The 142,956-nt window shown below is 44.0% G+C and overlaps 9 protein-coding genes across 22 annotated transcripts in view; 4 read left to right on the top strand and 5 right to left on the bottom strand.

Moving 5' to 3' along the window:
• Positions 1-6,823: 6,823 nt before the first annotated feature.
• On the bottom strand, positions 6,824-15,101 carry LOC129841837 (uncharacterized). Of its 2 annotated transcripts, XM_055910148.1 has the most exons (4): positions 14,564-15,101; positions 14,126-14,241; positions 10,720-13,425; positions 6,824-10,431 (listed from the first exon to the last, which is right to left on the bottom strand). In XM_055910148.1, the coding sequence occupies exons 3-4, from the start codon at positions 13,016-13,018 to the stop codon at positions 8,057-8,059; spliced, it is 4,674 nt and encodes a 1,557-aa protein (XP_055766123.1). In that variant the 5' UTR covers positions 13,019-13,425; positions 14,126-14,241; positions 14,564-15,101; the 3' UTR covers positions 6,824-8,056. The 2 variants fall into 2 exon arrangements, with proteins under 2 accessions (XP_055766123.1, XP_055766122.1); XM_055910147.1 differs by having other exon boundaries at positions 6,824-13,425.
• A 575-nt stretch (positions 15,102-15,676) lies between these two features.
• Positions 15,677-35,513, bottom strand: LOC129841838 (uncharacterized). 3 transcript variants are annotated; one of them, XM_055910150.1, is made up of 7 exons: positions 34,713-35,318; positions 28,823-28,960; positions 22,530-25,261; positions 22,035-22,192; positions 20,762-20,824; positions 20,378-20,563; positions 15,677-20,281 (listed from the first exon to the last, which is right to left on the bottom strand). In XM_055910150.1, exons 3-7 carry the CDS (start codon positions 23,297-23,299, stop codon positions 19,104-19,106), a joined length of 2,355 nt encoding a protein of 784 aa, XP_055766125.1. In that variant the 5' UTR covers positions 23,300-25,261; positions 28,823-28,960; positions 34,713-35,318; the 3' UTR covers positions 15,677-19,103. The 3 variants fall into 3 exon arrangements, with proteins under 3 accessions (XP_055766125.1, XP_055766126.1, XP_055766124.1); XM_055910151.1 differs by lacking the exons at positions 28,823-28,960; positions 34,713-35,318 and adding an exon at positions 35,325-35,513; XM_055910149.1 differs by lacking the exon at positions 28,823-28,960.
• Positions 35,514-36,346: 833 nt separating this feature from the next.
• Positions 36,347-46,856, bottom strand: LOC129841849 (ubiquitin-conjugating enzyme E2 S). The gene is made up of 4 exons (XM_055910168.1): positions 46,370-46,856; positions 44,839-44,986; positions 42,613-42,803; positions 36,347-42,435 (listed from the first exon to the last, which is right to left on the bottom strand). Exons 1-4 carry the CDS (start codon positions 46,370-46,372, stop codon positions 42,076-42,078), a joined length of 702 nt encoding a protein of 233 aa, XP_055766143.1. The 5' UTR covers positions 46,373-46,856; the 3' UTR covers positions 36,347-42,075.
• A 6,696-nt stretch (positions 46,857-53,552) lies between these two features.
• On the top strand, positions 53,553-56,082 carry josd2 (Josephin domain containing 2). The gene is made up of 5 exons (XM_055910145.1): positions 53,553-53,843; positions 54,056-54,184; positions 54,433-54,558; positions 54,828-55,022; positions 55,414-56,082. Exons 2-5 carry the CDS (start codon positions 54,063-54,065, stop codon positions 55,523-55,525), a joined length of 555 nt encoding a protein of 184 aa, XP_055766120.1. The 5' UTR covers positions 53,553-53,843; positions 54,056-54,062; the 3' UTR covers positions 55,526-56,082.
• A 62-nt stretch (positions 56,083-56,144) lies between these two features.
• LOC129841832 (protein tweety homolog 1-like) lies at positions 56,145-96,219 on the bottom strand. Of its 6 annotated transcripts, none has more exons than XM_055910131.1 (15): positions 95,359-96,219; positions 88,347-88,524; positions 79,660-79,889; positions 77,979-78,090; positions 76,149-76,486; positions 75,842-75,937; positions 75,433-75,505; positions 62,940-63,015; positions 62,743-62,798; positions 62,358-62,450; positions 62,147-62,239; positions 61,914-62,053; positions 60,261-60,428; positions 58,267-58,345; positions 56,145-57,304 (listed from the first exon to the last, which is right to left on the bottom strand). In XM_055910131.1, the coding sequence occupies exons 2-15, from the start codon at positions 88,479-88,481 to the stop codon at positions 57,221-57,223; spliced, it is 1,773 nt and encodes a 590-aa protein (XP_055766106.1). In that variant the 5' UTR covers positions 88,482-88,524; positions 95,359-96,219; the 3' UTR covers positions 56,145-57,220. The 6 variants fall into 6 exon arrangements, with proteins under 6 accessions (XP_055766106.1, XP_055766107.1, XP_055766109.1 ...); XM_055910134.1 differs by having other exon boundaries at positions 57,215-57,304; positions 60,368-60,428; positions 95,359-96,216; XM_055910135.1 differs by having other exon boundaries at positions 57,220-57,309; positions 60,368-60,428; positions 95,359-96,217.
• Positions 96,220-97,179: 960 nt separating this feature from the next.
• On the bottom strand, positions 97,180-108,191 carry LOC129841833 (leukocyte receptor cluster member 9-like). 2 transcript variants are annotated; one of them, XM_055910138.1, is made up of 6 exons: positions 108,092-108,191; positions 107,596-107,748; positions 101,312-101,393; positions 100,462-100,592; positions 100,027-100,371; positions 97,180-99,419 (listed from the first exon to the last, which is right to left on the bottom strand). In XM_055910138.1, the coding sequence occupies exons 2-6, from the start codon at positions 107,735-107,737 to the stop codon at positions 98,386-98,388; spliced, it is 1,734 nt and encodes a 577-aa protein (XP_055766113.1). In that variant the 5' UTR covers positions 107,738-107,748; positions 108,092-108,191; the 3' UTR covers positions 97,180-98,385. The 2 variants fall into 2 exon arrangements, with proteins under 2 accessions (XP_055766113.1, XP_055766114.1); XM_055910139.1 differs by having other exon boundaries at positions 100,027-100,356.
• A 224-nt stretch (positions 108,192-108,415) lies between these two features.
• On the top strand, positions 108,416-122,466 carry LOC129841834 (folliculin-like). 4 transcript variants are annotated; one of them, XM_055910142.1, is made up of 13 exons: positions 108,416-108,722; positions 111,266-111,389; positions 111,562-111,765; positions 111,974-112,120; positions 117,587-117,808; positions 118,020-118,186; positions 118,311-118,402; positions 119,898-120,061; positions 120,269-120,382; positions 120,481-120,604; positions 120,815-120,943; positions 121,226-121,328; positions 121,638-122,466. In XM_055910142.1, the coding sequence occupies exons 2-13, from the start codon at positions 111,378-111,380 to the stop codon at positions 121,843-121,845; spliced, it is 1,686 nt and encodes a 561-aa protein (XP_055766117.1). In that variant the 5' UTR covers positions 108,416-108,722; positions 111,266-111,377; the 3' UTR covers positions 121,846-122,466. The 4 variants fall into 4 exon arrangements, with proteins under 4 accessions (XP_055766117.1, XP_055766116.1, XP_055766115.1 ...); XM_055910141.1 differs by having other exon boundaries at positions 111,195-111,389; XM_055910140.1 differs by having other exon boundaries at positions 108,416-111,389.
• A 5,392-nt stretch (positions 122,467-127,858) lies between these two features.
• On the top strand, positions 127,859-132,635 carry LOC129841883 (uncharacterized). 2 transcript variants are annotated; one of them, XM_055910218.1, is made up of 5 exons: positions 127,859-128,395; positions 128,734-128,843; positions 129,023-129,094; positions 129,557-129,694; positions 131,777-132,635. In XM_055910218.1, exons 1-5 carry the CDS (start codon positions 128,383-128,385, stop codon positions 132,140-132,142), a joined length of 699 nt encoding a protein of 232 aa, XP_055766193.1. In that variant the 5' UTR covers positions 127,859-128,382; the 3' UTR covers positions 132,143-132,635. The 2 variants fall into 2 exon arrangements, with proteins under 2 accessions (XP_055766193.1, XP_055766194.1); XM_055910219.1 differs by lacking the exon at positions 128,734-128,843.
• An 8,900-nt stretch (positions 132,636-141,535) lies between these two features.
• Positions 141,536-142,956, top strand: part of LOC129841854 (glutamate-rich WD repeat-containing protein 1-like) — a 6,871-nt gene continuing 5,450 nt past the window's right edge. The window contains exons 1-4 of the mRNA XM_055910177.1: positions 141,536-141,792; positions 142,011-142,128; positions 142,327-142,495; positions 142,650-142,860. Coding sequence (XP_055766152.1) covers positions 141,579-141,792; positions 142,011-142,128; positions 142,327-142,495; positions 142,650-142,860 — 712 coding nt within the window. The 5' untranslated portion in view covers positions 141,536-141,578. The remainder of the gene's footprint in view (positions 141,793-142,010; positions 142,129-142,326; positions 142,496-142,649; positions 142,861-142,956) is intronic.

Below are 142,956 nucleotides of genomic sequence, written 5' to 3'. Positions count from 1 at the left end.
TAGGCATAAAGATTATTGCACAAATAGAGTGCCAATAAAATTTATTTCATTATAATGGCAAAGGGCCTAGCACCATTCTATGAGAAAGCAACTGAGTGTAGACTACAGTTTTGCCAGTCCGTTTGTAATCCAGAGAAAACGTGAGTGGCTGCCGGGTTTTCAGGCGAAAGGAACACAGCAGCACGTTGCTTCCTAAAAGCAGAATAGCTGTAATAGCGCACATGGCCCAGTCACGAGGAGGTGCAACCCTTATGCATGTTGCTCTAGCTTCGATTGGTTGGAGAAAATAATGTCTCCTCCCCTAGTGAGCGCTTATTGGAAAGAACTAGGCCACCCGCCCCGCCCTACGGATTCCCCCCATGCTACGGCCGCGTGAGACCGATTCAAAGCAGAACAGCGCGAGGTGTATGCAGTACTGTATTTTAACCCACAGCCAAAGAGCCACAGGAAATTGTTTCCTTTTTTTTTTACTGCTAGTCGGACATCGGAAAAACAATATTTAGACAGATCCCAGGAACAATATACATCCTTATGAGGATATTACTGTGTGTACCACTCACTTGTTTTCTTTACAAATAGGCATATGCATGAGTATAATTAATGGGGAAACAATTGATACATTGATTGATGATAAACTATCATACATGTGTCTTTACTGCAGAAGTTTACTGCAAAACGAACCTTGCATGCCTTTATGCCTGACCTATTCATGATAATTAATCGGTTAGTACAATTTGAGAAGGTTTAAGAGAGCATAGAACAGCCCTACAGAAAAGGTAGTTAGAATATAGAAAAGACTGACAATGACCTTAAATTACATTCACATTGTCTGAAAATTGTTTTCTATTTTAAATCATAATCAATTTTGCTTTAAGTAGGCTATATATTTAGTATATAGTTATACTAGTATATATAGTATATATATAGTATACTATATATTTACTATAGTAGGCTATATATTTTGTCTGTATACTCTTGTTATTGTGGCAGCACCATCTCACCAGGTCAAATTCCTGTTACATGTAAATGTACTTAGCGAACAAAGGTGACTGACTTGATAGGTAGGCTATAATATGCTTCTTCGGCTGTAGGCCTACATGACATGTGGAAAATGCACTAACACATGAACAGACCATGGTATCTAGAAATTCAAATGATAGTTAGCATTTCATGTTTATTTTAGTATTTAGACATGAATGATTGATGTTTAGTAGTATTTGGTATTGAAACAGGGGGAATAAATCCTAATGAAGCTAAATGTGCATATCCCTCTGTAGCAGTTAGTGTGACAGTGCTGCTGCCACCTAAAACATACTTAAATCAAACCAGAACAACAGACCACAGCTGTCATATTTCATTAAGGTGAACTCTAATACTGTAGTCTACATTACAATAGCCTATATTCACACAAACTAACAGAACTAGGTCAGTAGGGCAGCCACAACTGCCTTGCAATTCTGGATGAAGACTATGTATGTTTGTATGTATGCATTTATGTTGATGTTCTATCTGTGTCTTAAACAAATAGATTTATCTCACACTCGCATGCAAGCATGAGTCTGCAAACACACACACACATTTGTACACACTCGGTCACTCAGTCCCTCACATGCACGCACGGCTCAGACACGCGCACTCACTGACACGCACAGCTCAGACATGGACACTGCACGTTCTGACTCTTGAATCCACCCCCTATCAGTGTAAAATCCATGTGACTGCCACACTCTAAAACACAGGGGCCAGAGTACAGTGAGCAGAAATGAGGTGCCTAATGCCATCTAGTGGATTTAACATAATACTCTAGGCTGTAGATGTCCATTATTTATTTATTTTGAGTGGTTGTGATTTGTGACCATTTAAAATTGGGGTCATGGAAAGCAAAGCAAAAAAAATAAGCATTTCTGGTAGAATATACAACATTAATTGGATTGACCTACCAATAAGTTGGATAACCATAGTTGTGGTGCTGGATAACCATAGTGGTGCTGGATAACCATAGTTGTGCTGGATAACCATAGTTGTGGTGCTGGATAACCATAGTTGTGCTGGATAACCATAGTTGTGCTGGATAACCATAGTTGTGGTGCTGGATAACCATAGTTGTGGTGCTGGATAACCATAGTTGTGCTGGATAACCATAGTTGTGGTGCTGGATAACCATAGTTGTGGTGCTGGATAACCATAGTTGTGCTGGATAACCATAGTTGTGCTGGATAACCATAGTTGTGGTGCTGGATAACCATAGTTGTGCTGGATAACCATAGTTGTGCTGGATAACCATAGTTGTGGTGGATAACCATAGTTGTGGTGCTGGATAACCATAGTTGTGGTGGATAACCATAGTTGTGCTGGATAACCATAGTTGTGCTGGATAACCATAGTTGTGCTGGATAACCATAGTTGTGGTGGATAACCATAGTTGTGGTGCTGGATAACCATAGTTGTGGTGGATAACCATAGTTGTGCTGGATAACCATAGTTGTGCTGGATAACCATAGTTGTGGTGCTGGATAACCATAGTTGTGGTGGATAACCATAGTTGTGCTGGATAACCATAGTTGTGCTGGATAACCATAGTTGTGCTGGATAACCATAGTTGTGCTGGATAACCATAGTTGTGGTGCTGGATAACCATAGTTGTGGTGGATAACCATAGTTGTGCTGGATAACCATAGTTGTGGTGCTGGATAACCATAGTTGTGGTGGATAACCATAGTTGTGCTGGATAACCATAGTTGTGCTGGATAACCATAGTTGTGCTGGATAACCATAGTTGTGCTGGATAACCATAGTTGTGCTGGATAACCATAGTTGTGGTGCTGGATAACCATAGTTGTGGTGCTGGATAACCATAGTTGTGGTGCTGGATAACCATAGTGGTGCTGGATAACCATAGTTGTGGTGGATAACCATAGTTGTGGTGGATAACCATAGTTGTGGTGGATAACCATAGTTGTGCTGGATAACCATAGTGGTGCTGGATAACCATAGTTGTGGTGGATAACCATAGTTGTGGTGGATAACCATAGTGGTGCTGGATAACCATAGTTGTGCTGGATAACCATAGTTGTGGTGCTGGATAACCATAGTGGTGCTGGATAACCATAGTTGTGGTGGATAACCATAGTTGTGGTGGATAACCATAGTTGTGGTGGATAACCATAGTTGTGATGGATAACCATAGTTGTGGTGCTGGATAACCATAGTTGTGGTGCTGGATTACCATAGTTGTGGTGCTGGATGACCATAGTTGTGCTGGATAACCATAGTTGTGGTGCTGGATAACCATAGTTGTGCTGGATAACCATAGTTGTGGTGCTGGATAACCATAGTTGTGCTGGATAACCATAGTTGTGGTGCTGGATGACCATAGTTGTGCTGGATAACCATAGTTGTGGTGCTGGATAACCATAGTTGTGCTGGATGCCCATAGTTGTGGTGCTGGATGACCATAGTTGTGCTGGATGACCATCGTTGTGGTGCTGGATAACCATAGTTGTGCTGGATAACCATAGTCGTGGTGCTGGATAACCATAGTTGTGATGTTGGATAACCATAGTTGTGGTGCTGGATAACCATAGTTGTGCTGGATAACCATAGTTGTGGTGGATAACCATAGTTGTGGTGGATAACCATAGTTGTGGTGCTGGATAACCATAGTTGTGGTGCTGGATAACCATAGTTGTGGTGCTGGATAACCATAGTTGTGGTGGATAACCATAGTTGTGGTGGATAACCATAGTTGTGGTGGATAACCATAGTTGTGCTGGATAACCATAGTTGTGGTGCTGGATAACCATAGTTGTGCTGGATAACCATAGTTGTGCTGGATAACCATAGTTGTGGTGGATAACCATAGTTGTGCTGGATAACCATAGTTGTGATGTTGGATAACCATAGTTGTGGTGCTGGATAACAATAGTTGTGCTGGATAACCATAGTTGTGGTGCTGGATAACAATAGTTGTGCTGGATAACCATAGTTGTGGTGCTGGATAACCATAGTTGTGCTGGATAACCATAGTGGTGCTGGATAACCATAGTTGTGCTGGATAACCATAGTTGTGGTGGATAACCATAGTTGTGGTGGATAACCATAGTTGTGCTGGATAACCATAGTTGTGGTGCTGGATAACCATAGTTGTGGTGCTGGATGACCATAGTTGTGGTGCTGGATGACCATAGTTGTGGTGCTGGATAACCATAGTTGTGGTGCTGGATAATCATAGTTGTGCTGGATAACCATAGTTGTGGTGCTGGATAACCATAGTTGTGCTGGATAACCATAGTGGTGCTGCTGGATACCCATAGTGGTGCTGGATAACCATAGTTGTGCTGGATAACCATAGTTGTGGTGGATAACCATAGTTGTGCTGGATAACCATAGTTGTGGTGCTGGATAACCATAATGGTGCTGGATAACCATAGTTGTGCTGGATAACCATAGTGGTGCTGGATAACCATAGTTGTGCTGGATAACCGTAGTTGTGGTGCTGGATAACCATAGGTGTGCTGGATAACCATAGTTGTGGTGCTGGATAACCATAGTTGTGGTGCTGGATAACCATAGTTGTGGTGCTGGATAACCATAGTTGTGGTGCTGGATTACCATAGTTGTGCTGGATAACCATAGTTGTGCTGGATAACCATAGTTGTGGTGGATAACCATAGTTGTGCTGGATAACCATGGTTGTGGTGCTGGATAACCATAGTTGTGCTGGATAACCATAGTTGTGGTGCTGGATGACCATAGTTGTGGTGCTGGATTACCATAGTTGTGCTGGATAACCATAGTTGTGCTGGATAACCATAGTTGTGATGTTGGATAACCATAGTTGTGGTGGATAACCATAGTTGTGGTGCTGGATAACCATAGTTGTGGTGCTGGATTACCATAGTTGTGGTGGATAACCATAGTTGTGGTGGATAACCATAGTTGTGGTGCTGGATAACCATAGTTGTGGTGCTGGATAACCATAGTTGTGCTGGATAACCATAGTTGTGGTGCTGGATAACCATAGTTGTGGTGGATAACCATAGTTGTGGTGCTGGATGACCATAGTTGTGGTGGATAACCATAGTTGTGGTGGATAACCATAGTTGTGGTGCTGGATAACCATAGTTGTGCTGGATAACCATAGTTGTGGTGCTGGATAACCATAGTTGTGCTGGATAACCATAGTTGTGGTGCTGGATAACCATAGTTGTGGTGCTGGATAACCATAGCTGTGGTGCTGGATAACCATAGTTGTGGTGCTGGATAACCATAGTTGTGGTGCTGGATGACCATAGTTGTGGTGCTGGATAACCATAGTTGTGCTGGATAACCATAGTTGTGGTGCTGGATAACCACAGTTGTGGTGCTGGATTACCATAGTTGTGGTGCTGGATAACCATGGTTGTGGTGCTGGATAACCATAGTGGTGGTGCTGGATAACCATAGTGGTGCTGGATAACCATAGTTGTGCTGGATAACCATAGTTGTGGTGCTGGATAACCATAGTGGTGCTGGATAACCATAGTTGTGGTGCTGGATGACCATAGTTGTGGTGCTGTATTACCATAGTGGTGCTGGATAACCATAGTTGTGCTGGATAACCATAGTTGTGATGTTGGATAACCATAGTTGTGGTGGATAACCATAGTTGTGGTGCTGGATAACCATAGTTGTGGTGCTGGATTACCATAGTTGTGGTGGATAACCATAGTTGTGGTGGATAACCATAGTTGTGGTGCTGGATAACCATAGTTGTGGTGCTGGATAACCATAGTTGTGCTGGATAACCATAGTTGTGGTGCTGGATAACCATAGTTGTGCTGGATAACCATAGTTGTGGTGCTGGATTACCATAGTTGTGGTGGATAACCATAGTTGTGGTGGATAACCATAGTTGTGGTGCTGGATAACCATAGTTGTGCTGGATAACCATAGTTGTGGTGCTGGATAACCATAGTTGTGCTGAATAACCATAGTTGTGGTGCTGGATAACCACAGTTGTGGTGCTGGATAACCATAGTTGTGCTGGATAACCATAGTTGTGGTGCTGGATAACCATAGTTGTGCTGAATAACCATAGTTGTGGTGCTGGATAACCATAGTTGTGGTGCTGGATAACCATAGTTGTGGTGCTGGATAACCATAGTTGTGGTGCTGGATGACCATAGTTGTGGTGCTGGATAACCATAGTTGTGCTGGATAACCATAGTTGTGGTGCTGGATAACCACAGTTGTGGTGCTGGATTACCATAGTCGTGGTGCTGGATAACCATAGTTGTGGTGCTGGATTACCATAGTTGTGGTGCTGGATAACCATAGTTGTGGTGCTGGATAACCATAGTTGTGGTGCTGGATGACCATAGTTGTGGTGCTGGATGACCATAGTTGTGGTGCTGGATAACCATAGTTGTGCTGGATAACCATAGTTGTGGTGCTGGATTACCATAGTTGTGGTGCTGGATAACCATAGTTGTGGTGCTGGATAACCATAGTTGTGGTGCTGGATGACCATAGTTGTGGTGCTGGATGACCATAGTTGTGGTGCTGGATAACCATAGTTGTGGTGCTGGATGACCATAGTTGTGGTGCTGGATAACCATAGTTGTGCTAAGTTGAAATGTATTTGTATATCCATGATGACATCCTGAAATCCATCAGGCCCACACAGCTATTTAACTATATCTGGGACAAAACTATTATACTGATTTTGGGATTTGTAACATTTTTCTCATTAAAGAGTCAATACCCACATGATTAGTTATCAGTAACTTTCCAGTTCTTCATCATTAGCCTTACATGATACATGGAGAAAAAGCACAGCAGAGAACACTTATGTTTTATTCAATGCTGAAGTATAATCAACAACTAACTTTGTTTTAAGTAAATAAAGTGATAGAAATGTACTTAGAACTATTATTTTTCTTTAGAAGATAAAACAAGGCTTGACAGGGTTATGAACATGATTGCAACAACAAAAAAGAAGAGAAGAGGACAGGATAAAATCCAGGTTTGGCAGGTAGACAGATGGAGTTAAACACACATTAATACATGTAATCATAACTGTTTTTGCTACTATGAAGGAACAGTAAAAGCTAAATAAAGTACTTTGTGAAAAGAGAAACACAGCAGTGATAAGATATTAACACAATATACGTTACAGTGAGCTTTCTTCATCCTGTCTTGATATCAATATCTTGGTATAAAAGCTACAATTGTTTCCACAGGCATGAAAATGAAACAAAGTGATCATGATTAACAAGGCTTTTTGTAAGATACACTTTTTTGTCTGGAAGTGGTATTCACTTCAATCTATTAAGATTCTCAAATGTATTTTTAAAGACGTGATTAAATCACTGGGACATTTTACAGGACTTTGTTAACTTACGCTTAAAACCCGTCCTTTTTGGATGTACTGAATGAATCATCACATAGTGAGTTCACAACCTCGGCAACAAACTAACCAACACACACACACATGCACCGACAGACAGACTGTCTCTCTACCAACCACAAGTCTGTGTCCCACCCTCTCCCTACTCCTACTAAATGCACTTTTTACATTAAAAAAATCCCCAAAAGGGCTCTAGGTGAACATCAACAAGACATAGTACACAGCAGAGACAGAGTTATCATACAGCTAGGGGTATAGAAGGGATGCTAGTAAGGCTGAGGGGGTAGAGTTAAATTAGCAGGTCAAATCACCTAAACATGTCTAATAACTGCACAGTGTCAGCCAAGCATAGTGTCAATGCACTTAAGGGTTAATGATCATATGAAAACAGTAATGTCTTTCAACATCCTCCCATACAGATTGGATGGAAGAATTCCGGGTGATCCTTGGTTGATCTACAGTAGTTCATGTTGTTAAAACACTCGTTCTAACAGTCAGTTAGTTGAGTTGATGAGGTCCAGACAGACACCAGACCAATTCAACCCCCCCCCCCCAAAGGCTTTTGTTTTTAAAGTCCATCTTCTTCTATGTATAGTCCAAAACTGATAACCTCTCCCTTTCCTATCAATGAAAATCTAAACACCACTACCTTAGAATTCAGCAAGCTCAGTATCTGTACTCTGTAAGCAGGGAGTGCGACATCTCCCCCTGCTCCTCTCTGCTCTTCCTCTCCCCCGCCCTCTTGGACAACTTCAGGCTAATAGCGCCACCTCGTGGCAGTCCCTTGGCCCTATGTCGGCAGGTCAGCTTGTGCCTGCGGAGGAGGGGGGCGTTCCAGAAGCGAGCAGAGCAGCGTCTGCAGGAGAAGGACCCTCGGGCGCGATGAGTCGCCCGGTGGATGAAGGCTTCCAGGAGCCTGTGAGACTGCTTCCCACACACACTGCAGCACAGACGCTCCTGGGGGGACAGGACTCTCTGGGTGTGTTTAGCTGCCCTGTGGGCTAGCAGGCCGGCCTGACGGGCGAACATGGCGTGGGGACAGATGGAGCAGGCAAAACGTTTCACTGGGACTTTGAGAGATGACAGGATTTGTATCTTCATCCCTCTTGTTGTAACCAGCTCATATCCTCCCCCTCCCGCTTCCCCCGCTCGTCTAATCTTCAACAGAAGCTTTTTCTTCCTCAGCTGTTTTTGGAAAACAGACCTCCTCTTCCTCTGGTCTTTCCTCCCCTCCCCTCTGACGAAGCCTGAGGACTCCCCCCACATGTCCCCCCTTCCCTCCCTCCTGTCGGACTTTCTCTTCTTTTTCTTGTGCCTCCTCATGTCATCGTGTGATTGGATGTTCCTGTGGTGTTGTTGCTGGGACTGTGGCTCTGAACGGTGGTGGTGATGTGAAGAATGGTGATGGTGGTGGTGGTGGTGGTGATGGTGGTCGGATGGCAGCTCCGTGAGGGGCTGGAATGGAGCTGTGGTGTGAAGGGTGTGACTACTGGACCCAGCTGGGTAAATGTGCTCCCCTTTCACCCTTGCTGGGGAATGCTGGTGCTGAGGGGGCATGATTGTGGAGTTGGGTGGCAGGGGCTGAGAGTAGGGAGGGACACTGGAGGCTGAGGAGTGGGCCGTACCAGCATCATAGAAAAGGGGGGAGTAGCCAGCTGGAGGCTGAGGTGGCTGTTGTTGATGACTGTGGGTGACAACACTGTGACTCTGCTGCCCCCCGTGGCCCTCAGTGGAAGGTGCCATCTGAAGGAGGGCGTTGGTGGCTGCCTCGCTCTCTGACGCAGTCCCACTCACTCCACCACCAGCTGCACTGTTTACCCCTGACCCACTGCCGTCCCCTTGTGCGTTGTCAGGGCCGGTGCGGGCCAGGCCGTGCTGTGACAGCCTGTGTCGAGTGAGACTATTGGAGTAGGCAAAGGCCTTCCCACACACCTCGCAGCTGAACAGCTTCTCACCTCCGTTCTCATGGACCGTCTGGTGATGAGCCGTCAGGTGGAAGTGATGGCGGAAAGACTTCCAGCATATGGCACAGGTGTAGAGCCTGGGCGGGGGCTGGCTGTTGGAGCCTTGAGGCTTGACATCTTGGGGGTATGAATAATAGGAGGAGGAGCTGTTTCCTTGGTTCTGTTCCCTGTCTTGGCCCATCCCACATGACGGGTTTGTGTTGAAGTTGTTGAGGTTCTCCCCTCCTGGTGTAGCGGGGACCTCTTCCAGCTCCCCTTTCTGATGGAGCTTCCCGTGCCTCTTGAGGCTCTGGGAGTAGCCAAACTCTTTCCCACATAGGCTGCACTTGTAGTTCTTCTCCCCAGAGTGAACGGTGTGGTGTTTGGTGAGGTGGAAGGCCTCTCTGAAGTGCTTCCCACATGTACTGCAGCGGTGGGGCTTCTCCCCAGTATGGACACGGTCGTGCCTACGCAGGGTCTCGCGGCGTGCAAACCCCCTGCCGCAAACACTGCACAGATATGGCCGCGGGATGTTGCTCGACTCTCTGGGAGCTCTGGGGGTGTACTGCCTACGTTTAGGGGGAGCGTTGGGGTCTTTGGGCTTTCTGGGTTTCCGGGGACGTTTTGGTTTGGCAGCAGGGTTCTGTGGATCATTCCCCTGCTGTTGGTTGTGGTTAATATTACCACTCATACCATCCTGGTTCCCTGCTCCTCTATAGGTCTTATCCATCCCAGATGTTGATGAAGGGGACCCCAAGGGGCCTAAGTCCAGCCCCCCCAACAGCCCTCCGATGATATCCCTCCTTTCGTCGCCTCTGTTCCCACTGTTCATATCACAGTTGGCGGCAGCAGCGGCGGCGATGGCTGAGATGGCGTTGTTGACAGAGCTGGTGACGTCGTCTTCAGAGTCATCCAGGAGAGAGGACAGGGGGAGGTGCTGCTGGTGGTGATGTTGGGTTTGACTCTGAGGGTGGGGGTGCAGCGTCGGGGCCAATGGTGCCTTCCTCAGCGCCGGGCCCACCATCCCACTGCCACAGGGGGAGGCTCCAGAGTAACACGGAGACGGGTTACCTTGAGAACGGTGGTCGTCATGGTAGCCTGTGTAACGATTCCGAGAGTAATCAGTGGGGTATTTACCATCTGGCCTGTCCCTGCTGTTAGCATTCCCTCCCCTCTCTGACTGAAACAGACCACCATCACACCCTAGCCTTGACTTCTGACCTCCCTCACCTCCCATGATCACACCCTCTTCATCTTCCTCAGTTTTCCCATAAATCACCCCTCTACTACCCTGGTAATCCCCACCTCCTCCAGCTTCTCCTCCTCCCATTCTGCCCTCCCCTACAGCTCCTTCCTTGCTGCTGCCCTGTGGTTTTGATGCCCTACCTGGCTTGCCGCATGTGCCAGAGGCAGCATGGTTGAGTAGAGAGGTGCTCTCACGGAAGCATCGACCACAGGCTGGACAGCGAAAGGGCTTGTCCTGGTGAATCTTCTCGTGTCGCGTCAGTGACTCACGGCGGTTGAAAGCCCGGGAGCAGATGCTGCAGCCATACGGGCGAGCCTCTGAGTGGATGACGCCATGCTGGAGGAGGTGCCCCTTTTTCTTGAAGTGTTTGCCACAATCTGAGCAATTGAAGGTCTTGTCAGGGCTGGGGCAGGAAGATGAGGCCTGGACTGAGTTGGATGATTGTTGGGAGGACAGCGAGTTAGATTGAGAGTTCAGATCCTGGGTGGAGTGTTCCTGGGTGGAGTGTGGGAGACTGGGGTCAGTTAGTGGTTGGATATGAGTCGGGTTTGGGTTAATACTGGCATTATTGCTAGTACCTGCTGCCGTAGACTCATGCATACGCAGGTGTCTGCGAAGGCTGGAGAGGTGAGTGAAGGTTTTGCCACACTCACCACAATTATAGAGTGGCTCAGTGTCAGCCTGTGTAGATGCAGATGGCATTGAGCCCATGTTATCAGGTTTGGATAGGTGAGAACCATTAGTAACCAGGACTGATGCTGCAGTGGAGGAGGGGCCAGAGGAAGAGGAGGATGAGACAACTGATGATGATGATGATGATGAAGAGGCAAGGAGGGATGGATCTCCTCCCAAACCTGACATGCCAACCCCTCCGCCCCCACCCCCAACCAGCCCTGGGGAGGGGTCGTGGCCCAGCCCCCCTGCACTGCTGCTAGCATTGGGGTTCCCACTGCTGTGGCCGCTGCTGCTGTTACTGCCGCCATCTGACTTCCTCTGTGGCAGGTAGCCAGCCATCGCTTTCTTCCTCCTACTGCTGCTGCTTCCGCCCCCACTGCTGTCCCCCTTGCCGTCATCCTTGGAGAGGGACAGATGAAGTGGCAGGGGGAGTGGCAGGCCTGCTTCCTGCTGCATCAGAGAGGCCAGCTGGTTGGAGGAGAGCACTGGGATGCCCTGGAAGTCAAAACCACCCAGGGAAGAGGGCTGGGAGCCTGGGTGTAGGGGGTGGTGAGGGTGGGAGTGCGAGTGGGGGTGGGACAGGGTATGGGGAGGCAGCTGCTGCTGCTGTGGAGGCTGCTGCTGCTGTGGCTGAGCGGTAGAGAGGGAATGCGAATGAGAGGAATGCAGAGCTGGAGGCGGAGCAAGGACTGAGCTGGATCCCTCACTCTGACCTAAACCTATCCCCAGGTGGTTGTGGGTTCCCTGTTGAACCAGAAACTGCTCTAAGCTAGCATTAGCAGGCACCCCAGAGAGAAAGTACTGATTAGCAGCTAGCATGCAACTGAACTGCTGATGAAGGCTCCGTGCATCAGACTGGGCCCCAACCAGCTGGTGTCCCAGAGAGGTGACTGCACTGCTACTGGGGGGATTGTTAGTTACCACTGAACTGGAGGGGGAGGGGGAAGAGGATGAAGGGCCAGGTGATGCTTGGGGGACAGAGAGGCCCGGATGCAGAGGAGGTGGTGGAGGGGGGGCAACTCCCAATCCCCCAGCACCCCCACTACTGCTACCCCCAGAAAAGTGCTCGAAGCGGCCGACCCCAGAATGCAGTTGCTCCTGTGCCAGAGCTGCCTCTGTCGGGTGGAAGGAACGCAGGAACTGTGGGTAGCCCGACACATGGCTTGAGCTGCTGCTACTCATCTTGCTTGACTTGGATCTTGAGCTTTGTGAGGACGAAGAAGGTTGTTGTTGTAGAGGGGGAGGAGGGGCGCTCATTTTGGCAAAAATAGAGGCAGAATCGGAAAAGGCGTTGCTTCTGGCCCCTTGGAGGGACCCAAGGCCTAGCCCAGACAGGAGAGCTCCTGAGGTCTCAGCCTGCTGTTGTTGTTGCTGCTGGAGCTGGTGCTGGTGAAGCTGCACCTGCTGCTGATGCTGTAGCTGTCGTTCTAACCCAAGGCCTTTGAACTGATGGGCCTGGTGTCCGCTTAACATCTCTATTATGTCCAAATTGTATTTTCCAAATTGGAACATCTCCCACTCACTGGCACATGGGGGTGCAGGAGCCACACCTCCAGCACCAGGAGCAGCGACAATGATCCCACCACTGCCGCCAACGGACGAGCTTCGGCCGAGGGATCCTGCAGTGCCACTATTTGACCTGGAACTGCCTGAGTCGCCTCGGCTCGATCCCGAACTCCGCCCGATAACACTGCCGGTCCCCCCTGTACGCGCACTTCGGCTGCTGCTACTTCCGCCCGATCGCCCACTGCCCCCACTCTCCATCCAACAGGAGAGGGAGCAAGTGTGTGGTGAATGGGGTTATTTAGTGTAAAGTGTGGGGGGGGGGGGTTCTCAAACGCGAACAGTTCTCACAGTTCTTTTCAACATGGATACCGTATTCTCTTTTTATCTTGATGGGTTGGTGCCATTTTATTTAGTCTTAAACACTTTGTACAGTTTCATGGGGAGAAAAGGCCTTGTTTTGGTGTGCAATTGTTGTTGGTCTGTTGTTGGTTGTTGGTCTCTTGGTGTTTTATGGCACAGAACAATCTTTATTAGAGAGCAGTTCAGTCAACAGCTGTTGGTTGGCTGTTTCAGTTACAGTGTTTTCATCCATATCATCGTTTCCCTTCATCCACGTCAGTTTATTCACTCATTCTCTGGGAAGAGATGATGTTTTCTTCTCCTCACTGAAAAACAGAGACTACATTAGTCAAAATACATATTTCTGTTTGATAAAAACTGTTAAATTTAAAAGCTTACATTTGTAAATACACCAACATTTGTACCATTATGATACACCAAAGTATGTAGGATAAAATAGAATTTTCTTTAGCTTAAAATAATTCCCACACAACAAAAAAAGGTATATAATATATACACACATATATATTTTAAACAGTGTATTTTTTAAATTATTGAAAAGGGATAAAGTAGGTCATGGAAATGCAACCACGAACCTTGAACATCACATTCATAGATGCCACAAAACAAATTACACATGGTTAACAATGTGTATATTTATGTTGTATTATCCAGGGGGCAATTGAATAAGAGACCTAGGTCTCAAAATGTCGTACATGTTAAAATAAAGGTTAAATAAAATAAAACTTAGTAATGATATATTTTTTCAAATGTCAGTCTTACTAAAATTAATAGTTTTCCAAATGTAAGTATAGTATGCTGAATGACTATTTTATTACTACTGTTATTATAATGTATTTATTGTTTATTACTAGGCTATTACCGCATATAGTTTCGTATGAACTGAGCACTGTGTCACACTTTTTAAGTCCCCCTAACTGTAAATAAAACATTAATTATTATGAATTATTATTGCATGTTTATAAGACGTCAGCGAAATGTTGATCACGTTATGGAAAATCTTACCTTTGAATTTTGACAGATGTCAATGAGTCAAAATATGTGTTACAGCGGAGGGAGATGGATTTTATTTCACAATCGCATCTTTTTGATTGCCTTTCACATTATGTAGATGACCAATCCTGTGTGGAGGACAGAAATTCAGAATCAGCAACTGTTATTCAGCCACTGCAAAAATTGCATAATTGCACAATACTAGCTACGGGAACTACTAACTTTGGGTTGCACATTGCTTTGACAAACATTGGGGGTTTTGCAAAGAAGCGCTTACATGCAAAACTGACAGCTTTTGGTATAACATTCTGCTATTTAGCTAGCAGATATCGCATGCAACCCATAAAAATACACAACACACACGGCTTGCTATCTATAGCATAGAAAAATATGCATTCAAAAGCCAATGAATGCCTCTTGGCAGAATGAAATACGAAATTGCTTATTTACCTACACATCCAAGTATAAGTTCGGGATGCGGCCTGTCACGCCTTCCTACCATCTAGCTATCATTCGCTTAGCTCTCCATTTCTGCGTACTGTTTTCGGCTCGTTAGCCATAGCCATGTTCACTGATGCTGAGCTAGGTGAATGCTCGGCTCCCTTTCGCTCGAAATACTCAGTATTTGAGTCTGCAACCTTTTCCTCGCCATTTGACAGCATCAATCCCCATTGGTAATGATGAGTTGGTGATGTTTTTGTCGGCTTAAATGTTTTGGACGGTCGGTTATAATTTTGGGGGGGTAAAAGGGAATGACGTGTGCTCACTTAACATTGGTCCTTTCCGGCCCGTGAAATATTTCCGGGTAGCATAACCTGTGGTTCAGTAGTTGTTTTGGATAGCACGCATGCTATCTATAGCTAACTGGTATTTTGCGTTGAATTATTCTTATTTACATTTAGTAAAGATTTTTTATGGTATATTATGTCAAGTCGTCACCCGTGTATGTATCCGAATGACAAATAATGTGATAAAAATCCATCAGAAATAGATTCAGACTCTGCGGGAGGTTGAAGCCATTTTAACTGGCTTCATGCTGCAGCTGGGCATAGCATTCACTAACCAGACTTGTTAAAATGGCTGCCGTGTATTTGCTAACTTGCATTTCATTGTCATTCATTTAAAACTTTTTAAAAATGCCTAGATGTTTGGACATACAGTTGTATGCTTGTCATTCTAGCACGTGCGGGGTGACAGGCTTTGTCATGCAAATGTGTTGTTTCATTGAAATGGTAATGTTTTACCTTTTGCGCCAAACCCGTGGTAACATACCTGATTCAGTTAATTAAGGTCCTGGGGAAGTTATAATTTCGTTTAAATTAAAGCTTGCAGGACAGTAGCTCTCCAGGGGTGCGGTTGCCCTATTAGCTAGTGATTTAGTTGTAGCCTACTGTAGATTTAGGAACAACTTCCCACAGAATGTCTAACATTTATTCAATCTTACCTGTCAGTAAAATCACTTCATATGAGAATAGTTGAGTAGGATGGCTAGTTTATCACTCCTAATATCATACAATTTCGTCAGTACTTGAGTATGACCCTGATGAAAGAAACAAGTCTGACAACCTTTTCCACCAACTTTATTTTACAAATGTAGTGTTCGATCACTGCTGTATCCAAGGGGATCAAAATGCACTGGAGAAATTAAAAAGTAGACCTTAATATATTAAAATTAATAATAGTCATGGAAACATTCATGAAGTTCACTTGTAAATATCATCCCATACAAATCTATATATTCTCATACAAATCTAGATTTAGATTTATCCTTCGTCGTTCTACATAGGTTTAAATGAATTAATGATGGTGTCGAAACATACACCTATTCATTCATCTCTTTGTGTCTTATTTTATTCACCATCTATTACATGTGTTATTTGTCATTACTCATCAAAAATATCCCTGTTGCCACATAATAGGCTATATAGAAATATGTTAAATGTTAAGCATTTGGGTGGTCACTGTACATTCCACTAAATACTCACATAGAATTTGTTGAAGCCTCAAATTAATATGTTATAGAAGAGAGCCACAACCCATTAGAATATTCTGATTGTACTAGCTATATAAAATACAATATACTTACACAAAAAAAGGTTTACCATGTACAAAATAATGGCAGAAGTGTATGTAATGACTGTTTCAATGGTTATGGCTTGTGGCGATAGTACAGACATTGCTACAGACTTTCTGTGACTTAAATACAAATCTAAAACTAGGTTAGCTGTCCTAATTCCCTGAAAAAAGACACTGTTACTGAACATTCAGGTAGTTACTGTTATACCCATTTTACCTACCTGTGTTTAAGACATTAATGTAAACACATACATTGTGACATCATGTGTTAACCCTTTGGGTTTTATTGGGTTAGGCTGTGGTATTAGCAAGGGTTTCAATTTGGTCCCAGACCCAGAACTTTTCCCTCCCTAGTCCCTATCAATATCGTATGACCTTGTGAACGGTGAGTGTAATCAATCCACCCCAACACGTGGAACCAACACAACTTTTGCTAATACCTATGCAATATTTTCAAATAGTCTAGATAGAAGGCTCCATCTAGGGAAAGGGACTAGGGATAGGTTTGTAATTGGGCCATTGTCTCAAAACATACTGTAATAAAGCCCTGTATTCAGGCATATTGTCAATGCATTACCAAGGCATGGAGTTGACATGCATCAAGATTAGACAGTGTTAGTTTGAATCCCCATTTTGTGTTCAGATGTAACAAAAACAAACAAAATGTCATGAGAAAGATAGGTATCTAAAAACATGTAAACACTTAAATTCTCACTAAGAAAAATAACACCAACATCATAACTATAAGATAACCATTAATTATAACAACAATTATAATAATCATTAATAATAACACTTGTCGTAATCATGACAATAACCGACACGGACTACCCAGTGAACACCGTCTGACGCCGACGTCCATGGACGTCTAAAAGATGCCATATTGCTCACTGGGTAAGTTACCATTGTTTATAGGAAGATTGTCAAAAGAAAATCTGTATCATTATGTCAGTCATTTTATCTCCTGAATTATGTCAGATTTTTTTCTTCTGTCCATTTGTAAGCAATATGAGACACTTTGTATACTGTAGATGATATATATATATACAGTTATACTTCTCTCTTAGTCGAATACAAGTCTGTTCATTTTCTTAAGTCCCTTAAGTTTATCAAACACAGCCCCGCGCATCACCAGTGTCTGAGTGTCCTCCTTTTGCTGAATGTAAACCATTAAGACGTGATACAAAATATGTCTGTCTTTATCTGGTGCAAATATCAGGGGATTGTGCAAAAACGTTTCTGTCTTAGTGTTTCCCTCTTTGAACTGGGCTGGAAAAAAACTGCTCATGTTTTTTTTACAAGTTTGATTCCAGGTATCTACAGAACATTAGTACTCACACGTCAGTGACAATATCAACACCAAAAATTAAGTGAAAGCATTAATATGCTGTATTATATGGTCCAAAGCCACACATGTAGGATAGGATAGCCCTTAATATTAAGCATTATTATTGATATTATGACATTTCTACCTAATAGAGAACGGTTGGAGTGTGTTACTACGAACGAGCAAGGTCCTCTTCTGATGAAGGGCATCCTAGCCACCCAAGTCTCTTCTGAGTCTCACCCTCAGATCTGACTGCTTCATCATTGGAGTCATCCTACAGTATGCATTATAGTCCACTGCCTTGTTACAGTCAATTCCCTACACACATACACTTTGGCTTGCTCTGAAGCCAATCATTTGTATTGTCCTGTAGAAATGTTGACTTGTGTCAGTTCTCCTCTGGTGAGAATAATAAAATGGTGATTGTCAGACGTGCTTTCTCTGGTATTTTATTTGTATCCCAATGCATGGCTTTGAAGGTCAGTCGTATTATGAAGTGCAACACCTGCATCATACTGTACTTTTTGTGCTCTATGAAAGAAAATACCCTGTAGTTGCAGTAGCTAATCATCCTATTGGTAGGCTGACCAACTCAGAAGTTCCTCGTCAAACAAAGTGACTCATGGCTCAATCAGATTTGGTTGTCCTGATGAAGACAGGTGGGTCACAGGGGAGCTCCAGGTAGAAGTTGCACTTAGGCACAGATTTAGGATCAGCTCAACCTCCCCAAATGCTGAGCATAACTATTAGGCGGTGGTGGGATGCAAAACTGACCTCAGATCAGTTACTGGGGGCAACTAGAGAATGTATGGAAGCAATTTTCCCAATGTCACTCATTCATTCACACAAGAAGCAACTATAGACAGCTTCCTGCGTCACAATGAGGCGGGCTCACTCGTACACCACTCCCCGGATTCAAAACCCTACATCATCCGACATCCACATCATAGGTCATGAAAATCATCAGTTCAATGCTCCATGAGGAAAATAGCATCCTTTGAAACAAGTGTAACCTATTTTTCTATGTAACACTGAAGTACACAGTCTGGCCGTACACCACCCTTCTCTCTCTCATACTTAGATGTATTATCTTGGTCCCTCCTTTCTAATATGGCTCAAAAGTGTATTTATTCTTTAAAACATTTGATATAAAACACAAGGTTATGCATGAGCAAACCAGTTTCTTAACTAAGTCCTAGTTATCTAATTTCTCCCACATTTGTTCTTTTTCAGTTATTCATGGCATCAGTGTATGGCAATATGGCACATTTAGATATGAAATATGGCTGATGTATCACATTTATAAAAATGGCAGGATAATTCCATCCCTCTACCATTTTGACCTCTAAGCAAGTCCTTCATCTCCCTATATGTACAGATTGATTCACCATATTTCCTTCTCTACCCTTCCTATTCTCATATGTCTACTCTCTTCATGAAGACCACACACACAGTAGGTAGAATTTGCCCTAACCACTGATACAGAGTCAGATATTTGTTCATCCCCCTAATGGTTAAGGGTGGGTTTAGGGGTGAGATAATCTGATCCTAGATCTGCAGTTGATGGCAATTTCTACCTGGTGCACCTCACACTGTCACCTCATTCTTACTGCCTGTCCTGATGCCCTGACTGCCTCCCCCTCCTCCTCCACTTCCTCCTCCTCTACTTCCTCCTCCCGCTCCTCCGTCGCCCCCTCCTGGTATAAAATGTAACTGCTCAATAGTGTTCTGCCTCTTGGCAGCGAAAGCCATCCTCTTGGCGCTGTGGCCCCCTAGCGTCCCTGTTCCCATGACAACCCCCGCCCCGGGCATCTCGCTACCACCCCAGCCCCCCATGCCTCCCCCCATGCCTCCGCTCATATGCCCCGTCATGCCCTGGCTTCTCTCCTGCTCCCTCCCTGAGGTGGGGTGAGAGTTCATCTTGATCATGTGGTGGCGGTCCAGGGAGGGCGTGGCACATACATTCTGCTGGGACTGGGCTTTCTGCTGAGGGGTGAGACCACCCCGGGGGAGAGTGGGGACCATGCCTCCCCCGCCTCCATGGGCGTATGGATCCTGCACACCCACTCCCATCCCTCCGACCCCCCTACCCATGCTCTCCTCCAGGTGATCTGGGGACATGAGTAGGCGATCCTGGGGACGCTCCTGGGGCCAATCCTTGGGCTTCCTCGTCAGGGTCTGGTTGTTGGACTGAGGCCGCTCCTGGGGTCGATCCTTGGGCTTCCGTGTCAGGGTCTGGGTGTTGGACTGAGGCCGCTCCTGGGGTCGATCCTGGGGCTTCCTTGTCAGGGTCTGGGTGTTGGACTGAGGCCGCTCCTGGGGTCGATCCTGGGGCTTCCTTGTCAGGGTCTGGGTGTTGGAGTTCTTAGTAGCAGCAGCCATGGCTTTGTAGTACTGGTGCTGCTGGTTCTTGGACATCCTGGAGAGGGTCCCAGTGTTCCCGGGGACGTCCCCCATGTTGAGCAGCTGGTCCTGCGACATGACCTTCCTGGCAGGCTTGGACAGGGTGTCGTAGTTGGGGTTGTAGTGCTGCTCGGTTGGGTCCAGGGGGTAGGGGTTGACCGTGGGGGAGACGGGGGGTAGGCCGGTGGGTTGGATCCAGGGTCGGGGGGCGTGGCGGGGGAGGGTGCCCCTCCCACCCATGGTGTTGTAATCTCCGCCACAGGGGATGTGGTGACTGGAGGACTGGAGAGCGGGCTGGGCCGTGTGGGGACGCCTCTTGGTGGTGCAGTAGCCCGATGAATATTCATCAAGACCACTCTTTTCTGGAATAAAAAGAGGAATAGTGAAACAAGTCATAGAGCTATTGTTTTCTGTGTAACGGGGTCTATCTCTATGTTGCTACGTGGTACACTACTCACCCAGGCGTTTGAGCGAGGAGTATCTGTTGAGCTCTGGCTTGGTGGCGTTCTCGTAGGATGGGGGGAGCTGTGCCAGGTTGTGGAGGGAGTGGTGGAAGGAGGGCTGTCCTTTAGTATTGTTGTGTTTGCTGGACAGAAGAGTGCCTCCTGCCGCCAGCTGGGCGTTGTTCATACGGGGGGCGTGTTCTGAGGGGTCAAAAGACAGCTATGTTATGGTTTGTTTGTTTCTTAATTGTTGTTTTTTGGACAACCTTTATCTAACCAGGTTGGTATCATTGACATCTAAGACATTATTGTGAATAACTGTAAAACATGGAAGGCCACCAGATGCATACATTACAGTATGTCACTGGAACCAACAATTTACACCACCAGTTGACTTACCGATGGTAGCAGTGTGATTGGGACTGGTTCCTGAATGGATAAAATTGTGTTGAATATTCCCCACTGCAAAACAAACAAACAGTCATCAGCTGTGGAGCAACAGTGTATACATAATGTAGATGTGTGTGTGTACGTGAGTGAGACAGCAGAGGGATACACTGTATGATGTGTTCAATTGTGGATGTTATCAGGCAATTTCTAGCTTCATGGTTTATTAACCACATTAAGATCAAGGCATCCATCCTCTTTTACATTACCTGGGCCAATTCCCCTTTACACACTCCCTCACTTATCATTTATTGAGCCTGTGGGAATCGACCAGGATATTGCACTGTGTTTCAAATACACATAACTATCCCTCTTCAAAAACTTCCAAGTTCCTCGACGTACACATCTCCGATGAGATGAAATGGTCAAACCACATGGACACTGCATTAAAGAAGGCACAGCAGCGACTCTTCTACCTCAGGCAGGAGGCTGAATAAATTTGTCCTGTCTCTGAGGGCCCTCACAGTGTTTTACAGGAGCACCATCGAGAGAGTACTGTTGGTCTGCATCGCATCCTGGTACGGCAACGCTGACTGCAAGGCTCTACAGAGGGTGGTACGCTCAGCCAAACGAGCCATTAGGTGCTCACTGCCTGCCCTCCATGACACCTACTACACCAGGTGTCGCAGGAAGGCCAAGAAGATCATCAGGGACCTCGTGGCACCCAAGCCATCATGGCCTGTTCTCCCTGCTTCCATCACTCAGACGCTGGCAGTATAGGAGTATCATGGCGAAAACTGTCAGACTGGCCAATAGGTTCTACCGCCAACCATCAGGCTGCTGAATAGCCACTAGGCAGCTACCTACTCCTCCCCCTTGCTTTTCCCCCTATGGATATTCTACCCTCTCCCAATAACACTTACCCTGCCCCTCCCCCCAATAGACATTATCATTGCTACAGTTGTAATATTATTTTTATTATTGTCTCATTCACTTGTCTTTTTTTGACCTGTGCTGTTGGAGCTCGGATCATAAGTATTTCACTGTGCCCAGCGATTACATCTGCAACACTGTGCATGTGACTAATAACCTCATCTAATCCATTTTACCCGTTCCCCTTTCTTACAAGACAGTTTGAAATAAGCCTAAAGCCCAACAACAGCACAAAACAGGAGAAACGACTTTGAAACAGAAGTGTGCTATGTGAGCTTGTCCTCATTTCCCTTTTTCATTTCAAAAACATGTTTCCTGTTTGTTCCAACTGAATGCTCCCCTGGGCACTCACGTCTGTTGTCCTTGCTGGGCAGGCCAGGGGCGTAGAGGTTTTTGGGAGGTCTGCCCAGCGTACCCTGTCCCTCCCCTGAACCACACAGAGCCACGCTGTTGTTCCTCTCATCCTGCTGCACTGGACTGGACTGGTGACGCAACATGTCCACCAGCGCTCTGAGAGGAGAAACCAAAAAGATAATGTCAAAAATGTAAACGTATAAGTAATTAGCTGGTGTAAAATGTGTTTTATTGCCTGGAGTAATAACAGTTCCCCTCCTGGCATTACCGATATCATATCTTGTCTAATCTTATGAATGAAACATGCTATAAACATGTTATAACGACATTATGGAATTATTAAAGAATCTGTGTTTGTCTGTCTATCTGACTGTCCATCTGTCTAATCTGTGTTTGTCTGTCTATCTGACTGTCCATCTGTCTATCTGTCTGTCTGTCTTATGCTCTGTCTGTTCATCTGTCTGGTCTGTGACTGATTGACCCCTCCCCTCACCTGGGCATGTTGATCTCTCCGTTATTGGCCTGCTGCGACACCTTGTTGAACATTATCTTAATCCCCACGGCAACCGCTACCATAAACACAATGACACCTCCAATCACAAAGCCTGTGTTGTGGCTCAGAGGCTGCAGAGGGTCCAGTTCCGGCTCATCATCATCCAGGAGTATGGCGTTTGGTGGCTGGGTCTTGGCCCAATCCGGGGAGTCGTAGTTGGTACAGCTGCTCTGCTCCAAACGACGGGTGGGGTCGGGGCAGCAGAAGCGGTAGTGGCAGCTGCCACAGCAGTAGATGAAGCTGTCCTTGGAGCAGTTGAAGGTGTTGTCCAACTGACCCATGACGTCATAGTAACCATGGCACACATCCACGTCCACCAGTGTGCGGGGAGGAGGAGCCACCTGGGCCGTGCCCAAAGGAGGAGCCAGGGCTCCCGCTGCCGCAGACGTCACGTTCTTGGGGAACATGATCTGGGCCAGGGGTCGGGGAGGGGTCTCCAGAACCCCAGGGGATTCTGGAAGTTTCTCTGGAGCTTTGGGCCTGCCCCGGAGGGCAGCGGGACGGAGGTTGGCATGGATGGCCAGGAGGAGGAGAGGGGGGCTGGGGGCGGACTGAGGGGGTTCGGTGGAGCCCCCCTGGCGAGGCCGGGGGTCGGTACTTAGGGGAGAGGGAGTGGGAGATAGGGAGCTGTCCTCAGCTGTGGTAAGTGGGGCAGCAAGGAGAGAGAGGAGGGAGACGGCGAAGACTTGGAGATTGGTGGTGGGCGTCATCTTTACATGACTAAGAGCTCTATTTTCTGTTGTCGACTCAACGCTGTTACAATGCTGTCCTTTTTTCAGAATTAAACCACTAAAATACTATTTGAAACATTTAGGTAGCAGGTATGAGTTGTTTGGTACTCATAGTTTCAAAATATCTTAATTTAATAATGAATATGTATGATGAACTTTGTGAGTGAATTCTAGATACGCTTTAAGAGATGGAAGTCACGAGTGTCAACCAGTTGTAAGTGTCAACCATTGGTGACAGAGGTATTTACATGGCGTTCATTCTGTTACTATTATCTTCAACATCTTCGGTGATAATATTCTGCATCCCATTACAGTAAAATCAGATCTGTATAAACCTTACAGAGTAAACGAGGGTAAACTGAACATTATGATCTTGATCATACCCAGATCGTCTATTTCTTCTCCTAGTTCTAGAATCTATCTACCATACAAAACCTAGCTATGAATAATGTGAAGTTAGTTTGAGGTTATAACATTCACATGCAAAAATACAAAAATAGATGGACTCTCCTTGGATGAAAGGTCAAACAGAGGGTTTTTACCTTCACCATGACGTATTCCTGAACACGTTGTGCTTTGTTTTGCTGAAGACAAAAAGTAAGCTTCCTCAATGAGTTATGGCAATTTTATAAATTTCCTTTCGGTTATGGCACTTGTAAAATAATATGTCACAAAATGACACATAGGCCTGTGTTTTAAGGGCAACAGTCCTCTGTAAACATTGTTCCTAAAATGTAAACAGTTAATGATTCAATCATGTCGTTTTGGCGCTGGATACATTCCAAGTTTGCACTTAGAATCAACCTGTAAACTAATATTCTCAACCTGTAAACTACTATTCAACCTGTAAACTAATATTCAACCTGTAAACTAAAATCTCTACATATAAATGTCTAAATGTTTCAATATTATGCTAAATAAAAGATTTGTACTAAATAAATCTTGTGCTAAATAAATCTAAATAAGTTGTGTTCCTGTGCTTTCAGATGTTGCAGACCATTTGAATGGCAGTTGGAGAGGTTGTGGTTCTTAACGGGTCAGGGCACTGAATGGCTGTGGCGTAGTGTAAACATACTGTGTGACTGTAAAGCAGGACATTGCCCTTCCAGGCATATAAACATCACAGGTCACTAACTACATAATGCATTGGCCACTTATTTACTTAAATGTATTATGGTCTTATCTAAAATGCATAGGCACTTACTGTTCCTCTGATTGGGCTGAAGGCTACAGAGCCAGCGCCCTACATTAAGGACAGAGGGCAGTGAATACCGCAAATGAGGAGAAAATATAAAACGGTACGACAAATCGTATTATATCAAATAGACTGAAAAAGCCGTTTTCATTTTAGCTAGTGGCTGGGTGGGTATCTCTGTTTTTAGATGTACAAACTTAGTATGTATGGTCTAGTATAGAATATACAAGGAAAAGAGCTTGAGGTGTAACTCTACAGATTGAATTCAGTTGTGTCTCATTATGATGGTTGAGGACTGAATAGCACATTGTAGTTCACATGTGCCATTCCTTCAATAACTCTGATTATTCCTGATTTGGTCCTAAAACTGAAAGAAAAGCATTTTTGGAGAGAAATATGTAAATGTGTGGAGTTATTGTGTCTGAGGTTACAGGTGATAATAGACAGAGACAGCTCCGTCTCCCACACAAATTATAATTACATACAATTATCAAAACAGTTCTTATCTGTCGCTGAGCATGTAGGCATGGATAGGGGAGGCAGGGGGGCTGCTGAAATCACTGATGGCTCTACTTGTTTCAATGTGAATAAAAACAATGGAGAATACAACCAGCAGTTCACACTGTTATTCCAAGTTTTTATAAAGAACTCTTTTGTTCCCTGAAAGTTCTGCTTGATTTCCTGTATTGTCTTCAGATTTGGATAAAGGGGATCAGGCCTGGAATGTCTTCACAGATTTGTGGATCCTGTATGGAACACAGAAAGAATCGATTAGGAGAGTGGACTTCAAGCCCCCCCCCCACCCCCACCCCCCCACCCCACACACACACAAACAAACACACTCACACATACCTCTCTCGTATTCTAACACACACCACAGCAACACACAGACAACACACTCTGTAAGACACTCATGAATTTCTAGCTATAAATTGGAATAGAACTTGTCAAGAAGTATGCACCATGCATACTGTATGCATCTAAATGTGTGTGTGTGTGTGTGTGTGTGTGTGTGTGTGTGTGTGTGTGTGTGTGTGTGTGTGTGTGTGTGTGTGTGTGTGTGTGTGTGTGTGTGTGTGTGTGTGTGTGTGTGTGTGTGTGTGTGTGTGTGTGTGTGTGTGTCTGTGTGTGTGTGTGTGTGCAGGGCAGCCAGCCATATGTACCTGAATTTCAAATCTAATCAAATTTTATTTGTCACATACACATGGTTAGCAGATGTTAATGTGAGTGTAGCGAAATGCTTGTGCTTCTAGTTCCGACAATGCAGTAATAACCAACAAGTAATCTAACCTAACAATTTCACAACAACTACCTTATACACACAAGTGTAAAGGAATGAGGAATATGTACATAAAAATATATGAATGAATGATGGCACAGAACGGCATAGGCAGGATGCAGTAGATGGTATAGAGTACAGAATATACATATGAGATGAGTAATGTAGGGTATGTAAACATTATATGAAGTGGCATTGTTTAAAGTGGCCAGTGATACATTTTTTCATCAATTTTTACATTGTTAAAGTGGCTGGAGTTGAGTCAGTATGTTGGCAGCAGCCACTCAATGTTAGTGGTGGCTGTTTAACAGTCTGATGGCCTTGAGATATAAGCTGTTTTTCAGTCTCTCGGTCCCTGCTTTGATGCACCTGTACTGACCTCGCCTTCTGGATGATAGCGGGGTGAACAGGCAGTGGCTCGGGTGGTTGTTGTCCTTGATGATCTTTATGGGCTTCCTGTGACATCGGGTGGTCTAGGTGTCCTGGAGGGCAGGTAGTTCGCACCCGGTGATGCGTTGTGCAGACCTCACTACCCTCTGGAGAGCCTTACGGTTGTGGACGGAGCAGTTGCCGTACCAGGCGGTGATACAGCCCGACAGGATGCTCTCGATTGTGCATCTGTAAAAGTTTGTGAGTGCTTTTGGTGACAAGCCGAATTTCTTCAGTCTCCTGAGGTTGAAGAGGTGCTGCTGCGCCTTCTTCACCACGCTGCCTGTGTGGGTGGACCAATTCAGTTTGTCCGTGAGGTGTACGCCGAGGAACTTAAACTTACTACCCTCTCCACTACTGCCCTGTCGATGTGGATAGGGGGGTGCTCCCTCTACTGTTTCCTGTAGTTCACAATCATCTCCTTTGTTTTGTTGACATTGAGTGTGGGGTTATTTTCCTGACACCACACTCCGAGGGCCTTCACCTGGGCCCTCACCTCCTCCCTGTAGGCTGTCTCGTTGTTGTTGGTAATCAAGCCTACCACTGTAGTGTCGTCTGCAAACTTGATGATTGAGTTGGAGGGGTGCATGGCCACGCAGTCATGGGTGAACAGGGAGTACAGGAGAGGGCTCAGAACGCACCCTTGTTGGGCCCCAGTGTTGAGGATCAGCGGAGTGGAGATGTTGTTACCTACCCTCACCACCTGGAGGCGGCCCGTCAGGAAGTCCAGTACCCAGTTGCACAGGGCGGGGTCGAGACCCAGGGTCTCGAGCTTGATGACGAGTTTGGAGGGTACTATGGTGTTAAATGCTGAGCTGTAGTCGATGAACAGCATTCTCACATAGGTATTCCTCTTGTCCAGATGGGTTAGGGCAGTGTGCAGTGTGGTTGCGATTGCGTCGTCTGTGGACCTATTGGGGCGGTAAGCAAATTGGAGTGGATCTAGGGTGTCAGGTAGGGTGGAGGTGATATGGTCCTTGACTAGTCTCTCAAAGCGCTTCATGATAATGGAAGTGAGTGCTACGGGGCGGTAGTCGTTTAGCTCAGTTACCTTAGCTTTCTTGGGAACAGAAACAATGGTGGCCCTCTTGAAGCATGTGGGGACAGCAGACTGGGATAAGGATTGATTGAATATGTCCGTAAACACACCAGCCAGCTGGTCTGCGCATGCTCTGAGGATGCAGCTGGGGATGCCGTCTGGGCCTGCAGCCTTGCGAGGGTTAACACGTTTAAATGTTTTACTCAAGTCAGCTGCCGTGAAGGAGAGTCCGCATGTTTTGGTAGCTGGCCGTGTCAGTGGCACTGTATTGTCCTCAAAGTGAGCAAAGAATTTGTTTAGTCTGTCTGGGAGCAAGACATCCTGGTCCGCGACAGGGCTGGTTTTCTTTTTGTAATCCGTGATTGACTGTAGACCCTGCCACATACTTCTTGTGTCTGAGCCGTTGAATTGCGACTCTACTTTGTCTCTATACTGACGCTTAGCTTGTTCGATTGCCTTGCGGAGGGAATAGCTACACTATTTGTATTCGGGCATGTTTCTGGTCACCTTGCCCTGATTAAAAGCAGTGGTTCGCGCTAATTTGTGTGCTGTTATGCGTGTGTGAGATAGCTGGCCCTCACATTGATGAGACAGAGATAGTGATATCGTAATAAATATTGTAGTTGTATTAAAAACACTTGCAGACATCCCAGCAGTCCCACTCACACACAGAACATCATCCTCCATTTAAACAAACTGAAACGCTTCAGGCAGCAGGCCACAGGTGTGTGCAAGTGCAATCAGCTAATTAACAAAGCCTGAACGCAGTCAGCTCACACAATTAAAGGGGCATGTCACTCATTCTAATGTTCAAACCAACAGGTAAAGGTTGAGCTCATGAATAAAGATCAATTAACTGGAAGGATGTGATAATTCATTGACAGTTTAGGATCCTATATAAATAAATACACAATAAATCCATGCACACAAAGCTACCCCTTCACGGTGTGTGCATGTAGGTATGCTAGGTGTGTCTGTGTGTTAGTGTGTCTGCCTTTTGCAGGAGCATCAGCTCCTGAAAAGCAGATGAGAGAGGGAGAGAAAGAAAGAGTGAAACAGAGAGAGAGAGCGCAGGGGGATAAATGTAGGGTCGGGATTTAAATGAGCAGAGAGTTGGTGGGGAGCAGGAAGAGCCAGAGGTATAGACGCATAGACGGTGGTGAGTGGGAGGGCGGTGTGTGGGTGGCACAAAATCAAGTACATTTCTCCCAGCACTTACCAATATAACACCGCACAGCACAGCACATCACAGTTAGACAGACCCACAAATGCACAACCCAAACAACATAACAAGACAGGGTGACACAACAAGCATGAAATATGATGGAAGAGAGTGTTTGGAGGTCCTTTCACTTGCATCCGCAAGATCTGATATCTGCACAATGAACACTGTTAATGCTGTTGTTGAAGTGGCAGCATGTATGTCAGTCAGAGAGATTGTGTGTGTGTGTGTGTGTGTGTGTGTGTGTGTGTGTGTGTGTGTGTGTGTGTGTGTGTGTGTGTGTGTGTGTGTGTGTGTGTGTGTGTGTGTCTGCAGTACACTCTACAGACATTCTGAACCTTTCTGTAGTCTCTCCCTCTCTCCTTTCATTCCTCCTCTCACTCTCTCCTGTCTCCCATCTCCCTCGTTCTCCCTTTCTCAGATTTGGTGCGTGGGTTGAGGCAGCTAACTCTCTTAGAATAGCACTGCAGCTCTGTCTGTGTGTAAGAGAGAGAGAGAGATGGAGAGAGAAAAAAATAGGTATAGTCCAATCTACACCTATTAGCCAATTCTGAAACTTCTACCTCCATCATCACTGGTTGTCCATGATACCATAATATCTTCCATTTCATCCTGTATCCTCTATCTATCTACATTGTTCTATCTCCATCACCACATTACTCATCATTTCAACTAACAACATCTATTCTCATGAAAAGGCATCCCAACCTGCATTTTCCAGCAGGATATTCTAATCCAAAAGACTTGTCACGACTAAAGACGCAAAATAGAGTGAAATATCATGCAGTTATAATTCCTGTAATGTATCACCAGTATGCTAACACACCTACAAGTAAAAATGACATATGCTGTAACATCAGAAGTTAGATATCTCTATAGTTATATCTCTATAGTTACCACTATATGCTGTAAATTAGTCGCTATAGTTATATCTGTATAGATACCACTATATGCTGTAACATTGTAAGTTAGATATCTCTATAGTTACCACTATATACTGTAACATCAGAAGTTAGACGTCTCTATGGTTATATCTCTATAGTTACCACTATATGATGTAACATCGTAAGTAAGATAGAGCTTCAAATTCCTTGGTGTCCACATCAACAAAAACAAACAACAACACCAAGACAGTCGTGAAGAGGGCACGACAAAGCCTATTCCCCCTCAGGAAACTAAAAAGATTTGGTATGGGTCCTGAGATCCTCAAAAGGTTCTACAGCTGCAACATCAAGAGCATCCTGACTGGTTGCATCACTGCCTGGTACGGCAATTGCTCGGCCTCCGACCGCAAGGCACTACAGAGGGTAGTGCGTACGGCCCAGTACATCACTGGGGCAAAGCTGCCTGCCATCCATGACCTCTACACCAGGCGGTGTCAGAGGAAGGCCCTAAAAATTGTCAAAGACCCCAGCCACAGACTGTTCTCTCTACTACCGCGTGGCAAGCGGTCCCGGAGTGCCAAGTCTAGGACAAAAAGGCTTCTCAACAGTTTTTACCCCCAAGCCATAAGACTCCTGAACAGGTAACCAAATGGTTACCTGGACTATTTGTATTGTGTGCCACCCCCCCCCCCAACCCCTCTTTTACGCTGCTGCTACTCTCTGTTTATCATATATGCATAGTCACTATAACTATACATTCATGTACATACTACCTCAATTGGCCCGACCAACCAGTGCTCCCGCACATTGGCTAACCGGGCTATCTGCATTATGTCCCACCACCCGCCAACCCCTCTTTTACGCTTCTGCTACTCTCTGTTCATCATATATGCATAGTCACTTTAACCATACCTACATGTACATACTACCTCAATAAGCCTGACTAACAGGTGTCTGTATATAGCCTTGCTAATCTTTTTTCAAATGTCTTTTTACTGTTGTTTTAATTCTTTACTTACACACACACACACACACACACACACACACACACACACACACACACACACACACACACACACACACACAAACACACACACACACATCTTTTTTTCTCTAGCACCATTGGTTAGAGCCTGTAAGTAAACATTTCACTGTACCTGTTGTATTTGGCGCACGTGACAAATAAACTTTGATTTGATCTCTATAGTTATAACTATAGTTACCACTACATGCTGTAACATCATAAGGTAGATATCTCTATAGTTATATCTCTATAGTTACCACTATATGCTGTAACATCTTAAGTTAGATATCTCTATAGTTACCACTATATACTGGAACATCGTAAGTTAGATATCTCTATAGTTAAATCTCTATAGTTACCACTATATACTGTAAGTAAGACTCTATAGCTTTATCTCTATAGTTACCACTACTGTAACATCGTAAGTTAAATATCTCAATAGTTACATCTCTACAGTTACCACTACATGCTGGAACATCGTAAGTTAGATATCTCTATAGTTGTATCTCTATATTTACCACTATATACTGGAAGTAAGACTCTGTAGCTATATCTCTATAGTTACCACTATATGCAGTAACATAGTAAGTTAGATATCTCTATAGTTAAATCTCTATAGTTACCACTATATGCAGTAACATAGTAAGTTAGATATCTCTATAGTTATATCTCTATAGTTACCACTATATACTGTAACATCGTAAGTTAAATATCTCAATAGTTACATCTCTACAGTTACCACTACATGCTGGAACATCGTAAGTTAGATATCTCTATAGTTGTATCTCTATATTTACCACTATATACTGTAAGTAAGACTCTATAGCTATATCTCTATAGTTACCACTATATACTGTAAGTTAGTCTCTATTGTTATATCTGTACAGTTACTACTATATGCTGTAACATCAGAAGTTAGATATCTCTATAGTTATATCTTTATAGTTTCCACTATATACTGTAACATCAGAAGTTAGATATCTCTATAGTTATATCTCTATAGTTACCACTATATACTGTAACATCAGAAGTTAGATATCTCTATAGTTATATCTCTTTAGTTACCACTATATGCTGTAACATCGTAAGTTAGATGTCTCTATGATTATATCTCTATAGTTACCACTATTTACTGTAAGTTAGTCTCTATAGTTACCACTATATACTGTAACATCCTAAGTTATATATCTCTATAGTTACCACTATATATTATTTCGTAGGTTAGTCTCTATAGTTATATCTCTATAGTTACCACTATATATTATATCGTAAGTTAGTCTCTATAGTTACAACTATATACTGTAACATCAGAAGTTAGATATCTATGTGGTTATATCTCTATAGTTACCACTATATATTATATCGTAAGTTAGTCTCTATAGTTACAACTATATACTGTAACATCAGAAGTTAGATATCTATGTGGTTATATCTCTATAGTTACCACTATATACTGTAACATCAGAAGTTAGATGTCTCTATTGTTATATCTCTATAGTTACCACTATATACTGTAACATCCTAAGTTAGATGTCTCTATAGTTATATCTGTATAGTTACCACTATATACTGTAACATCGGAAGTTAGATGTCTCTATTGTTATATCTCTATAGTTACCACTATATACTGTAACATCAGAAGTTAGATATCTCTATAGTTATATCTCTATAGTTACCACTATATACTGTAACATCAGAAGTTAGATGTCTCTATTGTTATATCTCTATAGTTACCACTATATACTGTAACATCCTAAGTTAGATGTCTCTATAGTTATATCTGTATAGTTACCACTATATACTGTAACATCGTAAGTTAGATATCTCTATAGTTATATCTGTATAGTTACCACTATATACTGTAAGTTAGTCTTTATAGTTATATCTCTATAGTTACCACTATATACTGTTACATCAGAAGTTAGATATCTCTACAGAGACCACTATATGCTTTAACATCGTTAGACGTCTCTATAGTTTCTCTCTATAGTTACCACTATATACTGTAACATCGTAAGTTAGATATCTCTATAGTTATATCTCTATAGTTACCACTATATACTGTAACATCTAAAGTTAGTCTCTATAGTTATATCTCTATAGTTACTACAATATACTGGAACATCGTAAGTTAGATATCTCTATAGTTATATCTCTATAGTTACCACTAAATACTGTAAGTTAGTCTCTATAGTTATATCTCTATAGTTACTACAATATACTGTAACATCAGAAGTTAGATGTCTCTATAGTTATATCTCTATAGGTACCACTAGACACTGTAAGTTAGTCTCTATTGTTATATCTGTATAGTTAATACTATACAATCAGTGGCCAGTTTACGAAAATAGTTTGCCACTACAGATTGAGTCACATGGTAGTGGTGTGCTATATAAAGCAAGCATCGAGGCATTCAGTTACTGTTTGATTGAACATTAGAATGGGCAAAATGAGCGACTTAAGCATGGTATTATTGTCAGTGCCAGGCGTGTGGTTTCGAGTGTCTCAGAAACAGCCGGCCTCCTGGGCTTTTCACACACGACAGTCTAGGGTTTACCGAGAATGTTGCGACAAACAAAAAGCATCCAGTAAGTGGCAATCCTGTGGGCGAAAACAGCTTGTTGATGAGAGGTCGAAGGAGAATGGCAAGAATCGTGCAACAGGCAGGCCACAAACAGGCAAATAACGACGCAGTACAACAGTGGTATGCAGAATGGCATCTTGGAATGCACAACTCGTTGGTCCTTGTCACGGATGGGCTATTGCAGCAGACGACCACACTGGGTTCCACTCCTATCAGCTTAAAACAAGAAGAAGAAGAAGCGGCTCCACTGGGCAAGTGATCAACAGCACTGGACAATTTAGGAGTGAGAAAACTTTGGCTGGTCCATCGAATCCCAGTTCCTGTTGCGTCATGCTGATGGCAGAGTCAGGATTTGGCGTAAGCAGCATGAGTCCATGGCCCCATCCTGCATGGACAGGCTGGTAGCGGTGGTGTAATGGCGTGGGAAATGTTTTCCTGGCACACGTTAGGTCCCTTGACACCAATTGAGCAATGTTTCCATGCCCCAAATAATTCAGGCTGTTCTGGAGGCAAAGGAGGTCCGACACAGTACTAGATGGGTGTACCTTAAACTGGCCACTGAGTTTATACTGTAAGATTGTAAGTTAGATCCCTCTCTATAGATGTCTCTCTATAGTTATGTCTCTTCCTGACTAGAAGCATTGCAGTTGCATGAGGAGTGGGGGCAGAGGCAAGGCTGTCTCACATACATTGTTGCATGCTAAAGGACGGGAGGAAAGGAGGGAGGGAGGGAGTGAGAGAATACATGGGAACAAAAAGTGAAGGACAAAACACTCAGTGCTGTGCAGATCAGAATGATGTATCCATGAGTTCCATGTCCACTGAAGGAAGGACATCATGACATGACACTAATCTTATTCAGAACAAACACACAGGACTAATCCTGCATGCCATTGTATCACAGCAACAGCATCTTGCTTATTGATTTATGATACTATAGTGTGAAGAAGATGTAATAAAACTTGTCCATCATGACTCATTGGTTTCAGATTGGTTTGATCCAATCTGGGTGTGGAGGGAAATATCTCCACACCCAGATTGGAGAGCAACATGTTAAATGCTCACATTTGAACAACATTCCTTTCATATTCCATATTGAGAAAGAATAGAGTCTAATATGCACACTGCACAAAAAAATGGCTTTAGTTCTGATAAAAGGCCAGCAGAGAAGAAGTAGCCTAGTGCAAACAGACGTAAATTTGAAATGCCCATAGTGAGTTTTACTGCGCAATGAACCTGCCGCTGCTTGTGTACCCATATCTGGCTGTAACCGGTCTGTGTATGAATGGACTTCGGCACATCTATATATTTTACAGGTTAACAACTTGTAGCTCAGCCACTGCACGCATACATTATTTCATGTAGGTTACGGAGGTATGACTTGCATGTATCATTAAGCGTGCGTGGGTGTATAAGAACCCGAGTGTGTATACACTGACTGGCTGCGTGTGTGTAGTCTAATCACATATGAAGTGTCAATGTATAAAAACTGTGTCAATGTGTATCAGCTGCGTCTTACAAGCGTGTTTATGTGATAAATTGATTTCTGTGGCGCAGCTTTCAAATCAATATGTTTTGTTGCTGTATCCTATATTTATCCATATTGATAACAAATCACTTTGTGCCAATGTGGAACCCGAGGTAACGAGAAACACGAAGACAATTTAAACTATTACTGAGCATTTGTTTCATGACGTTCCTGTATAATTTTTTTTAAATATATTGCCATGTCTTACCTGCGCGTTCTGCCGTATAACAGCCGGGGAGACCGTGCGCACTGGATTGCTGCGATAAATTCGCTCTGGTTAGGCAATAACGACTGTCTTATAAACTGTTGAAGGAAGACTACTGTGACAAATCCTCCTCATTTTGTAGTCGATAAACTGCTGCCCAATGTTGTGTGCCAGCATATCCGTCGACAATATAACATATCTGCACTATTTATTTTTACTCGCCTGAGCTAAACTCTTTTAGTTGAATCTATCGATGGAATAAACTATTATTAGAATAGCCTACAAGCTGTGCAATGGCAAGTTTATGGAAATATTGTCTAACTTTTCCTGCTGAAATACATTTTGTAACTAAACGATGTGCATAAATTCCATGTGTTGCACATATAATTGTCTGGTAAAAAATCCGTAGAAGAAAACGCAAATCTAGCTCTCCTACGAAACTCACTCTAGCGAGCAAGTGCAGCACAATAGGCATATCACACCGTCAAAAAGAAGGTCGCCAGATTTTTTTTTTCCTGAATTAAACTACACATTTTTCCTCTGCAAATTTACGTTCCATTTATTCCAAGCTGATTTAAGAGTTCCGTCAGAAATTCCGACCGACCCCAATCATACCTCGCCTATGGGTTTGTGCGACTGGTCTCACTAAGGTCCGTAAAGCTCAAGTGCGCTCCCATTGGTCGCTCGAACTGGTGTTGATGAGAGTTCTGTCCAGGGCTTTCGGATGCTGAATTCCAACCCATCCATCATGGTCTGTAATTGGCTTAAGGAAGTGATTATGGTTCCAATAGGATTGGTTCCAATACCAGAAAGACTGTATACAGAAGACATGAGCTATCATTCTCAATGATGCACTGCAACTGCTATGCAAAGCCAGATTATGGACCATTATGGACGGCAAACGTGCCAGGGGCCACGACTTCCAAGGGGCCCCCAAGATAGCATATGAACACGTCATAAGCAATGGCAAAGTGTGTAGAATTTTAGGAAATCACCTTTAAAACTGCAAAGTTTACTCTCAGCATAAACCAAAATGTGTAGAATAGCAGGAAATTAGCTTTAAAACTGCAACATTTTCTCTCAGCCTCATGACAAAACCCCCTGGAGGTAGGTGCCCGGGGCCCAAAATGAGGTAGTCCAGCCTTGCTGCTCTACAGTGTCACAGGTGTTAGAAGAAAAAAATGAAGATGAAAATTGACAGCCATCAGTTGTCATGATGCTGCTGGTCATCAGATGATAAATGCACAAAAATACATCAAAATGGGGGCCTTTGATATTTTTCTGCCTTGATACATTCTCTCACTATCTTTTTTGTGTATGTCGGTATTAAAAGAGAGAGAGCGAGAGAGAGAGGGGTGCACCAACGGTTGCCACAGCAACTGTGTGATTATGTTGGTGGCAATTATGAAAGGGATGAAAACGGGGTGGGGGAAGAGGACAGGCGCAATCCAAAGCCAGAACACTGATGCGTGAGTGAGTGAATCTGTCAACCATGACGGATAGGCCTAAAATTTCTAAATGTGATAAGACGCTGATGTCTTCAAAGAAGTGAGAGAAGTTTGAATCCCTAATTCCATGTAGTGTGCATAACACATAAAGGTATTTTTTTTGTATGTGTTTCATTAGATTTCATAGAATAATGACTATGTTCATTTATTTTTCACAAAGCACATCATACTCCCAGATTACAATACTAGCTCTTGTAGCCTCTCAGCCAACAGTAAAGCATGGGGCTTATTCATGGTGTTAAACCCCGCAGATAATAAGAGAAAACAATAATAGCCCTGTATGACATATGTATGTTCTATACCTCTATGAACAGCCTGAAATGTTTCCCCAAATGAATAAGCCCATGCTGTGCAAATCCCAGAAAGAGAGAACAGTATTAGGTTATGGGTAAAAAGGGCTGGCAGAAGCCAGCAAAGGGGAGAGAATACAAACATTGTCCCCAACCACTGATACAGCAGGGTCAGATATTGGGCTTGTTTGAGTGGTAAGGCGAAAGCAACCGACTGTAGATGAAGGTTGAGGAGTGAGGTTGGGGGAGGTGCATCTGCGACAGCCAAAAGTCAGACACTGATGTGGTTTTCCTACAGCAAGGCTCAGTGTAACATGGCAGTGTTGCCATTGCGTAGAAAAGTTGTTCTTTATAATGTCGAAATAAACACGTCTCCAGCCCCCATATCACACACTCACTAACTGAAAATATACAGTGGCAAGAAAAAGCATGTGAACTTTTTGGAATTACCTGGATTTCTGCATAAATTAGTCATAACATTTGATCTGATCTTCATCTTAGTCATAATAGACAAAACACAGCATGCTTAAAATAATAACACACAAATTATTGTATTTTTCTTGTCTATATTGAATACATAATTTAAACATTCACAGTGTAGGTTAGAAAAGGTATGTGGAGTTAGGAATCAACTAACCTGGAGTCCAATCAATGAGACAAGATTGGAGATGTTGGTTAGAGCTGCACTGCCCTATAAAAAAACAACTCACAAAATGGGAGTTTGCTATTCACAAGACGCATTGCCTGATGTGAACCATGCCTCAAACAAAAGAGATCTCAGAATTGTTGACTTGCATAAAGCTGGAAAGGGTTACAAAAGTATCTCTAAAAGCCTTGATGTTCATCAGTCCATGGTAAGACAAATTGTCTATAAATGTAGAAAGTTCAGCACTGTTGCTACTCACCTTGGGAGTGGTCATCCTGCAAAGATAACTGCAAGAGCACAGTGCAGAATGCTCAATGAGGTTAAGAAGAATCCTAGAGTCTCAGCTAAAGACTTACAGAAATCTCTGGAACATGCTAACATCTCTGTTGACGAGTCTACGATACGTAGAACACTAAACAATAATGGTGTTCATGGGAGGACACCATGGAAGAATCCGCTGCTGTCCAAAAATAAACATTGCTGCACGTCTGAAGCTCGCAAAAGAGCATCTGGATGTTCCACAGCGCTACTGGCAAAATATTCTGTGGGGAGATGAAACTACAGTTGAGTTGTTTGGAAGGAACACACAACACTATGTGTGGAGAAGACAAGGCACAGCACACCAACATCAAAACCTCATCCCAACTGTAAAGTATGGTGGAGGGAGCATCATGGTTTGGGGCTGCTTTGCTGCCTCAGGGCCTGGACAACTTGCTATCATGGACGAAAAAATTATTTCCCAAGTTTATCAAGACATTTTGCAGGAGAATGTAAGCCTATCTGTCTGCCAATTGAAGCTCAACAGAAGTTGGGTGATGCAACAGGACAACGACCCAAAACACGGAAGTAAATCAACAACAGAATGGCTTCAACAGAAGAAAATACACCTTCTGGAGTGGTCCTGACCTCAACCCGATTTAAAATACTGTGGCATGACCTCGAGAGCGGATCACACCAAACATATTGCTAAAATGAAACAGTTTTGTAAAGATGAACGGTCCAAAATTCTTCCTGACCATTGTGCAGGTCTGATCCACAACAACAGAAAACATTTGGTTGAGTTTATTACTGCAGAGGGTCAACCAGCTATTAAATGCAAGGGTTCACATTCTTTTTCCACCCTACACTGTGAATGTTTACACGGTGTGTTCAATAAAGACATAAAAACGTATAATTGTGTGTTATTAGTTTAAGGAGATTGTGTTTGTTTATTGTTGTGACCTAGATGATCAGATCAAATTTTATGACCAATTTATGCAGAAATCCAGGTAATTCCAAAGGCTTCACATACTTTTTCTTGCCACTATGTGCACATTTTACGATCAATTGGCAAAGGAGAGCCTCAAATATCACATTCATTTGTACATATCCACTGTATACATGAATTGCGGCAAAGTTGGTTCCTGTTTCAGTCATGTCTTTGGTCACATTGGTGTGGGTCATATAAAAAACTAATGATTGGTTGACAATAGAGCCTCCCACAATGCAGGTGATGGCTGCAGGATGAAGTTGGTGAAGAGCACCTGCAGAAACTTACTGTCGACTGCAGTCAAACCTTCATGACCTTTGTTCACATGATTTATGTAAAGTTGGGCACGTTCAAGTGGATCACTTTTGTCAAATCGTGACCATCGTTGGTCACTACCATTTAAAGTATGTTGCATTATAGTTATAAAAATTGTCCGCCTTTCACCTACATGTCAACTGCACGAACCTTACAAAAATCATGTGATCAAACGTCATGCAGTTTCTGAAGAAGTCGCCGCAGTTGCTTCTCATCACCTGCACCATGCAGCCATCACCCCACACCATGCAGCCATCACCTGTATAGTGGGAGGCACTATTTGTCAACCAATCATTAGGGTGTTTTTGAATGACCCACGCGAACGTGACCAGACATTACCAACTTGCCACGATTCTAAAGCTCCAGGGGTTACAACTGAAAGTGATATGAGACTTTCTAATCATTTAAATGTACACACATTATGTTTTCAGTTTGTGAGTGTGTGATAAACTTTTACATTTATTCTTTAGAACTTTTGCAAAAAGCAGCTATGTTGGCACTGCCATGTTGATCTGAGCCTTGCTGTTTGAAAACCACTAGTGTCTGACTTTCGGCTGTTGCAGATGCACCTCCACAGACTTCACCCAAGGACTTTCGTCTAGTCGGCTTTGTTAGGCTTACCGCCCGAACACACCCATTTCCTAGGCAGTGGCTGTCAATAAGACTTTTCTGGACCTCTCTTCTCCTCGCTTGTTTTTGCAGACATTGTTTCAGCTTTGATCTAACTTTATTTAAATGAGCACCAGTCGCAACAGTAGCCTGTCCTTTATTTGTAAAGCCAAGACTGTGTGTGAAGTAGAGAATTTCACACGAGCAAAAGCTTCGGGACATTTAGCTGTTGGGAAGATGGGGCCAGAAAAGTTGGATCCGCAGCCACTCCGTATTTTCTATCCCCATAACCGTCAAGGTGGTAGGGTACTATGATAGACGGTTGAATAAACCTTTCCACTGGAGGGGGACTAGAAGGTGAAAAACCTTTCTAAACAGGGGGGTTTCCTAGCATCACCTCCAGCCCAACACCCAGGTGTCTTGAGGGCAATTACCAGGATCAGGCAGATATTTCCACCCACATGGGTAGCTGGTTGCTCTGCATGCTGCTCACTGCAGCCACGCCAGAGGAAGGAGCCCTTCATTACGTACATCAACTGACAGCCTGCTTGCTGGGGGCACATTCCACTAGACTAAACAGGTGTGTATGGAATTCATGACACAATGGGTGGAGCTCAACAGTGTAGTGGCTCCCTCCAACTTGTTTCCCCTGTTGCTTTTCACCCATCCCGTGTTCTCAGACCTTTACAGATGAAGAGGAAATGAATCCTGTTTTTACTATGAAATATGCCCCAGATAGCCTCCAATGTAGGTTGTCTCTCTAAAAATCTGATTTCTCCCTTCCCTGTCATTATACTACTGTACCACAGAGAGCAATGCTATTCACACCATACAACATGTTCAATATCTTACCAACACTGAAGAACTAAATGATACATTTTTCCAAATTTTCCTAATTTATTAATTTAAATAACTTAAAATGGACACAAAAATACCCACCCGTTAAGTTTCGCACAATGACTGTTTCCCAGGCACCTTCTCCCACCAAAGTAAAAGACAACTGTTGATTGTTTCCCTGGGAAATGTAGGAGCCAACATGCATTTAGAACAGAGGGAGAAAACATGCCCAGGAAACCCAGCCAGAGGAGACGATCAACTGGGGAGTTCCTTTCTATCAAATCTGTTGAGGCTTCCCTATTGACCATTACATAGTTTTTTTCCAATTCTGGCCCATTTGGGAAAAGGATAGGAGCTGGATAGTGCATACGACTGGAGCAGGTATTTGATCCATACAAATCAAATGAAAAACATTTTACAATAAAAGGTTCACAAGTACACTATTGGCAAATTAGTACTAAAGACCAGATGTGCCGCAATGATCATATAAATAAATATCCATAATTATATATGGGATATAATTAATAATCAATGATATGCACAATCCTGCAACCTAACCTAATCCTGTATGGACAATAACCTACTTCATACACGCACCAAGACATCTGAATATAGACATGTCACTTTAAAACCACTCTGGCAAATACTGGACACTGAATAAACAATGACAATTTTGTAAAAATGCAAAAACAGAATAGTCATACATGGGGATAAACATTTACAAAAAAATAGGGGTGAAATCATTTTTAAAAGTAATAATCAGACCAAATGTTGCTCCCTTCGTGTCCATCTCATTTCGACCACTACTAGACAAACATTTTCTAGGAAAACTTCTCATTGTTGCTTCCTCATTTGACTACCCAATGAATGACCATCTCATCATGTTGCGTTTCACTCTATAAATCAAAAACATTGCATAATCTTCTAATAAGTCCTCTACCCTGACTCCCTTCCGACAACCTGATCTCGTATAAGGTAACTCAACTCAAATATGACAAAACATCTCACCAGTTTCCCAACATGAGCTAGCTGGGCAGTACACAGTACCATTTCAGCAACAGAAGCCATGTCAAGAAGGGGGTGGGGTGAAGAAAGAGGAATTTTCTGTTTCTGCAAAATATCTAAGACAGTTTGTTTAGTGAACAGAAAGAAGCCTAATTTCAGATAGGGGAGATGAGTCAGACTGAAGCTCAAACAGTCTAGCTACTGTATGACACACAATCACTAGTGCTGTGTATGAAACACAATAAAACCTCTCAGATCATGACAGCGAGGAACCATGGAGAGAACTAACACACACAGCGGTGAACCCATTTGAATTCAGTCACTTTTCACAACATCCCTTTTGTTTTAAACAAAACTTTCCATACATGTTTTCCCATGTGCCATGTTCCCTAAATGCCAAAAACATTCAGGAGATAAAGGTGCTCAAAGTTGCCCCATTTTGCATACCCCACCCTACCAAGAAATGACTAAACAAATAGTCTGACAACCCTGTTTGCAAGCTTTTAAAATATATCAAATCTCAACCGTTTCTCTTTTCCAGTAATGTAGACATGGATGTCTCATTGTGTGGTGGGGTCTGCAAAAGGGGGCAAATTTGAGCACCTTTATCTTTTGGCATTCAGGTCCAAAAACTCATTTTTCGAAGCACTTCTACAACAGACAAATATGTACGGAAGGTTTCATTCACATCAAAAAGGGGTGCTGTCAAAAAGTAATTGAATGCAAATGGATTTATCCACAGGGGATTGGGAGAATATATGGCAATAAGGAATGAACAGGGATATCAGATGCAATGAGTACAAAAGGGACAGTACAGAGTCAGGGGTATAGAAAGAGTCTGGGAGAGGGGAACAATATTCAGTATATACACACACACACACACACACAGAGAAGACTCCAAGCAGCATTAGAGTCGTCTCAACGCTCGCTTTTTATCAGTTTTCTTCTTCCCTACAACATTACTATTGCTACTACTACTGCTGGAGGTAGTACTGCTTCCATTGGCTCCGTTACCCAGAGCAGCAGAGGGGGCAACCCCTGGCCCCATCGCCCTCTTGGTAGGGTCCCCTGCATGTTTTTTGGGCTGGGGGCCATCGGCGGGGTCCTGGGGCACCCCCGACGTCCCCCCGTGCCCCCCCATGGCATGGATCTCAGTCAGGAGGCGAGCACGGGACGCATACTCTGTATAGTCCTCCAGGAGCAGACGCCCCGCCTCCTCGTTGAGAGCCGACTCAGGGTTGGGATGGATCATAAGGCACTTGATAGTCTGACGGGAGAGAGAGAATGAACACCAGTGAGTCATCAGGGTATATTTCAAGGTTTTCCTTGAATCACTAAACAAAATGTTAAGAATATAAAATGCACCAGATACAATATTTTCTTTCACCCATTGCTATTTTGGATTATTAAGAAGCACCCATAGAGATGCTTAAATGTTTCTTACCAGTAATACATGTCTGAGTCCCAGCTCTGCCCTCCAGTCCCTCTTCAGGACGTTGACACAGATCTCTCCCTTGTGGCCCACATTAGGGTGGAAGATCTTGGTTAGGAAGTAGCCCTTCGGTGGTGCAGCAGGGAAGTCCTTCCCCAGGACCAGACGCATCCGGAAAACACCCCCGGCAAACGGGGTTCCTTCTATTGAAGAACAATAAATAAACCACGTCAAGCAGGGGTTGACATTACTGGTTGTCCAGGCCAGGTAAACTGAACAGTCGGTAAGGTGGAATCTGCCTTTTCTCCTGAAGACTAACGTTCATTCACGTCGACTCGAGTTCCATTTGTTCATGTGCAAAAACGACTCAACAAAAAAAAAAATCCTGCCAAGTGATCACAGTTCTCCCTACATTCTTTCACCTCCGTTACCATCTCACTCCATTCAGATCCGACCGCTCCATCTACACAAGCGCGTTGCGCACCCAAGCTCCCATTAAGACGATAGAAATTACTGCCTATAAAAATGCATCTAACAGACGGGATACACAAACAAAACTGTAGACAAGCTACATTCCTTGCCAAATCACGACAGCTTTATCACAAATTCGAAAAGGACTGGTTGATTAAAGTAGGGAAATGTGTTCCAACTACGAGCTGCAGATTTGGAAAAAATAAATGCATCCGGTCTATTTAGCGAACTGCTAGTCTGTCATTTAGAATAGGTTACAGATGGACATATGTAACAAAAACATTGTTTTGATGTGAAGGCAAATAGCCAACAATAAGCTAATTACACCCTGTTAAAACAGGAGTAGGCTAAATGTGCAGCGATATTGATGAGAAAGACGCACCTGTTTCGGTAGCAAATGTCAGTGCTCAAATGGCGGTAGGAGTCCATAATTTAACAAATTACCTTGCAACTTAAGTAGGCCTAAGTGTTTTCCAGTTCAGACAGTGAAGATTGGACAACTAAATAAAATGTTTAGGCCTTTGTGCCAACTGCCTCTAGTAGTGTGTTAGCTAGCCAGTGTATAATCTGAGCATAGTTGAGGTCTAACCTGAATTAGCCACGAAATCTAGAGTTTAAAAGCGACTTTTCTGGAAGCTGTGCTGCACCATTTCCCCTAAATTTTCCCCCATGTGGGCCAGCCCCTAGCAATTAGCTTCAGCAAATGAGCTTCAGCTCCTCACCATTTGAGTGACAGTCAACAAGATACACTCAGCAGAGCGATAGTATGCAATTTCCAAGTACCACTTTGGCTGCTGAGAGCTACTTTCAGAACTATTGTCTGACAGAACTATTGTCTGAAAAGTACACAAAAGTACAGGAGACTTAAATTTCATGCCTCTATGGAGTATTTTACATGTGTGATCATTACTTCATACTTTAACACACACTTTAACCCTTTTCATCAGAAGTCTGTCAGAGTAAAGGCGTCTGCATGCTTCCCAGCCGAAACAGTTCGGAAGAGTTTGTGCATATATTAAGACAATATTTTGCGCCGTTTTTATTAGTTTTGGACTTTATTAAGTTTCTTTCTTTTTTCGTGCGCACATTTTTTCTTGCGGCAAGCCAAAGTTGGTAGCCAGAGTCAGTAGCCGAAGTCTACACCCCTTTGTCAGTGATTGGCCAACTGTAGGGATTCTTCAGTGAAGTCGGTTGTCATTCAACGAGAGACGACTCGTTTTCATGAAAATGTTTCATTGCGAAATACTGCAAACATCCTCGTCAAAAACATCAAAACTATTGACAGATTTCTTGAGTTATCTTAGATTAACTCTGACTATGCTGAGGAAGTGTATACTGGCTATTGCGTTTAAAAATGGACAAACAATACTATTTCTGCTTTTCACTTGTTTTTCCAAGCGAAGGTCTTTTAAGGGAGTATGCAAGCACACTCGTTTGGTTCGCCTAGCCGACTTCGGCTAACCGCCAGCCGAACTGAAGCATGCTGACGCCTTAAGGGTACTTCTTTACAGAATTAGCATGAAACATATGAAAAAAGGGTTTTGAATAGTGTCATTAGTGTGCTGACTCATTCAAACAATGTTCAAATTTTTTACATTTGTACATGTAACAGACCATTTTTGTTTTTTGGGCAAGTGACTATGACCTTTGCCTGTACTTGCTCGATGGACAAGCACCCTCGATAGCTTAATGTCAACCCCAGCATGTTCTACATTACAGCTTGCCTAGGCACCCAAAAACATTTCCCATGACAGAGGTATGCGTTACCTGGTCCCTCAATGGCTGTATGGAGTTCTGTGATGTCTTCTTCGCTGGGGTAGATCTTGATGCCCTCAGGGGGATCTGCAGCTAGTGCAGACACCTCTTTGTACACCAGACGCAGAACCTGGGGCGGCAAGTTCTCTACATTGGAGTTCTAGAAATGGGGCACACACATACATTACTATTCTGTCCCACTACCAACAGAAAGGTGCAAATATGGTAAATACTATAGGATATGGAACCCACACATCCCATGATCACAAACACAATAACAGGAAAATCTCAAATTTCAGTAAAGCTGTCACCAAAATGGTTGCTCAGAATCAATGTAGCTATCTACTGTCTGATAAGCCTTAGGCCTGCAGCCGATTAAACTCAACTCCACGATTTATGATGGAGATGAGCTGCGATTAGTGTGAACAGACTGGAGCTCCTTAGTCAAAAAATCTATTTAAATAAAAAAACTAATGATTTCAACACCCATAGAATAGCCCACAATTACACACGTCTGTGTAATTGCGGGCTATTCTTTGGATGCTATAATCAGAAGTTTTTGATAAAAACGGAATTGTATGGGACTAAGAAACTCCAGTTTGCCCACACTAGTCGCTGCACAACTCCATCGTAAATCGTGGAGTTGAGTCGTCTACAGTACAGGCCAGGTGGTGATTCACGTTAATATCATCATGAGAGTGCAGTGGATAAGCTGTGTGTCACAACTGACAACTGCCATTTCAGCCAATGTCTGGCAGTTTAATTCATTGATAAATGTACAAACCGGTCAAAGTTAAGATATTGTATTAGCATTTTCTAGCCATACAAAACGGACATCAAGTTAGCCATTCTGTCTTTGTCAAATAAAGCTAGGTTGTAGTTAGCTAGCGAATTAACAGTTAGCCGAAAGCTAGCTAATGGTAGCATTGCTGGCTAAAATGACTGACTAGTTCACATCATTGTCAAGTCAAATAGCTAATGTACCATTACATCGCCAAATCGTGTAACATATTGATGTAGTTCTTATTACAGCTCATCAATTTAGCTAAAAGAGAGGAAATAAGATACCTAGCTAGCAAGCTAACATTAGGTAGCTAGCCAGCCAAATCATCATCATTAGGTAGCTAGCTAACTTGCATAGGTAGCTACATACGCCAACTTTGGGGTGTGCTAACGTTATGATAGTTAATTTGCTGATAATTGTGTAGAAGTTAGTTAGTGATTGATCTTTATGTTGGACAGTTTTCCATTTAAATTGTGTTCGGGAGAAGTGTCAACACTGAACTAGCCTGCAAAATAAAATCGTAGCTAACGTTATCAGCTAACGCCAGTTAGTTAACTATAGCAAGCAAACAACCAACTAACGTTAGTTACCCAACTTAACTAGCTAGCTAAATTAGGTCTCGGCTAAGTAACGTTACTGTAGTTAGCTAGTTAAAGTTAGCTAAACAGCTGGCAAACATTTTGACTTGCTTTGTTAGCTAGCTAAATAACTAATAATTGTATCCATTTATTTAAGTGTTTGTAGACAATTTTAACTTACCATGTCTTCCGAAGAATATTAGTATTCAGGTGACTGGGGCTAGCTAACTCTGTGATCCTCGTCTAAATAGCAACGGTAGCTAACAACTAATAAATGCTTGCAGCTTATGCTTGATCGATGAGAAAGTGGTCCACGACACCTCAAATAAATGAATAAATGCAGTTATCGCCGACTATTTAGATCTCGAATGGCCAAGTAAGCGATCAAGTGATGCTAACGCGTTAACGTTAGCCAGCTGCAGCTTGCTAGCTGAAATTCTTCTCAACAGTTCAGACACACTGATAGCACGTAAACCCCAGTTCGTTATTCTGCTAAAAACAGCCTGCTTTTTGGGGTATACAGTGAAGGGAAGCGAGCTACTGGAAGAAAGTGTTTCTAGCCAAAGTTATGTGGTGGCCAAGTGCTAGAGTAGCTAGCCAGCTACTATTTTCGTTGACACGGAACACAACTACGTCTCCCAAATGAAATTGTGTTGTCTTGACCAATCGGGATTTTAGCCATACAACACGTGTACAAACAACGTAACCAACAAGACCAATCACATATCGTAGGTGCTCTGTCGTCATCATACTTGGCATTTCCACCAGCCATCCAAAGTCGAGAATGTCAAAAATGCTTCCAAGCCATAGGTGTGTTTGAAAAACTCATAACCACCCAGAGGGTAGGCCTTCATATTGACAGACAGCCGCACACAATATAAACTTTTTTCTGAACTTCAATATAACCTAACCCCAGTGAACCTAACTCTACCATACAGTATACCTATAGACGGCAGTGTCGGAGGAAGGCTTAACAAATTATCAAAGACTGTTCTCTCTGCTGCCGCAAGTGGTACCAATCAAATAAATGTACCAGGTCTGGAACCAACAGGACCCTGAACAGCTTCTACGCCCAAACCAAAGAAGTCTCTGAGTGGTGCAGCGGTCTAAGGCACTGCGGCTCAGTACTAGAGGTGTCACTACAGAGCCTGGTTCGTTTCCAAGCTGTATCACAACTGGCCATGATTGTGAGTCCCATAGGGTGTGGCACAATTGGCCCAGTGTTGTCTGGGTTAGGATTTGGGAGGCTAGGCCCTCATTGTAAATAAGAATTTGTTCTTAACTGACTTGCCTAGTTAAAATAAATAAGACTTCTAAACAATATTGAGAAATGACTACCTGCAGTGACTCTATGCACACTCACATATACTAATGTAACGGATGTGAAATGGCTAGCTAGTTAGCGGGTACGCGCTAGTGTAACAGTATAACTTTAAACCGTCCCCTCGCCCCGACACGGGCGCGAACCAGGGACCCTCTGCACACATCAACAACAGTCAACCACGAAGCCTCGTTACCCATCGCTCTACAAAAGCCGCGGCCCTTGCAGAGCAAGGGGCAACCCTACTTAAGTCTCAGAGCAAGTGACGTAACTGATTGAAATGCTACTAGCGCGTACCCGCTAACTAGCTAGCCATTTTACATCCGTTACACTCACCCCCCTTTCAACCTCCTTTTTCCGCAGCAACCAGTGATCCGGGTCAACAGCATCAATGTAACAGTATAACTTTAAACCGTCCCCTCGCCCCGACACGGGCGCGAACCAGGGACCCTCTGCACACATCAACAACAGTCAACCACGAAGCCTCGTTACCCATCGCTCTACAAAAGCCGCGGCCCTTGCAGAGCAAGGGGCAACCCTACTTAAGTCTCAGAGCAAGTGACGTAACTGATTGAAATGCTACTAGCGCGTACCCGCTAACTAGCTAGCCATTTCACATCCGTTACACTCACCCCCCTTTCAACCTCCTTTTTCCGCAGCAACCAGTGATCCGGGTCAACAGCATCAATGTAACAGTATAACTTTAAACCGTCCCCTCGCCCTGACACGGGCGCGAACCAGGGACCCTCTGCACACATCAACAACGGTTGCCCACGAAGCATCGTTACCCATCGCTCCACAAAGGCCACGGCCCTTGCAGAGCAAGGGGCAACCCTACTTAAGTCTCAGAGCAGGTGACGTAACTGATTGAAATGCTACTAGCGCGTACCCGCTAACTAGCTAGCCATTTCACATCCGTTACACTAGTAAGCGTTTCAATCAGTTACGTCACTTGCTCTGAAACCTAGAAGTAGTGTTGCCCCTTGCTCTGCAAGAGCCGTGGCCTTTGTGGAGCGATGGGTAACGATGCTTCGTGGGCGACCGTCGTTGATGTGTGCAGAGGGTCCCTGGTTCGCGCCCGTGTCGGGGCGAGGGGACGGTTTAAAGTTATACTGTTACATTGATGCTGTTGACCCGGATCACTGGTTGCTGCGGAAAAGGAGGAGGTTGAAAGGGGGTGAGTGTAACGGATGTGAAATGGCTAGCTAGTTAGCGGGTACGCGCTAGTAAGCGTTTCAATCAGTTACGTCACTTGCTCTGAAACCTAGAAGTAGTGTTGCCCCTTGCTCTGCAAGGGCCGCGGCTTTCGTGGAGCGATGGGTAACGATGCTTCGTGGGTGTCAGTTGTTGTTGTGTGCAGAGGGTCCCTGGTTCGCGCCCGTGTCGGGGCGAGGGGACGTACTAAAGTTATACTGTTACACTAACACACTCATGCATACTGACGCCACACACCTTCACACTCACCTCATACGCTACTGTCTATTATCTATCCTGTTGCCTATTCTCTTTACCACCATCTATATGTACAGTACATAGCTACCTCAATTATGTTGTACCCCTTCACACTCCCTCGTTATTCACTGCATATTTATTCCTTGTGTTACTATTTCGATTTTATTTGTATTTATTTTATTTGACCTTTAACAATAGGGGGTGCTGTTTGCACTTTGTAATAATTTCGTTCCAAAATTAAACTGCCTCGTACTCAATTCATGCTCGTACAATATGCATATTATTATTACTATTGGATAGAAAACCCTCTCTAGTTTCTAAAACCGTTTGAATTATATCTGTGAGTAAAACAGAACTCGAGTTGGAGCAATTTTCCTATGAGGAAGTGAGAAATCTGAAATCTGCAGGCTGTTCTGAGGTCGGTTTATTAATTTGCATGTCTTCTATTGGTTGAGATGCACTGCATACGCCTTCCCCTGGATGTCAGCAAATAGTGAGAATTGGAATGGAGTTGCTAGGCAGATCTGAGGCCTTATAAATGGGCTGGCAACGTGGGGTCCTCTCTTTCTTTCATTCGCCATGACGCAAGACAGACCTCAGGATGGCGTTCTAGAAAGCTCCCGTTATAGCCCTTAGATATATCCGGCTCTGATTTTATTCGATATAGGTGTTAAAGACATCCTAATGTTGTTATTTTAAACCGAGTTATATCAGTTTATATCAGTATATTGCGATTTTCGGGTATTTATTTGTGCTGCGTTCTAGTGAGTTGGGCACGTCTGGCCCACATGGCTAATGTTTACTGCTAATTCCAAAGTTGAAGGCGACAATCTACAACCAAGCAACGATTCTTTTGGAAAAAGGACAACTTGCCCAAGATTCTGATGGGAGCTCATCAAAAAGTAAGAACTATTTATGATGTTAATTCGTTGTTCTGTTGAAAAATGTAAAACTCATATTCCGCCATTAATTTCGGTGCGGTCTCACTTTAACGCACGCTGTATGTCGTAGTAACGTTAATTTTAAAAATCTAACACAGCGATTGCATTAAGAACTAATGTATCTTTCATTTGCTGTCCAACCTGTATTTTTTTAGTCAAGTTTAAATTTAGTTACTGATTAGATTAGGTGCCTCTCCCAAGATTTCTCCCGACATATTGTTGGCAGCTTGGCTACTATTCTCATTGTATAACCACGATTTGTGCCGCTAAATATGCACATTTTCGAACAAACTCTAAATGTATTGTGTAATATGATGTTATAGGACTGTCATCTGAAGAAGTTTGAGAAGGTTAGTGAAAAAATTAATATCTTTTGCTGGTTTATTCGTTATCGCTATTGTTGGCTTGAATCAATGCTGTTGTGTGGTTGGCTATTGTAGTAAGCTAATATAATGCTATATTGTGTTTTCGCTGTAAAACACTTAAAAAATCTGAAATATTGTCTGGATTCACAAGATCTTTGTCTTTCATTTGCTGTACGCTGTGTATTTTTCATAAATGTTTTATGATGAGTATTTAGGTCATTCACGTTGGTCTCTAGTTATTCTAGTTGCTTTGGTGAGAGTTGTGATGGTGGCTGCAATGGTAAACTATGATTTATACCTGAAATATGCACATTTTTCTAACAAAACATATGCTATACAATAAATATGTTATCAGACTGTCATCTGATGAAGTTGTTTCTTGGTTAGTGGCTATTTATATCTTTATTTGGTCGAAATTGTGATAGCTACCTATGCAGGAAAAAAATGGTGGAGAAAAAAAAGTTGTGTCTTTTGCTATCGTGGTTAGCTAATAGATTTACATATTGTGTCTTCCCTGTAAAACATTTTAAAAATCAGAAATGATGGCTGGATTCACAAGATGTGTATCTTTCATCTGGTGTCTTGGACTTGTGATTTAATGATATTTAGATGCTAGTATTTACTTGTGACGCTATGCTAGGCTATGCTAGTCAGCTTTTTTACTGATGGGGGTGCTCCCGGATCCGGGATTGTGAACAAGTAGAAGTTTAACTATGCATTGTTGTGAAAGGGACCAGTATGTAAGCATATCACTGTGAGTCTACACCTGTTTTCTACGAAGCATGTGACAAATACAATTTGATTTGATTTAATTTTAATTGAATACAACTAGTCGAGGTACCAGTCTTTTTAGCTAACATTCAACTCCTTGCCACTCCTGTCATTTGCTTTGGCAAGGAGTGGAATGTAATAGCTGAGCAGAGATACAGAGATGGCAACCAGGCTAGAATGCAACAAATCAGAAAGAATTTAGAACGTTCGATGCTATCAGAAGCATGAACTATTTGTCAAAATGTTAGATATGCTTGGGAATTGCTACAATAGCAACTTTGTGTAACAATGTGGTCTTCATTCTAATGTTCACACATAACGCCATCCATTCCAAGACATTACAACAAATGTAGCTATTTCTCAAACCTGTCCACATAATTTTTTAGGATCTTCCACAAATCACCATTTCACTCTTCATGAATTTTGGTGAGCAGCACAATAAAACCTGGGTACGTAACCCCTTGTTGCATGAGGTAAAACATTTATTTGCCCATTGTTAAGGTACCAAACCATCAAGCACTGGCATCCAACATTATAATAAGGGGTTAAATATCTGTACCTGTAAGACTCTTATCACATGTATTACTTGCATGGAGGAAACTTTTACAGCTCACAGCAAATCTAATGTAAGTGTTGCTTCCGTACAAACAAAAAACAGAAAACATCACAGCCTGCCAACCCCAGTCTACTGACATCTGTGTGACTGAGGGGACATAAACTCAGATTGAATTTGAAAGCCCCTGGCCCTGACCAACCATCCTGAGAACTATGGTCACAAAGGCCAGAGTGGGAAAGTGCCTACCATGTGCCAGACAGAAAATTGCCTGTTATTTAAAAGTAAATTAATGTAGATGAGTGATTATTAATGCCATCCTCAAGATACAGTGATAAACCTGAGATTTGAAAAGGTACATTCCAAGTAACATTACATTTAAATTATTCCTAGTATCCATCATTTTGGAAGGGAAGTTTTTGGCCTTTAACCCCCACTGAGACTTTTTTCTGCAGTATTTCTATTGACCACTAGAGTGCGCCTCATCACTACATTGTCTGCGTGTTTTTATTTTTGGATTCTGGTTCTGGATGTTTTCTTCGAATTATTTGTAGGAAAACAGTGCACAGAGATTTTCCCTTGTGGCCCTCGCTGCAATCAGAAAATGTTTTTCGATTAATGACATGTTTGCTTGTGTCATATTTTGTCAAATGTAATTTTTATGGCTGTTAATTGCGATGTTGTAAAAATACAATAAAATACAATAAGGTAATTCAATAATTTTTATTTACATTAAACAGCTAAACAGTTTATACTAAGGCACTAATTTGTAACGCTGTTGGACAGGATGTTTGTGGCTTTTCCCATAGAGGTAGATAGAGGACTCTAGTGCACAAATGTCTATTTTAGAATGGGCAGCGCCATTGAGCACTTTCACCATTTTGAAGTAGTGACTGGGTGGGACTTCCTATGGGTTAAGAAAGGATCACATAACCAGGTCACCAGGAGGGATCAGCCAATGCATTATACTTGTAAACAAACATTCCATAACTGCAGGTGGCAGTAAATTGGCAAGCTTTATACCTGTTCAAACAACGACTCCAGGTGGCAGTATGCACCAAGAGGCCAGGGTTCCGGTCAAGAAGAATGATTTTGACTGCTCCCACAGTTTTGCTTCTGTACCACAGTTTAATCTTAAGGACCGGACCCTTTTTTTCAATTTTCACCTAAAATGACATACCCAAATCTAACTGCCTGTAGCTCAGGATTTGAAGCAAGGATATGCATATTCTTGATACCATTTGAAAGGAAACACTTTGAAGTTTGTGGAAATGTGAAATTAATGTAGGACAACATAACGCATTTGATCTGGTAAAAGATAATACAAAGAAATATAACATGTGTTTTTTAGTACTGTAATGAAACAGGCAGGGAGCAAGTCTCGAACCCTCGGCCTTCTAGCCCGAAGTCCGGCGCGCTATCAACTGTGCCGCAAAAGCATGCTCAAGCGGCAGAGTCGATTTCCGCGCTTATAAACCCAGGGTCGTTACAGTACCATCATCTTTGAAATCCATCACTCACAGCCGAAGATATTAACATTTTATATTCATCAAATGTCTGCTGTTTTTGGATGATGTGATTGACGTCATCCCTGCTTGCGCTCCTTGTGCGGTTGCATCCCAGATATAGACCGTCCATGAAATTAATCAATGTATGCGAAAGTGAGTAGATTACCTTGAAAACAACGGGCGGACATATTGGATGTAGTCTTCAGTTCTTATTATATCTCAGTGGTATGCACACATTCAGTTTGTTTACCAAATCCTAGAAAATTGATTACTTCAAAATAGAGATGCCCTCAATTGCGCTTCCCCTGCTCTCACAAACGCCATAATAGTACATATACAATGATGCGATGTCTATCTAAGTCTATGGGCTTTTGCAGGCGCGCCATCTTTGCTGGCACCACGCATAGTTCCTGGCTTTCAGCGCGCACTAATCACTGATTGGATAGCCTGATGCGCGTTGCAGAGAAATTCAGGGAGGACAAAAACTACGCTCGCTCCAATTTACGGGGCGTGACAGTTGAACAACAACAATCAAGCTTCCGGTTGTTCCCCATTCTTACTAGAGAGTTCACTAGCATGTTCTTGTGAGCGTAAAATCAACAAGTTTATGTATAATAGATTTACGTGTACGCTAGGTACATTTTATTATTTTGTTTGTCGTGGAATAAGAGTACCGAAAGAGCTATTACTGACTTTGATACACCGCTTTATTTGACCATTACACTGCGGACAACTTCCAATACGGTAAAGACTGATCTAGTTAAGTTAGCTAATAATTGAATGAAATTAAGCATTCTATTGGACTTCGAATGCACGTGTTTTTTTCTGGAGTATTACAGAGGAGATGGCTATTGTTTTGTTCACTTTTCACTTTTGTTGAAAGTTCATATATTCAACAATGTATTTGACAGCTGCAGTCAACATGCTTATGTTTTGTTTATTTTGTCTATCAACAGGGTTATTATGAGCGAAGGAGAGGTTTTCCATGAGAAGCAGCGACTGGAGTTGTGCGCCATTCATGCTCTAAACAACGTTCTGCAAGAACAAGTGTTCACCAAGGAGACGGCAGATGACATCTGCAAGCGGTGAGTCACTTAGGTCAGGCGATGTGTGTGTGTAATGTCATCTTTAGGGGGTGGTGTTTTGGCTAAACAGGGTTCTTTGTGTCAATGATAACACACAGACTCTTCAATATGCAATCTCTGTATGTAAATCATCAAGTACTGCTATAAGCCTGTGATCCAAAGAGCACCCACCACACACTTTCTCCATGAGTTCCAAGAGCATGTGAATCTGTTTTTACCATGTTCCCCTCTTTCCCCTTCCTCCCCAGGCTAGCTCCACAATGTGTGGTGAACCCTCACCGCTCGATGCTGGGCACAGGCAACTATGATGTCAACGTCATCATGGCTGCCCTACAGAGCAGAGAGTTGGCTGCAGTATGGTGGGACAAACGCAGGTCAGACTTCAATACCTCAGGGCCAGACAGATTTGGAAGAGATGATTGGCAATGAAATACACCTGTGTAATAAATTCAAATCCAACCAAGTACTGCTACAGGTCACGAAGAGCTAAAGTTTTATTGACCAAAGAAAATATACTGATAAGGAAACTTTGCCACAGATTCTGTCTACTAATACTGTTCATCACTGTTCCTCCCCTCACCACCACTGTGGCTCTGTTGATTTTAAACCAACATCTCCTTCCCTTTTCCTATTTCTCCCTCAGAACAGTACAGAGTCTCTGTGTTGACAAGGTCCAGGGGTTCATCCTGAACGTTCCGTCACGTGTCTCTCTCGGAATTGTGTCCCTCCCCGTCAAGCGGCGGCACTGGCTTGCAGTGCGCCAGGTTAATGGACACTACTACAACCTCGACTCCAAACTAAAGAGTCCTGTCTGCATCGGGAACGAAGCAGGTCTCCGGTGAGTGAAGGGAGGGACGACGACTATGCAGACATGTATTGTACAACTCCTGATCAAAGACACAGTATCTCCAACTTTACAGCTGATAGTGATAAATGCAAAAATATTCAAATGCTAAACTTGTCATGCTAATTGTTTGCAAACAGAAATGTCCCTCTGTAATTTTTATTTACGTAGAGTTACCCTGTCAGGAACTCTTGAACGCAGCCCACAATTTGACTGTGGTAGACTACTAGTCAGTTCAATCTCATCCTGTTAGAGGAGTGGTCACATGGGGCTTACCACAGTGTCTGTTTGTTACAGTGTGTACTTTGCACTCTTGTAAATCAGTCTCTCTCACTCTCCCATTCGTTCTCTCTCCTTCACAACACTCCTCTTCTCTCTTTCTCAGTACATTTCTCAGTGAAGTTCTGTCTCCGGATGTGGCAGAGATGCTCCTGGTTGTGAGGAGGGACGTGGAGGAGTACGGAACCTGGCTGAACTCTGATGACCTCAGGAAGTGATTCCTCTGGCCTGGGCATTCCTTCATTCATTCAGCATGGGACTCAACTCCTGCTCTACTCTGGAAAAACAAATAACATTTTAGAAAACAAGAGGCGCTTAACAAAAAGTATATATTTCAGGAAATGCATTACCGGTTGCTGAGGAGTGTGGCCACTCTGTGTGTGTAAAAGTTCAAAAGATCATTTAAGATGACGAGGGATTTCTGTCCCAAATGGTGTGTTTGTAACAGTTTACTGGCTGTTTGGATTTCTACACTACAGCTGCATCTATATATTTTTCCTTCTCTCTCTTCCTTCTTCCGCGGCTATGCACTGCACTGTCGAGGTAGATCAGTTAGAACTGGTTTGTCTTTGGTATTCTAACACTGAGGAGGTACAGAGGAGGAACTGTTGACAACTGACTGTGTGAAAATAATGCTTCTATGTTTGTGTTCTGTCTGCGTCTACATCTAACTATGCATATCCAAGTGAATGGGAGCACTGTCTTTCTGTTACACGCACTCAAACTACGCACACACACACTCAGAGGATATAAAGAAAATGTTATTGATATGTAACGAAGTGTCTCGTCTGAGGTTCAGCAGTTGCATTCAGTTGAGTGACTTAAACAAGGCCAAACTTTATTCATTGTTATTATTTTATTTATATTAGACTCTGGAGTGAAAAAGGATGCCATTCAAAAGGAGCATTGATTATACCATACAAACGCAATTCAAAGGTTAACAAGGTCAGTAGGCAAGGAGGGTGTTCAATGAAATCTGACATCACATATGTACATAACATCCTATAGAGACCCCAGAAACCCACTGCTATATAGTTATTATTGCTATTTACGGTAGGGCTACTGTAGCACCAGGAGTTTTATTGCATGGGATTTGTAGTTCTAACGGTCTCATGGTTGGGAGTTGTAGTTCTCCATTCAGCCTACAAAGAGGAGGTACTATAGCCCTCTCTTGAATTTTCTTTTTAAGAGCAAAGTTTCATGAGGGGATGGGCAACTCCAGTCCTTGGGGACTTGGCATCCATTCTGCACCTGACTCCAATAATCGCCTAATCATGATCTTCAGTTTAGAATGCAATTAGTTTAATCACCACTCTGGCCCCAAGGACTGGAGTTGCCCATCCCTGATTTATATAATGTCATCAACAGTGAAATGTATAGTATCAGAAGGTAATACAAGGGAGATACAGAATTTTCACCTATAAAAAGTAAATCAAATAAAAATTGCACGTTGAATACCAAGTGAGGAGACTGCATATTCATTCACTCAAAAATGTCTTGTTTCTACGTGTCAGTGTTTCTCTACAACAAGATATAGATATAAAAACGTGAAAATAAACTGGTGCTACATTTAAAAAATATAGAACTACAATGTCGTAACGTCAATACCATTCTGGCTCGCCGCGCAACTGTTGACACTGGACAGACAAGGGGGATTGTAAGGGGTGACTTTGACCAAGTGAACCTGGTTCAGACCTCTTCATAATCATGCTACTTACTGTATCTATCTGACATTAGTTTACTGTGAGGTTCTACAGCAGGCCATTCAACCTTGTTGGTACTGACGTTACGCACCTTTAATTTACATCTAAAGCTCAATTTTGGGGGATTAGTTATTTTTTCTTCATCTCAGTAAAGTGTTCATTCATAAGAAAACGAAAGAAAATTCTATACTTTTTTAAACATAAAAAAAACTAGCGTGAATACAGGTTCCTTGAATGGGTGGAGTTGGGGTGTGTTTGACTACCCCCGTAACCAGTCAGCATGCTGGGAGAGTACTGTACTTTCAGAAACAGCATTTTGATTCGATATGGGGGAGCCACCATTGAAGATCCACAGAGGAGGGTGTGCAGAGAGAAGGGAGACAAGAAAACAAGAAATCTCCATTATTCAAATTTGTTTCAAAATCATCTCGTGTATGAAGATGAGCACTCACGTGGTCACGTTATTCCCCTAACAACAGGCGTAGAGGAGGTAGAAGTTATCCACAACCACTGATCCAGGGTCTTTACCTCCAAATGGTTAAGGTTAGGAATGGGTGTCAGGTAATCTGATCCCAGATCAGAGGTGGATGGAGGCAACTTCTACCTCAAGCACCAGGGACTGTTGTAAAAGTTAGGACTGGGATGGTAATGCTAGAAAGGACAAAGGTAGGGTAATGGTTAGGGTTGGGTCTCAGGTTTGTGGTCAGAAAGCACTGTATTTACGTCCTTTCTAGCATGTCCAAAGTCAGAGAGGTGACAACCGACAGAGTTAGTTGTTAGGGGCAGAAAGTGAGCCTTCCCATTCAAGCGATAGTACACATACTTTAGGTTAGTTGATTTTAAAAAAATGCCAGTTTACAGCAGGTGCGTAGACAGAATTTAGTTGGTAGATGGGCCTGCAGAAATTTGGATGGGCCAACGCTACCCAGGCCCACCCATGACTACACTCATGGCCTACAGGGCCCTGTGAGGTTGGAGCCACACCACCACCACTACCATCACCACCACTACCATCACCACCACTAGCATCACCACCACTAGCATCACCCCCATCCCCACTACCATCCCCACCATCACCACTACCATCACCACCACTACCATCACCACCACTACCATCACCACCACCAGTTAGTTAGAACCAGAATGTCTATTATCGACTAACGACAAACGTACAAATAACACCTCAAGTGACGGTTTACACGCATAGTGATGACAAATGACACAGATTAGGAAGTCACGAATACAAAGGAACTCACAGAGGGGGGTGGGGACTGCCTGTCAGTCAGGGGTAGGCTCTCATAGCCAGGGTTGCCATTGGAGGAAACGTTTGGAGTCCTGTATAGAGACAGAAAGAGAGAGGAAACAAAAGGAAAAGGAGGAAGGCAGAAGAGGAGGAAGAGGAGCAGGAATGGAGAATGAGTGAGAGAGAGGGGAAAAAGGGATGAGACACATTGAGAAAAACGAAAAGAGGGAGGTGGACCAAAGGACGGAACCGAGGTGGGGTAAGAAGAGAAAGGGAGGAAGAGCGATTAGCGAAATGGTGATGTAGAAACGGACCTCCTTATAACTGGTGGCATTAGTGTTATTAGGGCACTACATCTATGTAGGCAGCTGGATAGCTGGTGGTTTCAGCATGGGGGACACAGATATTATACACACAGTCCACTCCTGATAAGTGCACTTTGGGAAATGCAAACTCATGTACAATGATGAAGTGCACATTTGTGTACAACGTGTACGTGCATTGCAACTTAAAACTTGAGACTTCACCAGTCCCAATTCAAAATACATTCATCTTTAATTGCTCTGGATATCCACATGCTCCACTTTAGTGCGTGCTTTCCAGACAGCCCCAAACCAGAGCATTTATCAGGAGTCCACTGCATTCTTATTGTTTATTGGGTACCTGGAATCTGAGTTCCTTTACTCTGGGCAGTTTGGTCATGATACTGTTACTATTAGATCTAGGCTAGGGCCACTGACGATCAGTGTTTACAGCACCTGAATACACCAACTGCACTTGGCATTTAGTTATGTTCTACATGCTAAGGCATAAGGTAGGAAAGTACACTTCTTAGGGCATTAACTGAACTTGCAAAGTATAGAAAGAGAGTGAAAGAGAGGAAGAGACAGTGAGAGGGAGTGAAAGACCGAGAGAGAGTGATAAAGAAATAATAAAGGACAGAGACAGAGAGAAAGAGAGAGGTGAGAGTAAGTTGAGAGACTTGATAACATGAGACTTGAACACCACAGTGTGGATGGTGGGTGAGAGTGATGGAGTTTTACCTAGGTCAACCTGAGCCTCATATCTCCGCAGTATTAAGACATGTGTCTCAAATGACACCCTATTCCCCATATAGTGCACTACTTTCGGACACTTGGCCCAAAGTAGTGCACTATATGGTGAATAGGGTGTCATTTGAAACACACTCAAGATCTGTGAGTGATCGATCGGACCGGTCTATATCTGTCTTGGAAGGCGCAACAGACCGATAGACAGACACACAGAAAGACAGACTTCTGGAGTTGTGTCTGTTTCTCTGCCTACCCTGCAGTCCACAGTAGACCTGTCTGTGTGTCTGTTTCTCTGCCTACCCTGCAGTCCACAGTAGACCTGTCTGTGTGTCTGTTTCTCTGCCTACCCTGCAGTCCACAGCAGACCTGTCTGTGTGTCCGTCTACGTTGCGTGTGTTTGCTTCCCCTGACGAAGTGATCCGTATGTGTCTATATGGAGGCAGAGTGATTCTGACTACTCAATCACTGTACATGTATGGGTGGATGTGAGGTAGAACTATATCCAATCTGTTCCAAATGTCAAATGTTTGCCATGTGTGTTCATGTATGCTAACATTACAGGGTGTGATGAAGTAAATATGTGTGTCTTTCAAGCTGTGCATCTAAAACCTCTGTGTGTCTCTGTTTTGTGCCTATCCTTCACTTATGCTCGTTAACATAGCAGACTTAGTCAGTAGGTCTGTGTGTGTTCATGCACGCTCCACTACTCTATACTGGGCCTATATGAGTGTCCTGATCTTGTTGGCTTCAGTTGGGAGCTTCGAGTTGAAGTTACACCAAGGCACAGATCTAGGATCAGCTTACCCTTCCCCAAGTCTTCATCTTCAGCCACTATAGTAAAAAAACTGACCTTAGATCAGTGATTGGGGGCAACTTCATCTTATTCCCGGGGGGTCTCTCTGAGGCAACTCTGTCTGTCTGTCTGTCTGTGTGTCTGTGTGTCTGTGTTACTCACGGGAGGGGTGGCGCGCTAGAAAAGGGAGGAGTCCACCCGGCCCCCTGGTAATTATAGAAGGGGGGCAAGGCCCCTCGCTGAGACCCCGCGGCCGGCTGTCTACGTGCCTGATGGGAAGTGAAGGGGTCCTCGCTCTCGCTGTCCGAATCTTCATACTCCTCGGAATCACTGTCGCCCGTCGGAGAGAGGGGAGAGGAGAACTCATGAGAACAACAATTAGGGTTTTTAGTAACACTTTGTATGAACCTTTAAATCCTATGGAACATATACGGAACACACTCTTCATGTGTGGAAGACAGCCACAACATCTGTGTACTTTTACCCTACTGTACAAGAAAACAAAAAAAATGTTGTAAAATAGTAATATACAGTACTGTGTAAAAGTTTTAGGCAGCTGTGTAAAAATGCTGTAAAGTAAGAATGCTTTCAAAAATAGACATGTTAATAGATTGTATTTATCAATTAACTAAATGCAAAGTGAGCGAACAGAAGAAAAATCTAAATCAAATCCATATTTGGTGTGACCACCCTTTGCCTTCAAAACAGCATCAATTCTTGTAGGTACACTTGCACAAAGTCAGGGATTTTGTAGGCATATAGTCAGGTGTATGATTAAACTATTATACCAAACAGGTGCTAATGATCATCAATTAGTTTCTGCAAATGTTGGTGATTTGGTCAGAATGAATGGTCTCCTCAATGCTGAGAAGTACAGGCAGATACTTATCCATCATGCAATACCATCAGGGAGGCATCTGATTGGCCCCAAATTTAATCTGCAGCTTGACAACGACCTCAAACATACAGCGAAAGTCATTAAGAACTATCTTCAGCGTTAAGAAGAACAGGGAGTCCTAGAAGTGATGGTACGGCCCCCACAGAGCCCTGATCTCAACATCATCGAGTCTGGCTGGGATTATATGAAGAGAGAGAAGCACCTGAGGCTGCCTAAATCCACAGGAGAACTGTGGTTAGTTCTCCAAGATGTTTGGGCCAACCTACCTGCTGAGTTCCTTTAAACTGTGTGCAAGTGTACTTAGAAGAATTGATGCTGTTTTGAAGGCAAATGGTGGTCACACCAAATATGGATTTGATTTAGATTTTTCTTCTGTTCGCTCACTTTGCATTTAGTTAATTGATAAATATAATCTATTAACATGTCTATTTTTGAAAGCATTCTTACTTTACAGCATTTTTTCACACCTGCCTAAAACTTTTACACAGTACTGTATATATTTTTTTTTTATCTGTTAAGTTAATGGGTTTGTGATGGTGCATTCAGCAATGTACTTTGGAATACAGACCTCCTGTTAATTTTACATCGATATTCGCAAATAGAAAAAATTAATCCCCTTGTTGATCCCTTAATCTGTTTTTCCCTTCATGTTTCTGGCTGTGACACAGTTGGAAGCTGTTTACTACAGACAGACAGAAGCTCTGACAGACCTGGAGGTACAGTAGTGAATTACATATCCATCCAGTACGTCAACCCACACCTAGAGATGCACCTCAATCTAGTACAACCTTACCTGACTGCTGAGCATGTTCAGAGGAAATGTTCAACTATGATGTAGAAAACTTCAACATCAACATTATGACATCAATAACATATCTCCTTCTCTCTCACACACACACAGACAGACAGACACACACCTGGGGAAGCTTCTCCAGGCGCCGGGCAGGGAACAGAGGATGGCAGTGAAGGCCAGAGCCGAAAGGAAAGAGTAGAGGGAGAGGTAGAGCAATCCCTCCATCCCGTCATAGCACAGGCCTTTCAAAGAGTCAATATAATCCTAAGAAACAGAGACAGAAAGAGCAAAAAGACTTGAGAAAACAGCATGAACACACCAGAGGCCATTACACCCCATGTTAAACACTAGTCCTACCTTGTTGAGACCTCGACAGTTGAGTAGCGCCACTAGCTGGTGAAAGTTGCCCTCTGTGGCATTGAGAATCTGCTGAACCTCCCTGAGTGACTTCTACAACGACAATAGGTAAGGATAATATCACACTTAGTTTCATAAACATGTCACTGTGCTTTATATATTTGGCAGCCATTTTGTGTCATGGGTTGCACCCTGGCCCAGTGTGATGTACCTCTGCCTTGGGGACCTGTGGGAGAGCATTCCGGTCCAGGCTGGATAGGTGTGTGTGGATGCTGGAAAGGGCCCTCTGTGACTGGGTCAGCAGCTGCAGACAACAGGTCATTGAAAATATTGCTTAGCATCCTCATGCTAACACTGTATAATCTATAAACATCCTGATCAGTACCTATCAGAAAATACAAGTTTACTTACTGTCCTATATCAGTGCCACCAGGGTTGGAATTACAGAGCTGTCCAGAAATAATACTAACCCCCATATATTTACATTGGTCCAGCCCACTAATTTCAGGGCACTCAGAAGACTCCATGTGTTATTGAAACCCTGATCCCCTAACACCACTACGTGAGACACAGCATCTACAGAGAACAGTTACTACCTGCTGGAAAGGGCTGTTCATACGTCTGCTGCAGGTCAGGTAATAATCCAACACGTCTGGATAGGACAGAGGACAGCAGCAGACCATCAATCAACAATGAATACAGTGTGTCAGGGCATTTCAGCATCAAAATGAATGGCTGTATGAATGAAATGATCAGAGACTCTTTGTTAGTGTGCAGCGATGCACTACTGTACCTGAGCTGGTCCCAGAGTTGAAGTGGGTGGAATTGAGCACAAACGTGTTGGGATCTGTACAGAAGTCACTGACAGCCTGGAGATGCAGAGAGCGGTAGAGGGGGAAGAGAGGTAGAGAGGGATATAGAAAGAAAGAGAGGTAGAGAGATACAGGGTGAGAGAAATGGAGGGAGAGATCACAAGGGAAAAGTTAACAGAGACACATTGACTGAATGACACACTTCCCTCAGATATCTGACTGCAGCACTTGGCCCACTGCCAGATCTATTGATTTACTGAGTGAATCACATGCTGCAAAGATCTACTGTCCCTCTCATACTGTATAGACCTACTGTCTCTCTCCATGCTGTATAGAACTACTGTACCTCTCCATACTGTATAGACCTACTGTCTCTCTCCATACTGTATAGACCTACTGTCTCTCTCCATACTGTATAGAACTACTGTACCTCTCCATACTGTATAGAACTACTGTCGCTCTCCATACTGTATAGACCTACTGTCCCTCTCCATGCTGTATAGACCTACTGTCCCTCTCCATGCTGTATAGACCTACTGTACCTCTCCATGCTGTATAGACCTACTGTCTCTCTCCATGCTGTATAGACCTACTGTCCCTCTCCATGCTGTATAGACCTACTGTACCTCTCCATGCTGTATAGACCTACTGTCTCTCTCCATACTGTATAGACCTACTGTCTCTCTCCATACTGTATAGACCTACTGTCTCTCTCCATACTGTATAGACCTACTGTCTCTCTCCATACTGTATAGACCTACTGTCTCTCTCCATACTGTATAGACCTACTGTACCTCTCCATACTGTATAGACCTACTGTCTCTCTCCATACTGTATAGACCTACTGTACCTCTCCATGCTGTATAGACCTACTGTCTCTCTCCATACTGTATAGACCTACTGTCTCTCTCCATGCTGTATAGACCTACTGACTCTCTCCATACTGTATAGACCTACTGTACCTCTCCATGCTGTATAGACCTACTGTCTCTCTCCATACTGTATAGACCTACTGTCCCTCTCCATGCTGTATAGACCTACTGTCTCTCTCCATACTGTATAGACCTACTGTCCCTCTCCATACTGTATAGACCTACTGTCTCTCTCCATACTGTATAGACCTACTGTCCCTCTCCATGCTGTATAGACCTACTGTCCCTCTCCATACTGTATAGACCTACTGTACCTCTCCATACTGTATAGACCTACTGTCTCTCTCCATACTGTATAGACCTACTGTCTCTCTCCATACTGTATAGACCTACTGTACCTCTCCATACTGTATAGACCTACTGTCTCTCTCCATACTGTATAGACCTACTGTACCTCTCCATGCTGTATAGACCTACTGTCTCTCTCCATACTGTATAGACCTACTGTCTCTCTCCATGCTGTATAGACCTACTGTCTCTCTCCATACTGTATAGACCTACTGTACCTCTCCATGCTGTATAGACCTACTGTCTCTCTCCATACTGTATAGACCTACTGTCCCTCTCCATGCTGTATAGACCTACTGTCTCTCTCCATACTGTATAGACCTACTGTACCTCTCCATGCTGTATAGACCTACTGTCTCTCTCCATACTGTATAGACCTACTGTCTCTCTCCATACTGTATAGACCTACTGTCCCTCTCCATGCTGTATAGACCTACTGTCCCTCTCCATGCTGTATAGACCTACTGTCCCTCTCCATGCTGTATAGACCTACTGTCTCTCTCCATGCTGTATAGACCTACTGTACCTCTCCATGCTGTATAGACCTACTGTCTCTCTCCATACTGTATAGACCTACTGTCCCTCTCCATGCTGTGCAGACCTACTGTCCCTCTCCATGCTGTGCAGACCTACTGTCTCTCTCCATGCTGTATAGACCTACTGTCCCTCTCCATACTGTATAGACCTACTGTCTCTCTCCATACTGTATAGACCTACTGTCTCTCTCCATGCTGTATAGACCTACTGTACCTCTCCATACTGTATAGACCTACTGTTCCTCTCCATGCTGTATAGACCTACTGTCTCTCTCCATGCTGTATAGACCTACTGTCTCTCTCCATGCTGTATAGACCTACTGTACCTCTCCATGCTGTATAGACCTACTGTCTCTCTCCATACTGTATAGACCTACTGTCTCTCTCCATGCTGTATAGACCTACTGTACCTCTCCATGCTGTATAGACCTACTGTCTCTCTCCATGCTGTATAGACCTACTGTCCCTCTCCATACTGTATAGACCTACTGTCCCTCTCCATACTGTATAGACCTACTGTCTCTCTCCATGCGGTATAGACCTACTGTCTCTCTCCATACGGTATAGACCTACTGTCCCTCTCCATACGGTATAGACCTACTGTCCCTCTCCATACGGTATAGACCTACTGTCCCTCTCCATACTGTATAGACCTACTGTCCCTCTCCATACTGTATAGACCTACTGTCTCTCTCCATACGGTATAGACCTACTGTCCCTCTCCATACTGTATAGACCTACTGTCCCTCTCCATGCTGTATAGACCTACTGTCTCTCTCCATACTGTATAGACCTACTGCCCCTCTCATACTGCATAGACCTACTGTCTCTCTCCATACTGTATAGACCTACTGTCCCTCTCCATGCTGTATAGACCTACTGTCTCTCTCCATACTGTATAGACGTATTGTCCCTCTCCATGCTGTATAGACCTACTGTCCCTCTCCATGCTGTATAGACCTACTGTCCCTCTCCATGCTGTATAGACCTACTGTCCCTCTCCATGCTGTATAGACCTACTGTCCCTCTCCATGCTGTATAGACCTACTGTCCCTCTCCATACGGTATAGACCTACTGTCCCTCTCCATACTGTATAGACCTATTGTCTCTCTCCATACTGTATAGACCTACTGTCCCTCTCCATACTGTATAGACGTATTGTCCCTCTCCATGCTGTATAGACCTACTGTCCCTCTCCATGCTGTATAGACCTACTGTCCCTCTCCATGCTGTATAGTTCTACTGTCTCTCTCCATACTGTATAGACCTACTGTCTCTCTCCATACTGTATAGACCTACTGTCCCTCTCCATGCTGTATAGACGTATTGTCCCTCTCCATGCTGTATAGACGTATTGTCCCTCTCCATGCTGTATAGACGTATTGTCCCTCTCCATGCTGTATAGACCTACTGTCTCTCTCCATGCTGTATAGACCTACTGTCTCTCTCCATACTGTATAGACCTACTGTCCCTCTCCACACTGTATAGACCTACTGTCTCTCTCCATACTGTATAGACCTACTGTCCCTCTCCATACTGAATAGACCTACTGTCCCTCTCCATACTGTATAGACCTACTGTCTCTCTCCATGCTGTATAGACCTACTGTCTCTCTCCATGCTGTATAGACCTACTGTCTCTCTCCATGCTGTATAGACCTACTGTCTCTCTCCATGCTGTATAGACCTACTGTCTCTCTCCATACTGAATAGACCTACTGTCCCTCTCCATACTGTATAGACCTACTGTCTCTCTCCATACTGTATAGACGTATTGTCCCTCTCCATACTGTATAGACCTACTGTCCCTCTCCATACTGTATAGACCTACTGTCCCTCTCCATACTGTATAGACCTACTGTCCCTCTCCATACTGTATAGACCTACTGTCCCTCTCCATACTGTATAGACCTACTGTCCCTCTCCATACTGTATAGACCTACTGTCCCTCTCCATACTGTATAGACGTATTGTCCCTCTCCATGCTGTATAGACGTATTGTCCCTCTCCATGCTGTATAGACCTACTGTCTCTCTCCATGCTGTATAGACCTACTGTCTCTCTCCATGCTGTATAGACCTACTGTCTCTCTCCATGCTGTATAGACCTACTGTCTCTCTCCATACTGAATAGACCTACTGTCCCTCTCCATACTGTATAGACCTACTGTCTCTCTCCATACTGTATAGACGTATTGTCCCTCTCCATACTGTATAGACCTACTGTCCCTCTCCATACTGTATAGACCTACTGTCCCTCTCCATACTGTATAGACCTACTGTCCCTCTCCATACTGTATAGACCTACTGTCCCTCTCCATACTGTATAGACCTACTGTCCCTCTCCATACTGTATAGACCTACTGTCCCTCTCCATACTGTATAGACCTACTGTCCCTCTCCATACTGTATAGACCTACTGTCCCTCTCCATACTGTATAGACCTACTGTCCCTCTCCATGCTGTATAGACGTATTGTCCCTCTCCATGCTGTATAGACGTATTGTCCCTCTCCATGCTGTATAGACCTACTGTCTCTCTCCATACTGTATAGACCTACTGTCTCTCTCCATGCTGTATAGTCCTACTGCCCCTCTCCATGCTGTATAGACCTACTGCCTCTCTCCATACTGTATAGACCTACTGCCTCTCCATACTGTATAGACCTACTGTCTCTCTCCATGCTGTATAGACCTACTGTCCCTCTCCATACTGTATAGACCTACTGTCTCTCTCCATGCTGTATAGACCTACTGTACCTCTCCATGCTGTATAGACCTACTGTCCCTCTCCATACTGTATAGTCCTACTGCCCCTCTCCATACTGTATAGACCTACTGTCCCTCTCCATACTGTATAGACCTACTGTCCCTCTCCATACTGTATAGACCTACTGTCCCTCTCCATACTGTATAGACCTACTGTCCCTCTCCATACTGTATAGACCTACTGTCCCTCTCCATGCTGTATAGACCTACTGTCCCTCTCCATACGGTATAGACCTACTGTCTCTCTCCATACTGTATAGACGTATTGTCCCTCTCCATACTGTATAGACCTACTGTCTCTCTCCATACTGTATAGACCTACTGTCCCTCTCCATACTGTATAGACGTATTGTCCCTCTCCATACTGTATAGACCTACTGTCTCTCTCCATACTGTATAGACCTACTGTCTCTCTCCATACTGTATAGACCTACTGTCCCTCTCCATACTGTATAGACCTACTGTACCTCTCCATGCTGTATAGACCTACTGTCCATCTCCATGCTGTATAGACGTATTGTCCCTCTCCATGCTGTATAGACCTACTGTCTCTCTCCATACTGTATAGACCTACTGTCTCTCTCCATACTGTATAGACCTACTGTACCTCTCCATGCTGTATAGACCTACTGTCCCTCTCCATGCTGTATAGACGTATTGTCCCTCTCCATGCTGTATAGACCTACTGTCCCTCTCCATACTGTATAGACCTACTGTCTCTCTCCATACTGTATAGACCTACTGTACCTCTCCATACTGTATAGACCTACTGTACCTCTCCATACTGTATAGACCTACTGTCTCTCTCCATACTGTATAGACCTACTGTCCCTCTCCATACTGTATAGACCTACTGCCCCTCTCCATGTTGTATAGACCTACTGTCCCTCTCCATGCTGTATAGACCTACTGTCTCTCTCCATACTGTATAGACCTACTGTCTCTCTCCATACTGTATAGACCTACTGTCCCTCTCCATACTGTATAGACCTACTGTCCCTCTCCATGCTGTATAGACCTACTGTCTCTCTCCATACTGTATAGACCTACTGTCTCTCTCCATACTGTATAGACCTACTGTCCCTCTCCATACTGTATAGACCTACTGTCCCTCTCCATGCTGTATAGACCTACTGTCCCTCTCCATACTGTATAGACCTACTGCCCCTCTCCATGCTGTAAAGACCTACTGTCCCTCTCCATGCTGTATAGACCTACTGTCCCTCTCCATACTGTATAGACCTACTGTACCTCTCCATACTGTATAGACCTACTGTCCCTCTCCATGCTGTATAGACCTACTGTCCCTCTCCATACTGTATAGACCTACTGTACCTCTCCATGCTGTATAGACCTACTGTCCCTCTCCATACTGTATAGACCTACTGTACCTCTCCATGCTGTATAGACCTACTGTCCCTCTCCATGCTGTATAGACGTATTGTCCCTCTCCATGCTGTATAGACCTACTGTCCCTCTCCATACTGTATAGACCTACTGTCTCTCTCCATACTGTATAGACCTACTGTACCTCTCCATACTGTATAGACCTACTGTACCTCTCCATACTGTATAGACCTACTGTCTCTCTCCATACTGTATAGACCTACTGTCCCTCTCCATACTGTATAGACCTACTGCCCCTCTCCATGTTGTATAGACCTACTGTCCCTCTCCATGCTGTATAGACCTACTGTCTCTCTCCATACTGTATAGACCTACTGTCTCTCTCCATACTGTATAGACCTACTGTCCCTCTCCATACTGTATAGACCTACTGTCCCTCTCCATGCTGTATAGACCTACTGTCTCTCTCCATACTGTATAGACCTACTGTCTCTCTCCATACTGTATAGACCTACTGTCCCTCTCCATACTGTATAGACCTACTGTCCCTCTCCATGCTGTATAGACCTACTGTCCCTCTCCATGCTGTATAGACCTACTGCCCCTCTCCATGCTGTAAAGACCTACTGTCCCTCTCCATGCTGTATAGACCTACTGTCCCTCTCCATACTGTATAGACCTACTGTACCTCTCCATACTGTATAGACCTACTGTCCCTCTCCATGCTGTATAGACCTACTGTCCCTCTCCATACTGTATAGACCTACTGTACCTCTCCATGCTGTATAGACCTACTGTCCCTCTCCATACTGTATAGACCTACTGTACCTCTCCATGCTGTATAGACCTACTGTCCCTCTCCATGCTGTATAGACCTACTGTCTCTCTCCATGCTGTATAGACGTATTGTCCCTCTCCATGCTGTATAGACCTACTGTCTCTCTCCATACTGTATAGACCTACTGTCTCTCTCCATACTGTATAGACCTACTGTACCTCTCCATGCTGTATAGACCTACTGTCCCTCTCCATGCTGTATAGACCTACTGTCCCTCTCCATACTGTATAGACCTACTGTCTCTCTCCATACTGTATAGACCTACTGTCTCTCTCCATACTGTATAGACCTACTGTCTCTCTCCATACTGTATAGACCTACTGTCCCTCTCCATACTGTATAGACCTACTGTCCCTCTCCATGCTGTATAGACCTACTGTCCCTCTCCATACTGTATAGACCTACTGCCCCTCTCCATGCTGTAAAGACCTACTGTCCCTCTCCATGCTGTATAGACCTACTGTCCCTCTCCATACTGTATAGACCTACTGTACCTCTCCATACTGTATAGACCTACTGCCCCTCTCCATGCTGTATAGACCTACTGTCCCTCTCCATACTGTATAGACCTACTGTCCCTCTCCATACTGTATAGACCTACTGTCCCTCTCCATGCTGTATAGACCTACTGTCCCTCTCCATACTGTATAGACCTACTGTACCTCTCCATGCTGTATAGACCTACTGTCCCTCTCCATACTGTATAGACCTACTGTACCTCTCCATACTGTATAGACCTACTGTCCCTCTCCATGCTGTATAGACCTACTGTCTCTCTCCATACTGTATAGACCTACTGTCTCTCTCCATGCTGTATAGACCTACTGTACCTCTCCATACTGTATAGAACTACTGTACCTCTCCATACTGTATAGAACTACTGTACCTCTCCATACTGTATAGAACTACTGTACCTCTCCATACTGTATAGAACTACTGTACCTCTCCATACTGTATAGAACTACTGTACCTCTCCATACTGTATAGAACTACTGTACCTCTCCATACTGTATAGAACTACTGTACCTCTCCATACTGTATAGACCTACTGTCTCTCTCCATACTGTATAGACCTACTGTCCCTCTCCATACTGTATAGACCTACTGCCCCTCTCCATGTTGTATAGACCTACTGTCCCTCTCCATGCTGTATAGACCTACTGTCTCTCTCCATACTGTATAGACCTACTGTCTCTCTCCATACTGTATAGACCTACTGTCTCTCTCCATACTGTATAGACCTACTGTCCCTCTCCATACTGTATAGACCTACTGCCCCTCTCCATGCTGTATAGACCTACTGCCTCTCTCCATACTGTATAGACCTACTGCCTCTCCATACTGTATAGACCTACTGTCTCTCTCCATGCTGTATAGACCTACTGTCCCTCTCCATACTGTATAGACCTACTGTCTCTCTCCATGCTGTATAGACCTACTGTACCTCTCCATACTGTATAGACCTACTGTCCCTCTCCATACTGTATAGACCTACTGTCCCTCTCCATACTGTATAGACCTACTGTCCCTCTCCATACTGTATAGACCTACTGTCCCTCTCCATACTGTATAGACCTACTGTCCCTCTCCATACTGTATAGACCTACTGTCCCTCTCCATACTGTATAGACCTACTGTCCCTCTCCATACTGTATAGACCTACTGTCCCTCTCCATACTGTATAGACCTACTGTCCCTCTCCATACTGTATAGACCTACTGTCTCTCTCCATACTGTATAGACCTACTGTCCCTCTCCATACTGTATAGACGTATTGTCCCTCTCCATACTGTATAGACCTACTGTCTCTCTCCATACTGTATAGACCTACTGTCTCTCTCCATACTGTATAGACCTACTGTCCCTCTCCATACTGTATAGACCTACTGTCCCTCTCCATACTGTATAGACCTACTGTACCTCTCCATGCTGTATAGACCTACTGTCCCTCTCCATGCTGTATAGACGTATTGTCCCTCTCCATGCTGTATAGACCTACTGTCCCTCTCCATACTGTATAGACCTACTGTCTCTCTCCATACTGTATAGACCTACTGTACCTCTCCATACTGTATAGACCTACTGTACCTCTCCATACTGTATAGACCTACTGTCTCTCTCCATACTGTATAGACCTACTGTCCCTCTCCATACTGTATAGACCTACTGCCCCTCTCCATGTTGTATAGACCTACTGTCCCTCTCCATGCTGTATAGACCTACTGTCTCTCTCCATACTGTATAGACCTACTGTCTCTCTCCATACTGTATAGACCTACTGTCTCTCTCCATACTGTATAGACCTACTGTCCCTCTCCATACTGTATAGACCTACTGTCCCTCTCCATGCTGTATAGACCTACTGTCTCTCTCCATGCTGTATAGACCTACTGTCTCTCTCCATACTGTATAGACCTACTGTCTCTCTCCATACTGTATAGACCTACTGTCCCTCTCCATACTGTATAGACCTACTGTCCCTCTCCATGCTGTATAGACCTACTGTCCCTCTCCATACTGTATAGACCTACTGCCCCTCTCCATGCTGTATAGACCTACTGTCCCTCTCCATGCTGTATAGACCTACTGTCCCTCTCCATACTGTATAGACCTACTGTACCTCTCCATACTGTATAGACCTACTGTCCCTCTCCATGCTGTATAGACCTACTGTCCCTCTCCATACTGTATAGACCTACTGTACCTCTCCATGCTGTATAGACCTACTGTCCCTCTCCTTACTGTATAGACCTACTGTACCTCTCCATGCTGTATAGACCTACTGTCCCTCTCCATGCTGTATAGACCTATTGTCTCTCTCCATGCTGTATAGACCTACTGTACCTCTCCATACTGTATAGACCTACTGTCTCTCTCCATACTGTATAGACCTACTGTCTCTCTCCATACTGTATAGACCTACTGTACCTCTCCATACTGTATAGACCTACTGTACCTCTCCATACTGTATAGACCTACTGTCTCTCTCCATACTGTATAGACCTACTGTCTCTCTCCATACTGTATAGACCTACTGTCCCTCTCCATACTGTATAGACCTACTGCCCCTCTCCATGTTGTATAGACCTACTGTCCCTCTCCATGCTGTATAGACCTACTGTCTCTCTCCATACTGTATAGACCTACTGTCCCTCTCCATACTGTATAGACCTACTGTCCCTCTCCATGCTGTATAGACCTACTGTCCCTCTCCATACTGTATAGACCTACTGCCCCTCTCCATGCTGTATAGACCTACTGTCCCTCTCCATACTGTATAGACCTACTGTACCTCTCCATACTGTATAGACCTACTGTCCCTCTCCATGCTGTATAGACCTACTGTCCCTCTCCATACTGTATAGACCTACTGTACCTCTCCATGCTGTATAGACCTACTGTCCCTCTCCATACTGTATAGACCTACTGTACCTCTCCATACTGTATAGACCTACTGTCCCTCTCCATACTGTATAGACCTACTGTCTCTCTCCATACTGTATAGACCTACTGTCTCTCTCCATGCTGTATAGACCTACTGTACCTCTCCATACTGTATAGAACTACTGTACCTCTCCATACTGTATAGAACTACTGTACCTCTCCATACTGTTTAGAACTACTGTACCTCTCCATACTGTATAGAACTACTGTCTCTCTCCATACTGTATAGAACTACTGTACCTCTCCATACTGTATAGACCTACTGTCTCTCTCCATACTCCATAATAATCCCCAGTTTACAATTGGCTCATTCATCCCCCTCCTCTCCCCTGTAACTATTCCCCAGGTCGTTGCTGCAAATGAGAACGTGTTCTCAGTCAACTTACCTGGTAAAATAACGGTAAAATAAATAAAAATAAAATAAAATACTGTATAGACCTACTGTCCCTCTCCATGCTGTATAGACCTACTGTCCCTCTCCATGCTGTATAGACCTATTGTGCTTTTCTCTTTCCATCTCGCTCTCTCCCTCTCTCATCCTGCTTTTCTCCTCTCTCAACTGTTTCCTCCCTTTCTCTATTATCCTCTCTCTCTTTTCATTTACATCAATCCCTTCCTTTTTCCTCCCTCCTGACTTCCACAACGTCAAAAGAGCTGCAGGCACACAGACACAGAGCAAGGGGCAGGCTGACCAGGAGAGGGAGTGAGAGACCCAGACACACACATACACAGAGCAAGGGGCAGGCTGACCAGGAGAGGGAGTGAGAGACCCAGACACACACAGACACAGAGCAAGGGGCAGGCTGACCAGGAGAGGGAGTGAGAGACCCAGACACACACAGACACAGAGCAAGGGGCAGGCTGACCAGGAGAGGGAGTGAGAGACCCAGACACACACAGACACAGAGCAAGGGGCAGGCTGACCAGAAGAGGGAGTGAGAGACCCAGACACACACAGACACAGAGCAAGGGGCAGGCTGACCAGGAGAGGGAGTGAGAGACCCAGACACACACAGACACAGAGCAAGGGGCAGGCTGACCAGGAGAGGGAGTGAGAGACCCAGACACACACATACACAGAGCAAGGGGCAAACTGACCAGGAGAGGGAGTGAGAGACCCAGACACACACAGACACAGAGCAAGGGGCAGGCTGACCAGGAGAGGGAGTGAGAGACCCAGACACACACAGACACAGAGCAAGGGGCAGGCTGACCAGGAGAGGGAGTGAGAGACCCAGACACACACAGAGAGAGTCGGTCCAGGGCAGTTTAGACCCACAGCTGGGTCATTGTTTGTCTGTCACTGGCCAGGGACAGAAGGGCTCTGTGTGGACCGCTGGACGGGCTCTGAGACATCTCCAGCCAGCTCCACATGACACTGGTCTGCTTGAACCAGTCTCCCTCCAGGCCTTTCAATTTTCTTTCATAGACACAGGGGCGCGCACACACACACAATGTCTCCCCCCCACTGCCCCTCTCTCCTGACAAACTTCCAAGGCATGGATTTGGAATGGGACAGTTGCAAGAAAGAACATTCCCTGGCAGTTGTCTCAGCAAATGTCATCAACAGTTCTATATTCTTGGCTCGCTGCCAATTCTTTATCAAAGCAATGTTGAATAAAGATCTCTATTCCCTCCAAATGTTTATTTGTTTTATATTTAACCTTTATTTAAATGCCATAATAATTTGTTGCTTTTACTGTAATGATGTGTTATGGTCTGTGGTGTTGTGGTAGGCATCAATCAATAGAATGGCCAAGATCATGTCATAGCATAGAATCAAATGGTGCTTTTACTGTCACTGGCTGTCCCACTTCTACACCACCCTAAACAAACACTTTCTCCAACTCTCTCTCTCTCTCTCTCTCTCTCTGAAAAGCACTTGTGTTCTTCTTCCATCTCCCTCCAAGCCACACACACACACACACACACACACACACACACACACACACACACACACACACACACACACACACACACACACAGAGAGAAAATACACAGAACACACCTACACACTCATGTCTACCCCATTTTCCCTCCTTCTTGGTCCCCTGCCATGACTGCAGTGTTCCCTAGGAGGCCAGTCTTTTCACAGTTTAGCACAATGGTCACAGAGACACACTGAATGCAATACAGAAACACATACACACACTTGCAGACAGACACCAACAGAAGTACACAGCAATTCTGTTCTGGCCGGGACTTCTTTAAGACATTCCTGAGATACTCTCGAGCCAGCCATGAACGACCAACTCCCTCCCTTCCCCTCAACAACACACACCACCCCTCCTCCTCTCCTCCCTTTATCTGTCAGTACTCACCACCACAGTGGCAGTCTCCAGGCCCAGGGAGCCCCAGCTCAGGAACAGAGCCAGCCAGGCCAGCACCGTCATCCTGGGAGGAGAAAAATCACACACACAGGGGTCAGCTAAGCACCAAACATCAACCATCATATATTACACAGCCTGTATAACACAGAGTCACAGAGCATTACAAACTCAGTGTTGTTCGATGCAATACAACACACAGGGTTTAACTGTCGGTCTGTGTGTGTGTGTGTGTGTGTGTGTGTGTGTGTGTGTGTGTGTGTGTGTGTGTGTGTGTGTGTGTGTGTGTGTGTGTGTGTGTGTGTGTGTGTATATGTGTATGTGTGTGTGTGTGTATATGTGTATATGTGTATGTGTGTATATGTGTGTGTGTGTGTGTGTGTGTGTGTATATATATGCTTACAGGATGAGGAGCCAGCGGGCCTGTTTGGCTAGCCCCAGCAGGATGAACAGACACACTAGGAGGTCCAGCAGCAACAGCAGCACGTAGGACAGCCACCTACAGCCCAGGAGATAACAGCCATCTCAGCAATAGGACACCATAGAACCACCCAATGCAGGGAATACACTTCCAAATACATTTCTATGGTGCTGAACGCAAAACTCAATCTTTCAGCAAACCACAAGGGAGTGATATACTGACACACGCTATGTGTGCTCTTAACACCCAATTTAAAACATTGAAGAAGAAGACACTCCCACTCCCTCACCTGTAGTCCTCGTTGACCATCAGTGTGTTGGCTGCCCAGCCAGGGGAGAAGGGCCTTGGCATGACCCCCCCGACTGGTGCCACTGTGGGGGCCATGGAGGGGGGCACAGGGGTGAGGGCTGCTATGGGAGGATCTCCGCTATTGTTACTGCTGTTCCAGGCACCCCCGTCAGAGGAGCGAGCCATGGTCAGAGAGGTGAGCAGGGACACCACGTTCTCTGACAGTCTCCTACAGTTCCGGGTGGACACCAAGTAGGGCTTACTGCCTGTAAACAGCTCCTCCATGGTGGTCAGGGGCCCGGCGATGGACAGCTGTAGCCCAGAGATTGTGTCTGAAACCTGGGGAGGCGGAGAGGGAGGGGTGGGGCAGGACAGGAAGGTGGAGGTTGTGAGTCATACAATCAATCTCATGGTCATGTAATCATAGAGAGTTTGTAGTTGTATAATCAACAACATGGGGTGGGTGGAGATTGAATTACAATGAAAAACATGTACAGAGGAAAGAGGGCATCCATCACCCAGACAGATAAACCACTAAGTGACCGCGTGGGGACAGACAGATAAACCACTAAGTGACCGCGTGGGGACAGACAGATAAACCACTAAGTGACCGCGTGGGGACAGACATATAAACCACTGAGTGACCGCGTGGGGACAGACAGATAAACCACTAAGTGACCGCGTGGGGACAGACAGGTAAACCACTAAGTGACCGCGCGGGGACAGACATATAAACCACTGAGTGACCGCGTGGGGACAGACAGATAAACCACTAAGTGACCGCGTGGGGGCAGACATATAAACCACTAAGTGACCGCGTGGGGACAGACATATAAACCACTGAGTGACCGCGTGGGGACAGACAGATAAACCACTAAGTGACCGCGTGGGGACAGACAGATAAACCACTGAGTGACCGCGTGGGGATAGACAGATAAACCACTAAGTGACCGCGTGGGGACAGACAGATAAACCACTAAGTGACCGCGTGGGGACAGACAGATAAACCACTGAGTGACCGCGTGGGGACAGACAGATAAACCACTGAGTGACCGCGTGGGGACAGACGGATAAACCACTGAGTGACCGTGTGGGTACAGACATATAAACCACTGAGTGACCGCGTGGGTACAGACAGATAAACCACCGAGTGACCGCGTGGGGACAGACAGATAAACCACTGAGTGACCGCGTGGGGACAGACAGATAAACCACTGAGTGACCGTGTGGGGACAGACAGATAAACCACCGAGTGACCGCGTGGGGACAGACATATAAACCACTGAGTGACCGCGTGAGGACAGACATATAAACCCCTGAGTGACCGCGTGAGGACAGACATATAAACCACTGACAGACCGTGTGGGGACAGACATATAAATCACTGAGTGACCGCGTGAGGACAGACATATAAACCACTGAGTGACCGCGTGAGGACAGACATATAAACCACTGAGTGACCGCGTGAGGACAGACATATAAACCACTGAGTGACCGCGTGAGGACAGACATATAAACCACTGAGTGACCGCGTGAGGACAGACAGATAAACCACTGAGTGACCGCATGGGGACAGACATATAAACCACTGAGTGACCGCGTGAGGACAGACAGATAAACCACTAAGTGACCGCGTGGGGACATACATATAAACCACTGAGTGACCGCGTGAGGACAGACATATAAACCACTGAGTGACCGCGTGAGGACAGACAGATAAACCACTGAGTGACCGCGTGAGGACATACATATAAACCGCACGCACGCACAGTGCAGGGTAGATATTGTGCATGTTTGAAATTTGCTGGGAGGGAGGAGCTGGAGTACTCACCAGCAGATCGATGGAAGCCAGTGTGTAATTGGCTGTGAGAAGAGACGATGTTAACTGATATATCCCATCATTAGCCTCGCTGTTGCCATAGAAACCAACACCTATGGCAACACTGCGAAAAGGGGAACAGGGATTGAGGGAGAGAGGGAGGGAGAGAGTCATGTTTAATTCAGTTTGTACTGTATGTACATATAAAATGAATTTGACACAACAAGATGGAACTGGCGAGAGTGATGTGAAATGTGAGAAACGGATGAATGAACGACCACAGGAAAACATAAAATAGCTTAGAAGAGTTTTAGCAGTGTCTGCATCTGCAGTCTTCAGTCGGCGTGATGTTAGAAACATAAAAATAATCACATATATATCTCTCTGTTATTCAAATATTCAGATTAAAGCTTATGCCAGATGTTCACCAAATCCCCTCGCACCCGAGAGCAATGGTATGACCCAATCTCCCACAAAGTATGTGACCCAGATTAGAAAGCGGGGAAAAGAGGAGTGTTGTGTTTCATACAGTCAAATGTGTATGTTTTCTATGACAGCATCATGTGTGTCATATATGTGCTCTGATGCACAACTTGAATAATAGGGTGCCATTTAATTTTTTCCCACAATGCATTTCTAAAACTAAGATGTCTACTACCATGTCTCCCCTTTTACATCTAAACAGCAAGAAGGTTGTGTATCAGAGAGAGCGATGACATCATCACGGCCGCAGGGGGGAACAGGACCACCATAACACATTGTGCTGTGTGATATAAAGCAGTGACATCATCACAGGCTGACAATGCAGTCCGATAACATGTGACATATGACAACGCTATGCTGCTGAGACGGGAGGGGACATCAACATCATGCGGCGTCAGAGCTCAAGGTGTTTAACTGTGGGTTTTCTATACGAGAACCCAATCTGGCACAGTAAACCCCGCAAATTCTAATCTGGACCTCTAAACCAGTTCCACTTCATTCTTCTCCTCTAATCAGGGACTGATTAAGACCTGGGACACCAGGTGGGTGCAATTAATAATCAGGTAGAACAGAAAACCAGCAGTACTCCGGACCTCGTAGGGTAAGATTTGAATACCTGCTGCAATCTCCTCATGTAAATGTAAAATTAACATCCTGTCACAATGTGACTAAATGCCCTCATGACAGTGGATGACAGCATAGTCACCAGAGAGGGAACAGAGGAGAGATGATTCAATACGCTGAGATGGAACTTATGACATCATCACGGTGAAAGGAAACCACGATTACATTTCCAAACCACAAACATGCTGTCACAAGCCCAAACACCTAACCTCAAAGGCCTGGTCCCTGTGGTCAAACGACAACTTGACCACGGTCAGTTAGGTCAACTGTCTGTGTCAGAGCAAAATACTAACACATTGTAAAGCAGGGACTGGACACTACTTTCTACAGTGCTCTGAAAAGAACTTACATTGGGAAATAATGAAAGTTAGAAGATGGTACTTCTGTATTATAAAAAGGATTCCCTTTCCTCTATCCTTGTGACAAATGGTCAAATGGTTTGGTCACAGTTCATGAATACAATACTCATGACACTGATGTCACAAAGACGACAGGACATCACAATATCCCAATGGCCCGCTTAAAGAGGTCACAATGACATCACATTGACCCTGGCAGTGATGTCACAATAACCTCTCTTACTCACCAGCACAGTGTGACAGCCGCCACCGACACCCAGGTGACGCAGCAGATACCCCGCCCTTTCTTGCCTCCGTATCCGTGGCCCGTGCTGCCCTCTTCATCCTCCTCCTCTTCCTCAGATCCCTCGCTCCGGTCACCACGGCGACAGCAGCAGTAGTGTATAAGGAAGGAAATAATGACGAGGAGGGAGAGAACGAGAGCAATGGCCGAGAGACTAGAGAGGACCAGTAGAGTCTGAGAGAGAGGAGGGGGGGGCAGTAAATCAAATTAAACACAGCACTTTACAGACTGATGCTATGGTAACACTGTCATTGTACTTGATTGCATAATGGAAAATGCATTGCTAACATGCATTTTAACATGCTAACAGTAACATTATCCCTCTGGGCAAAAACCTGACTTATAACATAAAATCAATGTCCATATTCGGTTGATATTTAATTGCATTATCAACATGTGAATAAATCAACCCTTGAAATGCTGTTGTTGACTTCTGGTGGAAATCTGGTTCAAATTTGTGTATGTTTTATTTCTTCATTTTTCAACCCCCCCCCCCCCCCAAAAAAAAATTATAATTGTTGACCTAAAAATGTTGACAGATGACATTGATAAAATGTTGCTTCAACATATTTTTGCCGGCGGGATAGAATTGTATGTCAGAGACAAATCATGCACCACTGTCTAACTAATAGAAGGAATGAAACTCCCATGAGACTCCACACCATTTGAGAGTCAAATATTGAACCCAGACTGTAGCAGCTAGGGCTGGGTAAATGTATCAATAGACTGTGTTATGGATAACAACAGGGATTCAGAGCAGCTGGGAGGTGCACGTGTCAGTCATGAGGACATCAGTGTATTCCCAGCCTTCATCATGGGAACCTCAATATTCTGCAAGAATCCCTACAGTGTATTTATGCAAAATAGCTAAATAACAGGTTGATATTGTGATACTGACAATCGCAATATTAATTTACTGTATATGCCATTTAGCAGACACTTTTATTCAAAACAACTTACAGTCATGCGTGCAGACATTTTACGTATGGGTGGTCCCGGGAATCGAACCCGCTACCCTAATAGTACAAGCGCCATGCTCTACCAACTGAGCTACAAAGGACCACAACATTCTTTGGTCCTATAATTCCACCGTGACAAATGGCGTACAGTCCTACCTACCCAAGCAGTGGAAGTGAAAAGTGATTAGAACATATAGTGTATAAAGTTATCCAGGGGACATCAACTAAAACGCTGGAGGATTTTTTCACACACACGCACACACACACACAGGCACACAGGCGCACACACACAAATGCATAGAGCATACCTACTGCATTCATTAACCAGTAATTGAATGTAATAATATCATTCCTGACTGTTTAACATACATACTGAACATGCTAAAGGGTTAAAAGCTACCTTGTCTCGCCACACTACTACCTCAGCTGCAAGCTGTAGTGAACATTAACGTTACTAAGCCCTGTCACATCTCTCCTGCATCTCATCATCAGCCTGCACTCTGACATACTAACATCTATCATACGCAACTTTACTGGAGAGTGCATTTAGCCAGAACACATATCCACAGCATTATCCCTCTCCATCTGCCTTTCACTCTCTCCCTCCCTCCCTCATTTTCCTCTCCTCCACCTTATCTCTTATCCCTCTCTCCGCTGCCTCCTGCTCTCTATAGCCCCCCCCACCATCCATGTTCCCCCTTCTCCCTCACCTACTTTCTTTCTCCTCCACTCCCCCCCTCTCTCCCCCTCCCTCTCTCCCCCTCTCTCCCCCCTCCCCCGCTCTCTCCCTCTCTCCCCTCCTCCCTCCCATCTCTCTCTCCCCCTCCCTCTCTCTCTCTCTCCCCCACACTACCTCTCTCTCTCCCCCACACTACCTCTCTCTCTCCCCCACACTACCTCTCTCTCTCCCCCACACTACCTCTCTCTCTCCCCCACACTACCTCTCTCTCTCCCCCACACTACCTCTCTCTCTCCCCCACACTACCTCTCTCTCTCCCCCACACACCCCCTCTCTCTCTCCCCCACACTACCTCTCTCTCTCCCCCACACTACCTCTCTCTCTCCCCCACACTACCTCTCCCCCCTCCCCCGCTCTCTCTCCCCTCCTCTCTCCCTCCCCCTCCCTCTCTCTCTCTCTCACACTACCTCTCTCTCTCCCCCTCTCTCCCCCCTCCCCCGCTCTCTCTCCCCTCTCTCCCCCTCCCTCCCTCTCCTCCCCCCTCTCCTATCCCCCTCTCTTTCTTTCTATCCACGCCACTGCAACTCTATTAATAATCTGTGACCTACTTAAATACATTCACTGCCACCCTCACTTTCTCTATCCCTTTTCACTCTCTCTTTCTGTCCTGTCTTCTGTTCCCCACTACCTCCTCACGTTACTCATCCTCTCCTTTTTACTCTCTCTTTCTGACCTGTCTTCTGTTCCCCACTGCCTCCTCACGTTACTCATCCTCTCCTTTTTACTCTCTCTTTCTGTCCTGTCTTCTGTTCCCCACTACCTCCTCACGTTACTCATCCTGTCCCTCTCATTCTCTCTCCAAAAGCTTTCCATTTCTTTTGTCTTTCTCTACTGGCGGATCATTTGAGAATCCCTCTCTCGGTACCGTAGACATGTTGTAAACATGCAATGTGTGTGACGTAGGGAGTAGGGACGTAGAGCCACTGGAAGGGAATGGTGAAACCTAGAAATTAACAACAACACAACAAAATGGTGTGTTTTCTACCACAAAGACAATACAACATGTTGCTGCTACTACTACAGTGTCTCCAGTTTAAAACACTCAAACCAAATCCTACTCAAACCGTACTGTGGAACTTTTACAATTGCATAACAATGATGAAAATGAATGTGAAATAAGATGGAGTCTGTAGTGGAGCTGAGGGATGTAAACTGAACTGTAGTGGAGCTGAGGGATGTAAACTGAACTGTAGTGGAGCTGAGGGATGTAAACTGAACTGTAGTGGAGCTGAGGGATGTAAACTGAACTGTAGTGGAGCTGAGGGATGTAAACTGATCTGTAGTGGAGCTGAGGGATGTAAACTGATCTGTGGTGGAGCTGAGGGATGTAAACTGAACTGTGGTAGAGCTGAGGGATGTAAACTGAACTGTAGTGGAGCTGAGGGATGTAAACTGAACTGTGGTGGAGTTGAGGGATGTAAACTGAACTGTGGTGGAGTTGAGGGATGTAAACTGAACTGTGGTGGAGCTGAGGGATGTAAACTGATCTGTGGTGGAGCTGAGGGATGTAAACTGAACTCTGGTGGAGCTGAGGGATGTAAACTGAACTCTGGTGGAGCTGAGGGATGTAAACTGAACTCTGGTGGAGCTGAGGGATGTAAACTGAACTGTAGTGGAGCTGAGGGATGTAAACTGAACTGTGGTGGAGATGAGGGATGTAAACTGAACTGTGTTGGAGCCGAGGGATGTAAACTGAACTGTGGTGGAGCTGAGGGATGTAAACTGAACTGTGGTGGAGCTGAGGGATGTAAACTGAACTGTGGTGGAGCTGAGGGATGTAAACTGATCTGTGGTGGAGCTGAGGGATGTAAACTGAACTGTGGTGGAGCTGAGGGATGTAAACTGAACTGTGGTGGAGCTGAGGGATGTAAACTGAACTGTGGTGGAGCTGAGGGATGTAAACTGAACTGTGGTGGAGCTGAGGGATGTAAACTGAACTGTGGTGGAGCTGAGGGATGTAAACTGAACTGTGGTGGAGCTGAGGGATGTAAACTGAACTGTGGTGGAGCTGAGGGATGTAAACTGAACTGTGGTGGAGCTGAGGGATGTAAACTGATCTGTGGTGGAGCTGAGGGATGTAAACTGAACTGTGGTGGAGCTGAGGGATGTAAACTGATCTGTGGTGGAGCTGAGGGATGTAAACTGAACTGTGGTGGAGCTGAGGGATGTAAACTGAACTGTGGTGGAGCTGAGGGATGTAAACTGATCTGTGGTGGAGCTGAGGGATGTAAACTGATCTGTGGTGGAGCTGAGGGATGTAAACTGAACTGTGGTGGAGCTGAGGGATGTAAACTGAACTGTGGTGGAGCTGAGGGATGTAAACTGATCTGTGGTGGAGCTGAGGGATGTAAACTGAACTGTAGTGGAGCTGAGGGATGTAAACTGATCTGTGGTGGAGCTGAGGGATGTAAACTGAACTGTGGTGGAGCTGAGGGATGTAAACTGAACTGTGGTGGAGCTGAGGGATGTAAACTGATCTGTGGTGGAGCTGAGGGATGTAAACTGAACTGTGGTGGAGCTGAGGGATGTAAACTGAACTGTGGTGGAGCTGAGGGATGTAAACTGAACTGTGGTGGAGCTGAGGGATGTAAACTGAACTGTGGTGGAGCTGAGGGATGTAAACTGAACTGTGGTGGAGCTGAGGGATGTAAACTGAACTGTAGTGGAGCTGAGGGATGTAAACTGAACTGTGGTGGAGCTGAGGGATGTAAACTGAACTGTGGTGGAGCTGAGGGATGTAAATTGATCTGTGGTGGAGCTGAGGGATGTAAACTGAACTGTGGTGGAGCTGAGGGATGTAAACTGATCTGTGGTGGAGCTGAGGGATGTAAACTGATCTGTGGTGGAGCTGAGGGATGTAAACTGAACTGTGGTGGAGCTGAGGGATGTAAACTGAACTGTGGTGGAGCTGAGGGATGTAAACTGAACTGTGGTGGAGCTGAGGGATGTAAACTGAACTGTGGTGGAGCTGAGGGATGTAAACTGAACTGTGGTGGAGCTGAGGGATGTAAACTGAACTGTGGTGGAGCTGAGGGATGTAAACTGAACTGTGGTGGAGCTGAGGGATGTAAACTGAACTGTAGTGGAGCTGAGGGATGTAAACTGAACTGTGGTGGAGCTGAGGGATGTAAACTGAACTGTGGTGGAGCTGAGGGATGTAAACTGAACTGTGGTGGAGCTGAGGGATGTAAACTGAACTGTGGTGGAGCTGAGGGATGTAAACTGAACTGTGGTGGAGCTGAGGGATGTAAACTGAACTGTGGTGGAGCTGAGGGATGTAAACTGAACTGTGGTGGAGCTGAGGGATGTAAACTGAACTGTGGTGGAGCTGAGGGATGTAAACTGATCTGTGGTGGAGCTAAGGGATGTAAACTGAACTGTGGTGGAGCTGAGGGATGTAAACTGATCTGTGGTGGAGCTGAGGGATGTAAACTGAACTGTGGTGGAGCTGAGGGATGTAAACTGAACTGTGGTGGAGCTGAGGGATGTAAACTGAACTGTGGTGGAGCTGAGGGATGTAAACTGAACTGTGGTGGAGCTGAGGGATGTAAACTGAACTGTGGTGGAGCTGAGGGATGTAAACTGAACTGTGGTGGAGCTGAGGGATGTAAACTGAACTGTGGTGGAGCTGAGGGATGTAAACTGAACTGTGGTGGAGAACTGTGGTGGAGCTGAGGGATGTAAACTGATCTGTGGTGGAGCTGAGGGATGTAAACTGATCTGTGGTGGAGCTAAGGGATGTAAACTGAACTGTAGTGGAGCTGAGGGATGTAAACTGATCTGTGGTGGAGCTGAGGGATGTAAACTGAACTGTGGTGGAGCTGAGGGATGTAAACTGAACTGTGGTGGAGCTGAGGGATGTAAACTGATCTGTGGTGGAGCTGAGGGATGTAAACTGAACTGTGGTGGAGCTGAGGGATGTAAACTGAACTGTGGTGGAGCTGAGGGATGTAAACTGAACTGTGGTGGAGCTGAGGGATGTAAACTGAACTGTGGTGGAGCTGAGGGATGTAAACTGATCTGTGGTGGAGCTGAGGGATGTAAACTGAACTGTGGTGGAGCTGAGGGATGTAAACTGATATATGGTGGAGCTGAGGGATGTAAACTGATATGTGGTGGAGCTGAGGGATGTAAACTGAACTGTGGTGGAGATGAGGGATGTAAACAGAACTGTGGTGGAGATGAGGGATGTAAACTGAACTGTAGTGGAGCTGAGGGATGTAAACTGATCTGTGGTGGAGCTGAGGGATGTAAACTGAACTGTGGTGGAGCTGAGGGATGTAAACTGAACTGTGGTGGAGCTGAGGGATGTAAACTGATCTGTGGTGGAGCTGAGGGATGTAAACTGAACTGTGGTGGAGCTGAGGGATGTAAACTGAACTGTGGTGGAGCTGAGGGATGTAAACTGAACTGTGGTGGAGCTGAGGGATGTAAACTGAACTGTGGTGGAGCTGAGGGATGTAAACTGAACTGTGGTGGAGCTGAGGGATGTAAACTGAACTGTGGTGGAGCTGAGGGATGTAAACTGAACTGTAGTGGAGCTGAGGGATGTAAACTGAACTGTGGTGGAGCTGAGGGATGTAAACTGAACTGTGGTGGAGCTGAGGGATGTAAATTGATCTGTGGTGGAGCTGAGGGATGTAAACTGAACTGTGGTGGAGCTGAGGGATGTAAACTGATCTGTGGTGGAGCTGAGGGATGTAAACTGATCTGTGGTGGAGCTGAGGGATGTAAACTGAACTGTGGTGGAGCTGAGGGATGTAAACTGAACTGTGGTGGAGCTGAGGGATGTAAACTGAACTGTGGTGGAGCTGAGGGATGTAAACTGAACTGTGGTGGAGCTGAGGGATGTAAACTGAACTGTGGTGGAGCTGAGGGATGTAAACTGAACTGTGGTGGAGCTGAGGGATGTAAACTGAACTGTGGTGGAGCTGAGGGATGTAAACTGAACTGTAGTGGAGCTGAGGGATGTAAACTGAACTGTGGTGGAGCTGAGGGATGTAAACTGAACTGTGGTGGAGCTGAGGGATGTAAACTGAACTGTGGTGGAGCTGAGGGATGTAAACTGAACTGTGGTGGAGCTGAGGGATGTAAACTGAACTGTGGTGGAGCTGAGGGATGTAAACTGAACTGTGGTGGAGCTGAGGGATGTAAACTGAACTGTGGTGGAGCTGAGGGATGTAAACTGATCTGTGGTGGAGCTAAGGGATGTAAACTGAACTGTGGTGGAGCTGAGGGATGTAAACTGATCTGTGGTGGAGCTGAGGGATGTAAACTGAACTGTGGTGGAGCTGAGGGATGTAAACTGAACTGTGGTGGAGCTGAGGGATGTAAACTGAACTGTGGTGGAGCTGAGGGATGTAAACTGAACTGTGGTGGAGCTGAGGGATGTAAACTGAACTGTGGTGGAGCTGAGGGATGTAAACTGAACTGTGGTGGAGCTGAGGGATGTAAACTGAACTGTGGTGGAGCTGAGGGATGTAAACTGAACTGTGGTGGAGCTGAGGGATGTAAACTGAACTGTGGTGGAGCTGAGGGATGTAAACTGAACTGTGGTGGAGCTGAGGGATGTAAACTGAACTGTGGTGGAGCTGAGGGATGTAAACTGAACTGTGGTGGAGCTGAGGGATGTAAACTGATATGTGGTGGAGCTGAGGGATGTAAACTGAACTGTGGTGGAGCTGAGGGATGTAAACTGATCTGTGGTGGAGCTGAGGGATGTAAACTGATCTGTGGTGGAGCTAAGGGATGTAAACTGAACTGTAGTGGAGCTGAGGGATGTAAACTGATCTGTGGTGGAGCTGAGGGATGTAAACTGAACTGTGGTGGAGCTGAGGGATGTAAACTGAACTGTGGTGGAGCTGAGGGATGTAAACTGATCTGTGGTGGAGCTGAGGGATGTAAACTGAACTGTGGTGGAGCTGAGGGATGTAAACTGAACTGTGGTGGAGCTGAGGGATGTAAACTGAACTGTGGTGGAGCTGAGGGATGTAAACTGAACTGTGGTGGAGCTGAGGGATGTAAACTGATCTGTGGTGGAGCTGAGGGATGTAAACTGAACTGTGGTGGAGCTGAGGGATGTAAACTGATATATGGTGGAGCTGAGGGATGTAAACTGATATGTGGTGGAGCTGAGGGATGTAAACTGAACTGTGGTGGAGATGAGGGATGTAAACAGAACTGTGGTGGAGATGAGGGATGTAAACAGAACTGTGGTGGAGCTGAGGGATGTAAACAGAACTGTGGTGGAGCTGAGGGATGTAAACTGAACTGTGGTGGAGCTGAGGGATGTAAACAGAACTGTGGTGGAGATGAGGGATGTAAACAGAACTGTGGTGGAGCTGAGGGATGTAAACTGAACTGTGGTGGAGCTGAGGGATGTAAACTGAACTGTGGTGGAGCTGAGGGATGTAAACTGAACTGTGGTGGAGCTGAGGGATGTAAACTGAACTGTGGTAGAGATGAGAACAGAACAGTGTAATTAAGTGCTAACAGTTTTGAGGAGACAGCCAGGTGGTGTAATATTTCTGATGACTTGAAATCCAGGTCACGATTCTTCTGAGTAGTCTGGGCTCGTTTCCCTGTCAATAACTAGGCCACTTGCACCACTAGCATGAATAAGCTGTTTAAAAGCTCTAATAATACCACTAGGATTCTGCATATGCTGCTGTGCAAAACAGAGAGGGATCTTTATGGAGCAGTATTTAACATGAGGGGTGGGGGGGTTATGTATCATTGCGGTATCAGACTTGGTTCTCATTCTTACCAAGTGCAATACATCTTTTTCATTGAATCTTAGCTGTCTTGTATTGTCAATCTTGTTGTTTGAACCAAGAGATAACTTGAGATAAATATGAATCAATCAGTCGTGCTGTGTGATTGGCCAGTTGTAGTTTGCGATGGATGTGATTGGCTGTGGGTGTTTTCTGTTACCTGTTGGTACTCCCAGCTGTCGGGGATGAAGAGGTTGTCTCTCATCGTCATGGTGAGGTCCAGCCGGGGGAGGGCGTGGCACATCCTCACCCATAGCGAAGGGGTGTAGCTGGGCACGGTCGCCATGGCAGCCATACTCTATCGCCTAACCCCCCCTCCTCCACCCTGTTGAAAGGAACTAAGAGAAGGGTTAGAATATCAAAGGTGTGTAAGTGATAGACATATTCCACATTTCCACACCAGTGGCGGACCAATGATAAAGACTATGAGTAAACAAAGCCTTATGCTGTATGTGGTGCCAGGTGATGGCTATTGCAACTGAAATGTTGTCTGTCTACCACTCCTTCTTACACACTGTGGTCGAGACAGGGAAGAAAGATAAGATGTTTCAGAACAACCCTGCTGAGGAGGCAGGCAGGGAGGGAGGGAGCGAGGGAGCGAGGAAGGGAACTAGGGGACATCACCTCACCAACCACCCCCCCTCCAGTCTGTGGGAGATTCAGCCAATGGTTGAACAGTTGCCAGCCTGGCTCATGTTCACTGAAACTTCCTATTTCATCAATCAGTGTACTGTAGGTGGGTCAGGACAATGTGAAGTTTCTCCTAGACTCTGATCTAAGGTGATGTTTACATTGTCTTCTTCTAGACTCTGATCTAAGGTGATGTTTACATTGTCTTCTTCTAGACTCTGATCTAAGGTGATGTTTACATTGTCTTCTTCTAGACTCTGATCTAAGGTGATGTTTACATTGTCTTCTCCTAGGCCACATCAAACTCATTCAACAGAGTTCTGAGTGTCTGCGGGTTTTCGCTCCTCCCTTCTACTTGATTGATGAATTAAGGTCAATAATTAGTAAGGAACTCCCCTCACCTGGTTGTCTAGGTCTTAATTGAAAGGAAATAACAAAAACCTGCAGAAACTAGGCTGTCCGTGGAATGAGTTTGACACCCCTGTCCTAGACTCTGATCTAAAGGTGAGGTTTACATGGTCTTCTCCTAATGCTTAAAGTAAGGAATTGTGAAAGTCAAGGTAATCTAATCCTAGATTAAGCCTAAAGGCTTGTACCTGGAGCGAGGAGGTATGCAGGGTGAAACCCTGTGGAGCACAAACCACAAACCAAGAACAGACATTGATAGTTATTTTTGCTCAGCTTCTAATCTACATTTGGATCAAGGTCGTGGTCAATTCCATTCCAATTCATTCAAGGACAGAAGTGAAATTCATCTGGCTGAACTAACTGAATAGAAATGGGACCTGCCAAAAACCTGGATTGGATGTGCGCGATTCCTCTCTTATCCAGGGGACATCAACTAAACCAACTACCCCGTCATCTCTACTAACATCCTACTTCATTATACTCCTCAACCTTTGGGAGCAGAGTAGGGGACACAGTGGGAGGTCCAGTGGCAATCTCAGCCACAACACACAACCAGCACTATATAGTGGAGGCAGAGTTGGGTCAATACAAGAGGGAGATTCAACCGCCATCAGACCAACTATCACCACAACACCCCTCAACCATCCTGGAAATTAGAAGATACTATGAGAGATAGTATGTCTACAACAATGATGCACTGTAGCAGACTTCACACAACCACCCTCCAAAGGGAAGGAGAGAGGGGGGGGACAAGGGAGAATAGGTCAGTCTTCGTAGCCAAACTCCACCACCACACCCTGCTGAGAGACACTGCTTCCCCTCCCTTCCTAAAGCATAGCCAAGGGGGAGAAAGTAGGGTAAATACAAAGGGAAATCCGGTTATCCCAGATAGACACCGCAATCTACATTACAATCACAGAGCTATGAAGAGAGGATGGGGGGAGGGGGTAAGGGGGCCACAGCACTGATTGTGCAGATTAAGAGAATACCAGGGTTTTACAGTTGAAGACAAGAGGGTTTCAAGAGAGCCTATGAGATGAGATCAGCACAGACTAGACCATTGACAGGAGTTGTACTGAGAAGTAGAGACAGGGGGTTGTACAGTACTGCTCTACATACAGCGAGACACAGAGGAACGTTGAGTAAAGACACAATTGTGTATTTGATGGCGTCTATCAGGGAGGGATTCTTAGATTTGGATTCTACACCAGGCTCCTATCTTGGTTTTGCTGTCTTTGAATGTTTAGAACATTCAGCATTGTATCACATGAATTCTCAGCCTTTTTAATGATCCATCTGTATGAGCACACAACACTACATTTGAATAGAAGCACTACACAATACTAAATATGATCAAGAATCACATAGGACCATATCTGATCTATTTTAGAAATATCAATCCAGTCTTTTTACTGTAGCAGTCATTTCAAATCAATGACGCCTCAACGGACATAATAAGTCCAGGTGTTGGGGTCATTGTTTGGGATGTGTGCGTGTGTGTGTGTGTGTGTGTGTGTGTGTGTGTGTGTGTGGTGTGCATGTGGATTTGGGGCATCCCTGTCACAGAGAGTGTTAAACAGACAACCCAGGCAGTCAATCCCAAACTCATTAGAATAAGCCTGTTCACCTTAATGGCTCCAAACCCCCAACTGTCACTAACAAAATGGTTTCACTCCGCCAACACTCTGTTTCACTTATGAACAGTGGGATCAGAATGGTTTCTCACACTGCCGTCCATCCCCTCACACTGAGGCTGTCAACAAACTGGTGTTATTGTTGTAGTCTCACATTGTTGATATACCATCAGTCAGCCATAACAAAGAGGATGTTTCATGTTATAGTCTTGAATTATTCGGCTGTGAGGGTGGTAAAGGAGGTTGTCACATTAGGTGAATTATAGGAATGTTGTTGTGTGGTTAGACTATAGTGTGAATTGAAATTCAATTCATGTTACTTGGAAAAGTCTACATTAATAATTTTTGGCAATTATCATAAATCTATCTGTCTGTCTGTCCACAACCAGATGTGGTGTCAACAATGGGAACTAGTGCTAACATGAACCCAGAAAGGGATTGAGGGGGCACCAGGGAGGGAGCACCTTGGAGGGAGCAGCCTGAGCTGAGCAGTGGTCCAGCAGTAGTTGTCAGAGGGAGGCAGGGAGGCAGGCTCAAGTTGACGTGATGCTTCCTGCCAGCTTGTTATCGTGCTGGTTACCATTGCATAACTGAAGGCAAATAACAGGGAGTTTGCACTCACGTGATAGGGGGAGCAAGGAGAGAAGGGGAGAGGAGAGGGAGACAGAAGAAGGAAACCCAAACCACAGCCTTCTGTGCACTAGCTGCTTCAAAACCAACAAGAGACTCTCAGGAACAACAAAGCCGAGGAGAAATGGATAGAATACAGTAGAATAGACATCAACTATCTGTCACTGCACTGAACCAAGCCGAGTGACTCAGCCCTGGGAATGGCTCTGTTATGAAACAGTCACTCAGCTATTTGTATTGAGGGAGACTCCAGAATATGTTTCTCCACAAGGCCAATTTGTAAGGCGGTTAATGAGGAAGACTGAGGATGTGCAGCTGGGAAGAAAATCCTCTTTGGACAGTAGAGCCACCTTCTCCTTTATCATGTATTGCACCACATATTCTCATTACTACACATCACAAACAACAGCTTTCCTCTGGGCCACTGGGTATGAATAATGACATGCAACAGAAATCATCATGCCACACGTTAAGGCCCAATGGTCTCACTAACGGCCCCTTAAGGACACTCTTAATGATTGCAGTTTATGAGACAGTTATATGGCCCTGTGATACACACCACAGCCCAGTTATCATCAGTCAGTGGGGACATGAACGGCCCATTCAGTGTGAGGACTGTAATGTATCTACACTACCGTTTGGGGTCACTTAGAAATGTCTTTGTTTTTGAAAGAAAAGCACATTATTTGTCATTTAAAATAACATCAAATTGTCAGAAATACACTGTAGAGATTGTTACTGTTGTAAATGACTATTGTAGCTGGAAACGGCAGATTTTTTATGGAATATCTACATAGGCGTACAGAGGCCCATTTCAGCAACCATCACTCCTGTGTTCCAATGGCACGTTGTGTTAGCTAATCCAAGTTTATAATTTTAAAAGGCTAATTGATCATTAGAAAACCCTTTTGCAATTATGTTAGCACAGCTGAAAACTTTTGTTCTGATTAAAGAAGCAATAAAACTGGCCTTCTTTAGACTAGTTGAGTATCTGTAGCATAAGCATTTGTGGGTTCGATTACATGCTCAAAATGGCCAGAAACAAAACTTTCTTCTGAAACTCGTCAGTCTATTCTTGTTCTGAGGAATGAAGGCTATTCCATGTGAGAAATTGCCAAGAAACTGAAGATCTCGTACAACGCTGTGTACAATTCCCTTCACAGAACAACGCAAACTGTCTCTAACCAGAATAGAAAGAGGAGTGGGAGGCTCCGGTGCACAACTGAGCAAGAGGACAAGTACATTAGAGTGTCAAGTTTGAGAAACAGACGCCTCACAAGTCCTCAACTGGCAGCTTCATTAAATAGTACCAGCTAAACACCAGTCTCAAAGTCAACAGTGAAGAGGTGACTCCGGGATGCTGGCCTTCTAGGCAGAGTCGGAAAGAAAAAGCCATATCTCAGATTGGCCAATAAAAATAAAAGATTAAGAACGGCAAAAGAATCACAGAACCTGGACAGAGCAACTCTGCCTAGAAGGCCAGCATCTCGGAGTCAGTTGTTTTGCGGGTACTATTTAATGACAATAGTCATTTTAATTTTTTTAATTTGTCATTTTACCTTTATTTATACCGTTTTTTTCTCATTGAGATAACATCTCTTTTCCAAGAGAGACCTGGTCCAATACCATCAGAGGGAACAACATTTCAGACAAAACAACTTACATACAGTAACACAACATTCAACAAAACTATAAACACACATACAGTACAACAAAAACATTGTACATTAAAAACACAAACGTCTTGACTAAAAACAGCTGGCCTAAAAACAATTACACTCTTTGATGATATATACATCGAGTGTTTAAACTCCACCAACGAAACTAGATCATCACATTTTAAAATGTTCATGACAGAATTCCAGGACCACGGAGCTAAGTAACTAAAACTATTTCTACCATGTCCTGTTCTAATTTTTGGTACTGTTAGAAGCAAATCAGAATGGGACCATAATTTATATTTATTTACTGACCTGACTAAAAAAGAACAGAGATAAAATGGTATTTTACCCAATATGGCCTTATAAATCAGTGTATACCAGTGTTTAAGCCTACGCAAGGTCAATGACGAGCAGCCAACAGCGCTTGTAGAGATCACAATGATGTGTTAGACGTTTCTGATTTGAAATGAACCTGAGGGCTGCATGATGCACTGAATCAAGTGCTCTCAGGGTAGTGGCTGAGGCCTGCATATATATAACATCACTAAAATCTAAAACCGACAGTAATGTACATCGTACCAGCTCCTTCCTGGCCTCAAAAGAAAAACATGCCTTATGCCGGTAATAAAATCCTATTTTCAGCTTGAGCTTCCTTATCAAGTTCTCTACACCCAAATATTTGTACACTTTAACTTGCTCTATAGTATGTCCAGCCAATGTAGCAATGACATGATTTGTAACATGCCTGGCATTTGAAAATACCATGCATTTTGTTTTACCCGAATTTAGAATCAGCTTTAAATCATACAGATTCTGTTGTATGATGTTAAATGCTCTTTGGGCATTTACAAAAGCTAAAGATAAACTACTACCACTTGAATAAAGAACAGTATCATCTGCATAAAAATGAACATCCTCTGTTTCAATAAGATCCCCAATGTTGTTGATATACAAAATGAACAACAATGGGCCCAAAATAGAACCTTGCGGAACACCTGATCACACCTCTATGGACTCAGATTTACAACCATCCGCCATTACACATTGTGTACGATTTGATAGGTAATTTATAAACCAATCTAGAGCATGACCTGTAATTCCACAACATTTTAACCAACAACATTAACAACGTCTACACTGTATTTCTGACCAATTTGATGTTATTTTAATGGACAAAAAATTTGCTTTTCTTTCAAAAACAAGGACATTTTTAAGTGACCACAAACTTTTGAACGGTAGTGTATAAATACACATTTCCTTTTCATAACCACAACAGACTCTACGAGAGGTTGAATTGTTTCTTATAAAATTCATATTTAAGTTTCAGTTGAAATTCATGTTTGTGTAAAAAAGAATGTCCCATCAGGATCACGTACGTGCACACACACACACGTTTGTTTTACTATCCTTGTGGGTAACGAAGAAAAAATACATCCATTCAAAATCCTATTTTCCCTAACCTTTAACCCTTAACCCTGACCTTAACCCTAACCCTTATCCTAATTGTAACCCTAACCCCTAAGCCTAAAATAGCCTTTTTACTTGTGGGGACCAGCAAAATGTACACAATTGTCCAAATTTTGGATACAAGGATAGTTAAACCAAACCATACACACATACACACACATTTCCCCAAATCAATGAAGGATTGAGTGCATTCAGCTGCAGGCTACTCAGTGCTTGTATAATCAATAAATACAACATGGAGCTTTGGAGTGTACAAGAGTATAACATACAGTACCAAGAGGATGGACAAATGCTCCCACACTAACAATCTCATTTAGAAGCTTGCACAAAGTCAAATGTAGCATTTGAGAGAGGTTTGCTGAAGATGAAGCTAAGGAAACTATTCAGTGGATACAATGTGATATTTTATTAACATAAATAAAATATATCTTATCAACTATGATAATGTAGAGAGATAAACAAAACAATCCAAAACAGAGTGAATCAAACTAACATGGTTCAACCTCAATGTTTATAAATCATTTCCTAATTTCAACATCAGCCACTTCACACACATTGCGTAAAAATCCAACCATTTGATGTAAAACCCAGGCTTCTCTCCACCTTCCATCATTGAACATAAATTGCAATGGTCTAACAGTGCATGATGAATCTATTTCACTTGACTGCCCATTAATCTTGTAGAATACACAGACAATTCACCCATGGTGAATGAGTGATTGAAGTGTGATCCGTTTCTTACCTTTGACTGTAGCGTTGGGAGGGTGTTCTGCTATCTCTTGCTCTTCTCTGGTGTTCCGTCAAATATCTACACACTCACTGAGGTATACTGTTGCCAACCATCAAAACTGATCCTGAAATATATAGGTTTAGGGACACGAACCCCAAAAATATGTCAAATGTAAATAAACAACAAGGTCTGTTTTTGTTTTTGAAATATTAAACAGCCTGTGATTGTATGGTTGTCTGGTAACAGTGGAGAGGTGATTGTGTTGATGGATAAGAGAGGAGCCCTCAGCGCAAGAGAGAGAGGAGAGAGAGGGAGGAGAGAGAGGGATTAGGATTGAGAAGACACCCCAGAGGGACCCTTATCGTCATGTCGGAACCCCATGCAGGCAGCAGATCGCTCAGCCAGGCGACTTCACAACAAGGCAACGACACGATTGTGCCCAGCGATAATGAATCTGTTGACGGGGATTAGGGCTCCGTCCACTCTCAGCTCACACAAATGATGATGCTGCTGGGCGATACAGACACAGCTCTAACTGAAACCCCCATCAACACCCAGTCACACACACAACATACCAATCTCTACACTCTCAAATTAGGAGGCAAAAATTTGACCAAAATCAACAAATCATCATAAAAAATCTACGATTGTCTAAACGCAAACATACAAAACGAGAAAAGATCCAATTATTCGAGTTTGAGTCACATTTCAGATTTCTGCACAAAAAATCCACAAAATATTTGTTGAAGAAATCTCCTATGTGGTTAGGCAGGGCAGTGTTTGGCTGTGTTGTGCAGAGAGGAAGGGAGAGGGAGAGGTAGAGATGCACATATATTTAGGCAGAAGCAAATAAGCACACCACTTAGATGGATACTGAGAGCAAGAGAGAAGGGGAGGGAGGGAGCAACAAAGATATTGTGAATGGGAAAAAAGATGGGTTGTCAACTGGGCAGTGAGGGAATGTGAGAGAAAGAGGGAGGGATGGAGGGAGGGTGAGCGATGAATAGAGGGAGAGGGGAGTTGCAAAACCAGTTTCGAGTGGAGACTGCAAAATAGTATCAACACCATGATTCAACAACAACCAGAAAAAGCAGATGGAGAGAATGAGAGTGATGGAAAGATGAGAGATGATCTTCCATGACCGTGGGTGATTTGACTGAAAAAGAGGGGGATTACAAATAAACAACAAAAACAAAGAGAGAGCGGGTGGAATGAGACCAGGGTGTTTATGTCCCATTGGAGGATGGGGGAGAACGAGAGAGAGGGGTGGCGTTCGTTTTTCTGTGTCACTGAAAGGGAGTGGGGGAAGGGAGTCAGAGAGATAATGTGAGCAAGGGAGCGTACGGGAGTGAGAGAGAGAACACACTAGTGTGCGTGTATCTAGGAGGAAAAGGGGGGAGAGACAGAAAATTAAATTACGTATGCAAGAATTACTCAGAGAGTTAACCGTGCCTCCATGGCTCTCATTCAGACCCAGCACTATACTGTAGCAGCCCATCCTCTCTCTCCTCTCTCAAGCCCCTCATCCTATCCTCCCTTTATCCCTCTCTCTCCTTTGACATCCGTCCCTCTTCACTCTCCATCCCCCTCTCCATCTATTTCTCCATCTCTCGCTCCTCTCCATCCCTCTCTCTCCTTTCTCATCCCTCCCGCTCCTCTCTCCATCCCTCTCTCTCCTTTCTCATCCCTACCGCTCCTCTCTCCATCCCTCCCTCTCCCCATCCCTCTCTCTCCTTTGTCCATCCCTCTCTCTATCCCTCTCCTCTCTCTCTATCCTCCCTCCATCCCTCTGCTGTTACACAGAAATATCACCACTCAGACATTCACAAAAAATTACAAGTTCAATATTTAATGTCCTTGGCAAACCAAATCCAAAAGTCATAATTATTTGTAAAAGCAGACATTTTACATGATCAACGTAGCAGTGATCAGTGGGTTTCTGTTGGATTATATTAAAATATTCATATTAAATTAATCTTATTACAATTATAAAATCATCTCTGTAGCTGCAAAGTAAGAATTGATTGGTTGAGATGCAGTTACCATGATGGAAAGATAATATTTCAGCCATTATTATATTAAATACATTACATTATTACATCAGTAATAAAGTCTGCTAAATTAAATGTAATGTGGGTGTCCCTCCCTGTGAAAGCTATAGACATTGATGGATTCTATTAAAATGTAACATGTTTCAAGTTAAACTGTAGTTTGTTTGTATCCTGTGTAGTGAATGATTACTGTGAGTATTAATGGTGTTCAGGCCATGAAACTGTGTGTATGCTCATTTAGAAAGGTTGTTGACCTAATCAGATAACAGGAAATTACCTAGGATCAGAGAGCAGGGTCAGGCCCAGAACAGAAGATGGACGGGGATTCTCTTGGTAATAAACACTTGAAACTTCTCTTGAGCTTTTGGTCTCAATTCCTTATTGCAAAGAGGTTGTAATAGCATTTTTCTTCTTAACAACAAAGGTACAGTAAATTAGTCATTACAATTACAGCTACTTCATCATGGTCCGTAGCAGATAGAGGCACTTCTGGAACATTGGGACTTCATATTTTAATCAATGGAGTAATTTTCAAGCTGCAATACGAAACTTTTAGGAAGAGCGACCAAATTCACATAGAAATGTGAGTTATAGATCTGTCATTGTCATTGAAATCTAAGAAGTGGTAGATCTGTTCTGTGTGCTATTTCTATGTTCACCATTCTTAAGTTTCATTGTTGTGTCTTTTACTTCCGGTTTTGTACACCAGCTTCAGAAAGCTGAAAATACAATATTTTATATAAAAAGATATTTCACAGCTGTTTAGATGGTACAATGACTCTCTACACAAAACCAGCAATGATTGCTTGTTTTGTCACAAACTGAACTTAGGCAAACTATTTGAATTTCAGCAACCAGGAAATGGCGGGGCGATTTCTGCATATTGCACCTTTAAATGTAAAACTATGGAGACTGTGAGGTGTGGAAATGTGAGTTCTGTGCTTTGTAAAATAGCACCTCCATACCTAAACAAACACACACCTACACCTCACCGGAGATTGACCAAACACAGTGTCTCATAAAACCCATCCCCAGTCATCCCCATGCTACACAGGTGTAGCCTATTTATAGGCAGTCGCCCAAAATTCACCCCCTTACCCACCTTCAGCTCCCCCACCCCCTCAAACACCCTCGCCCCCTCCAGGTCCTTCACCTTGGCCAGGGTGAGATGGTAGCGTGGGTTGAAGGAGTCCCTGTGCAGCCAGCCCTGCTCTCTGAAGGCCTCCTGTAGGCCAGCGTTCAGCTGCTGGAGGTGGGGCTGAGGCTGGGGGCTCAGGTAGAGAACCTTCCCACCAAAGTTCTTCAGTTTCAGGGGGAAGGAGACGGCCACAGGGGGGTTGCGGTCCAGGTAGGCGAAGCGTTGGAGCATCTCCCCAGCAGCAGTGACCTCGGCTGGGCCGGGGAGGACCAGGAGACAGAGGGTGACGTGGAGGGAGGAGGGGGGCAACCAATGAGGGGCGGATGAGGGGAGGAGGGAGGTGAGCTCCTCCTGAAGGTGCTGGAAGGAGGAGAGGATGGAGGGAGTGTTGGCCCGGAAGGTGATGAAGTGGGTGGGCTTACGTTTGGAAGGCCGGCCTCCACCCCTCTCTGTTCTCTGCTCCACAGGCACAGACGGACACTGGGCTAGGTCTGGGCTTTTCTCTCCATCCCAGTAATCTTTCCATTCTTCCTCCTTCTCACCTTCCTCCCCCCTGCTCTCGCTTTCTCTCTGGGATAGAGACATCTGGTCTGCTATGACGACTAAAACGGAATCCTTCCCAACTTCCTCTTCTGAGGGTTCTGATTCTCTTCCTGCTTCCTGTTGGTTCAGTGGAGTACTTCCTGTGCCTGGTCTGGTCGACTCAGGCATCTGAATACTTGTCTTGCTCTGATTTCTTCCCTCCATGTGTCCGTTTTCAACATCCTGTTTTATCAGGGACTCGTCACTCTCTTCTCCCTCCTCTGTAGTGATGACGCCATCTTGTTCTTCTCTTGATTCACGGTGGTCGTTTTTTGGGTCTTGTTGTTCAACATCTTGTGTCCCTGCCAATAAACAAGCAGATTTTGAAGGTTAACCAAACATTATGACAAAAACATGTTATAGACTAGCAAAGTGAAATAGAACAGTATGTTAATCCAGGTTCTAGAGCTGTGGAAATCCCAACCTTCCTGCCTACCCCCCCCCCCTCTCTCTCTCTCCCTCCCTACATTCCTCGCCCTCTCTCCCTACCTTCCTCACCCTCTCTCCCTACCTTCCTCAGCCTCCCTCCCTCTCTCCCTACCTTCCTCCCTCCCTCCCTACCTTCCTCACCCTCCCTCTCTCTACCCTCCTCCCTCACCCTCTCTCCCTCCATCCCTCGCTCTCTCTCCCTACCTTTCTCCCCTCCTCCCTGCCTCGCCCTCTCCCACCCTGCCTCGCCCCCTCCCTCTCGCCCTAACTTCCTCACCCTCCCTCCCTCTCCCCACCCTCCTCCCTCACCTTCTCTTCCTCCCTAGCCCTCTCTCCCTACCTCCCTCGTCCTCTCTCCCTACCTTTCTCCCCTCCCTCCCTCTCCCTCTCTACCTTCCTCACTCGCCCTCTCGCCTTCCTTTCCCTCGCCCTCTCTCCCTACCTTCCACCCTTCCTCGCCTCCTCCTCGCCCTCTCTTACCCTGCTCTTGCTCCTCCTCCTGCCCAAAGGGGGGCGCCAGACACTGTCCAGTGGATCCAAACACCCTGTCAGTCCTGTTGTTGCGGTCCCAGACTCTACGCCCTCTATGGGTGAAGTACTGAATCCTATGTCTGGGCAGGGCTAGCTCAGAGGAGTAGTCACAATCGCAGGGGTCGGTGTCCCAGTTGAACTCAGAGAAGGGCCGCTCCAGCACCCCAAGGAAGCGGTCCACGTACCCCACCACAAAGTCCGCCGGCTCCACTGACGGGTCCCACAGGATCCGAGAGATGACGTCATCGGCTGTACGCATGCGGGGCTTCTTGGTTGATCCTGAGGGGAGAAACACTTTGTAGGTTGTTATACTTAGTTTGCAGTAAACAGGTATTTTAGTGGGTTCTCAGATGTTCAGTTAGATTTAATGAAGGGAAATTGTACCTTTTTCCTCTGTGTCTTTTGTCTGGTTTGTTTTATTCCCTATTGCTTTCTTCTTGAGTTTTCCCTCTTTTTCTCCCTCCTTCCTGTTTTCCTGGTCTATAACAGCTTCTGGGTCGTCTAATGTTGGAGTGCTGAGAAAGAGGGATTGTATTGTATTCATCACTCTGGTCAATGTAAGAGCTAACCTGTTAGTTCTTCCTCATACTGATAGGACAGTGACCTTCAGATGGATGTATTTTAAGAAGTTTATCTAGATGTCTAAACAGATACATTCATTTAACTCTGCTATTCTACCTCTTCACTTTCTTATCTTATGGAATTAACTACCTATCTATTATATTTCTACTGTGCTACATGACTTGATTCCCACTTGGTTCAGAGGCTCTGTTTGCTGTGAGGGCAGATCACAGGAGGAAAAACAATATCTTCTTCTGAAGATTCCACTGTCGCCAGGCAGAAGGATTAGTGATGAGAGGGAGGACTCTGAGATTCTGAGGGCCATCTGTTTAGGGCTGGCAGCTATATGCTTTGAAGATTTCTGTCTTTCAGTCTTATTTAGTTGTTCAAGTGGTTAGAAGTCTGAAATATACTGAACATTGAGTAAATATTAGCCCCTAACCCCTGGGCATTTTCAGTTGTTCTAGGGCTGCACAAACATTATGCATCAGACAATCTAAATCATGCTTGTTAAAAATTGCATGAATGTAAAGGCATGTTTAGACATCACAGTAACAATGGCATCATGGCACCATCAAAAGTCGAAATGCAATGTTACTTAGCCATTGCCCTGTCATAGTTGTGGTATATAACATAATTTTCTTACAGGTCAGTGATCGTGTTAGCTACAGACCTGTGAGATCGACGACACCTGTTTCCAAAACGACACTTTCCCAACAGGAAGAACTGACAGACAACTGCTCCCTCCTCCTGGCCTGGTACATTAGAGAGAGAGGAGAGAGGAGGTGGGGGGGGGGGGGCAGTTATTTAGCAGCATGTCTCACCCAAAGTCAGTTACAAAACAACATATAATATCTGTATGGCCTTATATAATATCTGTATGGTAGTTTGTCCTTCCCAGTGTTCTCTGTGTTATCAGTGTCCTTGGATTTACCTAGTTTTACATTGAGAACACATTTTAAATTCCCATGTATTGGTCAAGACCAGTGTGTATATACTGTAAAGAAGGGGAGGTCGCTGAGCCCAGTAGACTAGATTAGTTCATGGGCTCATGGAGAGATTGGAGCAGTCAGGGAGAATGACATCACTCAACAAGGTCATGATGACCCCGAAATGAGCCCCAGACACGCAACCTGCCAGACCAGCCAACCTGACCAAGTCTTTACTGAACTGAAGGAGCTGAGAGAGATGGTGGTGGAACAGAGAGTGGAACTGAGGAACATGGTGGTGGAACAGAGAGTGTAGCTGAGGAACATGGTGGTGGAACAGAGAGTGGAGCTGAGGAACATGGTGGTGGAACAGAGAGTGGAGCTGAGGAACATGGTGGTGGAACAGAGAGTGGAGCTGAGGAACATGGTGGTGGAACAGAGAGTGGAGCTGAGGAACATGGTGGTGGAACAGAGAGTGGAGCTGAGGAACATGGTGGTGGAACAGAGAGTGGAACTGAGGAACATGGTGGTGGAACAGAGAGTGGAGCTGAGGAACATGGTGGTGGAACAGAGAGTGGAGCTGAGGAACATGGTGGTGGAACAGAGAGTGGAGTTGAGGAACATGGTGGTGGAACAGAGAGTGGAGCTGAGGAACATGGTGGTGGAACAGAGAGTGGAGCTGAGGAACATGATGGTGGAACAGAGAGTGGAGCTGAGGAACATGGTGGTGGAACAGAGAGTGGAGCTGAGGAACATGGGGGCCAGAGTGACAGCTAGTGAGAGCAAGGTGGAGGAGCTGCAGAAAAAGGTGGTGAACCAGAGAGTGGAGCTGAGTCACTAAGACTGAACTGCACTTCCACAAGAACAAGGTGGAGCCAATGCAGGTAAAAAAATTGATTAGCTAATATTTAAATTGAACAGACAATGAACAAAATAGCATATTGTTCTGTATGTTATTGCAGTCTCCAAAATAAATATTAAAGAGCTGAAAAGATAATATAGAATTTGTATGAATTTATCATTCTAACAGTTTAAGGATCTACAGCTCTCAAAATATGTTCTCTGTTTTTGTTCTTTCTAATTCCAGTCCAAGCAGCAGAACTTTCAGCCATGCAGGCCAGGGACAGCCAGTGAGAATGAGAACTCAGGTACAGTACTGAAAGAGCTTAATGACGACAGATGAATAATTTGTTTACAGTAGGTAGGATTATTCATTTCCCCCAGTAGATCATTGAAGAGTTCATATTTGCTCTGAAATGTCTCTCTAGCCCAGGAGGCCAGACTGAGTGCCAGTGAGAGAGGTGGAGGAGCTGAAGAAGGAGAATGCAGGTTAGAAAACACACAAATGTAGTCACTGCGCGACATTCACATTTTCTTCACAGGTGTAGGATTACTGTGTATACTATATCATATAATGTGAAATAACATACATGAAACTGTATTCACAGACAGGCAAAAAAGTGTCATTCTACGCTGCTTTGACTTACTCTGGGAGGATAGGACCCTTCAATGCTGACGTCCCACTGGTCTACAGTAAAGTCTTCCCCAACAAATCGGAAAGGCCTACAACTCACTTACAGGTAATAGCTACAACTACCGACCTACCTACATGTATGGACATGAGAGTACATTCTGGGCCATCTAATGTTACTGAGTGCTGATGGAAATTGTTGATCTCTTCCTGTTTCGGTTTCTGCTCTGGTGCAGATATAAGTGATGAAAGTCGACTAAATCAGATTCACTGCCAGTGATGCCCCTAGCCCAGGAGACATTGGTGTTTACATATACAAGAATGACAAGAGAATCATGTTTAATTATGCACACAGTCCTGGTGGAAATGGTAGATTTGTGGTAAATGCAGTGACTCTAGAGCTGCAGGTGGGTGTGGTCTACATGAGTCTCCCCTCAGGCAGGGGGCTGTATGATGATTCAGATAACCTCAATGTCAACAGTGGCGTCCTGCTCTTCCCTATGTGAGGGGAATCATTTCAAATCATAGGCCCAATAAAACTATATAACTACCAATGGAAACTCTTAAAACAATTATATTTCTGAAAACTGATGAGAGTCTAATCTAAATCACATACCGGCACACCTTGAATGATGTCATAGGTGAGGATTTAATGAGCCTGTTGTTGTGCAACTTCTGATTAGGACAACCAGGACTCATTATGTCAGGGGTGTCAAACTCATTCCATGGAGGACCTAGTGTCTGCTGGTTTTTGGTTTTTCCTTTCAATTAATACCTAGACAACAGGGTTGTTAATTCATCAACAAGGGAGGAGTGAAAACCTGCAAACACTCGTTCCTCCGTGGAACGAGTTTGACAAGTGCATTATTGCCTTTCCATTCATAAATCTCCCAACGTATTAGCTGTCACTGATTTCCCAACATGAATGTTACACAGTATATGACACACATCTACAGTATTACTGGTGTGTAAGGCACATATTTTGTCCTTGCAGGAGGGGTTTCCCATAAGAAGTATAATAGTGCATAAAACATTGCACGTCTAATTCCATCCGTTCTTGGCACTGACAACATTTGGACTGGACTGACTTGGCTTGCAACCTAATGACACTAGAGGGGGTACACAGACAGTTTGGTTGGTTTCTCCCTTTCCCAAAAGTAGGAGTAGGAAGAACCCAGCCCTAGACACTGACCTAGGTTAGTTCTGTGTTTTCCTTAGAAGTTAGCGACAGTGAGCTGATACTCTGTGCTTCAGAACAACTTCTACCAGGAGCTTTCAGAGAGAGTGGAGGAGTAACAAGTGGGAAAAACACTGCTTTCTCCCAAATATCAAATCAAATGTTATTAGTCCCGTGCTTGGTAAACAACAGGTGTAGACTAACAGTGAAATGTTTACTTACGGGCCCTTCCCAACAATGCAGAGAGAAAGAAAATAGAGAGATAATACAAAGGTAATAACAGGTAATAATACAAGCAGATCTCAGAGAGATCATACTGTATGATGAATACACTGTTCGATTCTGGGTTAAACTTGGAACATTATTATACTCAGAAGTATAGTATCTGAGGAGTGATAGAGACTGGTTTTTACATCAGAAGTTAATGGTTATCTGTAGGAGCCAGATGGCTTTGGAATGTGCTGGGTGGACAGGAGGAAGTCACAGGATTGCTATAGGGGATACGGGTGGAGATTAGAGGTCGACCGATTAATCGGAATGGCCGATTAATTAGGGCCGATTTCAAGTTATCTTTTTTTTTTTTTTACACCTTTATTTAACTAGGCAAGTCAGTTAAGAACACATTCTTATTTTCAATGACGGCCTAGGAACGGTGGGTTAACTGTCTTGTTCAGGGGCAGAACAACATATTTTTATCTTGTCAGCTCGGGGATTCAATCTTGCAACCTTACGGTTAACTAGTCCAACGCTCTAACCACCTGACTTACTTTGCACTCCACGAGGAGTCTGCCTGTTACGCGAATGCAGTAAGAAGCCACGGTAAGTTGCTAGCTAGCATTAAACTTATCTTATAAAAAAACAATCAATCAATCAATCATAATCACTAGTTAACTACACATGGTTGATGATATTACTAGTTTATCTAGCGTGTCCTGCGTTGCATATAATCGATGCGGTGCGCATTCGTGAAAAAGGACTGTCGTTGCTCCAACGTGTACCTAACCATAAACATCAATGCCTTTCTTAAAATCAATACACAAGTATATATTTTTAAACCTGCATATTTAGTTAATATTGCCTGCTAACATGAATTTCTTTTAACTCGGAAAATTGTGTCACTTCTCTTGCAACAGAGTCAGGGTATACGCAGCAGTCTGGGCCGCCTGGCTCATTGCGAACTGTGTGAAGACTATTTCTTTCTAACAAAGACAGCCAACTTCGCCAAACGGGGGATGATTTAACAAAAGCGCATTTGCTAAAAAAGCACAATCGTTGCACGACTGTACCTAACCATAAACATCAATGCCTTTCTTAAAATCAATACACAGAAGTATATATTTTTAAACCTGCATATTTAGCTAAAGAAATCCAGGTTAGCAGGCAATATTAACCAGGTGAAATTGTGTCACTTCTCTTGCGTTCATTGCACGCAGAGTCAGGGTATATGCAACAGTTTGGGCTGCCTGGCTCGTTGCGAACTAATTTGCCAGAATTCTACGTAATTATGACATAATATTGAAGGTTGTGCAATGTAACAGGAATATTTAGACTTATGGATGCCACCCGTTAGATAAAATACGGAATGGTTCCGTATTTCCCTGAAAGAATAAACATTTTGTTTTCGAGATGATAGTTTCCGGATTCGACCATATTAATGACCCAAGGCTTGTATTTCTGTGTGTTATTATGTTATAATTAAGTCTATGATTTGATAGAGCAGTCTGACTGAGCGATGGTCGGCACCAGCAGGCTCGTAAGCATTCATTCAAACAGCACTTTCGTGCGTTTTGCCAGCAGCTCTTCGCAATGCCTCAAGCATTGCGCTGTTTATGACTTCAAGCCTATCAACTCCCGAGATTAGGCTGGTGTAACCGATGTGAAATGGCTAGCTAGTTAGCGGGGTGCACACTAATAGCGTTTCAAGCATCACTCGCTCTGAGACTTGGAATAGTTGTTCCCCTTGCTCTGGATGGGTAATGCTGCTTCAAGGGTGGCTGTTGTCGATGTGTTCCTGGTTCAAGCCCAGGTAGAAGCGAGGAGAGGGACGGAAGCTATACTGTTACACTGGCAATAAAGTGCCCATAAGAACATCCAATAGTCAAAGGTATATGAAATACAAATCGTATAGAGAGAAATAGTCCTATAATTCCTATAATAACTACAACCTAAAACTTCTTACCTGGGAATATTGAAGACTCATGTTAAAAGGAACCACCAGCTTTCATATGTTCTCATGTTCTGAGCAAGGAACTTAAACGTTAGCTTTCTTACATGGCACATATTGCACTTTTACTTTCTTCTCCAACACCTAGTTTTTGCATTATTTAAACCAAATTGAACATGTTTCATTATTTATTTGAGGCCAAATTGATTTTATTGATGTATTATATTAAGTTAAAATAAGTGTTCATTCAGTATTGTTGGTATTGTCATTATTACAAATAAATAAATAATTAAGGGGGCGATTAATGGGTATTGGCTTTTTTTGGTCCTCCAATAATCGGTATCGGCGTTGAAAAATCATAAATCGGTCGACCTCTAGTGGAGATCTTTGGATTAGGCATCAAGGGGGTTGAGGTCAGGTCAGGTCCCCTTAAGGGAGAAACAATGGTTTATTACCCTATCATGTCGTCTTCCTGTCGAACCATAAAATATGTAAGGATTAGAGAGAAGGAGGAGTGCCTAAATTGGAGTATATATACTTGTGTTGGTGGAATCATGTTTTGTCTGATGCAGCTGTATTGATCCTCTGGGAAGAAATACACTTGGTTAAGCTTTCATGGTGTCCATTGACTTATTTACTCTGAGAATTAGAACCTAACAACACAAATCAAATCAAATTTGATTGGTCACATACACATGGTTAGCAGATGTTATTGCGAGTGTAGCTAAGATACAATCAGTGTGGAATTTCTGTGGAACATATCGTTACTCAGGCAAACCCAGACTTCCTTTACAGAAGATGAGGATGGGGTGAACACCAGTGGAGGCTGATGGGAGGAGCTATAGGAGGATGGTTACATTGAAAGGGCTGGAACGATATCAAGCACATCGCACATATGAAAACCACGTTTGACTCCGTTCCATATATTCCATTCAAGCCATTACAATGAGCCCGCCCTCATATAGTTCCTCCCACCAGCCTCAACTGGTGAACACCCAACTTCCTCGGTACCTCGATATTAAAAACGGTCCTTCATAATTTGATCATACCTTGATAAACTTCAGTGTTGTGTAATTATCAAAATATGAACATTCTCTTTCACTGTCATTTCTGCTCTGCCTCTGAGGAAGCGTATATGCCCTAGTTAGGCCTACATCTCATATGTGTACACGTACCAGCAGTGCACACAGAATCCAACTGGATGGCAAAACATTACCTGCCGTCACCTGAGGTCCATCTTGGCTGGGACTGGCTGGGACCTCTGTCTTTGGCCCCTCTGTAGCTCGATGCTCCTGTGCTCTCCTGTCCTCCAGGGTCTCAGCTGAGCCCAAAGGCACACCTGTCTCCTCTGACGCCATAGTCAATCAACCTGTGGGTGTAAAAGATTATTATACAAAAGTGTTAACTCTGTTTCTCACTGTTAACATAGCAATACAAGCACAACCAGTTAATAAATCAATCAATTAAGCAATAATTGATTTTGTAAATATAGTAGCTATATATTTAGAAGTAAGTTGTCCTAAAGTATCTATAGTAGCTACCTAAGCTATGGAGAACTGAGAGGTAACCTGCCCTAACGAGGATGTAGCTACACCACACCCAAGAGTCAAGATAACAAGTTATACAATGCAACCAAAATGTTAAACATTAATAAAACGATAATGCAGTACTGTATAATATATGCATTATGATACATTATTGTTGTTAGTTACCTGAATGTACACCCTCTGACTTATAAACAGATATATCACAGAATCTGTCTGAAGCTACCGTAAATGTGCACTTTGACCTTTGTTATGTTTGTACTGAAGGGACTTGTGGGAAATGTAGTTCTAGGTCTATGTACCTCAGTGACGAGAACAGGCTTTCTTCTCTTCGTTTAAATAATCATTCAAATCCTCAAAACAATTGATACTATAATATTTTCTATACTAGGCCGTTTATAAATTGACAATAGTTTGTTATAATTTCTTACGGAAGAGAGTATACCAAAACTATGAGTCATCTGTGCGGTCCTCCTGGATCCAAAGCGCATGACTCCCCTCATCACATGACGACTACCACTAACCTAGAGAGCGAGCGTACCAGAGCAGTGAAGAAGTATAAGCAAAGGCTAATACAGCAACAAGACGACTTTTGTGAATGAACTAGCAATTAGAACTTGGCGACTTATTGGCGACTTATTTCCCATGCTTTTAAGAAAAATTATCATGATCTATTTTCGAGACATTTGTTCGTGCTGTGCTAGGGGTTAGCTTGTCAGTAATGTCCTTTTGTGATGTTTTGATGCAATCTGATCGCCTGTAATTTGTTGCAGTGATTGTTTACGCTGCTTTAATCAAGGTAAGTGTGCTTGACTTATAGGTTTCCATTTAGAAAGGTTGTAGGAAACTTTCCCCAGCAATTAACTTTGATTACACAGAATGGTAATACATCATCAATGTTTACACTGAATCCAAAGACAAAGCATTGACAATAACAAACCTCTGATCACCAGTCATCTATCCCAGGCCAGGTATTGGCCGTTCTATCCCGGGCCAGGTGTTGGCCGTTCTCTCCCGGGCCAGGTGTTGGCCATTCTCTCCCGGGCCAGGTGCTGGCCGTTCTGCCGTAATAGGCCAGGCAAAACAAATTGTCGATCTCCTTTACTTTATTTTTCGCTATGTATGGATACAAAGATGAAGCCACTGATTATCATGACAATTTAGCATACTGGGTGAAACTCCTAGGCAGTAAGTAGGCTTGAGTGGTATCCAGATTGTATCAACATTGTATGGTCCTGTGTGGCTCAGTTTGTAGAGCATGGCATTTGCAACGCCAGGGTTGAGGGTTCGATTCCCATGGGGGACCAGTATGAAAATATATGCACTCACTACTGCAAGTTGCTCTAGAATAGTTTTTTAACTAGGCAAGTCAGTTATGCACAAATTCTTATTTACAATGACTGCCAACCCCGGATGACGCTGGGCCAATTTTGCACCGGTTGTGATACAGCCTAGAATTGAACCAAGGTCCGTAGTGACGCCTCTAGCACTGGGATGCAGTGCCTTACACCGCTGCGCCACTCGGGAGCGTCTGCAAAATAACAAATAAAAAAGTTTTTTTTAAATACCAACCTTGTGCCATTCCAGGAAATTTGGTAATAGCGGCATTGAACACGGGGTACTTTTTTCAAACCACACTGATACACTGAAATCCGAAGGTTAACAATGGTTCCAAGTGCTTGTAAAATCCCATAGAGAATGCTAACTAAATGCTAATGAGCGCATTGCGAACATTTCGTACAGTTTCTGACCTAAACTATACAAGTAACTCAAAAATGCTCTTCCCAGTTTGTTGCACGCACACAAAAAATATTAGCCAGGAGGGGATTCTCTGTTATTACCAAGAAAATGTTGATTTTGGAAGAAGCTAACCACTTAGCTAGATAGATAACAAGCTACTAAATTAGCAAACCAAATGCACAACTGCAGAGCATTTAGCACATTTTAGTCAGTTAACTTAATAGTTATAAGATATCTAGCTCGCAAGCATTTAGTTGTGAATTCCATACTGTAATTAGATCACCTGGCGCATGCTGCACAACAGTGAGTGACTCACAAGGCTCCGGTCTCTCATCGTTGTGTGCTTGTAAACGAACACCAAGTGGCACGTGACTGGAAACTACAATAAGCGTCATAATAATGTGGAAGGTGAAATGAAGAACGCAATGTTCTTTATCTCCTAACGTATTGCACAAGTTGACTGCAGGTATTTACTTAAAAAGTTGCTACAAATATTCAAATTTATTAAAAAACTTAAAATAAATAGTTTCAATGGTATTTATGCTATTGAAAAACCATCCAGTGGCTTTTTCCAACTACCCTTGTATACCGCCCAAGCCTACTAGACAGCAGTTGAGTAGCCTGATTGTTCATTCCATATTGTCCATTTTACTTTGACCTGTCCTGTTTTTAACTTCGGGATAGGTGTCCCTTCCACGGGACGGTTGAGCTAACGTAGGCTAATGCGATTAGCATGAAGTTGTAAGTAACAAGAACATTTCCCAGGACATAGACATATCTGATATTGTCAGAAAGCTTAAATTCTTGTTCATCTAACTGCACAGTCCAATTTACACTAGCTATTACAGTGAAAGTATACCATGCTATTGTTTGAGGAGAGTGCACAATTTTGAACATGAAAAGTTATTAATAAACAAATTAGGCACATTTGGGCAGTCTTGATACAAAATGTTGAACAGAAATGCAGTGGTTCATTGGATCAGTCTAAAACTTTGCACATACACTGATGCCATCTAGTGGCCAAAATCTAAATTGCACCTGGACTGGAATAATACATTATGGCCTTTCTCTTGCATTTCAAAGATGATGGTACAAAACAAATACAAAATAACATATTTTTTTTCTTTGTATTATCTTTTACCAGATCTATTGTGTTATATTCTACTAAATTCCTTTCACATTTCCATACACTTCAAAGTGTTTCCTTTTAAATGGTGCCAAGAATATGCATACCCTTGCTTCAGGGCCTGAGCTACAGGCAGTTAGATTTGGGTATGTAATTTTAGGCAAAAATTGAAAAAAGGGGCTAATCCTTAAGATTTTTAAGATATATTTGTTAACATGCCATATTCGAAGCACTTAATTTTTTTGGGTTGGGCGCAATTTAGGTTACGCTATTTGATTCGGAGAAACGTGCATGATGTGCATGATGTAAAAAGTGTCTGTCTCATGACATTGTCATAAATTTGATCTCTACTCCAGCCTGTATTCTACAGAAAAGGCCATATACTCTTTCTACCTTATGCTATAGGCTACATGATTTATGTTAGATGATTTGTTGACGGTATGTTGGAGTGCCGCAGCGGTTCGTCTCTCCAACAGGACCCTGGAGAGTCACACTCGGCATGGACAAGAAAAATATTTTGCTTCCCTGCTTTTGACAAAGTGAGCACTGCTTATCACATGGCGGCATCGGCATTCACCTAAATAGCCCATGTGCCAAAGGGTGAGATAAATTGTCATTCTTTTTGGGCAGATTTATGTGACGTTTTATGTGTTGTTGGTACATCTTGGTCAGTTTAGCTTGGAAAATGCCACCCTCGTCAATCTGCCACAGATGTAAAAATCTGCCTAATCCTGCCTAATGGGTGGGCCGGCCCTGTTCCCTCCCCCTTCAGATGAATGCTCTGGTAGCTCTCTGTCATTTCTGTGAGCTCCATGGCCCCCGCACCCTGTTCTGCACCGAGGCTCTGCACCCCCCATCCCCCACACCCTCCCAGGCTGGCGCCCCCATACCCGGGGACAGGGAGTCGGACAGAGAGGGAGAGGGACTCACCATGAGGGCAAACAGCTCAGCTACACAGAGAGGAGACATGTGCGAGGTGAGTGGGGAATGTGTGTGAGATGAGTGAACGGCTGAACGGACAGAATAGAAATGACATTGACTAATTTGTTTTGTCTAATAACTATTCTTTCTGGTCATCTCGTTTTCTCTCCCTCTCTTCCCTTCTCAGTCACTCACTCTCACTCTCTCTTACTCACTCACTCTCTCTCTCATTCACTCCCTGTCTCTCTCCATCTCTTTGTCAGGGCTGCCGGTCTCTCCCAGCGTCTCACCCTGGCTTCGTCAGTGTGGACAGTGAGACAGGCATCCGGTTCCTCAGCCACCAACAACCTAGACAACCCCAGCTCTTCAGTGTGGTCCGCCAGGCCTGCGTACGCAGCCTCAGCTGTGAGGTAACCACCTGTGTGTTCGTGTGTGAGTGTGCGTGTTGCCATTTTTCTTGCATTAACACTCATGACTGTTTGTCAATACATAAGCCTTTAGTTAAGGATGGCAGGTAACCTAGTAACGAAAAGGTTGCTGGTTCCAATACCCAAGCCGACAAGGTAAAGAATCTGTCAATGTTCTCTTGAGCAAGGCATTTAACCCTAATTTTCTCCAGGGGTGCTGTACTATGGCTGTACTATGGTTGACCCTATAAAACAAGACATTTCACTGCAGCTATCCGGTGTATGTGACAATATATATCAGGGGTCTCCAACCTTTTCTAGCGTGAGAGCTAATTAAACTTAGTAGCTTGCGATTTTTATTTTTTATTTTCACGCTTTCAAATAGGCACATTTTTCTTCTATCCTCTGCAACTCTTCCCCGGGTCCTTAGTGTACAATAGCAAGTAGTGCACTATGTTTTCTGTCAATATACCTGGTAAAATAATGGTTAAACAACTCTAAGGGGGGCCCTTTCAAATATTTTAAATACAGTTGAAGTCGGAAGTTTACATACACTTAGGTTGGAGTCATTCAAACTCATTTTTCAACCACTCCTCAAATTTCTTGTTAACAAACTATAGTTTTGGCAAGTCGGTTAGGACATCTACTTTGTGCATGACACAAGTAATTTTTACAACAATTGTTTACAGACAGATTATTTCACTTATAATTCACTGTATAACAATTCCAGTGGGTCAGAAGTTTACATACACTAAATTGACTGTGCCTTTAAACAGCTTGGAAAATTCCAGAAAATTATGTCATGGCTTTAGAAGCTCCTGATAGGCTAATTGTTATCATTTGAGTCAATTGGAGGTTTACCTGTGGATGTATTTCAAGGCCTACCTTCAAACTCAGTGCCTCTTTGCTTGACATCATGGGAAAATCAAAAGATATCAGCCAAGACCTCAGAAAATAAATTGTAGACCTCAACAAGTCTGGTTCATCCTTGGGAGCAATTTCCAAACGCCTGACGGTACCACGTTCATCTGTACAAACAATAGTATAAACACCATGGGACCATGCAGTAGTCATACTGCTCAGGAAGGAGATGTGTTCTGTCTCCTAGAGATTAACATACTTTGGTGCGAAAAGTGCAAATCAATCCCAGAACAACAGCAAAGGACCTTGCGAAGATGCTGGAGGAAACAGGTACCTATATTCACAGTTAAACGAGCCCTTTTTCGAAATAAACTGAAAGGCCGCTCAGCAAGGAAGAAGCCACTGCTCCAAAACCGCCATAAAGCCAGACTACGGTTTACAACTGCATATGGGGACAAAGATCATACTTTTTGGGGAAATGTCCTCTGGTCTGATGAAACAAAAATATAACTTTTTGGCCATTATGACCATCGTTATGTTTGGAGGAAAAGGGAGGAGGCTTGCAAGCCAAACAACTGTGAAGCACAGGGGTGGCAGCATCATGTTGTGGGGGTGCTTTGCTGCAGGAGGGACTGGTGCACTTCACAATATAGATGGCATCATGAGGATGGAAAATTATGTGGATATATTGAAGCAACATCTCAAGACCTCAGTCAGGAAGTTAAAGCTTGGTCGCAGATGGGTCTTCCAAATGGACAATGAACCCAATCATACTTCCAAAGTTGTGGCAAAATGGCTTAAGGACAACAAAGTCAAGGTATTGGAGTGCCCATCACAAAGCCCTGACCTCAACCCTATAGAAAATTTGTAGGCAGAACTGAAAAGGCGTGTGTGAGCAAGGAGGCCTACAAACCTGACTCCATTACACCAGCTTTGTCAGGAGGAATGGGCCAAAATTCACCCAACTTACTGTGGGAAGCTTGTGGAAGGCTACCCGACACGTTTGACCCAAGTTAATCTATTTAAAGGCAATGTTACCAAATACTAATTGAGTTTATGTAAACTTCTGACCCACTGGGAATGTGATGAAAGAAATAAAAGCTGAAATAAGTCATTCTCTACTATTATTCTGACATTTCACATTCTTAAAATAAAGTGGTGATCCTAACTGACCTAAAACATGGAATTTTTACTAGGATTAAATATTCAGGAATTGTGAAAAAATGAGTTTAAATGTATTTGGCTAAGGTGTATGTAAACTTCTGACTTCAACTGTATATTCCCAAATTATGTTCTCAGTTTGAATTTTCACTCTGAAAATTACAATTGTTCATAGAGAAACAATGAAATTGGACGTGCTGAGTCCATGTCAATGCCTAAATCACAGCAGAAGACAATTTTTTGGGGGGGTCTGGAAGAAAACAAACTAATCATTTTGAAGTGTAGTTCTACTTTTATTTTCCAGTGTAGTTCCACTTCCCTTTTTAATCGTGCATCTAGGGAGTGAGGAATGTGCCGGTTTAGCGGTGGTTCTTTGCTCATTTCATGGTAAAGTTTGCAAATAACCAAATAATAGATACAAATGATATACTTATTCATGATATACTTCTGCCAGGTAAGCCTACTTTGCAGTTAACATTTAATTGAGAAGGTTTTGGGAGAAGTGTTACTATCAACCCACGAGATGGTTATCACATCAACTGGCTACACACGGAGTGATGAACAAATGTGTGCACCACACAGACAGACAGGTGCAATATTGCTGGAAATTAATTGGCAGCTATTGGGTGTGGCTTTTTAAGCCAACTAGGCATAACATTTACTTTTTAAGCCAACTAGGCATAACATTTACTTTTTAAGCCAACTAGGCATAACATTTACTTTTTAAGCCAACTAGGCATAACATTTACTTTTTAAGCCAACTAGGCATAACATTTACTTTTTAAGCCAACTGGGCATAACATTTACTTTTTAAGCCAACGGGGCATAACATTTACTTTTTAAGCCAACGGGGCATAACATTTACTTTTTAAGCCAACGGGGCATAACATTTACTTTTTAAGCCAACGGGGCATAACATTTACTTTTTAAGCCAACGGGGCATAACATTTACTTTTTAAGCCAACGGGGCATAACATTTACTTTTTAAGCCAACGGGGCATAACATTTACTTTTTAAGCCAACGGGGCATAACATTTACTTTTTAAGCCAACGGGGCATAACATTTGCTTTTTAAGCCAACGGGGCATAACATTTGCTTTTTAAGCCAACGGGGCATAACATTTGCTTTTTAAGCCAACGGGGCATAACATTTGCTTTTTAAGCCAACGGGGCATAACATTTGCTTTTTAAGCCAACGGGGCATAACATTTGCTTTTTAAGCCAACGGGGCATAACATTTGCTTTTTAAGCCAACGGGGCATAACATTTGCTTTTTAAGCCAACGGGGCATAACATTTGCTTTTTAAGCCAACGGGGCATAACATTTGCTTTTTAAGCCAACGGGGCATAACATTTGCTTTTTAAGCCAACGGGGCATAACATTTGCTTTTTAAGCCAACGGGGCATAACATTTGCTTTTTAAGCCAACGGGGCATAACATTTGCTTTTTAAGCCAACGGGGCATAACATTTGCTTTTTAAGCCAACGGGGCATAACATTTGCTTTTTAAGCCAACGGGGCATAACATTTGCTTTTTAAGCCAACGGGGCATAACATTTGCTTTTTAAGCCAACGGGGCATAACATTTGCTTTTTAAGCCAACGGGGCATAACATTTGCTTTTTAAGCCAACGGGGCATAACATTTGCTTTTTAAGCCAACGGGGCATAACATTTGCTTTTTAAGCCAACGGGGCATAACATTTGCTTTTTAAGCCAACGGGGCATAACATTTGCTTTTTAAGCCAACGGGGCATAACATTTGCTTTTTAAGCCAACGGGGCATAACATTTGCTTTTTAAGCCAACGGGGCATAACATTTGCTTTTTAAGCCAACGGGGCATAACATTTGCTTTTTAAGCCAACGGGGCATAACATTTGCTTTTTAAGCCAACGGGGCATAACATTTGCTTTTTAAGCCAACGGTGCATAACATTTGCTTTTTAAGCCAACGGGGCATAACATTTGCTTTTTAAGCCAACGGGGCATAACATTTGCTTTTTAAGCCAACGGGGCATAACATTTGCTTTTTAAGCCAACGGGGCATAACATTTGCTTTTTAAGCCAACGGGGCATAACATTTGCTTTTTAAGCCAACGGGGCATAACATTTGCTTTTTAAGCCAACGGGGCATAACATTTGCTTTTTAAGCCAACGGGGCATAACATTTGCTTTTTAAGCCAACGGGGCATAACATTTGCTTTTTAAGCCAACGGGGCATAACATTTGCTTTTTAAGCCAACGGGGCATAACATTTGCTTTTTAAGCCAACGGGGCATAACATTTGCTTTTTAAGCCAACGGGGCATAACATTTGCTTTTTAAGCCAACGGGGCATAACATTTGCTTTTTAAGCCAACGGGGCATAACATTTGCTTTTTAAGCCAACGGGGCATAACATTTGCTTTTTAAGCCAACGGGGCATAACATTTGCTTTTTAAGCCAACGGGGCATAACATTTGCTTTTTAAGCCAACGGGGCATAACATTTGCTTTTTAAGCCAACGGGGCATAACATTTGCTTTTTAAGCCAACGGGGCATAACATTTGCTTTTTAAGCCAACGGGGCATAACATTTGCTTTTTAAGCCAACGGGGCATAACATTTGCTTTTTAAGCCAACGGGGCATAACATTTGCTTTTTAAGCCAACGGGGCATAACATTTGCTTTTTAAGCCAACGGGGCATAACATTTGCTTTTTAAGCCAACGGGGCATAACATTTACTTTTTGGGCCACCAGCCACTGTGGCAGGTAGAATAAAAAATCTACCAGCCACTCAGAATTTTTACAAGAGAAAATATTTTTCTCCCGCTAAAATTACACCAACAAAACACTCAAAAACAGATGACATGCTTTTTAGTGTTTGTAAAACAATAAATGTATTACTAGTAAGAAGTAATTATATTGTTTAATTTCATTCTTTTAACCAAAATGTTCACCTGCACATTTAGGGTAATGTGACTTTAGGCCCTGGTGACTAACCAGAGGTGGGATAATGTCAATGTTGCGTTGATTAGATAGTAGCTGGGAGCTTGCAGTGCCTGAGTCTACTTGTGAGATTTGTTTGCGGTGGAAAATTGCATGTACTTTCAGAATTGTTTGGTGAGCTACTCATTGGTGGGCTGCGAGCTACTGCATGATCTACCTGTTGGAGACCCCTGATAGATAGATAGATAGATAGATAGATAGATAGATAGATAGATAGATAGATAGATAGATAGATAGATAGATAGATAGATAGATAGATAGATATCACAGGAGGTTGGTGGCACCTTAATTGGGGAGAACGGGCTTGTGGTAATGACGGGAGCGGAGTCAGTGGAATGGTATCAAATACATCAAACATGATTTCCAGGTGTTTGATGCCATTCCATTTGCTCTGTTCCTAATGTCTGTTCTCCCCTCAGTACCCCCCCTCTCTCATCTGCCTCTCTCCCTCCCTGCCTCTAGGTGTGTCCAGGTCGTGAGGGTCCTATCTTCTTTGGGGATGAGCAGCATGGTTTTGTGTTCTCTCACACATTCTTCATCAAGGACAGCCTGGCCCGGGGCTTCCAGCGGTGGTACAGTATCGTCATGGTAGCCATGGACAGGATCTACCTCATCAACTCCTGGCCCTTCCTGCTGCGCCACCTCAGACTCACTATACAGAGTCTACAGAGCACAGCACTGAAGGTAAGGACACACACACAAACTAACACACCATGTTAAATGTATGGGACATGGATATATACACACACATTAAAACACACTTACTATTCATAACGAGAACATTAAACATAAGACAATTAAACATGAACACTAATTCTTACTACCAGACAGAATAGGGGGGCCATGTTTGACTTCTCTCCCTCTAATTTCTCCCCCCTCCCCCTATCCTCTACAGGTGTTTGACAGTGAGCAGTGTGTGTGTCCTCAGAGGGCGGTGAGGATGAACAGTGTGTTCTCTCCTGCTGTCTTCCCCCACCAGAGGAGTGGTAACGCGGCCCGCTCCCTGCCCTCCCTCACCCAGCACACCAACCTCTGGGCCAGCCTACACTCCTCCTTCAGCTGGTGAGACAGCTAACTGTCGCTAACGATCACTAAGGTTACTAATCTAAACAATAGCAGACATACAGTCAACATCAGGGGTGGTCGTGCAGTGTTCTATCTGTCTATCTTTTCTCCTCTACTGCAGGTTACTGAAGGCCTGTGGTAGTCGTCTGACAGAGAAGCTGCTGGAGGGAGCTCCCACAGAGGACACTCTGGTTCTTATAGAGAGACAGACAGGTACGCACGCGTGCTCATAGAGAGACAGACAGGTACGCACGCGTGCTCATAGAGAGACAGACAGGTACGCACTGGTGCTCATAGAGAGACAGACAGGTACGCACTGGTGCTCATAGAGAGACGGACAGGTGCGCACGGGTGCTCATAGAGAGACGGACAGGTGCGCACGGGTGCTCATAGAGAGACAGACAGGTGCTTATAGAGAGACAGACAGGTACACAAATGTGCTCATAGAGAGACAGACAGGTGCGCACGGGTGCTCATAGAGAGACAGACAGGTGCGCACAGGTGCTCATAGAGAGACAGACAGGTGCGCACGGGTGCTCATAGAGAGACAGACAGGTACGCACAGGTGCTCATAGAGAGACAGACAGGTACACACAGGTGCTCATAGAGAGACAGACAGGTGCACACAGGTACTAATAGAGAGACAGACAGGTGCACACAGGTACTAATAGAGAGACAGACAGGTGCACACAGGTACTAATAGAGAGACAGACAGGTGCGCACAGGTGCTCATAGAGAGACAGACAGGTGCGCACGGGTGCTCATAGAGAGACAGACAGGTACACACAGGTGCTCATAGAGAGACAGACAGGTGCGCACGGGTGCTCATAGAGAGACAGACAGGTGCGCACGGGTGCTCATAGAGAGACAGACAGGTGCGCACGGGTGCTCATAGAGAGACAGACAAGTGCGCACGGGTGCTTATAGAGAGACAGACAAGTGCGCACTGGTGCTCATAGAGAGACAGACATGTGCGCACTGGTGCTCATAGAGAGACAGACATGTACACACTGGTGGTCATAGACAGATAGACAGGTACACACAGGTGCTCATAGAGAGACAGACAGGTGCGCACAGGTGCTCATAGAGACAGACAGGTATGTGCTGGTGCTCATAGAGAGACCGACAGGTAGCCCGAATGTTAAGCGGGTAGACAGGTACACACTGGTGTTCATAGAAAGGCAGACAGACAGGATAACTCTAGAGGTGGGAAACACCGTGAGACCAGTTTAACACTAGTCAGAGAGACATATTACCACATATGGCTCAAGTTAAAAGAAGTCAATAAAAGGGTGTGATCTGATATCAGGGTAAAACGTTTCTGACAGCATTATCATGAGAAGTCATGCGCTTGCCCAGTGTGTCAGAGTGGAACAGGAGTCCGTATCTACAGTAAACGTGTGATTAACACGGTTAGACCATGAGGACAGAGAGCTACGATGTGACTCACTCAACCATATCACACAAATTCCATTCTGATTACCATTTTTGGGACAAAAATGTTTCCATTGCTCCCCCCTGTTCAGCTCTGATATTGCAGGTCGTTATGAAACTTGAATACTTCCAATCAGGAAAATAGTTGCAATTGTTACTTTGTTTACTATCCTGGCTAAATCAATTAAAATAAAATAACAGTATATATCTTGGAATTAGTCCCGATATTGGGTGTTTTGTATGTCTTTTTAACAATGTCCTGTTGTCTTCTCAGAGCAAGAGGAGGAAATTAGTTGCTGGGAAGGAGCAGAAGGGGGCGGGTCTAGACCCCAGTGCCACCAATCGGAGAGCGAGCTGTACAGAGACTTCTTGTTTGACGAGGGGAAAGCAGAGGGGTATCCTGGTCCAAAGTTCAGGTCCTTGAGACATTTAAGACAGGTAAACATTGGTGTGCCTTTCTCCCTACCACATCATGAACACTTTCATTTCTAGCACATCATACGCCATACTTAATTCTGTTAACCACTTGGTTTCAAAAGAAACAACTGTGTGAGCCAATTGGTTATAGAGGGAAACCAATATCCTCTTATTTTGTGAATGCATTTCTTGTCTGTTTCCTTGTGATGATATCTGATTGGTACACAGGTGCTCGGGACCACTGATTTCCGCCAGCTAGCATGGCACGTGCTCATGGGAAATCAGGTCATATTGAGAGGGGCTGACCCAGGGCTCATCCATTCAGCATTCACCATGCTGAAGGTCAGCCAATCAAGTTTACTCATCATATCCCCCTTTAATAAAGAATATTCCTCCTAACATTCATCGCTAATCACATGGTTTGGTATATATCCCATCAGGCCTTGCTACCGGTGGGCTGTGTCCGCTCTGTGACGTACAGTGCCCAGTATGAGGAAGCATACCGATGTAACTTCCTGGGCCTCAGCCCTGACGTGCCCATCCCCACACACGTCAGCTCCTCAGGTACACAAACCCAGAATACATCACTGTGGTTACTGCTTTATTTGGAGGTCTGCTTATAATCACTATTACATATGCTAATAATAAAATACTGTATGATAATGATATCAGTTATAAGTGCGAACAGAACAATTAACAAATAAAAGGTTTTCATAAGGTTTCGAAATCTAAAATACCCATAAAATATGTCCATCCTGCTGTGTCCCTTCCCAGAGTTCTCAGTGTTGGTGGATGTGGTCAGTGTGGAGAGGGGCTCTCTGTACTCTGCTGCTTGTGGTGAAGACATCCTCTCACTCTACCAGTTCAACATCAGCAGTACCAACTCACAGCCTACAGATAAAGGTGAGGATATACCCCATCTGGACAATATACTGTATACATCATCAACATGAAGGTATACATTATACATGTCTTCTTCAAGGCATCTCTAGTTGTTAACAATCATGGCAAAGGTCAAAGACAATTAGTTGTGTGAAATTTCCCTCCATTAAGTTTCCAGTTTCAATCTATTGACCTGCATCTCTCGTGCTCTCTCCCTGTCTCTCTTCACCCCTATCACTCTCCCTCCCTTGCTCTCTGTCCCTCTCTCCCGTCCTCTCTCTCTTCCCCCCACCCCTCTCTCAGGTCCCACGTTGTTGAATAAGATCGAGGTGGCGTTGTCCAATGAGAACCTGTCAGTGGACGTGGTCTCTCACTGTCTGCTGTGTCTGAAGGAGGAGTGGATGAAGTGAGTAACAACAACCCCTCTGATAAGCAGGGAATTTCCCTAAACTTTGAAGTTTCATTTCTTTGGCTTTTTCTAAACAGAGGTATGCAACTGTAGATAGTGGGGCATTAAAGAGTCAAACAAGTCCCCCAATGAAACCCCCCAAAGCCCCAGCCTGGTTACATTGGCTGTGCAGTACAGGATGATGTGGAATGCTTAATGTAGACCAGAATCATTGGGAAATTCCAATAACTCCTCTCCCTCCCACTTCTATCCATACCCATCCTCCCCTTAACCCCCTCCCCTCTCTCTATCCCTTCAATTCCTTAGTAAAGTGAAGGTGCTGTTTAAGTTCTCCAAGGTAGATGGGCGTGGGAGGGAGGACACCCAGAAGGTGTTGGCCCTGCTGGGTGCCACGGGGTCTGGGGAGGAGGACAACGTCAAGCTGCTCAAGTTCTGGATGACGGGACTCAGCAAGACCTACAAGAGCCATCTGATGACCGCTGTCAGAGGAGGGGAGAGGCCCCTTAGCCAGTGAGAGAGCAGTGGAGGAGAAGATGAGAGGTAGCGGGAGAGACCATACAGCTGGAGTGAAATATACTGTATCTCAGTATAGGAGACTGGTGGGAGGAGGTATAGGAGGGTGGGCGCATTGTAACGGCTGGAATCGATTAAATGGAACGGAGTCAAACGTGATTTCCATATGTTTGATGTGTTTGACACCGTTCCATTTATACCTTTCCAGCCATTATAATGAGCCCGTCGATTAGCTCCTCCCAGCACCCTCTGCGTGTATCTACTACTGTATTTGGACAGACAGAGAGAAAGGGAAAGAAAACGAGTGTGAATGAGTGAGTAATGACAGATAGACTGACTGAAGGATATGTTTGTGTCCAGGTGCTGACTTGATTAAAACCCATCCTTCACCATAAAGAACAAAAAGCCACTCTATGGGTCGGTTTTAAATTAATAATTAATTCAGATACATTATGTAAAACGTAATAAGTAATTTGTATCTTTTTTTTAGTAATCAAAAGGGAATTATTATAGGAACACTGTCCACAATTTTATGTCTGACTTATTATAAAAGTTTCAATAGTTTGTTAGCACATTGTACAGAGATATTCAAATAAAATAACTGCTTGAGCTGAAACTGAAATATTGGTGAGGCATTCATCCTTTTTCCCAACTGGCACCATCTTGTGGAGAATCATTAAATCAAAGAAAGAAGGGAGAAGAAAAAGAGTGGAGGGGGAAAAAACTTGTGTCCTTTGCCAGTTCCCTCTCACATGCTTTTTTTTTTACAATGAGTGGCTGTCAGCCAAGAGACCTCAAGTGGTGTAAAACAACAGTTCTAGGTCTTCGGTGACACGCAACATAAAAACCCTTGCATAATGAGATCTCAGTCCCTCAACATATCATTGTGTTGTATACTACCACATCAGCAGGGGGCTTCTTCACTAACAAGCTAGTAACTCATTATCATAAGTAAATAACTGCAAAGCTTTTTGTGTTTTCGCAGTTATTTGATCCCTTTCAGAAGGCTTTTGCTGAAGTCTGCAGACTTGTAAAATCCAGTAGCACGAGGCTTTGTTCAAGTTCATGCCCTGTTTTTTTTTACTGTGTATGTATATAATGCTTGAGCAAATTAGGGAGTATTATAACATACATTTTTTGTGTAGTTATACTTCTACTCTTGCACTGCATCTCAGTGCAAGAGGCTTCACTACAGTCCCTGGTTCGAATCCAGGCTGTATCACATCCGGCCATGATTGGGATTCCCATAGGGCGGCGCACAATTGGCCCAGCGTCGTCCTGATTTGGCCGGGGTAGGCGGTCATTGTAAATAAGAATTTGTTCTTTACTGACTTACCTAGTTAAATAAAGGTTAAACATTTTTTATTATAGTTCTTAAAAAGAGTGGGTGAAATTTGAGCTTTTAAAACAAATCTATATAAATAGAATGTACCAGTGAATCATACCTACTTAAAGTGTGTTTTCAACACAGAACAAAGAAATACAGTTGATTACACATGACCCAGTCAAGGTTTGATTTGATATTGTAAACTGTAGGCCAGCCCGCTGGTGGAACGTTAGGTCTTATAATATAGTAGAGTAGACAATAAAACAAAGTTACAGACGCAGAAATATCATACCCCCAAGAGATGCTAACCTCTCACCATTACAATAACATGGAGGTTAGCATTTCTGGGGGGTATGATATTTGTGCGTCTAACTTCCTCAATCATCATTATTTACAATTTATTCAGGATTATCCATAATCATGGTAGCATCCACATTAATGTAGAAGGGTTTAGAAACATATATTCTTATTTACAATAAAAGTGACTCAATGAGACAAAACATTATTATTATTTGCAATTAGTTTCTATTGGGCACAAAATAATCTGAAACACAACCAAAACAAACCACAAATGCATCCAACAAGATTGTTAAGTCACAAGCTTAATGTAATCATTGAATGCAAAGAATATGGGACCAAAGACTAAACTTTTGACTACTTTAATACACATATAAGGGAATTTGTCCCAGTACTTTTGGTCCCCTAAAATGGGGGGACTATGTACAAAAAGTGCTGTAATTTCTAAACAGTTCACCCGATATGGAGGAAAATACCCACAAGTTAAAGCTGACAGTCTGCGCTTTAACCTCATAGTCATTGTATAATTTCAAAACCAAAGTGTTGGAGTATAGAGCCAAAAGAAAACATGCTTCACTGATCCAATAATTACAGAGTGCACTGTATATACACTCTGGGTAGAAGTTCTTAGACACAGATCTAGGACCATCTTATCATTACCACATACTAACCTGAACCATAAATTAAGAATATGCTAAACTGACCTGAGATCATGGATCATCCTACTGCCCTATGCAGAGGACCAAGGTGAAAAGAGTTAGGACTGATGGTGCCTCTGGGAGGCTGAAGAATGTTGGTCTGTTGGACTGCAGAACTCTGTCTTCCTTTTCCCTTTGGATCTCTGGAACATTCACTGTTTCTCTTGGCCCATGTTCAAAATGGAAGTGACACAAGAAGTAGTACTACAACAATTGCTACGTAAAACCTGAACATGACAATGTACTAATTGATCTACTTCTGATCCCCACTCACTTTCCCAATACTAGTTTGTCATAACTAAAATATCTGTGTAGCACTTTAAATAATAAACTAGTGTACCACAAATTAAAGTGCTATCAAAATGTGAGAAAGTATCTAAGCCTCCAAACTGTGGGATATTAAACGTTTCCATTTCAAATCAACTGTCATTTTTTTGTTATTAATTAATTATTTTGTTTTGAGAAGTAACATCAGCTTCACTGTCATGATGATTATTGGCTTTGCACACTTGAATGACTTGCAGCTTATGTCAGTCAGTGTTGCAATCCTTTTAGCGACCCAAAAATACAAGATAATTCTTGATTTATGAGATCCTCTGGTGACTCACCAGGGTGAGTATTACAAACTGGCTCACTGGAGACAAGGAGGCAGGCACACGCTCAGGCACACATGGGGGGATTGAAAACATATGGCATGACTTAAGCCTTCTGAGGACTCATTTGGATTGTGGGTGGGGGGTTGCAGAGAGAGAGGGAGAGAGACAGTGAGAGAATAGAATCAACTATTAAAGACTACCAGAACCCACTGGATTCTCCAATTACCTTGAATGAGTTACAGGACAAAATAAAAACCCTCCAACCCAAAAAGGCCTGTGGTGTTGATGGTATCCTTAATGAAATGATCAAATATACAGACAACAAATTCCAATTGGCTATACTAAAACTCTTTAACATCGTCCTTAGCTCTGGCATCTTCCCCAATATTTGGAACCAAGGACTGATCACCCCAATCCACAAAAGTGGAGACAAATTTGACCCCAATAACTACCGTGGAATATGCGTCAACAGTAACCTTGGGAAAATACTCTGCATTATCATTAACAGCAGACTCGCACATTTCCTCAATGAAAACAATGTACTGAGCAAATGTCAAATTGGCTTTTTACCAAATTACCGTACAACAGACCATGTATTCACCCTACACACCCTAATTGACAACCAAACAAACCAAAACAAAGGCAAAGTCTTCTCATGCTTTGTTGATTTCAAAAAAGCCTTCGACTCAATTTGGCATGAGGGTCTGCTTTTCAAATTGATGGTAAGTGGTGTTGGGGGTAAAACATACGACATTATAAAATCCATGTACACAAACAACAAGTGTGCGGTTAAAATTGGCAAAAAACACACACATTTCTTCACACAGGGTCGTGGGGTGAGACAGGGATGCAGCTTAAGCCCCACCCTCTTCAACATATATCAACGATTTGGTGCGGGCACTAGAACAGTCTGCAGCACCCGGCCTCACCCTACTAGACTCTGAAGTCAAATGTCTACTGTTTGCTGATGATCTGGTGCTTCTGTCACCAACCAAGGAGGGCCTACAGCAGCACCTAGATCTTCTGCACAGATTCTATCAGACCTGGGCCCTGACAGTAAATCTCAGTAAGACCAAAATAATGGCATTCCAAAAAAGGTCCAGTCGCCAGGACCACAAATTCCATCTAGACACTGTTGCGCTAGAGCACACAAAAAACTATACATACCTCGGCCTAAACATCAGCGCCACAGGTAACTTCCACAAAGCTGTGAACGATCTGAGAGACAAGGCAAGAAGGGCATTCTATGCCATCAAAAGGAACATACATTTCAACATACCAATTAGGATCTGGCTAAAAATACTTGAATCAGTCATAGAGCCCATTGCCCTTTATGGTTGTGAGGTCTGGGGTCCGCTCACCAACCAAGACTTCACAAAATGGGACAAACACAAAATTGAGACTCTGCATGCAGAATTCTGCAAAAATATCCTCCGGGTACAACGTAGAACACCAAATAATGCATGCAGAGCAGAATTAGGCCGATACCCACTAATTATCAAAATCCAGAAAAGAGCCGTTAAATTCTACATCCACCTAAAAGGAAGCGATTCCCAAACCTTCCATAACAAAGCCATCACCTACAGAGAGATGAACCTGGAGAAGAGTCCCCTAAGCAAGCTGGTCCTAGGGCTCTGGTCACAAACACAAACACACCCCACAGAGCCCCAGGACAACAGCACAATTAGACCCAACCAAATCATGAGAAAACAAAAAGATAATTACTTGACACATTGGAAAGAATTAACAAAAAAACAGAACAAACTAGAATGCTATTTGGCCCTAAACAGAGAGTACACAGCGGCAGAATACCTGACCACTGTGACTGACCCAAACTTAAGGAAAGCTTTGACTATGTACAGACTCAGTGAGCATAGCCTTGCTATTGAGAAAGGCCGCAGTAGGCAGACATGGCTCTCAAGAGAAGACAGGCTATGTGCTCACTGCCCACAAAATGAGGTGGAAACTGAGCTGCACTTCCTAACCTCCTGCCCATTGTATGACCATATTAGAGAGACATATTTCCCTCAGATTACACAGATCCACAAAGAATTCAAAAACACATCCAATTTTGATAAACTCCCATATCTACTGGGTGAAATTCCACAGTGTGCCATCACAGCAGCAAGATTTGTGACCTGTTGCCACAAGAAAAGGGCAACCAGTGAAGAACAAACACCATTGTAAATACAACCCATATTTATGGTTATTTATTTTCCCTTGTGTACTTTAACCATTTGTACATTGTTACAACACTGTATATATATAATATGACATTTATAATGTCTTTATTGTTTTGAAACTTCTGTATGTGTAATGTTTACTGTTCATTTTTATTGTTTATTTCACTTTTGTATATTATTACCTCACTTGCTTTGGCAATGTTAACACATGTTTCCCATGCCAATAAAGCCCCTTGAATTGAATTGAGAGGAACTTTTGTGAGTGTAATATTTACTGTTTATTTTGTATTGTTTATTTTACTTTTGTTTATCTATTTCACTTGCTTTGGCAATGTAAACATATGTTTCCCATGCCAATAAAGCCCCCTGTGTCACGGTCGTCTTGTGGTGAATGAGTGGACCAAGGCGCAGCGTGAGAGAAATACATCTTCCTTTTATTAGACGAAGACGTAACACGAAACAAAACAATAAACGACCGTGAAGCTATAAATTAAAGTGCGCACACAAGCTACTAACGTTCAACATAGACAATTACCCACGAAAGCCTACTGTCTATGGCTGCCTTAAATATGGCTCCCAATCAGAGACAATGAATGACAGCTGTCTCTGATTGAGAACCATTCAGGCAACCATAGACTTGCCTAGACAACTATACTAAACCCAACCCCATACACTCAACAAAACCCCCTATACAATACCCAAGACGAGACAAATACATACAAAACATCCCCCCTGTCACACCCTGACCTAACCAAAATATTACAGAAACAAAGAATACTAAGGCCAGTGTGTGACACCTTGAATTTAATTTCATTTAATTGCGTGGGAGAGGGGGCTTGGTCAGTCAATAGGGAGGTGAAATGACTGGTGGTGGGAGGGGCTGAGAGATTTACAGGGAGCAGATATCAAGCACTTTCCCTTTCAGGCTAGCCTCTGTCTGAGCTCACACAGACAGACTGCCCAGAGGGCGAGAGAGAGATAGCGGGTCTGTTTCTCTCACTCTGTCCATTAGCCATTTAAAGGGTGAGAAGAGAGTGAGGTCTGTAATATACTGGGTCAACAGGGAAACAGAAAGGGAAAGGAGAGAGAGGCTGCAGCTTGACAAACTGGGAGGTGGGGAAATCCAAAGTGAGATCGCAGTGCAGATTGAGTGAGAGAAGGGGGTGTGGAGATTTGGAAAGTACCAGGGAGACAAAAGGAGGAATTCTAAAAAAGAGGTCAACTAAGCTGGAGTCTCAACAGTAGAGGGAAAAGACTCAGAGCTCAGAGCTCTCTCTCTCTCTCTCTCTCTCTCTCTCTCTCTCTCTCACTGTCACACACTTGACGGAACCGCTGAGGAAACTTTGCCTAGTCAGACCAAAGGACTTATTTGAGCTGCGAATTGCATGGTTTCAACCACAGAAATGGAGAAGTGGCCTTTCTCATGAAGATAAAAGGATGTCACGATCAGGTAAGAGGAATTCAGTGATGACATAAATTCAGAGTATGCAAAAGTGAATTGATTGATTCGTGGATTTGTATTTGTTTAATTAATTTGACCAGATTAGTGGATTTGTATTTGTTTAATTAATTTGACCACATTACCATTGTACTGTAATTCCTATAGTGATTCTGTAATTTGGGTTTGTAGTTAATTTGCTCAAAATATTAATTAACGCAATAAGTTAACAGGAAGTCATGATGTTTCTCATTAAGCATGTGGCTGGAACCACATGGGCAGGACACATACATTTTCCATCCATTAACCTGCTGCATCTCTCTCTCTCTCTTTACTTCGATCTCTCACAGTTTTACTGTTGCTATCAATATTGACACTCCAAGGTAGCGGATGTGATTACTTTTTGAGGGGGGTTGTCGATAATCTTCAAACCACCATTAACTCAGACCACTCTGGATTTGTGAGTTGAACGTTGTGGCTATCCTTTTGTACCTGCATGCACCCTGAGTAATGACAGTGGTTTAAACAAATATGCTTTCACTTCCTAGTGGTTACATTTTTTATCAATTCGATGTTTTGTCTATTGGCATAGATACTCTTGTGAATACTGTGATTCCTGAACCAGTTTTTTCCTCCAAGCGTAAGGTGTTCCCTAAAGACTATTGGATTTCCCACCACTACAATGTCAACCTGCTGTGCAACACTGATCCGGTGAGGCACCATCTATTGATTAAATGACACCATTTTAGTAATTGATTTATTCTCGTGTTTTATACAAACATGTCACACTTAGTGTATCTGCTGTCTATCATTAAATCCTTCATTCTGATTCTCTGTTGAGCAATGCGGGAGGACCGGCTCATGGTAATGGCTGGAACGGAGTTTGTGGAATGGTATCAAATATACAGTATCAAACACTGGTTTTCCATGTGTTTGGCGCCATTCAATTCGCTCTCTTCCAAACATTATTATGAGCCGTCCTCCCCTCAGCAGCCTCTACTGGTTCCAGTACTCTAGTCTACCTTTGTGTTGTTGTCAGCGTTACTGGGCAAGACAATCAATAAACTCTGATTAGCACAATGATGATCAGCTCTGTGTGGTGCGCCGTCTATTCAAATCATCAGCGTAACCTCTGTGTCTAAAATCCTACTTCTGCCTCGGCTGTCCCTCCAGTGTTGTGTGTTCCGAGCTGCGACTGTTCTCTCTGACTCCTGGCTCCAGCTCCGCAGCCAGCTGTGGCCAGAGCACCATAGCTTCGAATTCATCTCCAACATTATACAAGCCCTGGATGACAGGGGTATGACAAAAGGGGTAGGTATACCATGTCGTGGACATACTCCAGTTATAACCGCGGGAGGTATGGGGGCTGAGGGTGCAGCGCCCCCCCCCCCCAAAAAAATGTAACTTTTTTTCACTAAAGTCGTGCATTGGTCCTGTATTAGCAAAACAATATAGCCGTCTGTATTGCCAGAAAATCTTTCTTCCCCAAACTACTTCCCGAGGCTGTGACTCTAGTAGTCTATATGAACTGTTTTGGATAGAGAGTGTACTGTAGGTTGCAAGTGGGGGTGAACAAGTAGCAGCATGTACTCAAAAGAGACGTACACAGCAGCCTTAAACATTTTGGACTAAGTTATGTAAAAATAAAACAACTATGCCCTGGCAAATGCAACAAAACACTATAAAGATGCCTTGTTGTAGTAAAAAATGACATAAAATGGCTAAAACAGGGGAGAATAACGTTTTTTTCCAGGGATGCAAACTAGTCATCTTTCGGCGAAATTCGCGGTTTTGAATCCAAAATAGGTGACCTACGTGATTCGTGTAGATCCGATGAGAAAAGGTGGGGGGGCGTTGGATGACTGCTGGCTGTATGCGAACGAGTGATGCGTGTTTGGAGCAATACTGGCTGCACTGTATACAAGGCTCAGCCAATCGTTCACATAACAACATAATGCAGCACGCGACCGTAGAGAGAAAAAACAACAACAGCGCGCGCTCTGGAAAGAGAGTGGAAGGCGGGTTGCAAGTTAATTTACAGCAGCGCGTCCCCTGAACGATAACGAGAGGTAGGTGAGAAGCCTGACCACGGAGACGGGGTGAGAAGGTGATGAAGTGTACTTCATGAGCTGGAACCGAAAAACAACTGGTATTTGGAAAGTTTGAGGTGAGGGAGAAAGTGTGGTGAAACAAATATTTTAAGTATCTTGCTAACGTTAGCTGGATCGAATTACCCGTTAGATAGCCAGAGAAATGTTGAGCAACATTAGCCAACTTAACTGATCAAATAATTGAGTTTGGTGTGAAAATTAGCTGGCTAATGAAGTCAGACAGCTACAACATCAGATGAGCTAACGTTTGTAACCTAACCAATTCGCTATAGTATTAACTGGTAACGTTAAAGCAGTTAAGTGGAGCTGGGCCTGATTTAGCTGGATGTCACTATAGCGGCGAAAGGAACACCACACACTTTCCTTCTTTCTCACTTTTCAATACAGCGCCAGTGGATAAAAAATGGTATGCCAGGTGTACTCTGCCTGAAAGAGATCAATTATGCCAACAAAAGGCATCATGCTCTGCTGGCACATTGAAGAACAGATGTCCACAGGCAGAAAGTGTACAATGTAATAATGTGCAGTGTAGCCAAAATATATTGCTTTTGTTGTGTTGAATTTAACAGTAACACGTGTGTGAGTGAGGGGGTATTATTTAATTTTTGACTCAGTGGACGTTATTTTTGCACACATGTAGCCTTGTGCACTTGACCGATATCTGCTATAGTGGCCGCTATAATAGAGCAAAAATATAATGCCTGTGTTTCGTTCTATTTATACTAAATATGTTTTTTTATGCAATATTTAGATGTGTGTGGTCACAAGCATTCTATTATAAAGGCTGTCATGGCTAACTGCAATATTAGTGTATTGTTTTTTTCTCAAGACCCGAGTGTCATTTGCAATAAAGTCTAGGCAACAAATAACATTGGATTTCTTGCTTTACATTTTTTAGCTGTGAGTTAGGTTCACTTTAACCACTTTTTATTTTGCACACAGAGACTGATTATGTAGATCATATTATTTGTTGTTTAATTAGTTAAAACCTGCATTTGCCCCGAGCATTTTCTTTTGTTGCATGTTTCGGGGGGGGTCACCTTTTTGGGCCCTCACCAGTTTGCATCCCTGTTTTTTTCTTGACCATGTGGCTTGACTATGCTACGACCAGTGCATAGTTTTCCTGTTTAGGTCACTTATAATGTATATCACAGAGGTTAACTCCCCAGAGAAATGGCTATCAATCAATGACAGTGCTTGCACTGTATGTTTGTTTAATAACAACTCCTCTCCTCCCTTATCCCCCTTTCCTCTCCTCCCTTATCACATCCCTCTCTCACAGAGATTTGAGGATCCTGACCCTTCAGTTCTTCCCTCCGTCTCCTCCTCTCCAGAGAAACTTCTCAACTTCACTTCATCTGTTTTCTCCAAATGGCTGGAGCTGGGGTGCTCGGCCCCGGTGGACACTTGTCCCTTCCCCACTCTGGCCTCTCCTGCTGGTGAGGAAGAAAGGGCAGCTTTGGAAAGTAAAAAAGTGAGGTTATTAACCACACGAGCAGTTCACAGGGAGAATGAAGGGGAAACAGGGATGAGGTTACACACACCTCCACCAACCAATAGGAGCCCAACATCCAAAGGTGGGCTCCTATTAGTTCTTTCTGGGTCTTTGTTTTTTTTAAACCTTTATTTAACTAGGCAAGTCAATTAAGAACAAATTCTTATTTACAATGATGGCCTAAAAATGGTTTGGAGCACTGGTTGGCTTTTTCTTCTCAGTCTGTCCATTCTAGCTGTTCTAATGCAGTAAGCTTTGTCAATCAAGTGACTGACATGCACACTTAATTGTTGCACTGAATGTACAACTGCAGTCAAGATTATGTATAGAATAACAACCTTTTAATTTACTTTCTGCACACTAGAGTTCTATTATAGCCATAAGAAACCATTACGTACCTATACAACATAGCCATATGTATAAAAAGCCATATTCTACACAAGCTAACTAAACACTAACAAGTGTTTTATATTGAGCAAGCAACAGAACATAAATGATTGTCCAATATTTCTGATCAAATTCATATGATATTTACAATGCAGTGGAATGTGAATATTTCTTTGTCTGCTGGTCTTCAATTCATGTTTTTTTTTTTTAATTAACTTTTGTACATACTGCATCTTGTAAATAAAAACCATGCAGCCATTATGAGTTTCTCTGATGTAGTTTTGTGCTGACTGTTACCATCCCCAGTGGTTTTCCCTTAGTGCTGACTGTTACCATCCCCAGTGTGGGGAGTATTGTGCAATTGCTGCACTGCTGTCTGATTCTCAACAGCTATCCTTTTTCTTTGTTTTCTACAGGAAGACTTCTGTCATAAGTAAGTTGTAGTTCAATATCATTTTTATGTCTGCAGTTACTAGGTAGGCCTACAACTGAGCCAAATCACTCACATTAATTACACACATCAGCTATATGTATGTATGCCAATACATGCACAGACACATTAGACAGAACACTTGCAAAATCTTTGATACAAAAAGAAGGGACCCCTTTTTTCCTGCTGTTTAAGACAGAACTTCCATTAAACTCAGCCAGGTGCTTTCTTTAATGCACACAAACTTTAAAAAACAAGGCTCAGAGACCGACAGCAATACCCCCAAGGCATGTCTCACATTCTTTTGTAAATGTAGAGGCAGCAGAATAAGCATCAGCCTTTCTGAGAAACTATGATAAACCTCTGCAGACACAATAGAGAGAGTAATGGTGAAGGTGTAAACTTGGCAGTAGAAAGCCTAAACAGTATACTTGACCTTTCAGTTTACCTATCAAATCTAAAAATGTCAAACAGACAACCTAGAAACTGAAGTGAAATGTCTACTATTTGCTGATGATCTGGTACCCTTCTGTACCCAGCCAAGGAGGACCTACAGCAGCACCTAGATCTTCTGCACAGATCCTGTCAGACCTGGGCCCTGGCCTCCCGAGTGGCGCAGTGGTCTAAGCTGTGCCACTAGAGATCCTGGTTCGAGTCCAAGCTCTGTCGCAGCCAGCCGCGACCAGGAGACCCATGGGGCGGCGCACAATTGGCCCAGCGTCGTCCGGGTTAGGGGAAGGTTTGGCCGGCAGGGACGTTCTTGTCCCATTGCGCACTAGCGACTCCTGTGGCGGGCCGGGCGCAATGCACGCTGACACGGTTGCCAGGTGTACAGTGTTTCCTCCTACACATTGGTGCGGCTGGCTTCTGGTTTAAGCGGCCGTTGTGTCAAGAAGCTGGGTTGTGTTTCGGGTGACACATGGCTCTTGACCTTCGCCTCTCCCGAGTCCATACGGGAGTTGCAGCGATGGGAAAAGACTGTAACTACCAATTGGATACCACGAAATTGGGGAGAAAGGGGGTTAAAAAAAAGAAAGACTTGGGCCTTGACAGTAAATTTCAGTAAAACAAAAATAATGGTGTTTAAAAAAAGGTCCAGTTGCCAGGACCACCAATACATATTCCATCTAGACACTGTTGCCCAAGAGCAAACAAAAAACGATACCTACCTCGGCCTAAACATCAGCACCACAGGTAAATTCCACAAAGCTGTGAACGATCTGAGAGACAAGGCAAGAAGGGTCTTCTACGCCATCAAAAGAACATATAATTCGACATCCCATTTATGATCAAGCTAAAACTACTTGAATCAGTTATAGAACCAATTGCCCTTCATGGTTGTGAGGTCGGGGTCTGCTCACCAACTAAGAATTCACAAAATGTGACTTTGCATGCAGAATTCTGCAAAAACATCCTCCATGTACAACGTAAAACACCAAATAATGCATGCAGAGCAGAATTAGGCCGTTACCCGCTAATGATCAAAATCCTGAAAAGAGCCGTTAAATTCTACAACCATCTAAAAGGAAGTGATTCCCAAACCTTCCATAACAAAGCCTTCACCTACAGAGAGATTAAGCTAGAGAAGAGTCCCCTAAGCAAGCTGGTCCTGGGGCTTTGTTCACAAATACATACAGAAAACACTTGTTCCTTTCTCACTCTGGATTCTCCTGCTTGTGAGTTGAACATGGTGGCTATCCTTTTGTACCTGCATGCACCCTGAGTAATTGTCACACCCTGATCTGTTTCACCTGTCTTTGTGCTTGTCTCCACCCCACTCCAGGTGTCGCCCATCTTCCCATTATCCCCTGTATAGTTATCCCTGTGTTCTCTGTTTGCCAGTTTGTCTTGTCTTGTCAGGTCTTACCAGCATTCTTTCCCACCTTCCTGTTTCTCTAGTTCTGTTTCCTAGTTTTTCCCGGTTCTGACCATTCTGCCTGCCTTGACCCTGAGCCTGCCTGGCGTCCTGTATCTGCCTAACTCTGACCTGAACACAAACCGTGTTTCTAATGAATCATCTGAGAACTGTACTATCCGCCTCCCGTGTCTGCATCTGGGTCATATCCTGAGTCGTGATAGTACAAACTGGCCATGACTGACCCAGCAGACTCTGATCAGCTCCGCAACGCCATCTCCTCCCAGGGAGCCACCATTGGAAGACACAAGGAGTTACTTCAAGGTCTTATGGAAGGATTCGAGACCTTGGCGGAACGCCAGGACTGTGCCTTCAACACATTGCTGGAGCAATTCCGTGGATTGTCTGTGAGGCAGCCCGCCACTACAGTAACCCCCCAGACTGTCAATTACCCCACTACCAGTGGCGTTTCTCTCCAAACTACCCTGGCTTCCCAAGAACCTCACTTACCTCCTCCTGAGCGCTATGCTGGAGATCCCGGAGATCCATTTCTCTCCCAGTGTTCTCTCATCTTTGAGCTGCAACCCTCTTCAATTCCCTCAGATCAATCGAGGATAGCGTACGTGATAACGCTGACGAGTTCCTTCACGGGTTGTCGGAGGTGATTAAAGACATGCTCTTAGCCCGGGAGTTGCCCCTGGACCTCGACTCCCTCATTTCCTTGACCATCCGGATCGATGGGTGGTTACAGGAACGTAGGAGGGAGAAGGAGTCTGCTCCCTGTCGCTGACGCTCGTCCTTGATTTCCACCTCGCCTCCGAGGAATCCCGGAAATCCCCGAAACCCACATTTCCGAGTGGATCCGATGTCGGACGAAGTCTCTCGGAGGGCACCGAGGGCTGTCGAGTCGTCTCCTCCAGAGCCCATGCAACTGGGCAGGGCTAGATTGTCTCCTGCTGAGCGCTTACGCAGACTTAACACCCAGAGCTGTCTGTATTGTGGAGCTACGGGACATTTTTTATCTATCTGCCAATTAAAGAACCAGGCTCATCAAGGAGGTACTAGTACGAGTCTGCTGGTGAGCCATACGGGGAGTTTCCCATCTTCCATTGCTCGTACCCCTCTCCATGCTACCCTGTTGTGGGGTGACCAGTCCAAATCTCTCTGGGTGCTCATAGGCTCTGGGGCCGACGAGAGCTTTATGGACGCTACACTGGTGTCGAAGCTGGGAGTCCCCACACAACCCCTCTCCATTCCCATGGACGTCAGAGCGTTGAATGGGCGCTCTATTGACATAGTCACCCACACCACGTGTCCCATTAACCTGAGGGTGTCGGGTAATCACAGTGAGTTTATGCAGTTCCTGCCCATTGAATCCCATCATGCACCCGTGGTTTTGTGGTTTTCCTGGCTGCAGAGGCACAACCCCCTGACCGACTGGGCTACTGGTTCTATCCTGGGTTGGAGCCCGTTTTGCCATGGGCATTGCCGACCCGACTCCTCCGGAGCCCATGCAAATAGGCAGGGCTAGATTGTCTCCTGCTGAGCACTTACGTAGACTAAACACCAATAATCTGTATTGTGGAGCTACGGGACATTTCTTATCTACCTGCTCATTAAAAGACCAGGCTCGTCAGTAGGTACGAGTACACTGGTGAGCCGTACGGGGAGTTTCCAATCCCTTACTAATCCCCTCTATGCTACCATGTTTTGGGGAGGCCAGTCCAAATCCATCCAGGAGCTCATTGACTCTGGAGCCGACGAGAGCTTTATGGACACTACCCTGGTGTCTGAGCTGGGTATCTCCACTCAACCCGTTTCCATTCTGATGGATGTCAGAGCGCTGGATGTGCGATCTATTAGCAGAGTAAACCACAGTATGGTTCCTATCCACCTGCAAGTGTCAGGCAACCACAGTAAATCCATGCAGTTTCTGCTCCTGCAGTCTCCTCGTGTACCCATGGTTTTGGTGTTTTCATGTCTCCTGAGGCACAATCCCCTTATTGACTGGGCTACAAGGTCCATTATGGGTTGGATCCTGCTTTTCCATGTATATTGTTTGAAGTCGGCGCAGCCTGCCCCGGGACATCTCCTTGCTGGCTTGGGAAAAACCTTGGATCTCTCTGCCGTTCCCACGGAGTACCAGGACTTACGGGAGGTTTTCAACACTGCCCAAGCCACATCTCTTCCACCGCATCAAGAGACTTTATTCCCTTTCGGGTCCGGAGACCAAGGCGATGGAGGGGTATATTGAGGACTCTCACTGCAGGGATTATGCGTCCATCTTCCTCCACCGCCGGCGCAGGGTTCTTCTTTGTGGAGAAGAAGGATAAGATCTTGTGTCTGAGTATCGACTACCGGGCTCTCAATGACATTATGGTTAAAAACCGTTACCTGCTACCACTCATCTCCTCAGATTTTGAGCATCTCCAGGGGGCGATCATCTTCTCCAAGTTGGACCTTCGGAACGCCTACCATCTGGTTCAGCTACGGGAAGGAGATGAGTGGAAGACTGCCTTTAACATGGCTAGCGGGCACTATAAGTACCTGGTGATGCCATTTGGACTGACCAACTCTCACGCAGTGTTCCAGACCCTGGTCCGTGATGTGCTCCGAGACATGTTGTAAACCGATTTTTGTTTGTCTACCTCGACGACATCCTCATTTATTCCCGGTCAGCTCAAGAGCACGTCCTCCATGTCCGACAGGTCCTCCAGCGTCTCCTGTAGAACCAGCTTTTCGTGAAGGCGGAGAAATGTGAGTTCCATAGCTCCACCATCTCCTTCCTAGGATACGTCATCACTGCAGGGAATATTCAGATGGACCCTGACAAGGTGAGAGCGGTGGTAGATTGGCTCAACCCACATCCAGAGTGCAGCCGCAACATTGACAAAACGCTGATAGGCTTGACGAGACAAGATGAACTGGCAACAGACAAACAGAGAACACATGTATAAATGCACCGAGATAATGGGGAAGATGGGCGACACCTGGAGGGGGGTGGAGACAAGCACAAAGACAGGTGAAACAGATCAGGGTGTGACAGTGTCATTCTCTGCTCAGCTTCCTGGCTGATTCCTGTAAGTAACACACTGACTGAACAGTTGCAGCTCCAGAGCTACAGTTGCAGCTGCAGAGCTGAAAAAATGAGCTGTTGGGAATGCACTTTGGATGGAATGTAGCTTCACAACTCAATTATAAGGGCTCTTTCTTCTCACATAAACAAAAATCGCTCATGCCCATGCATGCACACACCCTGACCCACCCAGACATGCACACACACACTTTAGACAGAACACTTGCAAAATCTTTGATACAAAAAGAAGTAGCCCCTTTTTTCCTGCTTAAGACAGAACTCCCATTAAACTCAGCCAGGCGCTTTCTTTGCGCACAAACTATAAAAAGCAAGGCTCGGTGACCGACAGCAATACCCCCAAGGCATGTCTCACTTCCTTTTGTAAATGTAGAGGCAGTAGAATGAGCATCAGCCTTTCTGAGAAACTATGATAAACCTCTGCAGACACATTTGAGAGAGAGAGACACAGTTGAGAGAGAGACACAGTTGAGAGAGAGACACAGTTGAGAGAGGATGTTGCACAACATCAAAACAGACAGTGAGAGTCAAACAAACATATGCACACAGATAATGTTTGCTGTCCTATTATGAGGAGAGGACAACCACAGAGAGGACAGAGAGAGTTTTCAGTTTTTCTTTCTGTTTTAATTAACTGCTTCATAGCCCCGGGTGTTGGGAAATAACATAAGACAGCAAAAATACACATTTCGAAAAAATAAGGTCTGTGGTAAGTACAGGCTTAGGAGATTTGATACGTTTTGTTCTATGAGGTAATCTTCATCAGCTAACGGCACTTTTTGTGAATTTTTAAGCATTTATGTAATCAAAAATGCACTTAAAGCACATGAAAGGATTCATAATTCATAAAGGTCATGTTAACTGACTGATATTATCTCATAGAACAAAAAGTATAAGATCTCTGATCTTCAAAGCTTGTGTTAACCTTATTTTCGGCATTTATTACAAAACCTTATCCTTTCCCCATTCATTTTCCCAATAGAAATGGCTCAAGGAACCTGAGGTAACTCATTTCTGTTTTTGAGGACTACAAGCTGGCGAGCTCTATGGCGCTGCCTGTGTTAATACGACCTTTTGGCCACTAGAAGCCTCAATCATTCTCTATGGTAAATACCCATCACCATTACACCAGAAGTAAACATGATGATATGTGGTAAAGTATTGATATTGCATGACTAAAATTGCAATGATAATGCTGAGGCTCAGCAATGCAAGTGGCTGGAGTTTGGACTGTAGGCTCAGTGGCGATTTTAGCATGTAAATCTTGGTGGGGAAACTCCCCAAAAATGTTTTTGATGCATGCCAGTAAAGCCACTACACAACACAAGACACCACTAACAATACATTAATTCCACTGTAATGGTAACAAACGGTGCCACAAAAACTGTTAAGGCCTACATGAAGCTGTCCCAATAGCAGAGCCTTCCTTTCAGCACATGGAGTGAATCCTTATCAGCTGTGCCTTGTCTGGCAGCGATACAGTTAATTCAGCCTAATTTACTGCCTTTTTAAAAACCATAGCTGATATGGCTGACTTGTTTAAACAAATGTGGTTTCTACTGACAATTGAGATGTACAAACTATGGCATAAGGGAACATTAAGGGAACATTAAGGGAACATTAAGGGAACATTAGCTCGCTCATTAATGAGCGAGCTAAAATGGATGTAATGAATATAACTATTTGTTCAGCACTTTTGAAATGTAGAGCCAAAGAATTCAGAACATGGGCTGTTCTTACAGTATTCTCCCTGTACACCAAGTCAGAACCATAAGATAAATAAAGGGGGCGTACTGTATAAGCAGACAATGAAAGCTCTTAAAATATTAAATGATTACATCTGTCTAAAACAGGCTATACGCTACATGTGCACCACCAAGTCAGAACAGTAGGCTAAGTTATGAGGGGGAAAGGGACCAAGTTATTAGTGTGAGGCACATGGGCTACTAACAGCTTACTACACAACATACACTTAGTATTACTTTCTTAGCTACAGTATACATATCTCCCTGGCATATTACATCATTGATGCAGCAGCATAAAATATATTTTTGGACTCACTGTTGTGCTGTGCTCACTTGAACAGGAAGGTGGCACGGGGGTCCTTCTTGTGGGCAAATTTTGTCTGGCATTCTCTGGATTTATGGTGCTTTCAAGACAACTGGGAACTCAGAAAAAAACAAGGTTGAATCATGACGTCAGTGATCTTCAGGTCGGAGCTCCCGACTTGGAATTCCGAGTTTGTTGACCGTTCAAAATGTATTTTCCCAGTCGGTGCTTGTGATTTTTTCAGAGTTCCCAGTTGCCTTGAACTCACTAAAGTCTGAGATTTCCCAGTTCCGAGTTTCCAGTTGTTTTGAACGCGGCAGAAGTCATTCTGGATTGACAGCATGGACAATGTATTCAGCCTTTTCTGGCCTATTGTGTTGCGTGTGAATATTTATCCGTTTAAGTTGTTAGGATTTATGTTTATGCACTATAGCCCGCTACCATATTGTTTGAAGATGAATATTGTTTTGTTACACACACACACAAACAATACAGATGTGTAGGTGTGTAAAGACTGATCAACATAGAGGGACAGGCTATACAGGCTGTGGTCAATCTGGAGAGGGGAGGGATGCATATCTCTAAGCCACCAGGGAGGGTAGAGCACTGGACAATACCATATTAGGAACTGTTTGAGTGTAGAATCGACGGAGACACAAGACGGATCTAATCTACCCAACAACCAGATGCGGACAGAGGAGAGCACCATGGGACTTGGACAAGTCCGAGTGCCAGCATAGGCTGACCAAAGTTTAAACCGCACTCAGCCTCTACTATGATAGGCCAACGGAAGAGTTGGAACTAAAGCTGTCATAGTATAAGAACTGCTATTTGAGTACATTCCACAGTTCCCTGTTTTACCCTGCGCGGTGATACAGCGAACCCGTATATACGAAAATTGCATTTACCATTTATCGCATGAGTTTAATTAAAATACTTAAAGTATATTCGGTAACTCTGAATCACATTTTGTCCTGATACCAGATTTGAACTGACGCAAATCTCTTTCAAAGTTTGGAAAAGAGACTCTTAAACCCAGACTTGGACCACACATCCTCTCCACCGAATAGAAGCCTTCTTGCATGGGCACTTTTAATGTAAATTTATGGCAGCACCCAAGGGGCTTGAACTTTCTAGCTCTCCCTGTAGATTTTGTGGTGATGTAGTGTCCCCATGAGTGACAGAACACTGAGCAAATCATGGCACAACTAGAGAAGATTACCAACTCCTACACTCTGTATTTTTCTGGCTGCCCCTCCACCACACAAAGCACTAAGCTATGCTGAAACACCTGCATTTCTGATCTGCTTTACTCAAGAAAGCAAAAAAGAGACCATGTTTGTATTCGGCTTTATTAACCCAATATTTTTGTTTACATTGTTTGCAAACTGATATGTGACACGTATTAATGCCAAAATAACATGCGAAACAGGGGAACAAATATTTTAGCTAAACACGTGGGGCTCAAAAACCCACCTGCCTTGAATGGGTGGCCACAATCAACTATTTTCAAATCTTGTTCACTTTACATTTTGTAATACTTTTTGTTTATCCATAAGATTACAGTAATTCCTTCCTTGGTTAGATGCTTTTAGAATTAGTGGACTTTACTGGCAGTAACAAGGGTCAGGCAAAATTCCAGACTATCTGCCAAAAGAGGTCAGGAATAGAGGGGGCACATCAGCTGAATTATCGTAAATGAGCGAGACAGAGCGAACGAGAGACAAACCACGTGATCAATCCACCGGAAGTAAGCAAAGCCTGGCCCCTCAAAATGTCGGCGCCCGGAGAAGTCACGCTTCCGAACGAAGATGGAGAGATGGAAGAAATGGAAGGGGGTGGCAGCGACGAAGACGAAATGGAAGAAGAGGGAAAGGATGGAGAACAGGAAACTCAAGTTTATGTCCCCGGAAAACAGCCTCTCCAACCCGGAGAGGAGCTCGAGATGGACCGTTCGGCTTACCGCATGTACCACGATTGTCAGACAGGTTGGTCCAACAGTTAACTAGCTAATATAGTTATTTTATTGCCCATCAAACAAATTAATTTGAATGTTTTGAACTTGCAATGTCACGAACTGTTATTTCAAATGTATTGGATAGCTTGTTAGCTAACGTTATAGCATTAGTTTGTAATTCACCAAAGATTGATCTAGATGGGCACTTGCTGATTGTTTTGCTTTGTCACCATATACCCCCCGCCCCAGGTGCTCCTTGCCTGAGCTTCGACGTGTTGAGAGATGCGAATGGAGACGGCAGGGAACAGTATCCCCTCTCTATGTTGCTCTGTGCAGGCACACAGGCTGACGCTGCCCTCAGCAACAGGTAACTGTCACACCCACCGATCCATAACAATGACACTCAGCATACCCTCAGACTGCCTTCCTATTGTGAGGCTGATGTGAAGGGATCCCCAAATACTCACATTGAATATACTTTTTGCACACATCGCTATTGGTAGTCCTTCATTGCCCAGGCCTCATTGACTTATCCTACCATACCTTTTCTCCTCCTTCCTCTAAGACTGCTTCTCATACGCATGCACAACCTCCATGGTACTACAGAGAAAGTGAAGGAGAGGGACGAGAGCAGTGATGGAGAGAGTGATGAAGAGGATGATGATGATGAAGATAAGAAGCCACAGATGGAGTTGGCCATGATGCCTCACTACGGAGGGATCAACAGAGTCCGAGTGAGTTTAACTGTTCTCATTGTCTGAGAGTATCTGAATATCTCTTGCACCCTCAGTTTGTTCTTCTGTACATGCACCCTGATTGGACTGTGTGTGATGTGAGGCAGCAGTGGTTTGAAAGGCTCAACATTAACGTTGTCTGTTTTCCCACCAGGTGACCCATCGTGGAGATCAGTCATTGGCTGCTGTCTGGTCAGAGAAAGGTCAGGTGGAGATATTTGACCTCCGATCCCAGATGGAAGCCGTCCACAGTTCAGCTGCCATGTCAACCTTTGTCAAACAGCAGAAGGAAGCCATGCCCCTCTTCAGTTTCTCAGGTCACATGACGGAGGGCTTTGCCATTGATTGGTCGCCCAAAGTACCCGGTGAGTCGGTCCATTGCCACGTCTGATGTTTTGGTACGTCTAAAGCAGAGTGCATATTCCTCACCATCCGCTGTGTAGATACTGTTCTATGTATAA

The sequence above is a fragment of the Salvelinus fontinalis genome, unplaced genomic scaffold (genome assembly GCF_029448725.1).
Source record: "Salvelinus fontinalis isolate EN_2023a unplaced genomic scaffold, ASM2944872v1 scaffold_0002, whole genome shotgun sequence".
NCBI lineage: Eukaryota > Metazoa > Chordata > Actinopteri > Salmoniformes > Salmonidae > Salvelinus > Salvelinus fontinalis.
Note: the sequence above shows the minus strand (reverse complement) of the source record. Positions and strands in the feature narration are given on the sequence as shown.

Excerpts from the sequence above, each read along its gene's own strand:
- LOC129841849 (XM_055910168.1), bottom strand. Across the intron at positions 42,804-44,838 it reads TACAGCCATTGAGGGACCAG|AAGGAACCCCGTTTGCCGGG; the intron begins GTAACGCATACC and ends GTTCTTCAATAG. Across the intron at positions 42,436-42,612 it reads GACTCAGACATGTATTACTG|ACTATCAAGTGCCTTATGAT; the intron begins GTAAGAAACATT and ends CTCTCCCGTCAG.
- LOC129841838 (XM_055910151.1), bottom strand. The coding sequence starts at position 23,299 with ATGACGCCCACCACCAATCTCCAAGTCTTCGCCGTCTCCCTCCTCTCT. Across the intron at positions 22,193-22,529 it reads GGAGAGATCAACATGCCCAG|AGCGCTGGTGGACATGTTGC; the intron begins GTGAGGGGAGGG and ends TTCTCCTCTCAG. Across the intron at positions 20,825-22,034 it reads GCCCAGCAAGGACAACAGAC|TGGGGAATATTCAACACAAT; the intron begins GTGAGTGCCCAG and ends TTTGTTTTGCAG.
- LOC129841834 (XM_055910142.1), top strand. Across the intron at positions 111,766-111,973 it reads AGAGAGGAGACATGTGCGAG|GGCTGCCGGTCTCTCCCAGC; the intron begins GTGAGTGGGGAA and ends TCTCTTTGTCAG. Across the intron at positions 120,383-120,480 it reads CAGCATTCACCATGCTGAAG|GCCTTGCTACCGGTGGGCTG; the intron begins GTCAGCCAATCA and ends ATATCCCATCAG.
- LOC129841832 (XM_055910131.1), bottom strand. The coding sequence starts at position 88,481 with ATGGCTGCCATGGCGACCGTGCCCAGCTACACCCCTTCGCTATGGGTG. Across the intron at positions 63,016-75,432 it reads TGGAGACTGCCACTGTGGTG|GCTGTCAGTGACTTCTGTAC; the intron begins GTGAGTACTGAC and ends CTGCATCTCCAG. Across the intron at positions 62,799-62,939 it reads CAACTCTGGGACCAGCTCAG|ACGTGTTGGATTATTACCTG; the intron begins GTACAGTAGTGC and ends TGTCCTATCCAG.
- LOC129841833 (XM_055910138.1), bottom strand. The coding sequence starts at position 107,737 with ATGGCGTCAGAGGAGACAGGTGTGCCTTTGGGCTCAGCTGAGACCCTG. Across the intron at positions 100,593-101,311 it reads AGGTGTCGTCGATCTCACAG|CACTCCAACATTAGACGACC; the intron begins GTCTGTAGCTAA and ends CCTCTTTCTCAG. Across the intron at positions 100,372-100,461 it reads AAAAGACACAGAGGAAAAAG|TGTTTCTCCCCTCAGGATCA; the intron begins GTACAATTTCCC and ends CAACCTACAAAG.
- josd2 (XM_055910145.1), top strand. The coding sequence starts at position 54,063 with ATGAGCGAAGGAGAGGTTTTCCATGAGAAGCAGCGACTGGAGTTGTGC. Across the intron at positions 54,185-54,432 it reads GCAGATGACATCTGCAAGCG|GCTAGCTCCACAATGTGTGG; the intron begins GTGAGTCACTTA and ends CTTCCTCCCCAG. Across the intron at positions 55,023-55,413 it reads GGGAACGAAGCAGGTCTCCG|TACATTTCTCAGTGAAGTTC; the intron begins GTGAGTGAAGGG and ends TCTCTTTCTCAG.
- LOC129841883 (XM_055910218.1), top strand. Across the intron at positions 129,095-129,556 it reads TGCTGTGCAACACTGATCCG|TGTTGTGTGTTCCGAGCTGC; the intron begins GTGAGGCACCAT and ends CTGTCCCTCCAG. Across the intron at positions 129,695-131,776 it reads ACAGGGGTATGACAAAAGGG|AGATTTGAGGATCCTGACCC; the intron begins GTAGGTATACCA and ends CCTCTCTCACAG.
- LOC129841837 (XM_055910147.1), bottom strand. The coding sequence starts at position 13,018 with ATGGAGAGTGGGGGCAGTGGGCGATCGGGCGGAAGTAGCAGCAGCCGA.